We start from the raw sequence: 110,130 nt of genomic DNA, 5'->3' as shown, positions 1-110,130 counted from the left end.
TGATATTAATGGGAAAAATGTATACAGTTAAACAATGACATTTACCAGCATAACTGTATAATTTTCTGTAATAGAGGACTGTTCAGTTGCTCATCCTAATCTAGTAAGTACAGTACAATGTTACACAGAAGTCTAGAACAGGTATTTTGTCAATCTTCAGAGTGTAACCTGTTGATTCCATTTCAATGAAAGGTCATTATTATTTTTTTTTAGGGAAAGGAAATTTTCATACAAGTTATGTAATTGATGTCCTGGATAATACAAGAAATTATTAGTTCATTATCAATGACTATTGCATGTATTTGTTCTAAGAATTGAAAGCTGGGTGCTGTACTGCACAACTTAGTATTTGGCAGAAACCCATCTACATTTGTAAAGCAGAAGACACACATGCTACAGTATGAGTGAAATGTTTGTTGTTACTTGTTTGCAGAACATTATAAACTAATGTTACACTATATTCATATCGAGCAGTGACATTTATTGGTTTCTGTGGCTGTGTGTCTGCTTGACTGGTCCCCAGGGGTAGATTCGATTTTTAGAAACCATCTATATGTCGATGTAGGTTAAGGTACAAGATCGCACCCTGCAACCATTCACCTTAGTGGACCCTCATTTGCGAATAACCAGTGAAAAAAAAAATTATGATTTCCCGTGATCCTCTAGAGCTTTAAAAATAGGTGTCTTTGAACAGACTTAAGGCATAGTGTAATGATTAACGTGCTTTTCTCCTATACAGAAAATTGTGGGTTTGAATTCCCTCAGGTGGTTTGAAATTTTTTAATCCTTATTGAAATGATTTTGATCATTATTTTCATTCAGTTATTTGGTTTAAATATAATTTTTTATTGCTAATGCTTTGAGATGGCATTTTTATCATTGATTTAACTTAATGATTTGCTCTCATTTTTTCTTTCTTTTATGCTTTTTCCATTTGGAATCTATGTGCATATGTATTTAATTATTTTTACTTATCTGTCATAATATTTAAACATTTGAAAATATCAATCTGTCAGTTAAAAACAAAAGAAAAAGTAATGTATTTATATTGCTGATACAGTCGTGTCAAAAATGTATTTTTCATTACAAGATTTACATTTTTTGGATATTTATTGCCATACAAACATTTAAAAGATAAATTCTTGTTACGCTATAGAGAAAATAATGCAGATGAAGATTTAAAGGAAAGAGGGCATTTAAGTAAAACAAAATGAAAGTATTACAAGTAAAACAAAATTCAAGGAAAATGAGGAACAGAAATAATGAATGCAAGAATATGGATGAAAATATAAGATGGTGAAACAGAAGAAATTTAATTGAAGTTAATACACAACAATAATTAAAATCATGTGAACAAAATTCTAAATGAAAGGAAGAAGCAATGAGCAGGAATTGAAAAGTTAATATGATGATTAAAATGACATGAACAAGGGTCAGGAGGGAAAAAAAACATTTAAATCAATTACTTGAATAGAAATAATGACAAAAAACATTTCGGTGAAAGCTAAAAAAAAAATCTCAATGCACCTGATGAGATTTGAACCTACTGCATATGGGGAATGCACCTTATCCATTACGCTATCCATTACGCTACATTGACAATGTGCGTACCACTTCTATTTTTAAAGCTCAAGTTCATGAAATGAAATTGCAAAGTTCGTTCTTGTTGATTACTTGCAAACAATGGCTCATCATGATGAATGGCTGCAGAATGTGATCCCCGCAAAATCTTAACCTACACAACTGTATAGAGTATTTCAAAAAGTCAGTCCCACCCCTGGGGACTTCTCCCTGTTGGACTACAACGAAAAAAAAATTTTACTCCATTTGCCAGTACCCTTGAACTTTTTTCATGATATGAAGCTGAATTAAAAATGTCTGAAGCCTTCACTCACAGTGCATTCATTTGAACCATTCTTGTCTCAAAAGTAAGCACTTAATATCGGATACCAGTATTAGGACTTATAATGGAAGGGCCAATGCTAAAAATGTGAGAGTTACAAAAGCACACTGTTTGCTACACATGCACCAGGAGAAGCTGCAGTGGCTTGTTGGCACTCAAGCTTGTGCCAACACTTAATCCTGAACTATAAAGATTGGCCCACAAACCATACAAACAGTGAAATGGCTGAAGTTTGTCATCAGAACTTGGTTACTCGTATTGTGCATATGCACAGGGCACATTTCTTTTACTGTGTCCCTTGCACGTCAGACAGAGTAAAACTAGTGGCATGGGCATAAGACTTAGTTGAAATTTGAAAGATTATACTAACTTGCTACCTCATAATGATCGTTTCTTTACACCAATTTTAATGATGGATCAACACTCATATCTAACTTAGCTCTTCTGCCACAATGATATTAAGCCAGCCACAGGGAGGGAAGGGGGAGGGGAGCTTGTAAATATAGATTACTTACAAAAAGGATTGTAAAGATCTGTAATTTATTTCATGTTGTTGTTGTTTTTGTCTTCTGTCCAGAGACTAGTTTGATGCAGCTCTCCATACTACTTTATCCTGTGCAAGCTTCTTCATTTCCAGGTAACTACTGCACCCTACATCCTTCTGGATCTGTTTAGTGTATTCATCTCTCGGTCTCCCTCTACGGTTTTTACTCTCCAAGCTGCCTGCCAATATTAAATTGGTGATCCCTTGATGCCTCAAACATATCCTACCAACCGATCCCTTCTTCTAGTATGGCTGTGCATCAAATTCCTCTTCACCCCAGTTATATTCAGTACCACCTCATTGGTTACATGATCGACCTATCTCATCTTCAACATTCTTCTGTAGCACCACATTTCAAAAGCTTCTATTCTCTTCTTGTCTAATGCATCACATCCGTACATGGCTACACTCCATACAAATACTTTCAGAAATGACTTCCTGACACTTAAATCTATACTCGATGTTAACAAATTTCTCTTCTTCAGAAACTCTTTTCTTGCCATTGCCCATCTACATTTTATATCCCCCCTACTGTGACCATCATCAGTTATTTTGCTCCCAAATAGCAAAACTCATCTACTACTTCAGGTGTCTCATTTCCTAATCTAATTCCCTCAGCATCACCTGATTTAGTTAGACTACATTCCATTATCATCGTTTTGATTTTGTTGATGTTCATCTTATAGCCTCCTTCCAAGACACTGTCCATTCCATTCAACTGCTCTTCCAGGTTCTTTGCTGTCTCTCACAAAATTTCAATGTAGTTGGCAGACCTCAAAGTTATTATTTCTTCTCCATGGATTTTAACTCCTACTCCAAATTTTTCTTTTGTTTCCTTTACGGCTTGCTCAATGTATAGATTGAATAACATCGGGGATAGGCTACAACCCTTTCTCACTCCCTTCCCAACCACTGCTGCCCTTTCATGCCCCTCGACACTTATAACTGCCACCTGGTTTCCTTACAAATTATAAATAGCCTTTCGATCCCTGTATTTCCCCCCGGCCACCTTCAGAATGTGAAAGAGAGTGTTCCAGTCAACATTGTCAATAGCTTTCTCTAAGTCCACAAATGCTAGAAATGTAGGTTTGCCTTTCCTTAATCTACCTTCTAAGATACGTCATAGGGTCAGTATTGCCTCACATGTTCCAACAATTCTATGGCATCCAAACTGATCTTTCCCGAGGTAGGCTTCTACCAGCTTTTCCATTCGTCTGTAAAGAATTCACGTTAGTATTTTGTAGCTGTGGCTTATCAAACAGATAGTTCAGTAATTTTCACTTCTGACCAACACCTGCTTTCTCTGGAATTGGAATTATTATATTCTTCTTGAAGTCTGAAGGTATTCTGCCTGCCATACATCTTACCCACCAGATGGTTCTCCAAAGGCTACCAGTAATTCTAATGGAATTTTGTCTGCTCCTGGGGCCTTGTTTTGACTTAGATCTTTCAGTGCTCTGTCAAATTTTTCACACAATATCATATCTCCCATTTCATCTTCACATGTGTCCTCTTCCATTTCCTTAATATTGCCCTCAAGAACATCGCCCTTGTATAGACCCTCTATATACTTCTTTCACCTTTCTTCTTTCCCTTCATTACTTATAACTGGTTTTCCATCTGAGCTCTTGATATTCATACAAGTGGTCCTCTTTTCTCCAAAGGGCTCTTTAATTTTCCTGTAGGCAGTATCTATCTTACCCCTAGTGATATATGCCTCTACATCGTTACATTTGTCCTCTAGCCATCCCCACTTAGCCATTTTGCACTTCCTGTTGATTTAATTTTTGAGACGTTTGTATTCCTTTTTGCCTTAACCATTTACTGAATTTTTGTATTTTCTCCTTTCATCAATTAAATTCAATACATCTCCTTTTACCCAAGGGTTTCTATTAGCCCTCTTCTTTTTACTTACTTGATCCTCTGCTACCTTCACTATTTCATCTCCCAAAGCTACCCATTCTTCTTCTACTGTATTTCTTTCCCCCATTCTTGTCAATTGTTCCCTAACGCTCTCCCTGAAACTCTCTACAACCTCTGGTTCTTTCAGTTTATCCAGGTCCTGTCTCCTTATTCCCACCTTTTTGCAGTTTCTTCAGTTTTAATCTACAGTTCATAACCAATAGATTGTCGTCAGAATCCACATCTGCCCCCTGGAAATGGCTTACAATGTAAAACCTGGTTCCTAAATCTCTGTCGTACCATTATATAATCTATCTGAAACATTCGAGTGTCTCCAGGCTTCTTCCACGTATACAACCTTCTTGCATGATTCTTAAACCAAGTGTTATCTATGATTAAGTTATGCTCTGTGCAAAATTCTACCAGGTGGCTTCCTCTTTGATTCCTTACCCCCATTCCATATTCACCTACTACTTTTCCTTCTCTTCCTTTTCCTACTATCGAATTCCAGTCCCCCATGACTATTAAATTTTCGTCTCCATTCGCTATCTGAATAATTTCTTTTATCTCATCATACATTTCTTCAATTTCTTCGTCATCTGTGAAGCAGTGCTACTGTGGTAGGGGTGGGCTTCATGTCTATCTTGGCTACAATAATGTGTTCACTATGCTGTTCATAGTAACTTATCCACAATCCTGATTTTTTATTCACTATTAAACCTGCTCCTGCATTATCCCTATCTGATTTTGTATTTATCACCCTATAAATATGTAATGCTATTTGATGTTACAGATTCAAAGGGGTCCAAAAACTTTTGACATTGAACGTAATGGCTATCTTCAATCCATACAGAAGGAATTTCTTATAGTATACAAAGCATAAGGTGGATATGTGAACTTCTTTTGATACGGCTTAACTACATAGTTTCATTGACATTGTTGCAGCATAGAAAATAAGACTAGACTTCATGTATCCCTGCTTTCCAATGCTGCAATAATATATCTCATATTTCCAAGTCTCTTTAATTAGGAAGTTCATCATCATGTTACTAGGGACAGAAGAATTTAAAGTTTTGTATGACAAACAGCCAAAAAATCTCATAGCAGCTGTGTAAGAGGTAACCAAAGATAGAGATTCACATACCTCATTAAAGAGAAAATATCTCACATGGTACTCACATTGCACTTTTGTATAAGAACAATAATTGGTATTGAAAATAACTATTAAATTGGTAGCACTGGTACACTGTGGATGAATGCACTCTTAAGAACACAAGGAAATCATGACAAATGTGATTACGTGTAAATTAGTTGGGCTGGATTGTGGAAAAAATTGACTTTTTCCTTTTGAAGGTATTGGACACTATCCACTAGAAGTGATCTAAGAAAACAAAGACTACTGTAAAGCAGTGAGTAGACATGGATTTAATTTCTGCCTCTCAATAAGAATCCAGTGAATTGGCAAATCCAGTGAATTGGCAAATCCAGTGTTTGGTAATATTTTTCAATTTAAGGGCAGCTGGATCTAATGAGGAAGACGAATATGAGAAAAATAATATACATTCAAAGAATAAACCCAGCATCAAGGCAGCTCTTGGCATCCAGTCCTTGTCTGTTGATCTACTGCACATTATAGTTGAATCTCAAAGAAAGATGACGAACAGTTACCCCTCAGTTTTATGGCAACAGTGCATGTTAATTTCTATCTTATGCTAGGCATTAGTTATTTGTACATTGATAATATTAATTTTTAGCAATTGTTACCAAAGTAGAGACATTCCTGTTTTTGTGCTGTTATAGTCATTGTATACTTGAAAACATTTATTGCAATGTCTGAGCGTGCTAGCACACACTAGAAAGAATTTATTGCTTTCATCTAGAAGACTACACTGAAAATGTGTTATGGGAGTGCTATGAGCTATGCAAATTATTTTTAAAGACTGGAAATGAGAATCTGCCATTAATACTTAGTGTAGTTAATACAGTTGTGTAGTTATATGACAGTTTAATTTCATGCATACGAGAGGGATCTCGGCCATTTTCTTGCCAGTGTAGTGCAAATAAGGCCCTATGAATTTACGAAGGATGATAATTTCCGCAAATCATTGGTATCAGCATGTAAAACAGCACCAAAGACTTGTTGTTTAAGCAAAACAGTTGTCACCTTCAAAATAATTTTATATTACACAAACAAGAATATAGTTATGACCATAATCATCGTTTCATATAATTGCTATATCCTTATACACTACTCATGTTGCAATAAAACCGCATTATTTATACAGTTTTGGATATAAAAGACAAACATTTTAATGAGAACTATCACTGTCGACACATGTAATAAGTTCACAACTTCTGTTGTTCATTTTTTGCTGTGCAGTTCACATTTGTTTCTCAGATGTTGTACAAAAGACAAATCAAACCCAATGATTTGTAACTAAAATGCCAGAGATGCATTGACTGGTCTGTTGTAGTTCGTGTCTACTCGTAACATGTTCTGGCAAACTGCAGCATGAAATATATTTTTGTTATCATTCAGCTTATCTGTTTCATTATAATGTATATAAAAAACACTTAACTGAATCACGAAAGACAGATCAGCTGTATTCACAACAAAACTGAAAATTTTATATTGACAGTACCATACAATACCGATTTCAGGTTTTAACATTGTGGATGAAACATATTCAAAAGAAATCTATCTTGTGCAAGAGAGGAAATGGAGTGAACAGACTCTAGCAATGCATGAAATTTTGGGAAGAGTCATAAATGTGAAAAAGTTTGCCCCAACACCAAAGCAAAGCATTAACTTACAGATAGAGAGGTCTTACAAGTAATGGCCATAAGGACTCATTACAGAACAATTCTAAAAAAAATGAGGAACCACAAGGTGTGTGGGAGCAGTAAGAGTAAGCTAGTAACAACGATAAATAAGAGTAACGGATAGACAAATAGGCAGTAGATGAGTTAATTTTAAGGTCACAGCATGTGAAAAAGTACATTTCAAAATAGCAGTTTTGAGATAAGAGAATAGGTGAAATAGTTTGGCTTGAAGGCAAATGCGATATGGGTTGAGACAGGAAGAGGGGGGAGAGGGGGGGGGGGGAGATTTGTTATTTATGGGTTATAAGAAGGTGAGAGGATGGATTAAGTAAGGTGACAGGAATGAGTATTAAGGGTAACCATATGTGCTCTAGGGGAGGGCAATCCAAAGGAAATTAAGGCGGCAAGGAAATCAGTAAGGAAATTAATGCAGAAAGAAAAGGGATATGTGTGTGTTGGTGCTGGGTGTGAGTTCATGTGATTTGACACACATATAGATTACTCCCATAGAGCAAGCATCATATAAAGCAAAACCTGTGTTCCTTATTCTGTGAATGCTGAGATGTGCATAAATGATTGTGTATAATCAAAAATTAAATTTGATGGTAAATTTAAAATGCTTTTACGCAATGCTCCCTCAGACAGTATTGTCTGTTAAAGTTAATGCTGATTGTAAACAAGATGATATCAGCCTGTTGAGTCTTCCACTGCCCTGCCCCCCCCCCCCCCACCCACACCCCACATACACAATAAGTTTCAAGTTACAGTGTGGTGTTGGAGCAGTACTCACTTGGAACTCATGCATGTTCTCCTGTTTCCTTTTGTAGATAGATTTCTCTTGGTAAGTTTTGTGAAAAACTGTCTACAGCTTTTCCATTTTATTGTTACTTTAAAATTGTTCATAATTGCAGATATTTTAAACATTTTTTTAGTAATTTTGTTTGCACAGTTAATGAAATGATACAGTAGGGGAAAAACATTTGCCAGTCACCCATAAGGCACTCAGTGTGTGTGTGTGTGTGTGTGTATGTGTATGTTCTCCTTAAATGACAGATTCTTTGCCTTAGATTGTCTTTCTCACACACTTACTCAGTTGTTAAAATGTGGTAGATTTAGTGGTGTTGAATTTTTATATGCAGTTGAGTGTGTGACAGTATAGAAAGTTTCATTATCAAAGGCCTGTTGTTTCTGGTGTAGCACCCAGATTTTCTGGGAAGTGCTATATCAGTAAGCTCAAAAAGATTTTGTATTGGATATATTTTGTGTGTACTGCAGTAACTTATCATATTTGCTTCGAAGGTAACGGAAAGGTCAACAGATTTTAGTATGTTCAATAAAATGTCACATCTAGTCCACAATGTTCTGACAAACTTCACTGCTTTCTGCACAGCATATGTAACTGTGAAGTACTATGTTTATACTTCTTGAGACACTTTAATTTATTTCTGTAGTATTGTCTGTTGTGTTGATGTACTCTCTATCCCATGTTTTGGAATATAAATTCAAGGTGTGTTTTTATATTCATTTCTTTTGTAATCATGTTTATTGTATTGTCTCTCCCATTAATTTATTTGTTTCTTGTTGAAGTATGCACTGTGAACATTACAATGCAAAATATATACATATGTGAATACTGTAAATAAAAAATTATAAAAAAATGTAAAACAGAATGTCCTATACTATTTTTTTTTCTACAATGTATGCTTTCCTCAATTTACAGGGAAATTCCTTTTATTAATTACCTGCCTCTGCAATTCCTTTTATATGACATTAATTTAATAAAAGATGAATGGACTTCCAACTGCATTAAGTGGTTTAAACACTGTGAGATTCTGGCAATAATTAAGCAGTAATTACCAGTTCTGTCATGAGTATATGTCAGCATGGCTATTTCAGGTTTGCTCCAACAAGATGGCAGTCAGTAGTTACTCCCTGAAATGGCCAGAAGCTTAAGAGTACGAACCACATGATGACTACAATCTCTGTTTATTTCTAAATTGCATTGTCACAAGACTATCCATGTATACACATTTAACATTACACACACACACACACCACACTGCTTTTAAATAGTGTATTTAAACAACGTACCTTCGTTTACTTGATGCGTTTCACTGCTGCTCATATCATCAGGCTGGAAGATTACTATTAAACGTACTGGATTACATTGATCATAGAGTTCTGAATTAAACACTGGTACATCCTTTCCATGTATGTGTGAAACAGGAGGCATGATGATGGTGATTGTGGAGGTGGTTGGTTTGTGGGGCGCTCAACTGCGCAGTCATCAGCACCCATATAAAGTCCCAATTTTGACACAGTCCGAATTTTACACAATCGAATCTAGTGACTGTCACGAATGATGATGAAATGATGAGGACAACACAAACACCCAGTCCCCGGGCAGAGAAAAATCCTCACCCCGGCCGGGAATTGAACATGGAACCCCGTGATCCAGAGACACCAATGCTAGCCACTAGACCATGAGCTGCGGACGAAACAGAAGGGAGCGGGTTATAATCACAGTACATTTTCCTGTATTGTGCAAACAGGATAAAATTTTGTATCTGTCATACTTCTTTTTTATTACACCATGTGCAGTGAGACAAAGATGTTTGGGAAGAGAAGCGTTTTATGGCTTTTTTTTTTTATCAGTGCTGCTTCTTCCAATTTCTTGTGATATTTGCGTAAGCAGTTATGCAGAGAATCCTCTCACAAGTTGGCTTTCAGTCATACTAATTCTTAAGATAATATTATGTTATGTTTAAGGCAGTGTATTAGTAACAATTACTTGTTCAGCTTATGGTGTTTTTTACAACAGTATTCACCCCTTTACATTAGGATTATTCACTAGATTATTTCAAAGTAGTAACACAACCATAACAAATAGCTGATGATACACATCAAATAGTTTTTTGGTTATGAAAACTGCATTTGATAAATGTTCTGGTAGAAACTTGTAGCACAGAGCTTTTTTGGGAGGGAAAAAATGCGTTTGCATATTGTAAATATATTTAAAGCTTTTCAAGTCTGTCATGTGGACTCTCTCTCTCTCTCTCTCTCTCTCTCCCTCCCCCTCTCTCTCCCTCTCTCTCTCTCCCTCCCTCCCTCCCTCTCCTCAGTGTGTTCCACAGATCCCATCATCAAGGAGGATCCTCCAGTGACATGAAACAACTCAAAGTATATATTGAAAGAGAAGCATCTGTCATGAACTAATTCTGAAAACGATTATCACTAAGATGCTATGCATTATTTGTGCTTCCAGAGACTACACTCTGATTTACAGGACTACACTGATATTTATCAATTACTTATGGGTGTATGCAGTATTGTGTATGACCCTCTCTGTGCTTAATAAGTACTTACACAGTCATAACAGCCAATCCTAGTTAGTACTGCTAAGCGTAAATTTATCATTGCGGCTGCAATTTGTTACATGAGCAAATGTGCACTTGAGGGTATAAAGTTATACTTGATATTGTTTCCCACACCTAGATACTTTCTGCAAAATATTACTCAAAACAACAAAAGTTTCGATACTATCATAATGATTTACTATGTTGCTCCACAGGTTTTAATTTTACAAGTCACCCCCCTTTTAATTAGAGATAAACGTTATTGTATAACAGTACAGTTGGACAGTTTATATAACAGTACACAAAGTGGCTCCTGACAGCTGGAAATGTTCCAGGCAATTACACCATGTTCGAAAGGATTTCACTTTAAAACCCAACATTTCGTCCCCATCTGCGGAGGACATTTTCATGGGGCGTAGCTTTGTTGAATGTTTTAGTCACACAGTAGCGAGCCAGGGTGTGAACTGGACATTCAACAAAGCTACATTTGCCCTAGGAAATGTCCTCCGTAGATGGGGGTGAAATGTCAGGTTTTAAAGTGAAATACATTCGACTATGGCATAATAGCCCAGAACATTTTATTAATTGTGAAAGTGGCCCTTGCCACATGTCATTGTGAAAATTTTAAACAATCAGGGCAGTACATTAAACAGTGGAAAATCTGAAATTGAATAACTGCCCATCCCAGCCAAAATTGGTGCCTACTTCAGTTGGGTCTTAGCACCCAGAGACAACAATGTGGAACATGATTTACATCCACTCATTGGTGAAATTACAATGATTTAGCAATTTGAAGTTAATTAGAGTAAAACCTGCTCTACACAGAACTTCACTGATAAAATATTGCAGCATTGTACATACATCAGTTTACACCAAGAGAAAGCAAATAACCCAAAAACTCACATCTGCAACGAGATATAGAACAACATGCCTGGCACCGTGAGCAGAACATTAACAGAGGTGTGTAGTCTAGGTACCGGCAGACCTACTTTCTGATTCTGCTTACTTCCTGACCATCCACACATACTCGACCTGTTAACCCATCTGCCATTAGCTGTGATTCTGTTGTTCTTACACTGCACTTCCTCATGTGAAACATGATTGAAATGTGCATGAGTACAACACTTTGTAAGGATTTGTACACCATTAAACAAAAAACAAATTAATCTCGTAATATCACATATAGTGTTCAGGCCATCTGTCCTAGGATTAAGTGAGTGTACATTAAGTTACAACTTTTTTGAGAAGCAGACAATAGTATTCATCAGAATTCAAGGAGCTTGCATGGCTGAAACATTTTTTCCAAATAGTTGATCAAGTAAAATATGTGCTCTTTTCTCTTGCAATGAGACTGAACTTGAAAAGGAAATAATTGGATTTTAAAATGAGATTTCCTTCCAACTGACAGGACAGTTTCAAACTATGGAATTAGCTACTTGCACATACCATTATGCTCGTTATGCTGCTCTGCCATACAGGACTTGCACATAAACCACCAGGATAATTTTGGATCTGCCGACACACACTGACAATTTCTCTAAGGCACAAAATACTATAACCTCTAGTTGTGTTCTTACAGCCTTTGACAACAATCTATCACACAGGTGCTCAATCCATGGACCACGATCAACTGGCCAATCACCAGTCTATCAACACCTTTGTCCAAAATCTGTCTAAATGAGCTATTTTTGTAAAATGCCAGGTTTTTGACAACGAGTGTTTCACACAGTATTTGTGGGCAGTAAGCTTGACAACACTGTGTCCACCTCTTTCATCTCCATCTGCATTTCACTATCTTTGACACTCACTCCAACCAACAGCATTTCCTCCAACATGGTGAGGTTCCTGCTCACGAACTGTAACTTGGTGCGATATGAGCAGGGATTGCAATGAGCTGGAAGAGTGCAAGGTTTTTTGTGGGATGTTACCTTTGGATAGCACAGTTACAGAAGTTAAATGTGAAATACTTCCTTTAAATACTGTCAGAACTGCCATATCAACAAACATCATTGGATCAAAAAGCTGCAAAGAAGTCTATGGCCTACCTGACAGCACTGAAGACAAAGTTTGAAAACTGATTTTGAAATTTCCAGGCAACAGAACCAGTTCTAGCTTTCATAGCTGAACTTTTCCAAAAAATGGATGTGGAAGATATTTCAAGTAAAAGGAGAACTGCTTTTCTGTAGTAGTGAGGCTGAATTTGAAAAGGAAATAATTTGTTTTCAAAATTTCATTTCCTTAAAGTCAGAATACAATGAAGATAACTTTTGGAAATTGAGTGTAAGAACATACTCTAACGTTGTTAAAGTGGCATTGTATATTTTATTGCTTTTTGGGTCAGCTTACCTAAGTGAGGCAGCATTTTCAGCGATGAATGTAGTGGAAAGTCATTATAGAAATAAACTGACTGATGCTCACCTTTCAGACTGTGTGATGTTGGCTCTGATAAATTATTCACCAGATTATAATAAATTTGGAAACTATGTGCAAAGGTAAGTCTCACACTAAACTTTTTCCAGTATTTATTGTGGCGTATATTTTCATTTTTTCCACTTGGGTAATATCTTGAAATTCGAATAGTACCGTACAACTTTTGATGGAGAGAAATTTATGTTTTTTGTGTAATTAAAATGGTTAATTTTATCTACGGTCTTTTGTGATTAAACCTTCACAAATTTTTAAGTCAGTAGATGTCGAAGTGGACTGAATTGCACGTAGTAGATCTCGAGCCTAAAAAGTATTAGCACCATTAGTCTACTGTAACTTTGATTCAGTTCACAACTAGATAATCAACATTGTCTGATTTACCGACATTTGCCTTGGTGATGACATATGATGCACCATTAGCTTTGTTCAGTCTGCAGATGTTATCACCATCAAAATATACTTTGAAGCACTAATTAAAAGCACTGCCTACACTACTGTACATATTCGGACTTAGTAAACATCAAGTTAACCAGTACAGAGCAGATGATGTAACTAAGGTGGGTTACCATCTGACATAGCTCCTACCTCAGCCATGCCCCTGTGCTTTCTTCTCTGTTCTCTCTTCTCTTCTCTTCCCCCTTCTCTCACTCCTCTTTCTGGGCTTGTGTGGTGTGAGGTAAGTCATTTTACTAATAATTTGCCTCCCAAAATTTTAGTGTCCTACATCGATTCTTCCAGTGGAACATTCTGGAATACTATATGAAATAATTCTCTCTCATTTCTTACTCTTATAAAATGTGTTTTTTGACAGTACTATTTTCTTTTCCCAGTCATTCAGGGCTGGGACTCGACCACCTACTTGTGGCCATGGGGTGTTGCCCTCAAAAAATACGTCTAACTTCCATAGTCTTTGTCCTTTGTGTTCTTTCACTGGTTTCCTGAAAACTTTCCTACACTGCTCTCTAAACCCTGCCATGATGACTTGGCATCATTGGGTGCTTTGTTGCCCCACCTTGTGACACTGGGTGCTTACAGCCTATGGGCACTACCAAAAATTCTAATTTTGGTACATAATTAAAACTGAAATATCTCATTATCCGTAACTCTGGCCATCATGCAGTTTCCACCAAATGCTCTTAAGTAAATGGGTGCACCCATCTGCTTTCTGTTTCAACGTCTTCCTTCTGTTAATCAGTGTTATGATTACCGAACCAAACATCTGCAGTGAGCAAGATCAATGAGTGTACCTGTCTCACCCTGCCCCCATTGGTTCAGAAACTCTGGGGATTTTGAACAGCAATACTTGTAACTCCATTTTATGATCTCCCTTCAAATTTTAATCTGAGATATGGGTAAATCATATTACCTGTTGAACATGCCCTTCATTCTCACGACCAGAAATCATCGTAAATAAATGAATCAGAATCTGTGACAGTGTGGGTTAAAGGTGCTGACAGTTGTAAAAAAATTAAACTCGTCTGTGACCTTTCCCATTATTATAGAAATTAAATAAAGTCTTTCCTGTCCCTTATTCCTATTGCACATAATTAAAAACTCTTTTAAATTTAATATACTCATTGTTTATCTGCTAGTTAGCTGTTTGTTTCTTACTAATTCTTTATATGGCCTTTTATCTTTTTCAAAATCCTCACATATTTTAATGTTGTTTGTTGTTGTGGTCTTCAGTCCAGAGACTATACAATAAACAAAAAAATGTACATATTCTTTAAAAAGTTATTGGACACTAACAAAAACATGTTTCAGTAATTGACTGATTTTCCTTAATACACCTTCTCTGACCATTTGATTACACTTTTTTGGCTCATTGTCTCATGCAGAACACTACTTCACCACTTTAGTTTGAATGTTTGTCAGATAGAGATGGATGTGGAAGGACTGCATTCTCTCAGCTCTACTTCCTTCAGTCATGAAGTCCGTTGACAATTATGGGACTGTAGAGGAGTCTACTGCTCGCTGCATTGTTTTGATAATGTCTCCTGCTGCCTCATGTCATCTAAGTCAGCTACATCCAATAAGATTCATTCTTTCACAACGTTGGGATAGGTTCACACGACTTCAGAAACTGGCTTGAAATGGTGTCTGAAGGCTTCCAGTTGCCTTTCCACATTACAGAAAGTGTTTTTTTTTTTCCGATCTAGACCAAGCTTAGTTTCTCTGATTGCATTAACGGTAGGTACATCATTGCAATTCTTTTTGTGATGATCGTGATAATGTGGAAGCTTTAAATTATTCCTTTACCAAGTTTTTATACAACAATGAAATATAAATATCACCCCTTTAACTTTCTTCTGTCATATTTTGAAGTGACCTATTTCTAGCTACTGAATATTGCACTTCTCTGTTTACTTACACTTTTACTTTGTTTCCGTATCTATGTACAAGCTCAGTGCCCACTGGTCCGCTCGCATAGACTGGATGGTCTACACAGATTTTTGTTTTTATGGAATGTTTTATATTGTTCACAAATTGCAACATCTTCTAAACTATTCATGCAAGTTAAGACCACAGAAGCATGGTCTTTTCCCAATGTACTTCTGACCAAAAAGCGATTCCATTACCTGGAGTCAGAAGTTTTTGTTAATCCTATCTTCTGAGCTTTTGTGGTGTTATATCTGTAGAAACTTTCATTTCCTAAAACATTTATTTATTTCTAACTATGAAATGAAATACCAATTTTCATACATTTAGCTTTAAAAAACGTTTTTATAATGAAAATTTTCTTAAAAATTTTTACCACCTATTTCACTCCATTAGGGGTTGAATTTCCAAAAACACTAAAACAAGTATTTTTTATTTCTAGCCAAGTACAAATTTTCTTAGATTTAGCTTAAAAATACTTTCATAATGATATGTTTTCATAAATATTCTCATCTGCTATTGGACCCTCTTAGGGTCTGAATTTCCAAAAACACTGAAAAACATATTTCTAACAGAGAAATCAAACACCAGTTGTTATAAATGTAGCTTGAAAAACACTGTAGTAGTAATTTAATTATGATTTATTTTAAAAAACTGTCATCCGCTATTTTACCCCTTATTAGTTGAATTTCCAAAAGTGCTGAAACGCTTTTTTTTTTTTTTTTTTTTTTTTTTTTTTTTTTTTTTTTTTTTTTTTTTTTTTTTTTGACAAAGAAACCAAGTATCAATTTTAATAGTTCTAGCTTTAAAATTGCCTTAACAGAACATATTTTCAAAAAACCTTTCATTTCCCCTTTAGGGTGGAGTTTTAAAAATTTCATTCTTAAATGATGCCTACAGTATAAAATCAACACTCACTCCACATTTCAAGTTTCTAATCATAGTGGTTTGGGCTGGGCGATGGTGAGTCAGTCAGTTGAGACATTTTCTTTTATATACGGAGATTAATAATATTTATTCCAGCGTTCTCTTCTGATCAGTCTGTTTATTTCTGTCTTAAGCAGTAATAATTACTGCTTCTTTAATCATCAGTTACTTAAATATACCTTCTTAGTGACATGATTTATTATTAATACACCATATAAACTTCGGACCGTTACCTCAACTTCACATCCCATGTTAGTTTATTCCCAAGTTTTAACACAACATTTTATCTTATATCTTCACACACTCTTTTACTTTACACAGTACAGCCTCATTCATAGTACATGATTCTCTCGTGTCATTACTGTCATCTCAGATTCACTAGTTTTCTCACTACTTTGTCTTTAGTGCATACTATTCTCCTATTTACTCTGCACTTATACTCATCTAAAGGCTTGTACATTTTATGTCTTACTTTTGTATTGATTCAGAACTTAATACCTCCCATTTGTTTGAATCTCTAATTCTGTTGCCACGTTTCCCTTCTTTCAGCTTCCCTTAAAATTCCATATTAACAAAACACTATACATCCTGAAAGAAAATATAAGAAGGGAGATATTAAAGAGTGAGAAACTCCCTATGTTTTGCTTCTCCATGTCATCAGAAAGTCTATACGAGGTGTAATCCAAAAATTTTCGGGACTGGTGCTGCCATCTGGAAAGTAGGAGTCGTAGATCTTTGCACCACTAGGTGGCGAGAGCTGCTTATCGGATGAGTCAGTGTGCGGAGTGGCATTCAGCTGGGAGGATGTGTTGCATGTCCACAGTGATTTCTGTAATACTATGTGTTTGGTGTGTGGTGATATTACAATGGATCCGCGAACAGAATAGCGGACCTTCGTCAGACCGCATCTGATGATCCAACCTTCTTGTCACAGGTTATCACCGGCAATGAGAGCTGGATTTATGGTAATGACCCAGAGACAAAGCAACAATCATCACAGTGGAAGAGCCCGGGCTCTCCAACACTCAAAAAAGTGAGAAAGGTGAAGAGCATGATCATCGTTTTCTTTGATACCAAGTGAATTGTGCACACAGAATTCTTCACACCCAAGCAAACAGTGAATTCCGCATACTACTGTACTTTTGTGATGGCTCCGTGAAAACGTGTGGTGAAGACCGCCCAAACTTGGGCGTCAAGGGAACTGGCTGCTGCATCATGACAATGCTCCCTCTCACACATCCTTGCTCACCAGGACCTTTTTGGCAAAAAACAACATGGCGGTTGTACCCCACCCACTGTACTCACCAGATTTGGCACCATGCGACTTTGCGCTATTCCCAAAACTGAAACTCAACTTGAAAGGCCATCCGTTCGTCACTCTAGAGAGGATTCAAGAAGCATCACTGGTGGTGATAAACACCCTCAAAGAACGGGATTTCCAGAAAATGTTTGACCAGTGGCAGAAGTGCCGGGACCAGTGTGTATGTGCAGCTGGGAACTATTTTGAGAGTGATGGTGACCATTAGTCCAAAGGTAAGGTTTTCAACAGATGGTAGCACCAGTCCCGAAAATTTTGGATAGCACCTCGTAGAAGAAGGAAGAGATTAGAAAAGGAAAGGAAGAATTGTTTTAAGTGGTGGAGGTGCCTACAGTTGCCTTATTGTGAAGCTTCCCAAAGAGTGGGAAACTCCCTATGCTTTCTACCCCTTCCATTACTGAACATATTTCTTTAAATCCAACACATTATTTAACCTCTTCACTCCTGAGATGAAAAAAATTTACACGAAATTTTTCTTTTAATATTTTCCAACAAACTAGTATACAAGCATGACACATATGCCAAAGAAAAAAAAAAATTGGTTATTCACTAGGGCATAAATGGAGGTCCACATGTGTGGACCTCGCGTCACAGTTATCATGATAATGTACTTGTCTTTGATTACATTTTTCTCACTCTTCCTCAGTAAAAACACTTTTTTTTCAACAAAATAATTATTTTATTGTAAACTTAACTACATATGTTAATTTACACAGAAAATAAGTATTTTAATTTCAGTGTTTTTAAATAAAGTGTTTCCAATGCAGGTTTCTGTTGATACTCCACAAATGAAAGAAAATAAAAAAATCATGCAACCATTTCTGCCAAATAATAACTTGATATTGCCCATAAATGAATCTTTACTTTTTGTGATAGGCTTCAAAACAATTATTTTTCACGACACACAAATACATTTCACATTTGATGCAGATGACCCTTGTCTTGGAACTGCAGCCATGATTCCTGCATTTTGAGGCATTCTTTACCTCAACAAAACTTGATAAATGGCCTACATTGTCAAACCTAACTTCTGCAATTGGTTGTGACAGAGCTCTTGTTGGCTTTTTATCCATATTTTGTACATCATCTACATCTTCACTATCAGAGGAATTGACTACAGAAGGGCGCCCTCTTCTTCTAGCTACAGGCTCAACATATTTGTAATTAATCATAGCTTTGCCTACGTGCATTTTGTAATCCATCAGTGACAACCTTCTTCATTTTCTGAGCACCATCTGCGGTACATCACCCAGCAATTGACAATCACAAGATCTATAAAATGATTAGACATTCTTACAGGTCATTTTGATGTGCGAATGTAGCATCTGTAATGTGACAAAAATCTGTCACAGAGATCAACACCTCCCATGTTTTCATTGTAAAGCTTCACTGCCACTGGCTGAGGAACATCTATCTTCTTTTTCTGCTCTCTTGACCACATCTTACATGTGGTTGGAGGGCTGCTTCCAACACATGATGAGAGTATTAGGACACTTTTATTGTCTTTCCACTTAATAAGACAAATTTTATCATCTTCCCTAACCCATTCTTCCCATTCCTCCCGTTGAAATAGCCTGTCATTTTTCAATTTCTTCACTATTGGACCCAATCTGTTCATCATAACTGTACCTGTCTGATAAATTTTCCTCCCCAGCAACATGTCTACAGATTTTACACTTGTGAAAAATCTACCAGTGTATACACAATGCTGGTTGTCTCTAGGAACACTTTCTGTCATCATCTTAACAACTGCTGCACCGAGACCATATTCTTTCGTATCTTCAGCTGACACAGTACCTGACCCAGTATAAAACATGAAGTCCGACACAAGGCCATCAGGTGCAGCCAGAATGAAGCATTTTAAACCTAATGGATTAGGTTTTGATGGTACGTAAGTCACAAAGCCACATTTACCAGAAAATGGCACCATCTGTTCGTCAATGGAAAGATGATGTGATCTTGGAAGGGTCAGACACTTCTTCTGCACACAACCAAGAAAATGTTTTACCTTCCAAAGCTTCTCGTTGTGCTCATTTGTGTTATCCACAAAATGCATATAATTTCTCAGTTCATAGAAACGGTCTCTTGTCATACACTTAGCAATAACTGGAACCTGAGTATCTTGCTGCCAGTACAGCTTACTTTGTGCATAGTCCAGAACTCCCATAACAACATGTATTCCAGCTAAATGCAACATTTCTTCTCCACTGGTGTTAACAGATTTATGTTGTTGTTTTTGAACTGAATACAAATTGGTTTGTTGTGCATGTTCTTCCCAGAATGTCAGAGGAAGGTATTCCAAGAAAGATTCAAAAATTCCTTTTTCTTCTTCATAATCTGGAAGATGGATTTTGCTCTCACAAGGATTCGAATACGGCATTTCTTTCTTCCTCCACTTCATAGATCGCACTGGCAGATATTGTGGAACAAGAACTTCGTCTTGGGATCTACAAATAAACAAAATTGTAAGAAAAAAACATGAGTAAGTTCGCTACATAATTTATAATATTATTGATCATTACTATATGGGGTAAACCTACCATTTCTATCATCTAATTCTTCAGAAGAATCCACGGTCTCATCTACTGTTGCTTTATCTTCAGCACTGGCTTCAGGTTTAACAGGAAAATCTCCAGTCAAAAATGAAAATTCGTCATCTTCCCCATCAGATAATTCGGCATTACTGTCGTTCAGAAGCGCTTCCAACTGCTCGTCAGTTAATATTTCATTCATATCTGTAAGGTATAAAAAGGAGAGTTACGTCAGTACTCTACTGTCGAAGACGAAATTGAAGTCAGCAAATTCATATTATGACCTGAGGTCCACATACGAGGACCTTCAGAAAAAGAGTTATTTCATAGTAATAAACAAAATATATTCAAATTGGAACTAACTCTCAACATCTAGAAGAGCTAACACACTTCAGAAAAAAATCACAGCATTTTAGACTAATATTTGAGCATAATAATTATGTACATACCTTTCCAACTTCTAGTAGCAGCCATTTTGAGTGCACAACCAGCTGTAAACAAATACATCAGTCGTTCCTTACGAGGTGCTGCGCTCTCGTGTTGAAACTGAGAAGGTCCACGCTCGTGGACCAACAGTCTGTAAGCGGAAAAATACGCGTATTTGCAGAGAAAAAAAATAACGAATGTATGTCCACATTTGTGGACCGCTGGAATGAAGAGGTTAAACCACATGTACTTTTAGATTCAGGATAAACCAAGCAATAAGCATATACACTACTGGCCATTAAAATTGCTACACCTAGATGACGACGTGCTACAGACACGAAATTTAACCGACAGGAAGAAGATGCTGTAATATGCAAATGATTAGTTTTTCAGAGCATTCGCACACGGTTGGCACCGGTGGCAACATCTGCAACGTGCTGACATGAAGAAAGTTTCCAACCGATTTCTCATACACAAACAGCAGTTGACCGGCATTGCCTGGGGAAATGTTGCTGTGATGCCTCGTGTAAGTAAGAGAATCGCGTACCATCATGTTTCCGACTTTGATAAAGGTCGGATTGTAGCCTATTGCGTTTGTGGTTTATCGTATCGCGACATTGCTGCTCGTGTTGGTCGAGATCCAATGACTGTTAGTAGAATATGGAATCGGTGGGTTCAGGAGGGTAATACGGAACACCGTGCTGGATCCCAACGGCCTCGTATCACTAGCAGTCGAGATGACAGGCATCTTATCCGCATAGCTCTAACAGATCATGCAGCCATGTCTCAATCCCTGAGTCAACAGATGGGGACTTTTGCAAGACAACAACCATCTGCATGAACAGTTTGACGACGTTTGCAGCAGCACAGACTATCAGCTCGGAGACAATGGCAGCGGTTATCCTTGACACTGCATCACAGACAGGAGTGCCTGCAATGGTGTACTCAACGACGAACCTGGGTGCACGAATGGCAAAACATCATTTGTTCGAATGAATCCAGGTTCTGTTTACAGCATCATGATGGCCGCATCCGTGTTTGACGACATCGCGGTGAACGCACATTGGAAGTGTGTATTTGTCATTGCCATACTGGCGTATCGCCTGGCGTGATGGTATGGGGTGCCATTGGTTACACGTCTTGTTCACATTGACAGCACTTTGAACAGTGGACGTTACATTTCAGATGTGTTACGACCTGTGGCTCTACCCTTCATTTGATCTCTGCGAAACCCTACATTTCAGCAGGATAATGCACGACCGCATGTTGCAGGTCCTGTACGGGCCTTTCTGGATACAGAAAATGTTCGACTGCTGCCCTGGCTAGCACATTCTCCAGATCTTTCACCAATTGACAATGTCTGGTCAATGGTGGCCGATGAACTGGCTTGTCACAATACGCGAGTCACTACTCTTGATGAACTGTGGTATCGTGTTGAAGCTGCATGGGCAGCTGTACCTGTACACGTCATCCAAGCTCTGTTTGACTCAATGCCCAGGCGTATCAAGGTCATTATTATGGCCAGAGATGGTTGTTCTGGGTACTGATTTCTCAGGATCTATGCACCCAAATTGCGTGAAAATGTAATCACTCGTCAGTTCTAGTATAATATATTTGTCCAATGAATACCCGTTTATCACCAGCATTTCTTCTTGGTGTAGCAATTTTAATGGCCAGTAGTGTACATGCGGTGAGCTTTCCACCACAGGCAGGCCATGATTAAATGAGTAGAAACATTTTCATTTCCTTATGCACCTTACAAGACCTCTCTTTAGTTTTGACCATCACGAACTCACCACACTTGAAAATAGTTGGCTTGGCCTTGTCATTGTACCATGTGTACCTCTCCTTGACTGTCTTTAACATTCTCTCCTTAGCCAACTTCTCTATCATTCTGAGTGAGAATCTGGTTCACAAAGAACCTACCTCTTCTCCAACAACATTTGTTGGTTTCCTTCAATATCAAAACACATGGTGTGAAACAAGTAGCTTTGAGCAGACTATTAATCCTCCTCCAAATGACAGAATGAAATTTGCCCATGTGGCGTTAAGTCAGTGACAAAAGGTACAACGGAAGTGGTTTAATTCTTACATTACTCACTCATTGAATTACCCTGCAGAAAATATGGAGAAGTTTTTGAAGAGTCTAACCCAATTTTTTACCAGCATTTCTTCAAATTTGTGGTCTGTAAACTGTGGACCATAGTTTGACAGTAATGGATTTGATTTCCTAATTTGGATAAAATAATCTCTCTCCATTTCTTCCCACCAATACCCTGGCATTCATAGGACGGATTGGATGGGATATTACACACTGAGAATATGTCTAGGATAACAAAACTGTAAATGCACTCACCTCTGGACACATGCAATGGACTGAAGAGATTTACAACAGTTAACTGCTTCAGTGTCTCTACCAGAATACTCCGACAGAGTCTTTGAATTGACACATAAGCTGCCTGTATTTCTGGCACTGATCGTATGCAGTAAGTCTCTTTCACACCCGCCCCCACATATTTTCAAAAATCAAAGTTTCCTGTAATTTAGCTATGCATTTTGTCTACAATTATGTCCATAGCTGTTGTTAATTAAACCTATTAGGGTGTCCATATGTTGATTAGTAATGCACAGACTCCTGTCATCACTATCCTTTTTACTTCTGCAAAGTAGTATACCTTGATAGAACTTATAGTGTACCTTCATCTCAGGGAGTTTAAGTGACTCCATACTTCAGGTGTTCATCTCTGTTTTGTTCATTATGCATTTCATGGCATATTTTCAGAATTCTGTGTTTGTTTTTGGTACCTTTCACGAACAGTATCCGCATCCCCCTAAAAACTTCCCCCTGCTCTTCTTGCTTTCCCTCTGCATGTAATCTGGATAAGTCATTGATAATAATAATATTGCCCTGATATTTGGCATATCTGACTTCCATGTCAAATTGTTGAAGGTACATGGCCCACTGATGTGTAAGGTGTCACCTCTTTAGAAAGTGTATCATATGATCAGTTAACACCATGATATGATTCCTCAATGGGGCACATACAGACTTCTTATGCTCCTTCGAAAAATCTCAGTTGTAAAAAAAAATTTCCAAGGAGTGCTTCAAACTCCTTATACGAACAAAATACTCTTTAGAGACCACTTGTATTATCATAATGCAAAAGCTGCGAAGCTTCAAACATGCATACTATTGCTTTGGAAATTTTTTTCAGTGGGTTGTGATCACAAAATGAAGGTAATATTGTTAGCATATCTTTCAATTCAAGCACATTGGTGGCTGGCTTGGATCACCCTAATAACCACATCTACTCTTCTACAGCTGGAAGAAAAAGACAGATCTTTCAGAAACTCCCCTCCATCTCATTTTTTCTATTATATTTTTAATAAACACTGTAAAATCTTCTAAACTGCTAAGCATTGTTTAATGTTTCTTCTAAAATGCATTATTTTAAACTGAATGTATGACCTCATGCCAGACCACTTCTCCTGCAATATTAATATTTTTTTATGTTGGCTCATGATTTTAAAAATTCTGGAATCCTGTTTATTTTATTTATTTATTTATTTTACTGCCAGTGCTTGAATATTTTTATATAAATAAATTTTAAAAAATCCATTTGCATATGCAGTTCCTTTTTTAAAAATATGGAATGACCATTATTTGACATTATATTATCTGCTAATGTTCTTAGATAGAATGTTGCCCAATTTAAGCAGTATGGCACAAGCAGAAAATGTGTCTTCAATTTAAACTGGTTAGAAAATAAATTGTTTAAGGATTGGCTTTTGGCATATGGCAAGAATAAACGTAGAGTAAAATGCTTTGCGTGCAACAAAGACTTTTCGATTGCCAGTATGTCCGAATCTGGCCTGAAATGACACTTAGGTTATAATAGCCATCAAGACACTTTAAAATCATTGTTGTTCACAAGAAAAAAATGAATTTAAGTCTCTTTCTTCCTACCACCAGTCAGATGCAACAGAGAATGCTGTTCCATCTGGAAAAGAAGAGGAAAATACTGAATTATCTGGAGACCTCTGAGACAGAAGCAGAAACCAGTTTTCGTTGACCATGCTACTGCAAGTGACATGTATGAAAGTCTGCTATGTTTGATTTTGCTCTCATCATTTAAAATGTGTTACAATCGCCCATGTATGGCCCAAATCTCAGCTTAAAATCACATATACTGATAGAAGAACACAATCTTAATGATTATAACAGTCAATTAATAAATACTGGGACTTGTCCCTTACACATTATGCATATTGCTTTCAGATAAGGGATTGAATAATTAGATTGAAATATTTTCTTTTGTAGAATTTATCAATTATTCAGATATTCTTCAGCTAGGACAGAAGATTTTAATGCAATTAATGGAGGCAAGTATGCATCCATTTGAAATTTGTTTCCCTGGTGGTTAGGAAAGGTGTCTGTATGCAAGAGAGTAGTAAAAATTTTGCCTACACTGCAAACATATTTTAAACAGGTAGAGACGAGGAAATTTAAGGAGCCTCCACCTGTATCATTTCAAAATATTCAGAACAGTGTCAAAGATGATTTGTTTTTTGTAAACCTTAACACTTTTTTTAAGCATGGCAAACATTATGTGGCCTTTCCTTAACACCCATCAGACTGATAAACCAGTGTTTGCGTGCATGAGTGACGATATTAAAAAAAGTGATTCTTGCATTCGTGCAAACTAAAATTGTTGAGTAATTTAACTATAGTCAGTGTCATAAAAGTTGAATTCAATAATCTTAAGAACTGTCTGCCTACAAAAAATATTGACCTTATTTTTGTTGGTGAAAAATAGATTGAAAAACGATATTTTTCTGAAAAGGTTTCTCATGGGGAAATGCTGACATTATGTAGGGATGTAAAATACTGACGTCATGTAGGCATGTAAAATCTGTGATAATTAAAATGGTATCAGTTATAATTCCAAATTCACCATCAGTTTTCAGCATTGTAATAAATTTACCATGTTTAATACCAATAAATTCAATGGAAGAGAAAAAAAAATTATGCGAGGAAGATGAAATATCTTGTACGTAGTTTGCTGTGAAAATTGCAGATTGTGATGACATCCAGGCAGATTTTGTCAGTTTTGTCAATGAAACTGTTTCTGATAACACTGAAGAATTTCTAAAGCTTGGTAAAGAACCTAGGAAATTGGACAATTTTTTTTCCCCTCATTTAAAAATGAAACACACGAAAATTTGGGCATGTACCCAGAAGCTGCTTCTATTGAGCCATGGCCAAGCAGCTGTGGAAAGAAGTTTTAGCATTAACCAAAAAATAGAAGTCACAAATCTTAAAGAAGTATTTATGTAACTTTGAGAATCATTTCCTATCATATAAGTAGTTTAGATGGAGATATAACAGTAGTTGTTATTGGTAAAGATTTGTGTAATTCTCTTTTGATGAAAAGACATCATTACAATCAATATCTTCAAGATGTAAAAAACAAAGGAAACGCTAAACAAAAAAAGAAGAATGGGATTGATGACCTTGATGAACATGAATTTAAAAAGCAAAGAAAATACATACAACATATACAACATTGCATAGATGACCATACTGCAGATGAAATCGCTGACCAAGCAGAAAAACAATGTGATATGACTCTGTTAACAAAATCAAATGGTTTGAGGATGTCTGCAAAAGGAAAAACAAATGGTATGCAGAAATTAGACGAAACAAATAATTTCAAAGTGACAAATTAGCTTTGATATGTTGTTTTATGAAGCACATACACTACTGGTCATTAAAATTGCTACGCCACGAAGATGACGTGCTACAGATGCAAAATTTAACTGACAGGAGGAAGGTGCAGTGATATGAAAATGATTAGCTTTTCAGAGCATTCACACAAGGTTGGCGCCAGTGGCGACACCTACAACGTGCTGACATGAGAAAAGTTTCAAACAGATTTCTCATACACAAATGGCAGTTGACCAGCGTTGCCTGGTGAAATGTAGTTGTGATGCCTCATGTAAGGAGGAGAAATGCGTACCATCACATTTCCGACTTTGATAATGGTCGGATTGTAGCCTATCACGATTGCAGTTTATCGTATCACAACACTGCTGCTCACGTTGGTCGAGATCAAATGACTGTTAGCAGAATATGGAATTGGTGGGTTCAGGAGGGTAATACGGAACGCTGTGCTGGATCCCAACGGCCTCGTATCACTAGCAGTCGAGATGACAGGCATCTTATCCGCATGGCTGTAACGGATCGTGCAGCCACATCTCGGTCCCTGCGTAAACAGATGTGGATGTTTGCAAGACAACAACCATCTGCACGAACAGTTCGACGACGATTGCAGCAGCATGGACTATCAGCTCGAAGACCATGGCTGCGGTTACCCTTGACGCTGCATCACAGACAGCAGCACCTGCGATGGTGTACTCAACGACGAAACTGGGTGCACGAATGGCATAACGTCATTTTTTCAGATGAATCCAGGTTATGTTTACAGCATCATGATGGTTGCATCCATGTTTGGCGACATCGGGGTGAACGCACATTGGAAGCGTGTATTCGTCATTGTCATACTGGTGTATCACCCGGCGTAATGGTATGCGGTGCCATTGGTTACACGCCTCGGTCACATCTTGTTTGCATTGGCGGCGTGTGAGATCGCTCTCTAAGTTTTCATCTATGTTTAGGTTTCAGATATATATTTTAACTGTTTTTGTGATAATATTTACTATATAAGTGACTTATTAGTGGCTTCTTCATTCACCTCTGCATTTCTTGTGTTGTGGCCTGATATTTGTGAGTGTTCCGTATCGAGCAACTTAACCTCTTACCCGTGTTTACATTCCGCGCTGACCAGTTGCAGCTGTAGCGGCGCATCGAAAGCTAAGTACTAATTAATTGTTTGTGTATAGTAGTTTATTTAGGAACTTTAGTAGTCTTCAACCGGTGTTCTTGGTGTTTTCCGGTGAAATAACTTCAGAAGAAATTTTTGCGAACTGCTTTCAGTTTCGTTACTGTCATTAGACGTTTGATTTTCTTTCTGTGTTAGTATTTTGTTATATTCTGATTTGTTGTTGATTAATACTGTCAATAATAGTAGTTACTTCCCTTGTAGAGCAAGTTTGTGATAATTGTAGTCAGTTTTTAACATCTTCTTATTGTAGTAGCGGAACTTAGATAAAGTTGTTTTCTTGTTTCAATAATTGTAAAATTTTACCATGAGTGAGAAGTGTGGGCTTTGCCGTAGGTTCGTGAGTAGTGGATTGCGGTGTGAGGCTTGTTCGAAGTATTTTCACTGGGGGGAATGCAGTGGGGAAGCCAGTGGGCATTCTGGTGAGATCCTCTCCTGGAACTGCAGGTTATGTAGCAAGAGTAAGTTGATAGAGGAGCAGGAGCGTAAGATCTGTGCCCTTCAGGTGCAGTTGAAAAACGCACAGGAGGAGCTAGATAGGATGAGGAGGGAGAAGGGGGTTGGGGAATGGGAGCTGGCTGTTGGCAAGAGATCTGCTAGGAGAAGGAGATTTTCAGATAGTTTTACTATTGGTGTTTGTAATAGATATGACCAACTGTCAGAGTCTAGTGGAGAGGAATCTCTAGTAGCTGTAGATGTAGGAAGTATACAGCAGACCTCAGCAGTTACGGCGGCTAGGACAGTTGCAAAGTCTAAGAGAAAGAAGAAGGTTCTGCTGTTAGGTAGTTCTCATGGTAGAGGTGTAGGCCAGCAGTTGCAGGAAGTTTTGGGGAGTGAGTACCAGGTCACCAGCATTGTGAAGCCTTATGCAGGATTGGCTCAGGTGACTTTTGACATAGGGGGGTTATGTAGGGATTTTACTAAAGAGGATCAGGTAGTGATTGTGGGTGGGGCTGGTAATAGTATTGATAGGGATGGGGAGTATGACATAGATGGTGACCTGGAAAAGATAGCCACTCAGACTGGCAACACGAATGTGCATTTCGTGGAACTGTTTCAGCGTCACGATCGGCCTCATCTTAATACAGCCGTCAGGCGTAATAACATGAGACTTGGGGGTGCGCTGATGACAGAAGGCATGAGTCACATTTCAGTGGTGTCGGTGGAGTCTATCAGTAGGACGGGTTTCACTAGACATGGCCTGCACCTCAACAGGTATGGGAAGGGGAGGTTGGCAAAACTTATAGGTGACAGCATAGGTGGGGGTGGTGGGACCACTCATGGGAAAATTCCGGTAGTTGTGGGTGTTAGAGCTGTACCTTTTTTTAGATTGAAGTCAGCTGATAGGTATTCCTGCTTAAGGGAAGTCTCTCTAACAAAGAAACCACTTTCTACAAAGCTTGGGTATCCGATTAATGAGGGAATTAGTATATTTCATCAAAATATACAAGGTATTAGAGATAAAGTTAGTGAACTGCTTATAAATGTTGACTCTGAAATTATTGGTATATCTGAACACTTCTTAAATAAGGAGATAATTCAGAGACTTCCTTTACCGGGATACAGGTTGGCTGGCAGCTTTTCGAGGAGCTCTTTGCGGTGTGGGGGAGTAGCCATGTACGTGAAAAACGGTATCCCATTTGAGTCAATTGATGTTTCAAAGTACTGCACTGAAAAGGTGTTTGAATGTTGTGCAGGTGTGGTTAAATTTAGTGGAGCTAAACTTCTTACTGTTGTTATTTATAGATCCCCAGACTCCGATTTCACAACATTTTTGCTAAAGCTAGAGGAGGTTCTTGGTTCACTTTATAGGAAATACAAAAAGTTAGTTATATGTGGTGACTTCAATATTAATTGTATAAGTGATTATCTTAGAAGAAAGATTAAGGAAAGGCAAACCTACGTTTCTAGCATTTGTAGACTTAGAGAAAGCTTTTGACAATGTTGACTGGAATACTCTCTTTCAAATTCTAAAGGTGGCAGGGGTAAAATACAGGGAGTGAAAGGCTATTTACAATTTGTACAGAAACCAGATGGCAGTTATAAGAGTCGAGGGACATGAAAGGGAAGCAGTGGTTGGGAAGGGAGTAAGACAGGGTTGTAGCCTCTCCCCGATGTTGTTCAATCCGTATATTGAGCAAGCAGTAAAGGAAACAAAAGAAAAATTCGGAGTAGGTATTAAAATTCATGGAGAAGAAATAAAAACTTTGAGGTTCGCCGATGACATTGTAATTCTGTCAGAGACAGCAAAGGACTTGGAAGAGCAGTTGAATGGAATGGACAGTGTCTTGAAAGGAGGATATAAGATGAACATCAACAAAAGCAAAACAAGGATAATGGAATGTAGTCTAATTAAGTCGGGTGATGCTGAGGGAATTAGATTAGGAAATGAGGCACTTAAAGTAGTAAAGGAGTTTTGCTATTTGGGGAGCAAAATAACTGATGATGGTCGAAGTAGAGAGGATATAAAATGTAGGCTGGCAATGGCAAGGAAAGCGTTTCTGAAGAAGAGAAATTTGTTAACATCCAGTATTGATTTAAGTGTCAGGAAGTCATTTCTGAAAGTATTCGTATGGAGTGTAGCCATGTATGGAAGTGAAACATGGACGATAAATAGTTTGGACAAGAAGAGAATAGAAGCTTTCGAAATGTGGTGCTACAGAAGAATGCTGAAGATTAGATGGGTAGATCACATAACTAATGAGGAAGTATTGAATAGGATTGGGGAGAAGAGAAGTTTGTGGCACAACTTGACCAGAAGAAGGGATCGGTTGGTAGGACATGTTCTGAGGCATCAAGGGATCACCAATTTAGTATTGGAGGGCAGCGTTGAGGGTAAAAATCGTAGAGGGAGACCAAGAGATGAATACACTAAGCAGATTCAGAAGGATGTAGGTTGCAGTAGGTACTGGGAGATGAAAAAGCTTGCACAGGATAGAGCAGCATGGAGAGCTGCATCAAACCAGTCTCAGGACTGAAGACCACAACAACAACAACAACAACAAGTGATTGTGCAAGGAAAAGGATGCTGGTAGACCTCCTTAATTCATATAATCTTATGCAAACCGTATTCTTTCCAACGAGAGTGCAAGGGAACAGTAGAACAACCATAGACAATATTTTTGTTCATTCGTCATTATTAGAAGGGCATTCTGTTAGCAAAAAGGTGAATGGCCTTTCAGATCATGATGCACAAATTTTAAGTCTAAAAGATTTTTGTGCTGCAACACGTTAAATATAGCTACCAACTTTTTAGGAAAGCTGATCCAGTTGCTGTACAGACTTTTGTAAACCTTATCAAGGAACAAGAGTGGCAAGATGTTTATAGTGCTGATACAGTAGACGATAAATATAATGCTTTCCTCAAGACTTTTCTCATGCTCTTTGAAAGTTGCTTTCCGTTAGAACGTTCAAAACAGGGTACTAGCACAAACAGGCAGCCTGGGTGGCTGACTAAAGGGATAAGAATATCTTGTAGAACAAAGTGGCAATTACATCAAAACGTTAGAAACAGTCAAAATCTAAATGCAGCAGCCCATTACAAACAGTATTGTAAGGTGCTTAAAAAAGTTATTAGGAAGGCAAAAAGTATGTGGTATGCAGATAGAATAGCTAAGTCTCAGCATAAAATTAAAACCATATGGCCAGTCGTAAAGGAAGTGGCTGGTCTGCAGAGACAGGTCGAGAATATAGAATCAGTGCATAGTGGGGATGTCCGTGTTACTGATAAGTCGCATATATGTACAGTACTTAATAATCACTTTCTGAATATAGCAGGTGAACTAAATAGAAACCTAGTCCCAACAGGGAATCATATAGCGCTCTTAGAAAAAAGTGTTCCGAGACTGTTACCTGAAATGCTCCTCCATGATACTGACAAGAGGGAGATTGAGTTAATAATTAAATCTCTAAAGACCAAGAACTCTCATGGATATGACGGGGTATCTAGCAGAATACTGAAATATTGTTCCACGTATGTTAGCTCAGTACTTAGCCATATCTGTAACTTTTCCTTTAGGAGTGGTCGGTTTCCTGACCGATTAAAGTACTCGGTAGTGAAGCCACTTTATAAAAAGGGAGACAGGGATAATGTTGACAATTATAGACCTATTTCTATGCCATCGGTGTTTGCTAAAGTTATCGAGAGGGTTGTATACACAAGGTTACTGCAGCATTTAAATTCACATAATTTGCTGTCAAATGTACAGTTTGGTTTTAGAAATGGCTTAACAACTGAAAATGCTATAGTCTCTTTTCTCTGTGAGGTTTTGGATGGATTAAATAAAAGGTTGCGAACGTTAGGTGTTTTCTTTGATTTAACGAAGGCTTTTGACTGTGTTGACCACAAAATATTACTGCAGAAGTTGGAACATTATGGAGTAAGGGGAGTAGCTTACAATTGGTTCGCCTCCTACTTTACGAACAGAAAGCAGAAGGTAATCCTCCGCAATATTGAGAGTGGTAATGATGTTCAGTCCCAATGGGGCACTGTTAAATGGGGCGTTCCCCAAGGGTCAGTGCTGGGGCCACTGCTGTTTCTTATTTATGTAAATGATATGCCTTCTAGTATTACAGGTGATTCAAAAATATTTCTGTTTGCTGATGACACCACCTTGGTAGTGAAGGATGTTGTGTGTAATATTGAAACATTATCAAATAATGTAGTTCATGATATAAGTTCGTGGCTTGTGGAAAATAATTTGATGCTAAATCACAGTAAGACTCAGTTTTTACAGTTCCTAACCCACAATTCAACAAGAACTGACATTTTAATCAGACAGAATGGGCGTGTTATAAGCGAGACGGAACAGTTCAAGTTCCTAGGCGTACGGATAGATAGTAAGCTGTTGTGGAAAGCCTATGTTCAGGACCTTGTTCAGAAACTAAATGCCGCTTTATTTACCATTAGAACAGTATCTGAAATAAGTGACATTTCAACACGAAAAGTAGTATACTTCGCATATTTTCATACGCTTATGTCATATGGTATTATTTTTTGGAGTAATTCTTCTGATTCAAAAAGGGTATTTTTGGCTCAAAAACGGGCTGTTCGAGCTATGTATGGTGTAAGTTTGAAAACCTCTTGTCGACCCCTATTCAATAGTCTGGGAATTTTGACATTGCCCTCACAGTATGTATTTTCTTTAATGTCGTTTGTTGTTAGCAATATTAGCTTATTCCCAAGAGTTAGCAGCTTTCACTCAGTTAATACTAGGCAGAAAACAAATCTGCATGTGGAATGCACTTCCTTGACTCTTGGGCAGAAAGGAGTGCAGTATTCTGCTGCATCCATTTTCAATAAGCTACCACAAGAACTCAAAAATCTTAGCAGTAGCCCAAACACTTTTAAGTCTAAACTGAAGAGTTTCCTCATGGCTCACTCCTATTCTGTCGAGGAGCTCCTGGAAGAGCTAAAAAATTAAGCAAATTCCAGTGTTACATTCTTGATTTTCTTTATTTAAACTAACGACTTGTCGCCTGAATATGTTTCTTATATTTCATTTTATCTGTTTCTACAATCGTGTTATAATTTCATGTATTGACTCGTTCCATGACCATGGAGACTTCTCCTAAATGTGATCCCACAGAACAATAAATAAATAAATAAATAAAATACATTTCAGATGTGTTACGACCCGTGGCTCTACCCATCATTTGATCCCTGCAAAACATTACATTTCAGCAGGATAATGCACAACTGCATGTTGCAGGTCCTGTATGGACCTTTCTGGATACAGAAAATGTTCGACTGCTGTGCTGGCCAGCACATTCTCCAGATCTCTCACCAACTGAAAACGTTTGGTCAATGGTGGCCGAGCAACGGGCTCATCACAATGCGCCAGTCACTACTCTTGATGAACTGTGGTATCAGGTTGAAGCTGCATGGGCAGCTGTATCTGTACACGCCATCCAAGCTCTGTTTGACTCAATGCCCAGGCGTATCAAGGCCGTTATTACTGCCAGAGGTGGTTGTTCTAGGTACTGATTTCTCAGGATCTATGCACCCAAATTGCGTGAAAATGTAATCTCATGTCAGTTCTAGTATATTATATTTGTCCAATGAATACCCGTTTATCATCTGCATTTCTTATTGGTGCAGTAATTTTAATGGCTAGTAGTGTAGTTCTACCCTCAAAATAGTTTTATATAAGTTTTCCAGTTATTGCTAATCTTTTATTTATATACGGATCAGCCAGAATATTATGATCACCTACCTGACAGCCAGTATGTCGACCTTTGGCATGGATAACAGCAGCGATGTGTCTTGGTATGGAAGCAATGAGGCCTTGGTAGGTTGCTGGATGGAGCTGGCACTACATCTGCAAACACACGTCTCCTACTTCCCATAAATTCCAGGGAGTGGGGTGATCAGTTCTGACATCACATTCAATCACAACCCAGATATGTTTGACTGAGTTAAAAGTTGGTGAATTGGAGGGGCAACACATCAATTGGAACTCACCACTGTGTTCCTCGAACCACTCCATCACAATATTCCTCGAACCACTCCATCACACTCCTCCTTGTGACATGGTGCAATATCTTGTTGAAAAATGCCACTGCCTTCAAGAAACGTGACTGTCATGAAGGGGTGTAACCAGTGAATGACACTTGTTGGCCATCATGGTGCCTTGCACAAGCTCCACTGGGTCCACAGATGCCCATGTGAATGTTCTCCAGAGCATAATGGAACCACCATCAGGTTGTCTCCGTCCTGTAGTACAGGTATCGAGGAGCTACTCTCCTGGAAGACGACGGATTTTCGCCCTCCCGTCAGCACGATGAAGAAAGTATCAGGATTCATCAGACCATGCAACACTCTGATACTGCACCAACATCCAGTACAGATTGTCACATGCCCATCATCAACTGCAGAGGTCCATCACTAGGAGTGTTTGGTGCGTTGTGTGTTCACACACACTTGTATATGCCCTGCATGAAAGTCTGATGTTAGTTCCACCACAGTTCACTGCCTGAACTGTTTTACCAGTCTGCCCAGCCTACGATATCCGACATCTGAAATGAGGGGTGGAGCCTTCCCCTTTCTACACATGGACACCATGCTCACTGATACTACAGGCACTGGGCATCTATCTGACTAACATTCATTCTTCACCAGGTGCTGCTGCTATCTCCTGGATGGGTTTGTATCGATAGTATGTTGGCGGTCATAATGTTCTGGCTAATTGGTATCTTTATGTACATATATAATTTAACTGAACTATTCAAGAGTGGACAATGTAGACTCATGTTTTACTTGAATAAAAGTAAGGATGCCTTTTTAATAATTTTTCTTAAGAATCCTACATCCTTCTGAATCTGTTTACTAAATTCATGTCTTGGTCTCCCTGTATGATTTTTACCCTCCGCACTTCCCTCCAATACTAAACTGATGATCCCTTGACGACTCAGAAAACATGTCTTGTCAATCGATCCCTTCTTCTAGTAAAGTTGTGCCACAAATTCATCTTCTCCCCAATTCTATTCAGTACCCCCTCATTAGTTACATGATCTACCCATCTAATCTTCAGCATTCTTCTGTAGCAGCACATTTCGAAAGCTTCTATTCTCTTCTTGTCCAAACTATTTATCGTCCATGTTTCACTTTCATACATGGCTACACTCCATACAAATACTTTAAGAAACGACTTCCTGACACTTAAATCAATACTCGATATTAACAAATTTCTCTTCTTCAGAAACGCTTTCCTTGCCATTGCCAGACTACATTTTATATCCTCTCTACTTCCACCACCATCAGTTATTTTGCTCCTCAAATAGCAAAACTCATTTACTACTTTAGGTGTCTAATTTCCTAATGTAATTCCCTCAGCATCGCATGATTTAATTCGACTACATTCCATTATCCCCGTTTTGCTTTTGTTGACGTTTATCTTATAGCCTCCTTTCAAGACACTGTCCATTCCGTTCAACTGCTCTTCCAGGTCCTTTGATATCTCTCTCAAAATTACAATGTCATCGGCAGACCTCAAAGTTATTATTTCTTCTCCATGGATTTTAATTCCTACTCCAATTTTTTCTTTTGTTTCCTTTACTGTTGGCTCAATATACAGATTGAATAACATCAGAGATAGGCTACAAGTTATTATTTCTTCTTGATGGATTTTAATTCCTACTCTAATTTTTTCTTTTGTTTCCTTTACTGCTGGCTCAATATACAGATTGATTAACATCAGAGATAGGCTACAATCCTCTCACACTCCCTATTCAACCACTGCTTCCTTTTCGTGCCACTCGACTCTTATAACTATCTGGTTTCTGTACAAATTATAAACAGCCTTTTGCTCCCTACATTTGACCCCTGCCACCTTCGGAATTTGAAATAGAGTATTCCAGTCAACATTGTCAAAAGATTTCTCTCTGTCTACAAATGCTAGAAACGTAGGTTCTCCTTTCCTTAATCTATCTTCTAAAATAAGTCGTAGGGTCAGTATTGCCTCACATGTTCCAATATTTCTACAGAATCCAAACTGATCTTCCCCAAGGTTGGCTTCTACTAGTTTTTCCATTTGTCTGTACACAATTCATGTTAGTATTTTGTAGCCTTGACTTATTAAGCTGACAGTTTCACACCTGTCAACACATGGTTTCTTTGGGATCGGAATTATTATATACTTCTTGAAGTCTGAGGGTATTTTGCCTGTCTCATACATCTTGCTCATCAGATGGTAGAGTTTTGTCAGGGCTGGCTCTCACAAGGCTATCAGTAGTTCTGATGGAATGTTGTCTACTCCTGGGGCCTTGTTTCAACTTAGGTCTTTCAGTGCTCTGTCAAATTCTTCACGCAGTATTGTATCTCCCATCTCATCTTCATCTATGTCCTATTCCATTTCCGTAATATTGCCCTTAAGTACATCACCCTTGTATACATCTTCTACATACTCCTTCCACCTTTCTGCTTCCCTTTTTTGCTTAGAACTGGTTTTCCATCTCAGCTCTTGATATTCATACAAGTGGTTCTCTTTTCTCCAAAGGTCTCTTTAATTTTCCTGTAGGCCGTATCTATCTTACCCCTACTGATATATGCTTCTAATCCTTACATTTGTCCTCTAGGCATCCATGCGTAGCCATTTTGCACTTACTGTTGATCTCATTTTTGAGATGTTTGTATTCCTTTTTGCCTGCTTCATTTTTATATTTTCTCCTTTTATCAATTAAATCCAATATCTCTTGTTACCCAAGGATTTCTAGTAGCCCTCATATTTTAATCTACTTGATCCTCTGCTGCCTTCTCTTTCCATTGTTCTTGTCAATTGTTCCATAATGCTCTCTCTGAAACTCTCTACAACCTCTGGTCTTTTCAGTTCAGCCAGGTTCCATCTCTCTAAATTTCCATCTTTTTGCAGTTTCTTCAGTTTTAATCTACAGTTCATAACCAATAGATTGTGTTCAGAGTCCACACCTGCCCCTGGAAATGTGTTACAATTTAAAACCTGGTTCCTAAATCTCTGTCTTACCATTATATAATTCATCTGAAACCTTCGAGTTCTCCAGGCCTCTTCCACATATACAACCTTCTGTCATGATTCTTAAACCAAGTGTTATCCATGATTAAGTTATGCTACCAGGCAGCTTCCTCTTTCATTCCTTACCCCCTTTCCATATTCAGCTACTACTTTTCCTTCTCTTTCTTTTCCTACTTTCGAATTCCAGTCCACTGTAACTATTAAATTTTTGTCTCCCTTCACTATCTAAATAATTTATTTTATCTCATCACACATTTATTCAATTTCTTCATCATCTGTGGAACTAGTTGGCATATAAAATTGTACAACTGTGGTAGGCGTGTGCATCATGTTAATCTTGGCTACAATAATGCATTCACTATGCTGTTCATAGTAGCTTACCCATGTTCCTGTTTTCTTTTTTTTTTTTTATTAAACCTACTCCTGAATCACCCCAATTTGATTTTGTATTTATAACCCTGTATTCACCTGATAAGAAGTCTTGTTCCTCCTGCCACCAAACTTCACTAATTCCCATTGTATCTAACTTTACTCTATCCATTTCCCTTTTTAAATTTTCTAACCTATCTGCCGAATTAGCAGATCTGACATTCGATGCTCCGATCTGTAGAACACCAGTTTTCTTTCTCCTGATAATGATATTCTCCTGAGTAGTACCCGCTCAGAGATCTGAAATAGGGACTATTTTACCTCTGGAATATTTTACCCAAGAGGATGCCATCATCGTTTAACTATACAGTAAGGCTGCGTGCCCTCGGGAAAAATTATGGCTGTAGTTTCCCTTCGCTTTCAGCCATTCGCTGCACCAGCACAGCAAGGGCGTTTTGGTTAATGTTACACGGCCAGATCAGTCAATCATCCAGACTGTTGCCCCTCTTCAGGAACCACACATTTGTCTAGTCTCTCAACAGATACCCATCCATTGTGATTGCACCTAAGGTACAGCTACCTGTATCGCCGAAGCATGCAAGCCTCCCCACCAAAGGCAAGGTCCATGGTTCATGGGAGGAGAACTTTTTAAAATAGATATTCGTAAATGGTGACTGGAAGTGTGGCAGTTTTATGAAATAGTGGAGGACCAAAAATGAGCTATGAGGATGGACATCTAATTTTCCCAAACATTTATAACAGTGATGTCTGTGTGTGTCTGATTCAGCAAGACAGCAATTATGTATGCCTGTGAGGATATTTTGTAGTTAAAATTTATATACAACTGGTTTGCCTGATTTTCTAGCAGTGGGCTGAACATGCAGCACCCAAATTTCATGCTTTTCTCAACAATAAAGTCCTACTCCAAGATAGGACATACTCTATTGTGTGTTGCCATAAGACTTGAATTAGGAACAATGTCATCAAAGTCTGCACATACCAGGTGTATTGGGACATATATCAAAGTTCATTTAATTTATGCTGCTCATAAAATATCTAGTGTCAACTGACTGAAAATGTAATAATTTAAGGGGAGTGCTTAAAGAGTAGTGGAACTCCTCTATAATTACTAATCTAAGACCAAATATCATTTACTTTCATTTGAAAAATTTAACTTGATACCTATATCTTGTTGGGTAATAAAAAGGTTGCAGAACCACGCTGTTTGCTACATTTTGCTGCCACTGTGGCTATTCAGTACAGTGTAAATATATTACAAATATTTTTACTGTATAAAAGTGTGTCCAAGAGTGAAATAGATGGCTTACCATATATGTGGTTTTCGAGTAAGTGTTGCTAACCAAAGGTTGAGCATGGCTGCTTAAAATTCCCTTGCTGGCTGTTCAACTGAAGTAGCTCCGAGGCTCTGAAAGAACTACTTTGCTACCAGCACTACTGACAAGACTTGTCAAGGCAGTAATACACAGATCTGAATCTAGTCTTCATTTTACCTCATATAAGAAAGGTTGCACATCTCATCTAAAGAACTAGCACTTTAATTTCAATATCTGACTGCCATATTGTGGCATATTATTTATCATTGTCTGAAGGACCTAAAAACTGGAAAGTTGCACAGGTCACACCAGTACGCAACAAGGAGATAAAAACTATCTGCTGAATTACAGATACATACCACTGACATTGTTTTGCAGTAGAATTTTGGAACATATACTATGCTCCAACATTATGAAATACTTCAAAGAAAATGATTGGTTGACACATAACCAACACGGATTCAGAAAATACTGTTCTTGTGAAAAACAACTGGCTCTCTGTTCACACAAAGCAATGAGTGCTATTGACAGGGGTCTCAAGCTGATTTCATATTCATAGGTTTTCAGAAGCTTTTTGACATCATTCCTCACAAGCAACTTTCAGTTTCATGATATCCTATTAGGAAGCTCCAGTTCATAGCAATTAATAGGAAGTCAGCTATTGAAATTGAAGTGATCATTGATATAATTGGGTAGATAAAAAAAATCTACTCACATAGCAGCAGCAGAAAAAAAACATGTATAAAGTTAAAGGAAATGTGCAGGCTTTTGGAGCCAGTGGCTCCTTCTTCTGGCAGAAGGGTTGAAGAGGAAGGAAGAGGGATGAAGGAAAAGGACTGTCAACATTAAGGAAATGGGGAGAGTTTGGAAAAGTTGCCAGAACTGCGGGTCAGGGAAAACTTATTGGAGAGCAGATTTCTGACTGAGGGGGCTGGGGTCGATTTATGGCCAGGTCATACATTTGTTCTGTTGTCTTTACATTCATTTCATCAGATATGACATTTCACTGTTGGTGGGGCTGCATGGGCACACCGTAAAAAAAGCTTTTTAAGAGAAGAAACATTTTCTTAACATTTGTGTGTGTTTCCTCTTGTCCCAGATAGGTGACTAAGTTTTTTATCTATGCAATTATATATTCAAAAATTGATTATTTTCATTGATTTATTATAAGTGATATCTGTGATTTCCCAAGGATGTTTTATGGGGCCCCTGCTGTTAATCTATTATGAAAGATTTAGCAGATAATCTAAGCAGTCCTCTTAGTATGTCTGCAGAAGATTCAGTCATTTACCATCTAATAAAGTCATCCAAACAAAACAAACTACAAAATGATTTAGACAGGATATTTGCATGGTACAAACAGAAGCAGTTGACCATACACAATAAAATTGTGAGGTCCTCCACACGACTTCTAAAAATATTCATTAAATTTCAGTTCCACAATGAATCTCACAAATTTAAAGTTGTCAGTTGAACTAAATCCATTACAAACAGCTTATACTGGACCCCATCACACAGGTAAATGTCATGAGGTAGGCAAACCAAAGACAATGTTTTATTGGCAGAACACTTAAAAGAGACAACAAATCTAATTAACCCTCTCAGTTTCAACTGGGAGAAAAGTATGTCAGCCACCTAATATTTCTATTACATGTAATTGATGGCAAAAAGAACTGAAACTTGTTGCAGTACATAATGACATCTTGAAGGTGAGCAAAGTATTGGCAGGTGTATCTGTAGGTTTTGTATGCAGATAAACATCACCAGTTCTGTGTGTTGTATATGACACATGGGAAGCAATGAGAGTGAGAGACTGCTTACTCTAGACCTGTCCATCCTCTTTTGGAGTATTGCAGTGTGGCATGGGAATCTTATTAGATAGGATTGACAAAGGACAGAAAAACAGATCAAAGAAGGGCAGCTTGGGTGGGGGGAGAGGGGGAGTGGGGGAGAGAGGGGGAGGGGGAGTGGGGGAGGGAGGGAGGGAGGGAGGGAGGGAGAGAGAGAGAGAGAGAGAGAGAGAGAGACTGGGGAAGGTGATACAGCAAGCGAAACTCACTCAGACTGCAATATGAGAGGATGGCACAATAGATGGGTGTCCCTTACCCTGGTGGCAGACAGTTATCCTTACTTTTTCACCTTTCCCAATCTATCCGAGTCTCTTATTGAAGGAAGGAAATGTTAGTTCCAAAAGCTAGTGCTATATCCATGAGTGGCCAGATACTGGTGCACATGTCAGAAAACAGGAGAGAAATGGTGACGGCACAAGGCATGAAGACTGCCTGTGGAAAGGACTCAAACCCATGCCCCAGTCGAGCATCTGGACTGACAGAACGTCGGACCTGACACAACAAGAGCAAGTCAATAGCAACCTGTACAACAATGAAATGCGACAAACCTTTGACACAAAACTGGCAACAGGACAAGTACGAGCCACAATCAAAATTGAGACCAAAGAGAAAAACCAATACGAAAGCGAAATCACTGATGAGATACAGTAGTATGGTGGAGATATTAATGAACAAAATTAGACGAAGTACATGACTGACTGAGTGATCAAGGTGTGGTGGTATTTATGCTGGCTGTGAGGGACAATATTGGCCGGTGTAGTCACGTGGTGAGATAGTGGCACTGTCATAGGCGAGTGCAGTGCTGTGGCGACACGCCCTCTACTGTCCATCCAGTTCCACTTGCTCCAGTGGACATTTGACTTCCGTGCACGCTAATACCTAAGCTAGAGCAGTGTGTGTACTTTTATAAGTGTACTGACAGATATGTTTACAATTTTACATTTTTCTCAAGAGAATTTTCCTTTTTATGCAATTAATATTATGTAGCTGTCATTGTCTTGAATCCACAAAAAGTTATTTGGTTAGAATGTACCATTTGGTTTGTAATGAGATTCATAACACAATGATGAACCTTAATATTACTTTGCCAAGGATATCTGATCAGCGTTTCCGATGAATAATATAAATAAAACATGAAAAAACTATGCCAGTAAAGTGCGACAAAGGTTTAAATCTAGCTTTTCTGATCACTGGTACTAAAATTTGTCACTTCACTGGTCAACTCTTCTGCAAATAAAAATTTTAGTAATGAATCTGCAATCAAATAGAAACAGTAAGAGAGTTCAGACTTACATTTGGTCAGGACAAAAGTGAGTTAAGGATTATCCAGAGAATGAAGCCAGTTGGGACACTTCCGATATGAAGAAAACAACTGAGGACAACCAATAAAGTTTAAATACCTGGACAGTATGACTCATTTCATTTAACATCATCCATGTTTGATTTTAGTTTAAGTTCATGATGGTTACAAAACAAATGCCAGATAAAATTCATTGCACAAAGTCTCTTCTACTATTTATTTATGCCACAAACCATTTTAGTCCCTCAACTTCAGATGGACAGTTTTGTTTAATTAACAATTAATTTAATCAACTACATCCTATCACATGTTAATGCATTATGTCACCGCGAATATTACAATATGTAATTACAGTTAAAGAGAGTAATACAGTTCATATCACTAGTGGCACACCAATACATTGAAGTAATTCTTAGCAGTAAGGATAGATGCTCATTTAATAGGGAAAGTTACAATGAAATACTAAACAGGAAACCAACTAAATATTATTACTATATTAGCAACGAAAACAATCAATTATTGTTAAAGTCACAATAGTGATGTGTTCTGCCGCTGCTTGGTGAATTGTTACATATTAAGAATGCTCAAGACGTAATGTAATATAGAAACACTGTTGTGTGCATATCACTTGCTGAAACACAGATTAACTAAGGTACAGGGTTCTGTTCTGGGGTAACATGAGCATGGCACACCAAACCTTTAAACCCCAGATGAGGTGTGTAGAAACATAAAATTTTGTCTCCAAAAGTTAATTGCGTAGGAAATTATTTAAAGAACTTAAAATCTTGACTATGCCAGCATGTATGCATAGTCTCCTTGAAGTCTTATGGGATTACAGTAGTATTAAACAGTAGGATCATAAGAAACAAAGAAGATTTTTGTAGGGAAATGCACAGACAAGATAAAAACATGTACTATATTAACCAAAACTTTTATTCAATATTTTGCCTCAGACTCAAGAGTATTTCAGAACTATGCAGTTTCAAAAGATAACTAAAAACATGCTGATAAGTCAACATCATCTATAGCATTGATGAACTTATGAAACTTCAGTGTTAAATTAAATATAATCCTTGGAATTACTAAATTAATTCTCCAGTGATATATGATAACGTGGTCTCAGCAATAGTTCATTTGGCATAATTGTATTTTGAACAATATGTATGTAAATGCTAAATAAACGAAGTCTAATTAAGATTTACAAAAGAACAGAGATACAAGCTGTACAAACATGTTAAATTGACATAAAAATTGTGTTTATTTAAACAGTGTATATTTAATAGATGTACAAATTCAGATGACATACAAACAGAGCATATTGTCAATAGAAGGATAAATGAATAAACTCCATGTTACATCATATGTTGGAACAGGCTACAATCCCATTTGTGAAATGTATTTTCAGAATTAAACAATGCCCATGACATCTATGGCAACAAATTACTACAGTATGATACTTTCAACTGCACTGACAATAATAATATAAGACAGTAAACAACTTACATATCATTTTAGGACTGATGTGGAAGTGATTACACTGTAAATTATTATAGTTACAATGGTGTTCACTTTCTTTGTGAATACTACACAATATTTTGGATGGTACCTTATATTAATGTAGGCAATCATTAAAGAAGAATCTTACACTACCAAATCTCTTTGGCAATAGCAATATTGCCAAGTCTATTTGGTGTCAAGTTTTGCTGCACTACAGAGGATTCTTATCATTTCATTTGCTGACACAACCACTTCTCTGCCTTTACCCATTATTTCACAGAGCTTTCCTGCAAGAACATGCTTACACGTCAAGTCAGTCTGGGTTCCAGCTACATGATAACGATATGCAGGGCAAGAGCAGTAGTTAACTGATGGAAAAACGGTGTATGGTGTCCCCGAACTCCCTGTTACCTGTAAATTTTGTTTTTCTTTTTAGTACAGTAATTCTTAAAAAGCTCATATTATAGGCCCCTATTACCTCACCTCACCTTTACCTGTATAACATATCTTAATTTATTCGTTGTTCGTAAAAAAACAACACAATTTTTTTCAAGGAGTTCCAAAGCTCGCTCAAATGGATTACCATATAGTGAATGAAGAGCAAGCAAGACATCATCAGTAACTGAAATAGTGAAAAAGTTTTATTTCATTACAATGATAAAATCTAACTTAACACAAAAGAAGATGCAAATTCTAATCATATACCAAAAACTAAGTTACAGCCTAAATGCAACACTTTCAATACTGTTCGCTATGTTTGGTAATAGACAATAAACCTGTAGCACAAATAGTGCAGCACATTATGGAAAGACTTGCATGTAATGTGTAACCATACTAACAGTTTTAAGATACAGCTGTATAACAGAAAGGAATACTTTTAATTAAAGTCATAAATGCTGGAAGTGTGAAACAAATATGAAAAGGTGGGATATCATCAATTAAACTGTACTTTGCACAGAACTGGAATACGGCAGTTTCCATTTCTATTTTAGCCTACCAGATGTCAATTTTTCCAGTTTTCTCTCAATCATTCTATGTGAACACAGAACAGCTCATTCCTTTCACCGTCCTCTATCCCAGGCAAAACAGTCACCTACAAGGAAGAAAGAAACTCACAGCCTACCAAATAAAAATTGTTAATTCGAGTGCCTCCAAAAACCAGGTGCACAAACTCAGACTCTAATTCAAACCGTGTTCTAGGCTCTGTGGAGCATTGAAGGTGGTGATCAGGACAATAACAATAGCTCTCCCATTCATTGTGTTAGCTTCTTCACTGCCAATGAGATGCTTTCTTCACACCCCACTGACTGTAGACACACTATGTCAGTGTATCATTCCTGAAGCATCCGTCACCCAAGCAGCATAACAAAGGTCCAAAACAGATAACCACTCTTGACACAGACATCCCATCACACTTAATACACACACAGTTGCTGCCAGCATGATGCCTTCATTTTCAGCAAAGGATGCCACTTTTCAATGGTTTTGTGTAATATTGGCAGGCAATTGCTAAAGTAAAATGCTATTTTCTCAAATGATTTTCATTCTGCTGACACAGAAGACACTATAACAATGTGAAAGGGCAAGTTTAGGAGTGGAGGGAGGCACGCAGAACAGGCTGACAGGATAGAACACCTTCTTTACTTTCCCATTTCATTACCTGCTGACTTGCTTTGAAGGACACTACACAATACCTGACTGTTCAACAGCTAGTAGAAATTATTAAAACTTCCTGGTAGATTAAAACTGTGTGCCAGACTCGGGACCTTTGCCTTTCGTGGCCAAGTGCTCTACCAACTGAGCTACCCAAGCACGATTTATGCCCTGTCCTCATAGCTTTACTTCTACCATTACCTCGTCTCCTACCTTTCAAACTTTACAGAAGCTCACCTGCAAACCTTGCAAGACTAGCACTCCTGAAAGAAATGATATTGCGGAGACATGGCTTAGCCACAGCCTGGAGGATGTTTCCAGAATGAGATTTTCACTCTGCAGCGGAATGTGCGCTGATATGAAACTTCCAGGCAGACTAAAACTGTGAGACTCAAACTCGGGACCTTTGCCTTTTGCGTGCAAGTGCTCTACTAACTGAGCTACCCAAGCATGACTCACGCCCTGTAGAAATTATTGTTGTTATTACACTGGACTCTCGCTAATCTGGTCATTTGGTGCTGGGTTAGTGAATGTCCCAGATTATTATGTCTGAAACTTAGTTTAAACACATAGGGGCTATACTTTATTAAATTCAAAGATACATTCATTTTCATAGAAGACTTATCCTTGAGTGTGTACATACACACAAGTTTCACTCATTGTGAAACATGGCCTAAATTTTTAGTTGTTGCAATGATGATATGCAACAGTGGGATACTTTTTCATGCAATGCTTTGGAAGTGCTATATTGGTACTGCATGTACCTGGTTGTTGTATAATGAACTCCAAGAAGATGTCTGCAGCTTCTGCACCAGTAGTGTGAGAACTCTTCAAGCTCTCTCCTCGTATGTCCTTTTCTTCATCACTTTCATCATTACTTTTGTGTACACTTTTGATTATTTCTTCATATGTTTTTAAGTTTGGTATATCTCTCAGTTTTCCTTATTCAGCCACTCAGCAATATCATCTTCACCAGTTTCTCCTCCTCCTGGAAGCTTGTGGAGCATGTCAATGTACAAAGAGTCAGCAATGGATGATTCCAAATTGACTGGCTCATTGTTGTTGCACAGTATTGACTTTAAATCTGTATCAATGGTTAGCTACACTTTTTTCCAACTCTTCATTATGGTAGTGTTTTCCACTTTATCCTATGCTTCTGCAGGTTAGAAAACAACATCACTTAAGTTGATTGTTTTCTACACCTTCAACACAGTCATTTTCACATTTGTTCAACAAAGAGACAAGATGTGCATGTTGATAATGATGTTTAATTGGTTCCAAAATTCCCTAGCTCATGGGCTGAATCATGCCTGTTACGTTGGGTGGAAAGGTGCTTGCATAACATCAGGACTTACAGCCACATCCTAAAGATGACTGGGAGCATAATCAATTATAATAGATTCCAGTGGAGCCTTTTTCTTCTTCAGCTTTCTCCCAGCTGGTACAAATACTTCATGTAGCCTCCAAAAGAAAATTTTTCTGTCCATTCATGGTTTTTTATGAGCACAATATTGCCATGTAAATGTGTTTCTGTTGCTGTGTTGAAAACAACATGTACGTGTAAAACAAAGCACAGGGAAGTAGACAGAGATGCTGAATGAAACGTGTTTGGCCATCAAAACAACAATGCATGATGCCATCAATGACTATCATAGCAGAATATTGTCAAATGACATTTCACAAAATCCAAAGAAATTCTGGTCGTGTGTAATGACTGTTAGCGGCACCAAAGTTAGTGTCCAGTCCCTCATGAATGAGACAGGAACTGAAAACAGAGTAGCAAAGCCAAAGCTGAAAGCTTAACTCCCTTTTCAAATGCTGCTTTACAAAGGAAAACCCAAGAGAATTGCTCCACTTTAATTCTTGTAACACTGCAAAGATGAATGAAAAACGTATTAGTGTCAGTGGTGTTGAGAAACGGATCCCTGTCAGATTCTATACTGAATTTGCAGCTGAGTTAGCTCCTCTTCTAACTAAATCTACAGTAGATCCCTTGAACAACAAACTGTGCCCAGTTCTTGGAAAAAGGCAGAGGTCACAACTGTCTACAAGAAGGGTAGTAGAAGTGACCCACAAAACTGGTGTCCAATATCCTTGACATCAATTTGTTGTAGAATCTGAACATATTCTGAGCTCAAACAAAATGAGGTGTCTTGAACAAATGACCTCCTCAGTGCCAACCAACATGGATTTCAAAAACACCGATCACGTGAAACTCAACTCTCACTTTTCTCACATGACATACAGAAAACTTTGGATCAAGACAACCATGTAGATGTAGTGTTTCTTGATTTCCAAAAAGCATCTGACTCAGTACCGCACCTACACTTATTGTCAAAGGTGCAATCATATGGGGTATCAAGTGAAATTTGTGACTGGATTGATGACTTTTTGGTAGGGAGGACCCAGCATGGAGAGTCATTGTCAGATGTAGAAGTAACATCGGGTGTGCCCCAGGGTAGTGTGTCGGGATCCTTGCTGTTCATGTATATCAATGATCTTGCAGACAATATTAACAGTAACATCAGGATTTTTGCAGATGATGCAATTATCTGTAATGACATACTATATGAGAGAAGCTGCATAAATATTCAAACAATGAAAACTCCAGGTAGGAATATCAAGAACTTGGGAAAAGATAGATTGCTACTTACCGTAAAGAAGACATGTCTAGTTGCAGATAGACAGGATTAAAAGACACTCACATACAGCCTACAGCCTTCGTCAGTAAAACACACACACACACACACACACACACACAGACACACACACACACACACACACACACACAGACACACACACACACACACACACACACACACACACACACACACACACACACACACACACAAAAACGCGCGCGCACGTGACCACCAACACCAGCATCTCAGGCCAGAACGCAACATCACGTGGGATACAAGCAGGAATTTGGAGGGGGTGGGGAAGGTGAAGGGATAGTACTGCACGGGTCAGGAGGTTGTGGGGCAGGGAGATGGAGAAAAAAAGGAAAGGAGTGGGTAAGACAGGTGGATGCAATGGTAGAGGGCTGCAGATAAACAGGGTGGGACATGAGAATGGGGAGATGATAGGGCAGAAGGGCTGGAAACTGTTGGGTGGAGGGTGTGGGGATAGTATGTTACCATAGACTGAGGCTGGGGTAACTGCGGCTATTTGGATAGAAAGAGGCAGTCTATTTATGTATCATCGCAACCCTTTAAAAATGAATGGAATGATGAGAATTCTCAATATATATTATGCAGTTGCATAAGTAATGGGTACTGCAAATTTGCTATGTAACAACATTATAATATGATTCAGAAGGAATTTAAACAACATAATTTAACTGGATAGATAAAAAATCTACTCACCAAGCAGTGACAGAACACACAAATAAAAGAGGGTTGTAATTAGGCAATTACCACCAGTTGGCGAGAACCAAGGACTTGTTTCTCAAACTCTGCAGGTGGGAATTACCACTACAAAATGTCCTTGGTTCTCGCTATCCACCTGGCCTTAATTTACATTAATTTCTTCTGTCTCATCTTTTCTTCACTGTAACTACTCTTTGCTTCACTCCGTTTTAGTTTTCTACATCTTTCATTGTCTTTCCCATCTATTTTTCACCGCCTCCTCCCACCTCCGTTACTTACAATGCCCTTAGCTTCCCACTCTTATTAACTCATGCATGATGTTTTAGTAGTAATCTCTGTCTTCCATCTTTAAGCTCGCAGGTTTTCATATTGTGTCTGAGGCAGTTCCCAACAATCAGTCTTTCCTTCTCATCCCGTAAGGTAAGTCTCGCCTGACCCACGGTTCTAGGTGACTTTCCCAAAATCTATCCCTTTTCCTAGATCTCTTCAGTCCTTTTCCTTTGCCCTCCTTCCTTCCCCTTCAACCCTTCTGCCTGAAGGAGGAGCCACTGGCTCTCAAAGCTTGCCAATCACAACAGCCTTTTATGTGTGTGTTCTGCTGCCACTTAGTGAGTAGACTTTTTATCTACCCAATTAAATAATTTTATCAATAATTGACTGTTTTCATTGTTACATGCACCTATAAATGATAACGGAAGAAATGTGTAGCATGTAAATCAATTTTGGGATCTTTTAGAATCTGAAATCTCCAACATAACCAAAAAAATGTTAAAATACTTCTCAGCGACTTTAATGCACAATTTTGAAAGGAAAAGAAATTTAGGAATACAACAGGTGAAGACCCAGCAGACTTAAAGAATAAACAGAAATGACGGAATATCGATCGATATGTGTAAAATGTTCCAGTTAAAACTGATGTCCACACATTTTTGCAAAATGCCAAGAAAAGCCAAAATTTCAATATCTACAAACCTAGGAGAATTTCAATTGGATCATAAACCCATATCTAAAAGACATATCACGGAAATTGTGAACATTGCAATAATCAGAAATGGGTAATTTGAGTGAGGTCATTATCTCTCTAAGATTAAAAAATGATTTCTACCAGCTAAAACACAAAATACAACCAGGAAAGTAATTAGATACAACACAACTACACCTAATATTATAATTGAAAATATAGAGAAAAAAAATTAGAGAAGATACTGAGACAACAAAACAAGTTGATTGGCACGAACTTCAGGTACAAAGCAGCAGAGAAAACTTTAGCACTGGCCAAGAATAATGATGGAATAAAGCATGTGAAGAGGCACTAGAACAAAGAGCACAAAATTGGAGAAAATGGAGGTGTGTGTGTGTGTGTGGGGGGGGGGGGGGGGGGGGGCGCGCGCACTCGTGCAAACCCACACCATACATTTAGAGAATTCAGACAATCAGGAAAAGAAACATAAAAAATAATCCAAAAATCAATAGAACATTTGGTCCCATCTGATTACGTTTTCTACAAGTGTGTACTTGTAATATAGAACAAGTCAACTAAAACCTATTTTCTTGCAATATTTAACCTATTTATAAATTCATCAAAGTGGCAATACTTATAATTATGTTGCATACATTTTTCAACTGTTTTTTAGGTCTTGAAAATTATTTACATACTACATTATATTCATATTTACATTTTTCTCTCAGTATTCTCAAGTTATTTACATATCATAGTATGTTCAATTAGTTACAGTACTTCCATAACAGTAATATCATTTTTTATTCATTGATACACATACTCTTCTACACTATAAAATTCTTTTCCCATTAAGGAATCCTTTATAAGTTTCTGGAAAGTCTTTTTGCACACATTGTCCAGTAAACTCTTTGGAAGGCACTTTATGAGTCTGACACCTGAGTATCAAGGACCTCTTTCAGCAACTCAGAGTTGGTGGTGTATATTTCTCAGCTGGCCTTTATTTCTTGTTTCAACTGTATATACATCTGAACTTCTTTCTAGTAGTGGATTTCCTTTTATTAATGATATTATTATTCCGTAAATGTACAAAGGTGGAAATATCAGTATTTTTAGACTATGGAAAACAGTTCTGCATGAGTCTCTTTGTTTCTTGTTAAGATGGTCCTAACAGCGTTTTTTGCAATATAAACATTCTTTTTGTATTTATGCTGCCGGAATTTCTCCAAAAACAGTAATTCCATATTGCAGTTATGGCTCAAATAGAGCATGGTACACTGTACGTAGAAGCTCCTTGTTGGCATAATGTGCAAGCCGTTTCATAACAAATATTGCAGTGCTTAATTTACAGCAAATATTATCTATATGTTGACTCCACTGGAGCTTATTGTCAACTGTAATCCCCAAAAATTTGTTACTGGTAATTTCTTCCAGTCTTATTTCATCTATGAATATATCTGTGTGTTATTCCTTTTCTCTATTTGTGAACACCATGAACACCAACAAAGCATGAAATTCATGAAGCCATCAAATCACACAAAAACAATAACGCAAGTGGTGAAGGCTCCACATTGAAACAAAATTATTGAAATGGTCAGAACCAAAGATTATTAAATGATCTAGAACTGTTTTTTGAGAACATTTGGAAAACTGAAAAGATTCCAGAAGAGAGGAAAATTGTGTTAATCCATCTGCTACACAAAAACAGAGACAAAAACAAAATGTCAACAATTTTAGAAGAGTGTCACTTCTCCCAGTGGCACATGAAATATTATCCAAAATGCTCCTGGACAGAGTGGTAGAAACTTTAGGCAACCAACTGGGAGAATATGAGAGAGGTTTTCGAAAGGGAAGATTCTGCACAGAACAGATATTTAACCTAAAACCATTAATTTGCCACAGTGTTAACCAGCAAACCTATATCTACATCTACATTTATACTCCGCAAGCCACCCAACAGTGTGTGGCAGAGCGCACTTTACGTGCCACTGTCATTACCTCCCTTTCCTGTTCCAGTCACGTATGATTCGCGGGAAGAACGACTGCCGGAAAGCCTCCGTGCGCCCTCGAATCTCTCTAATTTTACGTTAGTGATCTCCTTGGGAGGTATAAGTATGGGGAAGCAATATATCCGATATCTCATCCAGAAACGCACCCTCTCGAAACCTGGTCAGCAAGCTACACCGCGATGCAGAGCGCCTCTCTTGCAGAGTCTGCCACTTGAGTTTGCTTCACATCTCCATAACGCTATCGCGCTTACCAAATAACCCTGTGACGAAACGCGCCGCTCTTCTTTGGATCTTCTCTATCTCCTCCGTCAACCTGATCTGGTACGGATCCCACACTGACGAGCAATACTCAAGTATAGGTCGAACGAGTGTTTTGTAAGACACCTCCTTTGTTGATGGACTACATTTTCTAAGGGCTCTCCCAATGAATCTCAACCTGGTACCCGCCTTACCAACAATGAATTTTATATGATCATTCCACTTCAGATCGTTCCGCATGCATACTCCCAGATATTTTACAGAAGTAACTGCTACCAGTGTTTGTTCCGCTATCATATAATCATACAATAAAGGATCCTTCTTTCTATGTATTTGCAATACATTACATTTGTCCATGTTAAGGGGCAGTTGCCACTCCCTGCACCAAGTGCCTATCCGCTGCAGATCTTCCTGCATTTCGCTACAATTTTCTAATGCTGCAACTTCTCTGTATACTACAGAGAATCCACATGGAACTTCCGACACTATCTACTAGGTCATTTATATATATTGTGAAAAGCAATGGTCCCATAACACTCCCCTGTGGCACGCCAGATGTTACTTTAACATCTGTAGACGTCTCTCCATTGAGAACAACATGCTGTGTTCTGTTTCCTAAAAACTCTTCAATCCAGCCACACAGCTGGTCTGATATTCCATAGGCTCTTACTTTGTTTATCAGGCGACAGTGCGGAACTGTATCGAACGCCTTCCGGAAGTCAAGGAAAATAGCATCTACCTGGGAGCCTGTGTCTTATATTTTCTGGGTCTCATGAACAAATAAAGCGAGTTGGATCTCACACGATCGCTGTTTCCGGAATCCATGTTGATTCCTACAGAGTAGATTCTGGGCTTCCAGAAACGACATGATACGCGAGCAAAAAACATGTTCTAAAATTCTACAACAGATATTAGTATCATTTATTGATTTCACAAAAGCATTTGATTCCATAGACAGAGACAAGAGATAAAATCATTACAGAATAGAGTGTTAAAGTAAAACCAGCAAACATAATTCATGAAACTCTCACAAAGACAATACCTAAAATCAAATTTATGGGAGCACTACCCCAGCCAGCTGCAATAAAAACTGGTATTAGACAAGGAGATGGTTTATACCTTTACTGTTTAACTATAATGCACAAAAAATTGAAAGGATATGGATTTTGGAGCTAAAGAATCACAAAACTGAGCTAATAATTTTGGGAAGGGAAACAAATGGAATTTAGGTAAACTGCCTGGTTTTTGCAGACAATTTTGCAATATTTGCAGATAATCTGACAGACACAGTCACTCAAATAAACCTTCTGGAGGAAACAACAAATAGTATTGGTCTCAAAATTTCATGACAAATACACACATCAAAAAAAGTTTTGCATCGGCTTGGTTCCAGAACCTGTACAGAAAATTGGAATAGAGATCAATATAAACATCATTTCAGCCCTTTTTGTTGCTCATGAAAACCACACACTGCATGTTGTACCATCATATAGCGAGACCTTCAGAGGTGGTGATCCAGATTGCTGTACACACCAGTACCTCTAATACCCAGTAGCATGTTCTCTTGCATTGATGCATACCTGTATTCATCGTGGCACACAATCCACAAGTTCACCAAGGTGCTGTTGGTCCAAATTGTCCCACTCCTCAATGGCGATTTAGCGTAGATCCCTCAGAGTGCTTGGTGGGTCACGTCGTCCATTAACAGCCCTTTTCTGTCTATCCCAGGCATGTTCGATAGGGTTCATGTCATGTCATTATCCTGAAGGAAGTCATTCACAAGATGTGCATGATAGGGACACGAATTTTCATCCATGAAGACTAATGGCTTGCCAATATGCTGCCAATATGGTTGCACTATCAGTCGGAGGATGGCATTCATGTATCGTACAGCCGTTACGGTGCCTTCCATCACCACCAGGGGCGTACGTCAGCCCCACACAATGCCATCCCAAAACATTAGGGAAGCCCCACCTTCCTGCACTCACTGGACAGTGTGTAAGGCATTCAGCCTGACCGGGTTGCCTCCAAACACGTCTCTGATGAATGTCTGCTTGAAGGCACATGCGACACTCATCGGTGAAGAGAACATGATGCCAATCCTGAGCGGTCCATTTGGCAAGTTGTTGGGCCCATCTGTACCGTGCTGCATGGAAGTTGTGCATCATGCAGCCTATTGCGCACAGTTTGAGTTGTGACACGACATCCTGTGGCTGCACAAAAAGTATTATTCAACATGGTGACATTGCTGTCAGGGTTCCTCTGAGCCATAATTCGTAGGTAGTGGTCATCCACTGCAGTAGTAGCCCTTGGACGGCCTAAGCGAAGCATGTCATTGACAGTTCCTGACACTCTATACTTCCTCCATGTCCGAACAACATTGCTTTGATTCACTCCAAGACGCCTGGACACTTCTGTTGTTGAGAGCCCTTCCTGGCACAAAGTAACAATGTGGACGTGATTGAACCATGGTATTGACCATCTAGGCTTGGTTGAACTACAAACAACACGAGCTGTGTACCTCCTTCCTGTTGGAATGACTGGAACTGATCGGCTGTCGGACCCTCTCCATCTAAAAGGCGTTGCTCATGCATGGTTGTTTACATCTTTGGGCAGGTTTAGTGACATCTCTGAACAGTCAAAGGGACTGTGTCTGTGATACAATATCTACAGTCAATGTCTATCATTAGTTCTGGGAACCGGAGGGATGCAAAACTTTTTTTGATGTGTGTATTAAAAAAATGCACCAAAATTCATAAAAATACAGATGTGTGAAATATAGCAAGAAAGTAAATTCAAATATCTCAGAGGAAATATACAACAGAATGAACTAGACAAATATGCAGTAGATGTAAGAGTTAAAAAATGGAGGGAGCACACGGTTTGACAAAGAACATTTACAATAAAAAATGCTTATCTAGAAAAACCAAACTAACACACTATACCACAGTGGTACGACCATATTGTTTATATGCATGTGAATGCCTAACAATGGCCTATAAGCTGGACAGAATAGAGGTATCTGAAATATGGATAGTCAAAAAAATAATGGGTGGAATACAAACTACAGATTGCTGGAAAATGAGAAAATATCAGACATAATTGCTAAACTTCTAATCTTTTTTGAACACCTCTACTGAATGAATGAGAACAGATTCACAGTACAAATATTCCTGTATTTCGGAAGAAGAAATCGACAATAGCATGGATTACAGAAATAAGGACATACCTAGAACGAAACAACACCAAAGAATCAGAAATAACAGACAGAAATCTTTTCAAGAATAAAATATTAAATTTAGGGGGCCTTCAATGCAAAAGAAATTAGAAATTGGGAACGACATGAATACAAGAAAGGAAAAGACAACATTGTATGCAGAGAGTAGATGGAGATGGGGAGATGGAGTACTGGAAAAACAGAAACAAGGAAAGAAGTGAAATGAAATGGTTACGTGATCCTAGTTGGTCAATATTAAAATATAATTATTACATCTTGGCACGAAGCCAACACCCGGCATCAGTAGGTTCAGCTGGCCCCGAAGACCAGAGGCAGTTTCTGTGTGCATTTGCCTGTGTGAGTAGATTAAACTAAATAGTCAAAGTTTTGATGCAGTGAATGCAATCATGATTAAACAGTTAATGAATTAGTTATAGCTGCACATAAAAGACCACTTACGTTTTATTAAAAGAGCATGCATAATCTACAAAAAATCCTACAATAACCTTGGATTGGTCTCCTATACATCGCAGCAATGCAATACATTACTTGGGAGTGTTGTTGGATGAAAGAAGAACTTTCTTGGATAACAGAGTTCAAGCTAGGCAAGAAACACATAAGATTATGCAGAAGATAGCATGTGTAGATCCAGCAAACTTCCCCTGCATGCTACGAGATTCCACCACAATGCCATTTTCTTCTCCATAGTTGGTTTCACGGCAAGTGTGCGACGTTTGGTTTGTGGGGTGCTCAACTGCGCGGTTATCAGCAACCGTACAAATTCCCAAGCTTTGCTCAATCCAATCTCGCCACTTTTATGAATTATGATGAATTGATGAGGACAACACAAACACACAGTCATCTCGAGGCAGGTGAAAATCCCTGACCCCACCGGGAATCGAACCTGGGACCCCATGCTCGTGAAGCGAGAACGCGACCGTGAGACCATGAGCTGCGGACGCGGCAAGTGTGTGAGTGTACTGGCTGTGTCATCAGCAGTATACAACCATCTGATGACAGGTAGTGAAGGATGTGCACCTGTGGTTGGCGGGGGCCTTCGGTACCATTCCCACCAGGACACTATTTGTCACATCAGGCATCTTTCCTGTGGATGTCACAGATCGATACAAGGCAGCATGTTATTCGGTGTGGGTTGGAAACTAAGCTAATCTCCAACAAACAGTAGGGTCTAATGTTGACACTAATACACGACTGAAGTAGTGGAAGTTAGACAAACAGCAACGTGACTGGAACACATCAGATGTGAGTCATAGGGTGGGTGAAATTTTCCCAATGATCATGGAAAGAATGAAGGTGGATTACATTATCCACAATCAGGGAATTATTCATATTCTTATGGGGCATGGCCCCTATGCAGTATACTCACATAGGATTAAGAAGTGAAAAACAATCCTACACGACTGCTGTGTACTGGGCACACCAGAAAATGATGTACTGCAATGCCCCACTTATGATGCTGACAGGACAGGGAGCAATAACAATATAGAAACTGTAGTCTCTGATAAAGGAACATGGCACAAAGATGACAGGTTAGCAAAAAGCAAAATTCAATGATCGAATTCTGAAGATAACATGAAAGCTGGACTGCACAACACTATACAAGACATTTTCAAGGACAAGAACACATCACTTTTTGGGCATCATCCAACAGGTAGGTCAGTGTGAAACATGTTTTGTGTATCACTCATGGGGTGGTCTTTATTTACAATTGCAGGCATTCTACACGATGCAGTTCTACAGTGCAGGAGAATGAAAACTACAGCAAATAACACTCACCAGACGGTCCTGAAGCGCATGAAAGATAACATAATGTACTTACTGTGAACTCTGTAATCACTGTACATGAATTCTATTGACACAAAATCCAAAAGTATCATTATTAATTACATTTTTTTGTGTAAAGTTAGTAATTGAAAGTGATATTTCAATAGTGGTATATGGACGCCATCAGACTTGAGTTTTACCAAGCTATATTTGATAATGTGAGTCTGATGTAGCTGTTAAGGAATAGTTTGTAGTTTAATTGAACGAGTGGTAGGGCTTGAGTCATTCAGAGTCTGCAACTGGTTCACAGCAGTAATATTTTGGTAATATAATAATTAGATTTTATATTTTTCTTTAAAATTTATGTTAATTTTTTGATGTAGATTAGATTCCAATTAATTTGTTCTGTATTTGGTGGTCCACAATTCCTTTGGACGGGCAGTTCGGTGACTTTCATCAAGTGCATACTGAATATAAGTAAGCTGAAATAATCACAATGTGAATATATTATATACTCCCGTACTCTGCATACTGTTCAAAATTTCACATTTGTATAAGTGTTTCCATGACCTGCTACTGTAAACCAGACAGCAGGTTACATTTTTGACATTTTAAAACTCTTTACCCTACAACGGCAGTGCTCTGTCGACAGAGCTCTCTGAACATGTCTCATGGACCAGGCATCCAGCCTGAACCTAACAGAATCTCTCCCCTACATTTCCAACCTCCACAGCCTTTCCTGCGTATTCTGATGAACTAGCGCTCCCGGGATAAAGGGTGTAGTGGAGAACGATTTCGGAAATTTTTTGAGTCCAACCAACCTGCAGGTTTTGGTTATAATCTTTTTAACTGTGGTACCAGTTGAGAATGGCATGCAGCAGACATTGTAGAAAAGCAAGAAAGAGGTAAAAAAAACTTCCTGGCAGATTAAAACTGTGTGCCGGACCGAGACTCAAACTCAGGACCTTTGCCTTTCGCAGGCAAGTGCTCTACCATCTGAGCTACCCAAGCATGACTCACGCCCCATCCTCACAGTTTTACTTCCGCCAGTATCGCGTCTCCTACTTTCCTGATCAAGGAAGAGGCAATCTGAAATTGAAATTTTGTGTTAGGCCATGAATAGTTTCATATGGCTACATGAGTGCTATCCCAAAACGGGTACAGAACTTCTTAATGGACAAAAATTGTAACAATCTATGATATCCTGGGGTGCATCTCAAGAAAGTGCTAAATTACGATTATTATCTATGACACGTAAGAATAACGTGATAGATGATATTATTCGATCTCCATAGCTATTCACCGACGACACAGTTTTCTACAAGGAGTCCACATAATTATAAAATTATTGTGAAGTGCAGGAAAACTTGCAGGTTAAGACATCTGATGTGAAGACAGACTGCTGAACTTCAACCTAAGCAAAACAAATATTTGAGAAAATGTGAATAATCTTTGGCTAAGCTATTATCTATCACTGGAATCAGAAAAAAAACTGTTAAGGAGTATGTATCTGAAGTAATTTATCAGGAAAAATAAAATTTAAATCAATGGAAAAAAGATGAAACACAGGTCACTTAAATGAATCTGAAGTAAGTTTATTCACAAAAAAAGCATTCTGCGTAATGCAAAGACTTCTAAATATTTACGGACTACCCAAGAAATACACTACTTCCTCCCAAACATACATTGTACATGAAGCATGGCAATAAAATCAGAGAAATATGTACTTGTAAAGAAATGAACCAACAGCTGTTCATCTTGAGGGGCATCCACTAATAGAACAGAAAACGGTAAAATGCAGCAGTTAACTACATACCCTCTGCTGTACCATGTTAACAGTAACTTTAAAGAGTACAAACCAAGATGTGTTTCAAGGCTTAAGAAATCATAAGTGTATTGAAAAAAGGTGCAAAGACTGACTAAAATTTATATAAAATAGTGCCATTTTATATCTCAGAAACTTTATACATTAATATTTTTCATTATCTGTGCTAATACTCAGGACTTTAAATTGATTTTGATTGACTGGAGTTCCTGCGATACAAGATTACATCATTTACTGCAACAATATTTACAGTAATCTAAAATTCATACTTATACACTCCTGGAAATTGAAATAAGAACACCGTGAATTCATTGTCCCAGGAAGGGGAAACTTTATTGACACATTCTTGGGGTCAGATACATCACATGATCACACTGACAGAACCACAGGCACATAGACACAGGCAACAGAGCATGCACAATGTCGGCACTAGTACAGTGTATATCCACCTTTCGCAGCAATGCAGGCTGCTATTCTCCCACGGAGACGATTGTAGAGATGCTGGATGTAGTCCTGTGGAACGGCTTGCCATGCCATTTCCACCTGGCGCCTCAGTTGGACCAGCGTTCGTGCTGGACGTGCAGACCGCGTGAGACGATGCTTCATCCAGTCCCAAACATGCTCAATGGGGGACAGATCCGGAGATCTTGCTGGCCAGGGTAGTTGACTTACACCTTGGGTGGGCCACGTTGGGTGGCACGGGATACATGCGGACGTGCATTGTCCTGTTGGAACAGCAAGTTCTCTTGCCGGTCTAGGAATGGTAGAACGATGGGTTCGATGACGGTTTGGATGTACCGTGCACTATTCAGTGTCCCCTCGACGATCACCAGTGGTGTACGGCCAGTGTAGGAGATCGCTCCCCACACCATGATGCCGGGTGTTGGCCCTGTGTGCCTCGGTCGTATGCAGTCCTGATTGTGGCGCTCACCTGCACGGCGCCAAACACGCATACGACCATCATTGGCACCAAGGCAGAAGCGACTCATCGCTGAAGACGACACGTCTCCATTCGTCCCTCCATTCACGCCTGTCGCGACACCACTGGAGGCGGCCTGTACGATGTTGGGGCGTGAGCGGAAGACGGCCTAACGGTGTGCGGGACCGTAGCCCAGCTTCATGGAGACGGTTGCAAATGGTCCTCGCCGATACCCCAGGAGCAACAGTGTCCCTAATTTGCTGGGAAGTGGCGGTGTGGTCCTCTACGGCACTGCGTAGGATCCTACGGTCTTGGCGTGCATCCGTGCGTCGCTGCGGTCCGGTCCCAGGTCGACGGGCACGTGCACCTTCCGCCGACCACTGGCGACAACATCGATGTACTGTGGAGACCTCACACCCCACGTGTTGAGCAATTTGGCGGTACGTCCACCCGGCCTCCCGCATGCCCACTGTACGCCCTCGCTCAAAGTCCGTCAACTGCACATACGGTTTACGTCCACGCTGTCGCGGCATGCTACCAGTGTTAAAGACTGCGATGGAGCTCCGTATGCCACGGCAAACTGGCTGACACTGACGGCGGCGGTGCACAAATGCTGCGCAGCTAGCGCCATTCGACGGCCAACACCGCGGTTCCTGGTGTGTCCGCTGTGCCGTGCGTGTGATCATTGCTTGTACAGCCCTCTCGCAGTGTCCGGAGCAAGTATGGTGGGTCTGACACACCGGTGTCAATGTGCTCTTTTTTCCATTTCCAGGAGTGTATTTCATCATGAAAATGAATATCTGAAAAATCTCTTAAGTGGGACTCTTCTTTCTAGGTTTCTCTAGTAACAGGAAAAACTGGTCTTAATTACCAATTTGATATGAACAGAATCATTTGCATAAAAATTTTTATCTTCTAGGGGTTCCCCTATCCATGCTAAACTATTCATGGTACACTTATAACTGGACTTTAGACTCCATGAAAGCCCAAGCCCAGGAATCCCTAGTCTATCTCTTAAGGAATTCACAAAAATTAAAAATAATCAACTGCTTCCTTTTCATTTGTAATTCAATTGCATAAATATTAAATGAATCCACTCTACACTAGCATCATTTGCAGAAGCTATACGCTTAGAAAATAATAACTCTGATATTGTACAGTATTTGAAGAAAGCCTGGGATGATACTGTAACTGTGGGTCTCAAGAAATTCCAAACTATCTCTAAAAACTGACTGGCTCTGACCTTCCAAGAAAATCCTGGGTAATTTTAAACTAAATTAGAACCAACCATGGCAAATGTGCAGACTCACTGTATAAATGGAAACCAAACATCTTCAAAGTGTGATTGTGGAGCAGAATCCAGCATATAGTGCACCCATGTCCATTAAGAGCCTACTTCGGACAATCTGAAGACTTTCTGAATATGACTGCTAGTTAAAATTAACTATATTTTCAACCTACACATTTATTTATAAATTTTATTCTTAGTTTATGTTCATTAATGTGATTCATAATACTTCCATATAATAAAATGAATCCTATTTCAACTCAAAAGGAATGTAAAGTAGTTTCCTCAACTCACTAAAAGCCATCTTCAAACAACTAGGCATATTATATGTAACGTTACCCAGAATACCAGTAGTTACCACTACTATATATACAACAATCCCCTTATGAATCATAGACTTCGCCATGATGGGGTGGGCTTGCATGCCTAAATGACACAGATAGCCACACCTTAGGTGCAACCACAACGGAGGGATATCTCTTGAGAGGCCAGATAAACGTGCAGTTCCTGAAGAGGGGAAGCAGCCTTATCAGTAGTTGCAGAGGTAACAGTCTGGGTGACTGACTGATTTGGCCTTGTAACATCAACCAACATGGCCCTGCTGCACAGGTACTGCGAGCAGCTGAAAGCAAGGAGGTACAGCCATTATTTTTCCGAGAGCATGCAGCTCTATTGTGTGGTTAAATGATGATGGCATCATCTTGGATAAAATATGCTGTAGGTAAAATAATTCCCCATTCAGATCTCGGGGGGGGAGGGGGGACTACAAATGAGGATGTCGTCATCGAAAAGAACAAAACTCACAGTCTATGTTTTGTAGTGTGGAACTTTAGGTCCCTTAATTGGGCATGCAGGTTAGAAAATTTAAAAAGGGAAACTGATACGCTGAAGTTAGATATAGTGGGGATTAGTGAAATTTGGTGGCATTGTGAGTTTTCAGATAGATTATATTATGGCAAGTCAGGGATTGTGAAACCAGATTTTAAACTGTAAGATATTTCGAGGGGCAGATGTGGATTCTAACCACAATACATTGGTTATGAACTGTAGATTAAAAGTGAAGACATTGCAAACAAGCAAAAAATTTAGATGAGGCCTGAATAAGTTGAAAGAAACAGAGGTTGTTGAAAGTTTCAGAGGTGGCAGTAGACAACAATTGACTGAAATGGGGGAAAAATACAGTGGGAGATGAAACAGTGAAGACAGCAGATGATCAAATAGGTAAAAAAACAAGGACAAGTAACAATCCTTGTATATCACAAGAGATACTGAATTTAATTGATGAAAGGAGAAAGTATGAAATATCTAGCAAATGAAGCAGTTGAAAGGAAGTATAAACATTTGAAAAATGAAATTACAAGAAGTATAAAATGGCTAAACAGCAATGACTAGGACAAAATGTATGGCTACAGATAGAACATTCGTTTATAGAAAAGAGAAACAACTGTACGAATATCAAGAGTTCAAATGGAAAACCAAAGCAAAGAAAGGAAATCTGAAATGTGGAAGGAGGATACAGAGGGGCTATAAAAGGGAAATGAAGCAAGATTACAGAAAGTGAAGAGGGCGGACACGAAGATGAGATAGGAGATATGATACTGTGAGAAAAACAATCCTAGAGCAGATGACATTCCCTCAGAACTACTGATATTTATGGGACAGCCGGCCATAACAAAACCATTTCACCTGGTGTGCAATATATATGAGACAAGTGAAATACTGTCAGGCCTCAGGAAGAAAGTGATTATTTAATTTCAAAGAAAGAAGGTGCTCACAGATGTGAATATTACCGAACTATCATTTTAATAAGTCATGGTTGTAAAATACTAACACAAATTATTGACAGAAGAATGGAAAAATTTTTAGAGGCTGACCTTGGAGAAGATCAGTTTGAATTCTGGAGAGACGTAAGAACCTGTGAGGCAATACTGACCCTACGAATTATCCTAGAAGATAAGTTATCTTTTGTACATTTGGAGAAAGCTTTTGATAATGCTGACTGGAATACATGCTTTGAAATTCTGAAGGTAGGTGGGGTAAGATACATGGAGTGAAAGATTATATACAACTTTTACAGAAACTAGAAGCAGTTATAAGACTTGAGGGGCAGGAAAGGGAACAAGTGGTTGAGAATGGTGTGGGACAGGATTGCAGCCTGTCCTTAATGTTATTCAATCTGAAAATTGAGTAAGCAGTAAAGGAAACCAAAGAAAAATTTGGAGAAAAGTTCAAGAAGAAGAAATAAAAACTTTGAGGTTTGTTGATAACATTGTAATTCTTTTGGAGACAGAAAAGAACTTTGAAGGGCAACTGAATGGAATGGACAGTGGCATGAAAGGTTGTTAAAAGGTGAACAGTGACAAAAGCAAAATAATTGTAACAGAATGTAGTAGAATTAAACCAGGCGATGCTAAGGGAACTGGATTAGGAAATTAGACACTAAAGTTAGTACACGAGTTTTGCTATTTGAGCAGTAAAATAACTGATGACAGCCAAAGTAGAGGGAATATAATGTAAATTGGCAACGGCAAGAAAAGCATTTCTGAAGAAGAGAAATCTGTTAACACTGAATATACATTTAAGAGTTAGGAAGTCTCTTCTGAAGGTATTTGTCGGGAAAGTAGCCTTGCATGAAAGCGGAATGTGGATGATAAACAGTGCAGACAAGGACAGAATAGAAGCTTTTCAAATGTGATGTTACAGATGAATAGATTGTGTAACTAATGAGGAGTTACTGAATAGAACTAAGCAGACAAGAAATTTGTGGCTCAACTTGAATAAAAGAAGGGGTCGATTGATAGAACACATTTCCGAGACATGAAGGGATCACCATTTTAGTAGTATTGGGAGAGGGGGGGGGGGGGGGTTGTAAAAATTATAGAGGGAGACCAAGTGACAAACACAGTAAGCAGGTTCAAAAGGGTGTAAGTTGCAGCAGTTATTTGGAAATGAAGTGGCTTGTACAAAATACAGTAGTGTGGAGAGCTGAGTCAAACCAATCTTCAGACTGAAGACACAATGACGACATATAAAATGAAATCTCTTATGTAGTCAATCTAAACAAGGCCAATCTGGTCTTCCTACCATCACATACCATATCCTGAGATAATAATCTACCAAAATAATTCTGTGGCACAGCTATGACTTTTTTAAAAGTGTGCCCTATGATAAAGATCATCCCACCTACGATTCAAGCTACCCCACTTAAGAAGACTTCCATTGTCTGCTGCTGTGCAACACTCTTTCAACTCATCAAAGCTCTTTCATAATTTGGCTCCTACTCCTGTAGTCACAAGGTGTAAAATAAATTTTTAAGCCATCATGTTATCACCCATTCCAGTTCCATAAACTGAAAAACATAATTTACAATATCTGCCTTCTGAGAGATCATCTGCACTATAGGTCAAGTTGTTTGCATACAACGTTTACATCAAGCAATGAGAAACACTGTACTGTGAGGGCCGATACTGAATGGATTTATTAGTATAAAGTTTGATTTTTATTTTTTCCACTTGATGTCCGTCAGTGACTTCTACCTGGCAGTAAGTTGCAGCATCTCAGTCACATTACCCAGAACCGGACAGAATCACCCCGAAACTCACGTGTTGAACTATCAGCAGCTAAACTCACATGTTGCTGACGAGGTAATGCTACCGAACTACGCGTCTTACGATCTGACTGACCAATAGGGAGGCTTGGAGCTGGTCAAGTGGGAGTGGAACCGCGGCCGGCTGCCGAGAGCAGATACGCCGTTTGCTCTCTTCTGCTGGCAGCTTCCAAACCAATCAGACGCCCTCCTCACCTGCTCTCTTGGACGGCTGCCCATTCAGTCTCGGCAACTTCTCCAGGCCTGCCTATCTTTACGGCATTAAAACTTCATACAGTTTAAACTAGGTTTTATTCTTCACCTCAACAGGTGCCTACTTCTTTCCCCGCCTGGCCAATCCTGACGCATTAACAACTGGTATCAGGAGTGGGATGGCTCACCGTTAGGCCCGTCTCAGCTGAAGTTAACTAGCCATACTTAATGAAGCTGCCAGCAATACTTTGCGCTTGATGTGCCAGATGTGCCGCGTCATAATAAGTGCACACATTCGTGGCATTGTCACGCAACTTTCCGCCGTATCGACGCCTTTTTCCAAGCAGCTGTCGCATGTCACCACCAATCACCGCGCTGCTGCCACAGGCGCCACGCTATGCTGCAGGAAGCCGCCTTCTGCGCCGTGGTATGGACACATGTTCTGGCCAGCTAGCTGAGACACGGCGCCCAGCCGTCGACATCGCCACTGTCTCCAGCCGCCTTCGCCCAACGCACCCCGGCCTCAGCTTCTGTAAGTTCGAAGTTTCATTTTTCTATGTTGCCGCCTCCATGCTGTCAGCTACGCCGTAATCCTGTCCAATATAGGCCCTTTCTTTTCTTTCCGTGCTCCGATTGTAGAAGTCTTCAGCTAGCACTAGGTGCCTTAACATTGTAACGAAGCCTCAAACCCGTAGTATCACCACTGGCGAAGATAACTCCCCATCTATGGGAAAACCAGACCCAGTAGCTGCCCTCCAAGCAGAAATTGACAAATTACTATTACGGAAGATAGAATTCGGAAGAATGCCAAAAATTGGCTCAAACCCAGTCTGCCAGTTTAAGTGTGCCAGAAACACACCCTGCTACGCTGCAAATGATGGCTACAAGCAACTCCAGTAGCATAATACCCCAGCTGCACATTGCCACCTTGGCTAACAGTTTCCCTGCAGTTAACTTTATCCTGACATTTTCCGGGAAACCCAATGAACAGATAAACTCCTTTTTGCAAACTGTCCGAGATGTAGGCAGTGCTTGCGCTTGGCCAGACGATTTCCTGGTGACTTGTCAGGTGACTCTCGTAACTGTATTGAATCAGTGCACACCTTTAGGGACATTACCTCTATCGCCACTTTAGAAGCAGGGTTGAAAGAAAGGTATTCGGACCAACGCGACACCTGCTATTACAGGGATAAGTTATCCAACCTCCACCAGAAGCAAGGAGAGGACGTAGAAGCATTTGCTGACCAAATCTGTGCTGGGGCTTGCCGCACTTACATACTGGGTTCCGATCCCACACGAAACGAAGTGTTAATTGAGCAAGCAGAAGCCCACTCAATTGACGTATTTATAAGTGGAATTGACCCGTATGTGGGAGGGGAGGTCAAAATAGCATCACCCACCTCGTTGCATGATGCCACACGACTTGCGATGATGCGAGAGAAGGTAGCACATTTTGTTGCTAGTTCGGCGTGCACGGACGAACAGTCATGTCCAATTTTCAAATACGAGCAGGCATGCCAACGTTGCCAAAAGGCAGGCCATGCTGCCATGCAGTGCCGTGCACCTTATTGCTCTGTGTGGAATCATGAGTAAAAACTGCCTGCAGAACTCGGGAAACGGGGGCCCCTCGTATAACCAGCAGAGGGAACAACCTACGGTCTTTGCTTCAATATGAGACCAGTAAATAAGCTAACAACTGCAGATATTTACCCTCTCCCTTGTGTTAATGAGACACTAGACAGGTTAGAAAATTGTAAATACTTCACTACCCTTGACATGAAGAGTGGGTACTACCAAATACCGATTGCACCACAGGACAGGCCAAAAACAGCGTTTGTAGTTCCCTCCGGTCTATATGAATGTCTGAGAATGCCATTCGGGTTGTGCAACGCGCCAGCCACTTTCCAAAGATTTGCTGACCTATTACATAGAGGATTGAAACCCACAATGTGCCTAGTCTATCTAGATGATATCATGGTTTTTTCCAGGATCGTAGATGAGCACGTTCCCCGGTTAAGAAATGTTTTGTCTGGACTAAGAAGTGCTATTTAAGCTTAAAAATGGAAAAATGTTTGTTTGCTGAGAGTCAAGTGCAGTACCATGGGCACATTATTAGTGCTGATGGAGTAAAACCCGACCCCCGTCTAATTGAAGCAGCTAGAACCTCGCCTTCCCCTAAGAATGCAAAAGAATTGCAAAGCTTTCTTGGACTCAGCAATTATTATAGGCGTTTTGTAAAGGACTATGCCACAATAGCTAAACCCCTTACCCATCTGTTGAAAAAAAAAGTACCCTATCAATGAACCACCGAGTGTGAATCTGCCGTGCAGCATCTCAGAGACGTTCTAACCAGTTCCCCCTTGTTGATCTATCCCGATTTCGAAAAACCATTCATTCTCTCATGTGATGCATCCGACTTTGCCGTGGGAGCTGTTCTGATCAAATTATTGGCAGCGAGGAAAGACTAATCGTCAACTGAACCAGGCGGAAATTAACTACAATACGACAGAGAAAGAATTACTGGCACTAATGTTTGCAGTTAACTACTTTAGATGCTACCTTTATGGGAGAAAATTTACAATAGTAACAGATCATGCAGCACTGCAATGGCTAGTAAATTTAAAATACCCTAGCAGCCGTCTCACATGCTGGGCCCTGAAATTGAGCGAGCATGATTACCAAGTGCAACACAAAGCTGGAAGATTGCACCAGAATGCTGACGCACTTAGTAGAAAGGTGAGAATAGCTCAAACAGGTGATGTACTAATTGATGAATTAAAAGACTCCCAGGAAAACAATGCAAAATGTTGCCAGTATCGCTCCCATCCGGATTTTGTTACAGACGATGGAATTCTATATTGTTTAAGACCCCCCTGGGTAAACGTATAGTAATACCAAAGGATCTGCAATCAAGAATTATTGCCCAGTGCCATTAGAGCATTCAAGCTTGCCACCGTGGATGAAGAGCCACAAATGTTGGTGGGACAACAGATGGCGAGATGTTGCTATGTATATAAAAAATTGCCTGCCATGTGCCCAAAGAGCACCATCTCCACAATTCGAAATTCCCTTACAATCTCTTCCCGAAACATCACAACCTTTTCAGTTCATCACTTTAGACGTGGTCGAGCCACTTCCAGTAAGTACACAAGGAAGTAAATATATTCTGTCTATTATTGATCACTTTTCCCGATACCTTATTTTGGTACCCATCGCTGACATGTCATCTGAAACTGTAGTATGAGCTTTTGTAGATCATCTTGTCCTTCCTTTTGGAAGCCTTGAAGCCATTATAACCGACCAAGGAACCAAGTTTATGTCCACCTTATTTATCCAAGATTGCAGACTGCTGAGAATTAAACAATGGAGAACCACCCCTTTTCGCCCCCAGGCAAATGGCCGCATTGAACGTGTTCATTGCACTGTGAAACGAATGCTTTCCTATTACGTTAACTCAATTCACAGCGACTGACAAAGATACATTCCATACGTGGCAAGTGCATACAATAGCCGTTTCCACGAAGCCACTGAACATACCCCTTATGAGATAGTGTTTGGCCACCCTATGAAATCTCACTTTGAGATCGATAAATTACCTCCGAGAATCAATCACACAGTCATTAAGGGGCTAGCGCACCGCCTTAAGGCCATTTGGAAGAAGGTACAAGGGAACAACTTCAAGGCAACCAGGAAGCAGATAGAAAGAAGAAATAAAAATGCCATTCTCCCCCCTACAAACCTGGTGTTTTGGTTTTACTGAAAAAACCTAGAGTAAAGAAAAGAAGAGTGAAGAAACTTACAACCCCCCCCCCTCCCCCCGTATGACGGACCATATTCAATTATTCAGTTTACTTCCCCTGTTAGTGCAGAACTACAACTGCCTGACCGCACCATATACAGGAACTATGCCCCTCCCACCACCTTCTGAGACAAGCACCAGTCCTTCTGCAGGTCCTGCTCCTCCTGTGAAGCAGAGAACACGGAAAGTTCCCCCGCCCCCCAGATCGCCCCAGATACGGGCTCAGGTTGAAGCATCCTTATGCTCTCAGATCTAGGGACTAGAAAAGGAAATACTATTTTGTCCTTCCTTTTGGAAGCCCTGAAGCCATTATAACCGACCAAGGAACCAGCCAAATGAGAAAGTAACAAGATTATTATTTTTTTGGTACCTCTGCAATTTATATTTTGTGCTCCCATACTATAATAACTAAAGTGTCACCCTAGCATCCCCCTCTAAAAGAGATTTCAGAGTTTTACCCGCCCAGCCTGTTCTAACCCCTAGTTTTAACTTGTATTTTACTTATGTTACTTTTATTTGTGTTATTTATGTGTTATGACATGCCTAGTGGTCGGACAGCTGCTCTATGTTCAGTACCAATAAGGTTAATGCTGTTGTTGTTGTTGTTGTTGATGTTGTGGTCTTCAGACCTGAGACTGGTTTGATGCAGCTCTCCATGCTACTCTATCCTGTGCAAGCTTCATCATCTCCCAGTACCTACTGCAGCCTACATCCTTCTGAATCTGTTTAGTGTATTCATCTCTTGGTCTCCCCCTACGATTTTTACCCTCCACGCTGCCCTCCAATACTAAATTGGTGATCCCTTGATGCTTCAGAACATGTCCTACCAAGCGATCCCTTCTTCTAGTTAAGTTGTGCCACAAACTTCTCTTCTCCCCAATTCTATTCAATACCTCCTCATTAGTTATGTGATCTACCCATCTAATCTTCAGCATTCTTCTGTAGCACCACATTTCGAAAGCTTCTATTCTCTTCTTGTCCAAACTAGTTATCGTCCATGTTTCACTTCCATACATGGCTACGCTCCATACAAATACTTTAAGAAACGACTTTCTGACACTTAAATCAATACTCGATGTTAACAAATTTCTCTTCTTTAGCAACACTTTCCTTACCACTGCCAGTCTACATTTTATATCCTCTCTACTTCGACCATCATCAGTTATTTTGCTCCCCAAATAGCAAAACTCCTTTACTACTTTAAGTGTCTCATTTTCTAATCTAATTCCCTCAGCATCACCTGACTTAATTCGACTACATTCCAATATCCTCGTTTTGCTTTTGTTGATGTTCATCTTATACCCTCCTTTCATGACACTGTCCATTCCGTTCAACTGCTCTTCCAAGTCCTTTGCTGTCTCTGACAGAATTACAATGTCATCGGAGAACCTCAAAGTTTTTATTTCTTCTCCATGGCTTTTAATACCTACTCCGAATTTTTCTTTTGTTTCCTTCACTGCTTGCTCAATATACAGATTGAATAACATCGGGGAGAGGCTACAACCCTGTCTCACTCCCTTCCCAACCACTGCTTCCCTTTCATACCCCTCGACTCTTATAACTGCCATCTGGTTTCTGTACAAATTGTAAATAGCCTTTCGCTCCCTGTATTTTACCCCTGCCACCTTCACAATTTGAAAGAGAGTACTCCAGTCAACATTGTCAAAAGCTTTCTCTAAGTCTACAAACGTAGGTTTGCCTTTCCTTAATCTAGCTTCTAAGATAAGTCGTAGGGTCAGTATTGCCTCACGTGTTCCAACATTTCTACGGAATCCAAACTGATCTTCCCCAAGGTCAGCTTCTACCAGTTTTTCCATTCGTCTGTAGAGAATACGCGTTAGTATTTTGCATCCGTGACTTATTAAACTGATTGTTCGGTAATTTTCACATCTGTCAGCACCTGCTTTCTTTGGGATCGGGATTATTATATTCTTCTTGAAGTCTGAGGGTATTTCGCCTGTCTCATACATCTTGCTCATCAGATGGTAGAGTTTTGTCAGGACTGGCTCTCCCAAGGCTGTCAGTAGTTCTAATGGAATGTTGTCTACTCCCGGGGCCTTGTTTCGACTCAGGTTAATGCTAAATAAGAATATTGTATGAAGGAGTGATTGCATTATGTAATTTTCCCGTTTGAACACTGATACTGTGCAACCGTGAACATGTGTGCTCTGCCTGTCAAAATCAGCTGTGTTGTCAACCAGGGAGCCACACGTGCAGTGGCCGTCATGTAGAAAGCTGGAGATACTCATCTGACACTGCGGTACCTCCCCGTCCCTCCACCAACCCGCGCCGTCACACTAGCCGTGCCCGAGGCCAATGAGAAGTACCGTTGGCCTCGAGCCGTGCCCAACTGTCGCCGCCTGAGCACCCCCTCCCCCCCCTACTTCTCCTTCCTTTCCCACTCTCCGCGCACTGTCCTTGCCGCTGTTAAAAGTGCAATACACATACTAAAACTATCTTCGCTATCAATGCATAGCATTTTAACATAGAAAGGCATCACATTGTTTACGCAATACCTACTTTAAATGTAATGTCTTCCGTACTTCCACCTCACCCCTGAGTAACTTCACCTCGTAAATTTATTTGCATTTCTAAGCCTCTAACATGTCCGCATGCATGGAGAGTATTCAGTGTGTAAAGGTACCCTCTCCCAACTACTGCATAAGTATTTCCTATTTGATGATATTAAGCTATTTGCCTTATATTCAGCTCTGTTGCAGAATTTTTGTATTATACTGTATTTCACTTTTGGATCTCCTTTACTGACAATGATTTTGTTCTGCCTTTCGAAAGAACGCATCAAGTTTACCTTACAAAAATTTTTCTCCAGTGTTACTTTTTACAATCCTATGTTGTTGAACGTTTCATTTTGTTGTCAAACCTAGAATGTGGAGCCACTCCTTGCATTGTCCATTCTATTTGTCTTTTCTTGTTCAATAGATTGTGATACTTCGAATTCTCATCTACTTTTTGCAACTAATACTCCACTGTTCCACTGCTTTGCAGATGTGCTAAGTCTACTGTAATTTTAGAACCATTTATTTCCCTGTTTTCTTTCATGCCTCCTATGACTAAAAATGATTGCGAGTTTCTCACTCTCATGTCCACTAATCTGACTATACCTCTGAGGGAAGTTTATAAGCAAGCGACTTCCAGCTGATGGATTGTGAAGCAGAAACACACCTCAATAATGAAGTGCGCCATTACAGTGGTGTCTTCCAATACAGCGACTTTTAGTTAGGTGGCGCTTTGCGGTTCTGAACCTCCCCTGAAGTATAATACCACCCTTCCACCCTCCATCTAGTCTTGTGTACCTTAGTAACCGACTACCTACTCTTTTTCCACAGTCATAAATGGTTTCACCATTCTGTGCTCATAACAGCCTATTCAACCCTTATTTGTCGTTTCATTGGTCAATACTATTCGCTACAAACACTAAATTCATTTTAATCTTACTAATTTTTATGGACTACATCTACCAATGGTTAGTTACAATACCCAAGGCATCACTCACACAAGACGCGCTGTTCCTGGCTAGGTCAGCATTACCTGTGCCTCACAGCTGTCTCGCTATCTCAGCGCGCCACCCACGAGCACTGCGCTGCGACCTCAGCACAAATTTGAAACCTGCTTCTGTCGCCTCTGTCTGTTACTGCCTCCAGCCAGCTTCATAACGCTACCTGTTTTCCCAGTACAGAGTCTGATAAATTGTTTCACCACTCTGTAGTACATGCCTTTTGTACACTTAGCAGTGTTGAGCGATGTCCGACCTGCTACGCGTTGTGTGTTGACAGCCAGATAATAATTGGTACCAATAACTTTTATTTTTCTTTTTTTTCTCTCCCCTTATGGTTTTATGCTAGGTTTAATCATCATCTTGCTGCGCAGCAACGCCCTTGCTATTTTCCATATGTTATTTCCTGCATATGTTTTTATAATTGATGCTATTTGTGTTGTATAATATGTACTTGTATTTTATATTGCTAACCCCAGTATGTAAAGGCCCACCACAGCCCTGGATTTTAGATATATTGCATTAAACCAATCCTCCCATTTTGTAAGACTCCCCCTACAGTCGTGTTATCCGACTTAAGGAGTTAGCAATTCCGGAATCCTATTATGCGCCATGTTTGTGCCCAGAGCTGGACTGATATGTTTAGAAGTGAGTGAAGCACCCCAGTTACATGAAATACCCATTCGAGATGAGTTGAATGTGCTCCTGAAGTTGAGAAGAAGTACGCTACCCTCTCACTGTAGAGCGGTAAGCGAGATAGATTTTGCGGTAGGAGAGATGTGTTTAAGTTTCACCCAAGTATAAGAAGAATAGTAGTTAGTGCCCCATGTGCATGTTGCACATTTAAGAGTTCACCCAGACGAATTTAGGTTTCATTATTATTCACCCTACTTCTTACGAGGTAAAGTTGTTATGAGCGAGTACAAAAATCGACACTGCTACCTTTTCGGTACAGTGCCCCACCGGGCGTTTAGGAAGTGAGAGTCACCCGTTTTTGTTCAAACAAACACATCCATGATGTTCCAAGATGGAAGCTCCCGCTGAAATAACATTTGTTTGTACCTATGACGTGACGTCATCGCCCAAGCGTGGTAACACGCTATCTTGTTGAAGATCGCACTACTACACTATAGTAGTTTATTATACTTTATTTCAGTAGTTCACGCCCCTATTTTTCATAGGTCACCCTGTTACTTCGGGGATTTTAGGAATTTTGTAGTAATTACCCCCCCCACCCCCACCCTCCCCGACATGTATTCGCCCTATGTCTTCCTTGCCCATGCTTTCCACTGGGTTCCTGACGCTGCTTTGTGTTGCTCCTTCCCACCTCAACAATTACTTTCTACCTCCCTCCTCCAGGGCCGTATACCTTACACGCTGCGATTAGCGCCCGCAGAGAACCCAGCTGATTGATTTATTCTTCCAATTTTCGGTTTCGTAAATTGATTGCCTACCTATCCCTTTTGTCTATGCGTCAGTGGCTCTTCTCTCTCTTCCTGCCCCCAGCCTAATCTCGAGGCTCAATCAGTGTCATGCCCTTAGGCTATCCACCCATTCTTGGGCCCTTGTCCTTCATCTCTTAATATTTTTTTCAGTGCTGATATGCAGCTCCTGTGTTATTTGCAACTTAAATTCCACATCCATTACTTTGTCTTGCAGAATGCTAATTGCTTACCCTTCATTGATCAGTTAATAGGGAGCGTTGGGGTTAATTTTCGGGGACTGGGAAGGTGAAGCTGTGGCAAGTCCATTCTGCAGGGAATGCCAAACACACTTCTCCCTCCAGTGCCACAGTGAAGTACTGGAACAGTGGGGGAATCTGAGTAGGGGGAGGGTTTTTTTTCTGTCTTTGGGGTCTGTCATCTTTTCTTCTTTGATTCCAACGCTCCGAATCTTCTATTCCATTTCTCACTTCTGGTTAGAGTTCCAAGCTATGCTTCCTTCTGTCCACATGCATATATCTCTATTGCTGAGACCCTTCTCAATTACTGTGTTGACACTTGTCGCTGTTGACTAAAACTTATTATATAGGAGGATCCGGGTAACAACCTAGCATTTCTGCACTACTGAAGATACTCCATTTACTTGAATATGTTTTATGTATAACGCCCAACTATCTCTTTCATCTACGCGTCATTGTCTTCTCCCCAGAGGGAAGGGGAAGGAAGCCTTTCCTATCCCAATACGACTTCTACAGTCACAATTTCTCTGTTGTCGCTGCGTTCAGCCTCCTCCTCCTCTAGCTGCATAGTCGGTCCCCTGCCAGTTAACTAAGACCAGATCTGTTTTGAGCCACAGTAAACCCAGTTTAGTAGAGACCAAATTGGGATGTTACCGCACATGCGGCAAAAGACAACCACGAGGCTATAATACATTAGGACGTTCGCCTCACACACGTAGCTACCACCCGCCAAGTGCGTGAAACTGCTACTGAATTAGCCCACCAGTATGAAGCAATATGTAATTTGATTTAGGATGATCTTGCTTTGGTCCATCAGGAACTCAACAACGTAACCACCATGCTTATGGTGAAGAAGACCCTGCAGGTACTTTTATACAATGTGCAGGCCACCCAAGTACATGTCAGTTCTCTGCATAATGTCATCCAGAATGGTCTAGGCCATCAACTAAGTTCCCATTTAATACCTGCTGAACTTTTTCTACAAATCTTAACCAATATTTCATCCTGCCTCCCGGCCCCTCTACGGATGATATATCCCATGCGTGAAGCAACTCTCGCGTTATACTACAGTTCCACTCGTGTACAAATGATCCGAGACTGCGATTACTTGAATACTATGATCCACCTACCAGTCTCTTATGCTAACTGTGAATTTGAAAGCTAACGTATCCACACTTTTCCAGTGTACTGGCCCGCTGTACAAGTTTATGTTATACGGAAAACTCACCAAATTCTGGTTATCAGTAAGAACCGTGGGACTCATTCTGTCCTGTCCGAGCGCGCTTTGCAAAGCTGCCACGGGGAAAGTACTAAATGTGCTCAACACTCACCCTTCACACTCACCAAAAGGAATGCAGTCGCATTATTTCTCTCGGAGTAAGCAACCCCCCTCTGTAGCCATCTAGTTGTACCCATAACCAAACCTCAGTGTGTTGCCATAGGCAACAGCATTCTATACACCGTACCCTACCCCATAACAGTCACGATCGTATGTTACAAACATCTTCGAGCAACTCAGCCCTGTTGTGTACTACTTAATGGTAGCGGTTTACTATTTAATAGCTCTCACTGCGATATCTGTACCCCAGCTGAGGAAGTGTTTGCAGACTTATCCTATGCCCAAAATGTGCGACTCCCTCCTCTCATGTGGTATTTACCAGAGCAACCGATGGTACTACCACCATCTGATAATTGGCCATCTCTCCCCAATCACTCACATTCCCAGCTGGTCCAGTCTTTGACCTGGTAAACAAAGAGTTAGGGCAGATGACGCTAGATCGTGCCACTTCGCACATCACGGATAGGCACTGCCACCAGTATCTCAGTCTTGTAGTTATTCCTATTTCCGCGTGTACCCCTTTAGTGATTACCTTTATTGGTTTATCACTATGGGTAGCATTTAGAAAAGGATTTTTTGCGTGACTTGGGTCGTCCCCTCCTGCTGTCCCCGAACAGCAACCTCCTTGGGAATACCAAGCTTCAGCAAGAAATGGGAGCAAGAGTGTTCCTTCCTGCCACCATACTGTAGTAGTCAGTAAAAGATAGTAGTGAGTAGAAAAGAATAGGAAATAAGTAAAATCTACCCAAAAGGAAAGGCATGGCCCTCCTTTAGATGTAAGCAACAAAATATGCGTGTGAAGTGCTCCACCAGTGTTAACCCCTTCCCCCATCCTCTTGTGATTTGTGTATCGCCCCCTCTGGAACCCCGCTTATACGCTTCGGCGCTGCTGCGGTCAGCGATCTCCGCCGCTGCCACTGCTAACGGCTGATCGCCGGAACCAGCGCGCTATTCGCAGTGTCCCACACCACCACCGCACCATCCACTGTCGTCCAAATTTTGTCAAGCAAGCATTCATCACATAATTATTGTCATTTTTTAATACAAATCTAACATGAAAACATGAATAATCAAGATGTATTGTTAAAATTATGTAATGCCGTTTTTCGTAGGAGCCCTTTAGTAACTGACAATCTACCATCCCCCCATGCCTCACTCCGGCAGAGGGGAGAAGGGTGTAGTACAGTGAGGGCCGATACTGAATGGATTTATTAGTATAAAGTTTGATTTTTATTTTTTCACTTGATGTTTGTCAGTGCCTTCTGCCTGGCAGTAAGTTGCAGCATCTCAGTCACGTTGCCCAGAACTGGATAGAACCATCCTGAAACTCACGTGTTGAACCATCAGCAGCTAACCTCAAGTGTTGCTGAGGAGGTAATGCTACCAAACTACGCATCTTATGATCTAACTGACCAATAGGGAGGCTTGGAGGTGGTCAAGTGGGGGTAGAACCTGGCCGGCTGTCGGCAGCGGACACGCCGTTCACTCTCTTCTGCTGGCAGCATCCAAACCTATCAGACACCCTCCTCACCTGCTCTCTTGGGCGGCTGCCCATTTAGTCTCAGTGGTTTCTTTAGGCCTGGGAGCCTTGGGCAGTGGCCCTGCAGAGGCTCATCGCATGGCGCCTTGGAGCTGGCAATCAGCAGATGCTACTGAGTGGGAGCTGCTCCAGATGCAAAAATCATTTACGTACAATGCCAGGGTAACCAGAGGTCCAACAGAGGTCACATGCCCACTGATGGCAATGAGGAAGAGTTTGACAACACAGAACCCTATGGGATACCATTCTCCTGAATCTTAGGGGTGCTGAGTGAAGTGCCAACTCGAACCCAGAAGAGCTGTTGAGATAAAAACTCGCAGATAAAATTCTGAAGGGGACCACGGAAGCCCCAGTCATGGAGGGTAACTAAAATGCAATGGCGCCAAGTCATGTCATGTCATGTCATACACCTTATGTAGGTCAAAGAAGACCGCGGCAAGGTGCTGGCGGTGAGTAAAAGCCTGCCAGATGGCTGATTCCAATTGGAGTAAATGGTCAGTTGGAGATCGCCCTGCCCAGAAGCCACTCTGATACGGGGACAAAAGGCCCAGAAATTCGAGTACCCAACATAATCTGAAGCTGACCATCATTACAAGCAGTTTACAAAGTACATTCGTCAGGCTATCTGCGCGGTAGCTGTCTAAAGACGTTGGGTTTTTCCCGGGCTTAAGGACAGGGATAACTGTACTGTCTTGCCATTGTGACGGAAAAGCACCCCTGAGCCAAATGTGGTTGAAGACCCTGAGGAGCTGTTGCCTTTGGGGAACATCCAAGTGTTGGATCATCTGGTTGTGGATGGAATCCAGGCCAGGGGCTGTGTCTTGTCTCATGAAGAGCTAAGAGCCTGCATCAATTCACATTCAGTGAAAGGTGAATTATAGGGTTCAGCGTGGTGTAGGATGAAATGGGGGAGGGGTCGGGGGGTGGGGGGGGCTGTTCAACTCTGTGTTTCTGCCAGAGAAAAAGATAGTAGGGTAGGAAGAGGATGACGATGCCGTCGCAAAGTGTATGGCGAGGTGTTCTGCGAGGACCAATGGAGTGGACAGAGCACCTTGGAGGTTCAGACCCCGGACAGTTGACTGTTGCTGGCAGCCCAGAAGGCTATGGAGCTTGGACCAAACCTGCAATGAAGAGGCATACTTCCCCTGGGAAGATACACAGTGGCCTTTTTACTCCACTTGATAAAGTAACAAGCCAGCATGGAGATGCTTAGAAGTGAGGTGGTTAGTTTGTGAAGGGTGTTGCTTAAATCGCTGCAGCGCCCATCAGCGGGCCTGGACAGTGACTTGACATCCTTGGGCCAACATGGTACCGGTCGATGACAAGGGGGACCTGTGGTAGGGGGACGGCAGTGCCAGCAGCATGAAAAATAGTGGCAGAGATGCCTCACATGACTACATCAATCGAATTTGAGAGGGAGGTGTCAAAGTTCACAGCAGATGTATATGAAGGCCAACTGGCCCTGCACAATGCTCAATGTGAGTGCCTGTATGCCTGGTGGCAGCAGGGGAACAAAAAAATAACTGAAAAGTGGTCACTGTCACAAAGGTCATGATGGGATGACCAATGTAGGGAAGCCACGAGGGCAGGGGAGGATAGGGTGAAATTGATAGCAGAGAAGGTGCCATGAGCAGCACCGAAGTGGGCATGGGAACCATCATTGAGGAGACACAAATTGCGGTCTGTGATAAGCTGGTCAATTAGGATACCCCTACCTGCTGAAGTGACACTCCCCCATGGTGGATGGTGAGCATTGAAGTCCCCAAGGAGGAGAAACGGGAGGCAGGAATTGCTGAATTAAGGTAGATGGTGCAACATAAGGAAGTTGCCTACTTGGAGGGAGGTAGACATTGTAAATGATGATTGCTGGATCATTTGCACTTGAACCAATATCGCTTCCAAGTTAGTACATATGGGGATCCAGTCACTAATGACATCAGAGCGAACCAAAGTGCAGACCTCACCACATGCTAACCCCCAGGGCCAGCACAGCACAGTTCCGACAGAACGCCCGGTAACCACAAAATGTTGGAGAGTGTTCATCACGGAAATGTGTTCCTTGAAGAACAAGACAGAACGCAGAATAGGAGGAGACAAGACATTGCATTTCTGGTAGGTGACGATAGTATCCGATGCAATTCCACTGGATGATCGTGTGGCGAGAGTCCAAGCTCGACGTGAAGAAGCCGAGGAGGAGGTCAGGTCACTTGGTCAGTAGTCGTCACTGACAAGGACAGGGTGATATCCATAAATAACATGTCACACTCAGGTTGCAAAGGGGGAGATGGCACCTCTGGGGCCATAGGGATTAATGTTAATGTTTCTTCTTCTTCTTCTTCTTCTTCTCCTCTTTCTGAGGTGGATGAGGGCAGGACACAGGGGGAGTACAGGCTTCTGCAAGATCTGGAACCGAAAGAGAGTGGGCGACCTTGGGGCGCACCATCCATGCGCCTCTTGGCCGAGTGGTGCTAAGTCTTCTGGCCTGAGAGAGACTGGGGAGATGGGTCCCGGGAAGGGAGCCCGATCACCAGTAAATGCCGAACAAGGGGGGCACTTCTTCAGCTGCGGAGGGGGAACGGCTCCCTGACAAGATTTCATGGGAACTGCATGGGAGGGTGAGAGGAGAGAGGGACAGGGCTGGGGTAAGGACGAGGGAGGAGGATGAAATGAAGTAACAGAGAAAAAAGTTGAAGAAAGTGACATTGGATGGAATCTCTCATAGTTTTGGCAAGCCTCAGCATAAGACAGGAGATCCAGGGACTTGTATTCTTGGTTCTTCTTTTCTCTCTTGTAAACCGGGCAATCTGTCGAGTGAGGGGCATGGTGGTCAGCACAATTGACACACACAGGTGGTGGAACATGGGCTTCCCTCATGGAGTGGGTGGCCACAGTCACCACACAAAGGGTCTGCCGTACAGCGGGAAGACATATGCCCAAACCACAAGCACCAAAAACACCGCATAGATGGAGGGACGTACGGCTTCATGTCACAACTGTAATACATAACCTTGACCTTCTCTGGGAGGGTATCCCCCTCGAAAGTCAGAATGAACATGCCAGTATCCGTGCGGTTGTCTTTGCGACCCTTCTGCACACATCGAACAAAATGAACACTATGCCACTCCAGATTAGCTCAGATTTCATCATCAGTTTGCAGGATGAGGTCCCTATGAAAAATTACTCCCTGGATAATATTCAGAGATGGGAGAGGAGTGATAGACACCCAGATATTGCCAAGATGATCGCAGGCATGAAGAGCTGCGGATTGGGTGGCAGAAGCAGCTTTGGTAAACATGAAGCCCAACTGCACTTCACCAAACTTATCCTTGATATTTTCCATGAAAAACAATGGCTTTGCGGAGGTGAATGTGTCCCCATCCATCCTACAACAGATGAGGTAATAGGGAAGGTTGAAGAGTCATACGAAGCAGCATTCAATGATCCGTCACCATTTGAAGAGATGGCCATTTGAGAATGACCAGATTTTTGCAGCTTGATATGCTTTATGCGCCAAGCATCTGCCTGATACCACCCACTCTGACCACGGGCTCTCCCCATGGGCGCCACCCAGCTGCAGCAAGGGCTGTCTGGCACGGTGGCCATTGCTGGGAGTTCCAATGCTCCAAGAAGATAAACAACCACTCCTTGTCACACATGGGGAGGGAACAGCTCAGGTATCAGTAGTGCGATCCCTATGTTGTCAGGGGGCTCAGCCATATGGGTACATAACAGCCCCACCACATGGACTGGCCACATGTTCTGGAGACCTGGCAGGGTGGAAGAGAGCTACAGTGGGGAAGGAAAGGGGGGAAAGAAAACCACATCGCAGATGCTAGGGAGGGAGTTGTTCTCCATATGGCTCCCACTAACAACAAGGAATTTTGAAGTGGAGGTCAAACCTCAAGTGGGAACATAAACGTCAAAAAGGTTCAAAGAACAGGCGAAAGGAGCAAAGTTGCAACCAATACAGGAAACCAGGTGGATAGCGAGGTTGACATAAATCAGCACACCAAGAGAGGGTAAGGAGACAGCAACAGGGAAAGAGTGAGGATAGGGAGGGAGGACAGAGTGATTGGTTGGTTTAAGGCGGGAGAAAGGACCAAACTATGAAGTCATCGGTCTCTTGTTCCTAATAAAACAATGCCATAAGTCTGAGAATAAAACGGACAAAACATATAACACAAAACGGAAAGAAAGAAAAAGCCACAAGAACGAAGGGATGACAATGAACACTAAAAGGAACGAAAGAGGACAAGAAAACAACAGAGAGATGCTAGAAACAGAAGAGAGTAAAACATGAAAGCAGATTACAGTGATGGCCAACCACGAGAATAAAAAGGGAAAGCCAGCCACTCTGCAACACATTAAAACCTCCACTCTAAAAGCACTATGGTGGAGGACACAGAGGTACAAAGGACTTGCGCTAAAACCTCCTTAGTATAAAACCCACTCTCACGGATAAAACTTAAAACTAAAGCTGCTGTGGAGGCATTGTCGCCCAACACCAAATGCAGGGTGCTGGGAAAGTTAAAAGTCTGCCGCAGAGCGGCTAAAAGTAGGCAGTCCAGTAAGAGGTGGACAACTGTCATTTGGGAGCCACAGAGACACTGAGGTGGGTCCTCGCGACGGAGAAGGTAACTGTGCGTTAGCTATGTATGGACAATGTGGAGCCGGCAGAGGACAACTGATTCCCTGCGAGAGGTCTGCATGGATGACTTCCACACATTCATAGTCTCCTTAATGACACAGTTTGTTGTGCATGCTGTTATGCCATTCCGATTCCCAAAGCTGGAAAACACTGCGGTGTAAGACAAAACCACTGCGGTGGTCAGCTTCGGAGATGCCTATCTCCAGAAGCGGTTTCCGCATCGTCTGTTTGGCCAGCCTGTCGACAATTTCGTTGCTGGGGATTCCGACATGTCCTGGGTTCCACACAAACACCACGGAACAGCGGGACTGTTCCAGGGCATAGATGGACTCCTGAATGGACGCTACCAGAGGGTGGCGAGGGTAGCACTGGTCGATAGCTTGTAGGCTGCTCAATGAGTCAGTACATAGGAGAAATGACTCGCCAGGGCATGAGTGGATGTACTCAAGAGCACGAGATATGGCCGCCAGGTCTGCAGTGAAAACAGTGCAGCCAACTGGCAAGGAGCGCTGCTCAATATGTCTTCCATGAACATATGCGAAACCTACTTGACCATCAGCCATTGAGCCATTGGTGTAAACTGCTTCAGAGCCCCAGAACACGTCAAGAATCGAGAGGAAGTGACAGAGTTGAGCGGCAGGGTTAACAGAGTCCTTAGGGCCACGCAAACGGTCCAGACAAGCTGCGGTCGCGGCGTACACCATGGGGGCGTACGTGAACTGACTGCAAGTAGAGGCGGTAAAGGCAAGGACTCCAGTTCGGAGAGAAGGCAACGCACGCGAACCACAATCGTTAGCCCTGATCTGGGCTGCCGATGTGGGAGATGAACTGCCGCAGGCGGGAAAAGGACACGGTAATTCGGATTCTCAGTGGAACTATGAATGTGTGCTGCACAACTGGCGAGCAGTTGCACACGTCGGCAGTGGAGGGACACCAACCTCCACCAGTACGCTTGTCACCGGACTCGTCCTAAAAGCTCCTGTCGCTAATCGAACCCTACAGTGGTGCACAGGGTCGAGTAAATGCAATGCTGAAGGCGCTGCCGAACCATAAACCACACTCCCATAGTCAATTCGGGATTGGACAAGGGCTCTGTACAGCGATCTGCACTCCAATTGGTGTTGCTCAGGCAACAAAAGGCAATGAGGTGCTGCAATCACTTCTGATTAAGCTGACAAATATGAGGGAGCCAAGTCAATCGAGTGTCGAAAACCAGTCCTAGGAATTGATATGTCTCCAATACAGTGAGTGGATTGTCATTAAGGTAAAGTGCGGGTTCTGGATGAACGGTATGATGCCAACAGAAATGCATGACACACGACTTTGCGGTTGAGAACTGGAAGCCATGGGCTAGATCCCATACTGCGCCTTGTGGATGGCTCCCTGGAAGCTCAGAAACAACAGTACTAGAGCAGCAGTACGAAATGCAGAAGTTGTCTGCATACAGAGAAGGTGAGACGGAGGGCCCGACAGCTGCTGCTAGACTGTTAATGGCCATTAGAAGTAGAGAGACACTCGATACAGAGCCCTAAGGGACTCCATTCTCCTGGATATGGATGGAACTATGGGAGTCACCAACTTGGACATGGAAATTACGGAGCAAGAGGAAGTTTTGGATAAAACTCGGGATTGGTCCCCGGAGACCTCACTCATACAATGTGGTAAGGATATGATGTTGCCAAGTCGTGTCGTACGCTTTACGTAAGTCAAAAGAGATGGCAATTAGGTGTTGCCATCTGGAAAAGGCTGTTCGGATGGAAGACTCTTTGGACACAAGATTATCAGTGGTAGAGTGACTCTAGCGGAAGCTGCCCTGACATGGAGCCAGCAAGCCTTGTGACTCCAGGACCCAACCCAATGGCCCACAAACCATATGTTCCAGCAGCTTACAAAGAACATTGGTAAGGCTGATGGACTGATAGCTATCCACATCAAGCGGGTTTTTACTGAGTTTGAGGGCCGGAATGATGCTGCTCTCCTGCCATTGCGATGGGAAGATGCCTTCGCAACAGAGCTGGTTGAAGATGACGAGATGATGTTGCTTGTAGTCGGATGAGAGATGTTTAATCATCTGGCTGTGGATGCGATCAGGCCCAGGAGCTGTGTTGGGGCAATGTGCAAGGGCACTGAGGACCTCCCACTCTGTAAATGGGGCATTATAGGATTCACTGCAGTGTGTAGTAAATGAGAGAACGTTCAATTCCAGCTGCCGTTTGAGTGTGCAAAAGGCTGGGGGTAATTCTCCAATGCAGAGGCTTGAGCAAAGTGCTCGGCAATTGCATTTGCGTTGGTACATCTCTCCCAACACTCCTCCTTCCATTGTTTGATAAGGTAGCGAACACAGGCAGGGAGCCGTTTAAATGCTATGAGGTGCTCCAGGGAAGGGTGCCACTTATGCCACTGTACAGCTCGCCAATGCTCCCTAACTGCTTCAGCGACTTCCGGCGACCACCAAGGGACTGCGTTATGCTTCGGGCACCCTATAGAGCGACGGATCGCATTTTCTGCCACAGAGACAATTGTGCTAGTCACCTGCTCAACCATCACATCAATGTTACTGTATGAGGGAGATTCAGCGGTGCCGGCCGGAGTGGCCGAGTGGTTCTAGGCACTACAGTCTGGAACCACGTGACCGCTACGGTCGCAGGTTTGAATCCTGCCTTGGGCATGGATGCGTGTGATGTCCTTAGGTTAGTTAGGTTTAAGTAGTTCTAGGGGACCGATGACCTCAGATGTTAAGTCCCATAGAGCCATTTGAACCATTTTTGAGATTCAGCGGTGACAGCAGAAGTGAAAGTTCCCCAGTCCACCTTGTTCAAAGCCCATCTGGGCAGATGTCCATATGCCTGATGCTGGGGCAGTGACAGGAAGATGGGGAAGGGGTCACTACCACACAGGTCATCATGTTCTCTGCAGTGGATGGATGGGAGAAGTCCTGGGCTGCAAATTGATAAATCAGTGGCCGAGTAACTACCATGAGCCACACTGAAATGTGTGGCGGCCCCAGTATTTAAGATGCAGAGGTCAAATTGCGACAGAAAAGTTTTGACATCTCTGCCTCGGCCAGTAAACATGGTACCACCCCACAAGGGGTTATTGTCATTAAAATCTTCCAGAAGCAGGAAAGGTTTAAGGAGTTGATCAATCAGTGCAGCTAATACACTCAGGGATATTGCACCATCTGGAGGAAGATATACATTGCAGACAGTTATTTCCTGCGTCGTCCTTATTCTGACAGCCACAGTTTCAAGAGTGGTTTGAAGGGGCACATGTTCACTACAGGCCGAGTTTAGGACATAAACGCGAACTCCACATGACACTCTATTATAGTCACTATGGTTCCTGTAATATCCCTTATCGCCGCAGAGGGTATGGGTCCACATTGCTGGGAACCATGTTTCCTGGAGCGTAATGCAGATAGCAGGTGTAAAGCTTAACAGTTGACATAGCTCAGCCAGGCGGTGGAAAAAATCACCGTAATTCCACTAGAGGATGACATCGTGAGACTAGGAAGGCATGGAACATTCAATGAGGCAGTTTACACCTCAGAGTCACCTGCTGCCAACAATTTATTGCCTGAGCAGTCTATATCCATTAAGTCCGAGGGTCTGGCGAGATTTAGGTCCTCAGCGGATACAAAACTCTCCACCCCAACCTCAGCCGTAGAGCTTGTAGGTAGCGGTGGTGTGGATGCCACTGCAATTTCCTTGGTCTTAGGGGTTTTCTTTTTGGATTTCTCTCACTGCTCCTTGGGTTTCCCTGGCAGGGAGGACTTCACTGGCTCAGTCTCTGGGACTGAGGATGAGCGTGAAGTGCTACTACCGGCTGCTTTTGGGCTCTTCAGCCACTGGCGGGTGTCGGGTGTCATCTTTCCCACTAGAAGAAACCTGGGAAGGGAGTGACCCAAGGGACCACTTCCTAGCAAGAGAAGCCGAAGAAGACTTACGCTTCTCTGGCTTAGAAGTGGGGACGGACATCCCCGATGGTTGGGGGGTGTTGCTCCCGAAGTAGGTGGTGCAGGAACAACAGGGAGGGAAATGCCCCTACCATCTAGGGGCAGGTGTAGTCTTCCAGCTCTGAGAGGTGACCTGGATTGGCAGAGCTGATGGTGCCAGAAATGTTGTAGCGGCGGCGTAAGACGATGTCATATGCACAGGGTGCAGGCGTTCAAATTTTCTCTTAGTCTCAGTGTAGGGCAGTCGGTCCAGTGTCTTTTACTCCGTGATTTTCCTTTCTTTCTGGAGAATCCTGGAGTCAGGTGAGTAAAGCGGATGGTGCTCTTCACAGTTGACACAGATGGGAGGCGGGGTACATGGGGTATTGGGATTTGATGGGCGTCCACAGTCTTGGCATGTGGTGCTTGAAGTCTAGTTGGAAGACATATGGCTGAACTTCCAGCACTTAAAGCACTGCATCAGGGGAGGGATATAGGGCTTTACATATCACCAGTAGACCATCACCTTGACCTTCTCGGGCAATGTATCACGCTCAAAGGCCAAGATGAATACTGGTGGCAACCTGATTATCCTTTGGACCCTGGTGTACACTCCGGATGAAATGTACACCTCGCTGCTCTAAATTGGCGTGCAGCTCATCGTTGGACTGCAAAAGAAGGTACCTGTGAAATATGATACCATGGACCATATTTAAGCTCTTATGGGGTATAATGGTTACACAAACATCCCCCAGATTGCCATAGGCGAGTAACTCGTGTGACTGGGTCGAGGATGCTGTTTTGATCGAGACTGACACAGATCTCATTTTGGACAATCCTTCCACCTCCCTGAACTTGTCCTCTAAATGCTCAACAAAAAAACTGAGGCTTCATTGTCATGAAAGATTCCCCATCAGCTCTCGAACATACAAGGTACCGGGGCAAATAAGATCCGCTGCCATCCTTAGCCTGACATTCCTCCCATGGTGTGGCCAGGGAGGGGAACAATTTGGGGTCGTACTTCTGTGCGTTGAATTGAGCTCGTGATCACTTAAGAGACTGCTGGTGTTTCACCGCCAGCAAGAGATGATGGACTATGCTTCATCGCGTGTCATCTGCCCTGATGCCACCCACTCCGACCAGGGGCCCTCCCCATGGGCGCCACCCAGCCGCAGCAAAGGCCACCTGGCAGGATGGCCATTGCCAGGAGTCCCGATGCCCCAGGGAGGATGGGCATGTACCCCTTGGCATGTGTGGGGAGTTAACAGTGCAGGCATCAGCAGAGTGATCCCTGTGTGGTCAGGGGACTACAACCAACAGGGTACATGGCGGCCACACTACAACAGACTGGCTACCGTGCTGGATATCAGATGCAAAGAAGTCCATGGTCATCGTCGATGCATGTAACTGCATAGTGCATGGTGGAAAACGCACCCAGGAAGGTGTCCATGCTCAAGAGGTGGAGAATGGGCAGGACTGCAATGCGACGACAAGGAAAGTGGGCTAAAGATCTCAATGCACGATGGACACGATGTACCTTGTAAGGCACCCTTCCCCAATTGACTCGCTCTTCAGGAAAATTTTGAAGAATGGAGGTCGGACCCTACAGGGGACCATCACATAAAGGCCTAAATGTGTGAAACTGCTTTTAGTTGCCTTGTACGACAGGCAGGAATACCTCGGGCCTATTCTAATCCCCAGACCCACGGGGAGGAGGGCAGAGTGAAGGAAATGCAGCCAGGGAAGGAAGAATTGGTCGCAATAGCGTGGGGCCCAATGTGTGCTTCGCACAAACTCGTGAAAGAACTGCGAGCCTCTGGGGGGGGGGGATGTTATGTTCCTTGATTCAGCGTGTAGAATGACCTTTTTCTCTTAAATCTTACCTTTTCCCCTTTCTGTGTAAGAATTTTTGATAATTCTAGAAGCTAGAGACTTAGCAATCCTTTTAGATTTGTGTGTGTGAGCCTTGCTTTTTGTTTCTCTTACATAGACTCTTTTTACCAGAATTATTTTTCAAATTTATTTTTGCTTCAATTGCTCTTTGATGAGTAGTGGGGCCACTATCTTAAGTTAATTTAATCCCTTCTTTATCTTCAATACACCCGATTATTCCTGTTCAGTATTGGACAACACACTTGAGCAATATTCTGGGATCGGTTGCATAAGTGTTTAAGAATTTGCTTTTGTAAACTACTTGCATTTTCCCAGCATCCTACCAATGAACCAAAGTTTGCCTCCTGCTTTACCTATGATCGAGTCTTTAAGATCATTCTATTTGATATCCATACAAATGGTTACATTCAGGTAATGGGCAGCCTACTTTTCAACAAGCTGCCTCAATCATTTAGAAATAAAAGGAATACCTTCAGAAAGAAAATTACGGGTTTATTAATGAAACATACTTTTTAGACTGTCAAGGAGCACCTGAAGGAAAACTTGCATTAATGAAACTTTAATTTTTTTTTTAAATCCTAAAAATATCATGTACACAGTTGTCAACAGTGCTTATAATTACTTTCTATGCTTGCATTCATATGTAACATAATCTATTAAGGTATTACCATTTATTTTCTATAATTTTGTATATTGAAATAGACACAGTCTTGTGATTTCTGTATCTTCGGCCACTACTGTAGTTTGCACAGTATGTGTGCTGAATTTTCATGTATACTTTAGTATTTAGCTGCTTCTGAAAAATGTTAGGTTACTGGTGCAATTGCTTAATGCTTCTGTTGTAAATGTAACATGTGAAAAAGCATTTAACATTTTGTCATCAGCTCCATATCTTTGTGATTACACAGTATAAGATTTATGAGTTTCAAACAAATCAGGTCATTAATATAAATGAACACTGCACCATGGCATATCTGTAGTAGTTTCTACATCTATCAGTAACTCTCCATCAAAGAAAAAGTACTGCATCCTTAACAAGAAACACTCAAACAAGTCAAATTTCATTTGATATCCCATATGATAGTGCACTCATGTTCAGAAAAAACAGAACACCTTGAATGACTAGAGATAGGACGTTCATATTCACAGGACATGTGTATTAGTATGTTCTGTTGAAACGATTAGCATCTGAAACATGTCGGCCCACATGTTCAAGGTCAACGTCAATATTGTGGCGCAACACCACTTACCAGTAATATTTGTCTGCAGCTCTCATTGTCACTATAAACTGAAGGTAATGGATTGGTGTGACTCGAAGCAGATGTGCATCATGCTTTGCAAACATACACGCAAACTGTACCCTCAAATCAGTGAGTTTGAAAGAGGGTGCATTATTGGCATGAGAGAATGTGATGATGCATTCATTCGGGAAATTGCTGCTCATACGGGACAAAGTGTTTCGGCAGCACAATGGGTGCATGCAGAATGGCTCATGGAAAATGATGCAGCACACTATGGTTAAAAGAGCTGCTAATTCTGTATAGAATCTAATAATGATCCCATCAGGATCTGGGCCTACTTTATTTTTAAAGATTTCAGCTGTTAGTCAGTGATACTGATACTAATATAGTACAACTCATATTTGCAGTGGTGTAAGACAAGCCAGGAAATTAATACTGGATCTTGCTTTGTAAAGGAACATACAACAATGAAGTTAAAGTTCTTTGGTATCCTTAATTTCAGCACCTGTTTCGTCCTTGTGTTTGGACATCTTTGGTTTGAATTTCAGCTGTTACATTTGGTTGTTCTTTCTTTGGGTTTTGAGACTGATTTCCTGAATGAACTTTCTCTTTGCAGTGGAGTGTGCACCAATTTGAAACTTCCTGGGAGATTAAAACTACGTAAAGCCTGGGACTACAGGCAGACAAAGATCCGAGGTTTGAGTCATAGTCTGACATATAAACTGGGCCTGCCAGGAATAACCAAATCTGTAAAAGGTCTTTCAATAAAATTCTGAAGGGAGATTCTCTCTCTCTAGCCCTAAGTTTTGTGTTACATTGGACTATACACCATGGATAGTCCCTCCCACCATGAACTGTCCTGGATAAACATCTACACAGCACCTAATCAACTCCTAAAGTTGAGCCAAATTTTTTTTGCATATTTCTTTTCAAAGCTGAATTTTTGTTTATTTATTCATCCAGGGATTATCTTATCATTATACAGAATTTAGTCACCATAATGAAAATAAAACACTCAAATATACAGACACACACAATATGTACGTTTTTACGAGAATAAGTGACAGACTGCGGCTTTTCTGAAGAAACCATCCCAGTGTTATCTGAAATGAATCAGGTAAACCTACATCAAGATAGCCAAAAAGAGTGAACTCCATCCTTCAGAATGTTCAGATCATGTTTTAACAACTGCACTGCCTCTTTTGGTTGCCCCTCTAGTATAATGTTCTTTTGTTCATACACAATTTCCACAAGATAAATTGCAATATAAAAATAGTTTTGCTGTTTTTGCATCTTTCTACACTATTACTGCACACTGTGGAGTTCACGACCACAAACATGTCCCTGCTATACCCCTTCGACTCCAATGAGTTGGCCCAGAGAAATGACTCCAGGATCACAAATATGCTACAATGTTCCATGCACATTTCTATTTCCTTCTTTCAGTCCATCTAGAAAACTGAGTCAACGTCCACCCACAATTAGTGAGATGTTGAGCTCATGAAAATGACAAGACATTAGTATTATACACTATAGACCCTGGCACACGATTTTCTTGCAACAAACTTTACATTGTGGTCATGTGTAATAATGTTACAGGATGTTGCTGTTGTCCTCCTCATTATTAACCACTACTCTGAGTTGGCTAAGTAATCTTTACTATGTACGCTTTCTATACAATGTTATTCCTTGACAGAAAATGCTGCTTTGAGATTTTAGTTTGTTTTTCCTTAGTAAATCCAAGTCCAACCCAGGTGTTGTTCCATGAGTAAAATTGAGAACTATTGGTGAAATTCTTACAAACGTTTTTCCTGATATGCATAATATATTTGTTGATGTACTCATTTGGCACAATAAGGATGCCTAGTTCTTTTTTAGATAGTTGTTTATAATGAGCCTATCACTAGTTTTAGTTACTATTATTAGGTCTTTTCTGCAGTATGACAAGTGTGTCATGTTTTATGCCTTTAATATCAAAAAATAATCCAACAGTTTAGAGGTGAGTGTCCACAGAAAGAGTTACCCGCTTATGATAGAACTCTAAGAGCATATAGTGCTGACGACATTCTTTTTGCCAGTATCTTTGTGTCTTCCTTTCATGTTAACTGACAATCAATGCTAATTACTAAAACCTTCAAATGCATTTGTTATACATTCTAGAGGCTTGCCATCTAAGCTTAATGTGACAGTTGTTTTCCCTCTTTATGCTGAAAAGCATTTTTTAGTTTAATTTATGCTCAATGTAAATTTATTAGCCTAGATACTGCCCAATTGTAAACATCCCTGAGGGTTTTATTCGCCTTTTCCGTTGGGAGTTCTGGCGTTTTTACAGTGACTATGATGTTGGTATCAGCAAAGAGAACTTTTTCTCCCTGCCTTATGCTGCCTGGAAAGTCATTAATATAATTATATTAATAACAGAATATGACCCAATACATTACCTTGAGGGCACTATGTTCATATGTTTCTTGCATGACAATTATTTTACTAAAAATTTATCCATCAGCAGTTATGTGAACTCACTCAATCTTTTGCACCCCCATTCACCAGGTAAGACTGGAGCAACTTGTTTGCTATTCCTCTTAATGTTCCTAGTTTGTTCAGCAGTATTTTATGGCCAACAGTGTCAAAGTTTATGACAAATCAAAGAATATGCCTGTAACAAAGCCATAGTTGAGAGCTTTATGTACCACTTTTGTGAATTCTGTAACTGTCGATATTGTACTTCAACTACAGAAAACAAACTTTACTTTGTAAAGAAGGTTGTTTTTATTCAGATAACTCATTAGTTTATCTTTTATGATTAATTCATTTATTTTTGAGAACATAGACAATACTAGAACTGGCTTGCAGTTTACTACACTATTGGCATTATGTTTCTGTAGTAAGGACACAACTAGTACATGATTTAGGTACTCTGGAAATACACCTGAACTAGACTCATTTATTTTGTCTGTTAATGGGGTTTGTGCACTGTCTATGCACACCTTCAGAACTGACACTGGAATCTCATCTAGGCTTGCTTACTTATTCTTAAATTTCTGTATTTTTTCCTGACTTCAAGTTTTGTTGAGGAACTCATCATCATTGTGCTTGTTGTTTAATTCGTTGTGGGTCCTACAAGTGTTTTCGGAAGATTTTGTTGCAGTTTATCAAAAATACCACAAAAATAATCATTTAAAAAATTTGCCAATTCCTGTGGATTTTCTATTACTTTACTTCCAGCTTTACTTTATACGATGTCATCCTTGTGTCCATCTTCTCCAGTTTCAAGTTTATGCATACTACTTTGCTTTTCTTTTCTCCAGCACATATTTTTTGTTTTTCACAGCTAGCGCTACCCCACTGCACATCTTTTCATACCTGTGATAGCGGTCTAGGGGCTGTGGATCATGTAGTGCTTTTGTAAAAAAATGAGAAGTTTAAGTGTCTGTGAGGACTTTCAAATACCTGAATTTATCCATCTAGTTTCCGCTGCTGCTGAAGTGGCTACTTTTGGAAATGTAAGCTCAGAAATTAATTTAAATAATGTTCTGAATTTAGATAACACAGCATCCACACTGTTTTTGTTAAACATTTCTTCTCATGTTTAATTTGCATAATTCCCTAGAAAAGTTACGTATTTTACATCAAGAGAAGATCATTTTGTAGGCCTGCAATTTTTTGGGTTTTACCAAACCTGTCTTTAACTTTATTACCTGATGGTATTGATGAGAGGGGCCATAATCTTTTTATAACACTTAAAAATTTTCCTCGATAATACCTGAGAGAACTAGGTCCAAGACTGATGACCTTTTTGAAACCTTAGTAGTGATGTTTGCTATCAGTGCTAGACCAGAAGTGTTAAAAATATCAATTTCCTTCCACACTCTCTGTATCTCCTCTTCCCCCTCTCTCTGACCTTGACATTGTTGGGGTCATTAATACAAGGAGCACAGGAGAGATCTCTCCAGCTGCTGGGCCTATGAGGCTTCAATATCAGTATTTCTCACAGTTTTAATATGTGAACATGTGGGACTGCAAAGTTTTGGATGATTAAGATTCCATAGTAGTATTCTAATCATAAGAAAATTTGCCATAAATACGAAATTCTTCTTTTGTCTTAAAAGTGACTGTGACATAGAAAACAAAGGTCCAAGACTGATGACCTTTTTGAAACCTTAGTAGTGATGTTTGCTATCAGTGCTAGACCAGAAGTGTTAAAAATATCAATTTCCTTCCACACTCTCTGTATCTCCTCTTCCCCCTCTCTCTGACCTTGACATTGTTGGGGTCATTAATACAAGGAGCACAGGAGAGATCTCTCCAGCTGCTGGGCCTATGAGGCTTCAATATCAGTATTTCTCACAGTTTTAATATGTGAAAATGTGGGACTGCAAAGTTTTGGATGATTAAGATTCCATAGTAGTATTCTAATCATAAGAAAATTTGCCATAAATACGAAATTCTTCTTTTGTCTTAAAAGTGACTGTGACATAGAAAACAAAACAGCACACTGCTGTACATAAAATTTCTGTTTAAGATTATATATAAGGAGGGAGAATAGATATGGAAGAAACAATATATCCAAAGGTTTAAATGCCCTAATATCCCACAGAACAGCATTTTCTTTCTTGCAACTGATTTGAGCACAAAATCTGTACATTGTTGTTTAAAAACACATACAGCCTATGCCCGTCTGAATGTTTATTAGAGTATCGTGGAATAATACGAAGTAAAACAGTCAATGACTTTCCAAGTTTTGCTAATATTTCCCCTTTATATACTAAAGATGTATTTACATATTGCATACATTTAAAAATATACAGCCAATGTCTGTCCAAATGTTTATTACAGCCTTGTGCAAATTTTGAAATAAACTGATCAAGAAGTTTTCAACATTATTTCCTAACAATGTTCCCCCTTTATGTATTACATATACAGGGTGTACATAAAGTCCGGGAACAGTTTCAATTATTTATTGCACAAGAAACAAACATTGTACAGATATACATATGTCATTTTGAAGAGACACCCTGAAAGTTTTTTTTCATGTATACCACCACAGCATAGTTTGGCAATTTGCCAATAGTCAGTGCTAGTCGCAAACATGGTGTGGGGCGAGCTTTCTGTGTGTTGGAGTTCAACAAAAAGAAGTGTGCTACGGCTGTTCACCGGATGTTTAGAACCAAGTACGGTAAAAAGCCACCAACAAGGAAGGCCATTTATCATTGGCACAACAAATTCATTACGACAGGTTGCTTGTGCCCGGCAAAGAGAAGCAGATGTCCTAGTGTGAGTGAAGTGAATGTGGAGTGCGTATGAGAGACATTCGCAAGGCGTCCAAAGAAATCAGTATGTCGTGCATCCCGTGAACTCAAAATAGCTCCAATGACATTGTGGAAAGTCCTGTGATAGAGGCTCAAGGGATGACGACATAGACAAGCGTTTTGAGTTTTGTTCGCAGTTGCAACAATTGAATAAGTACGGGGATGGCATTCTTGATCGCTTAATTTTTAGCGATGAAGCCACTTTTCACACTAATGGGAAAGTGAACAGGCATAATTGTCGAATCTGGGGTACAAAGCATCCACACCACTGCATTGAATTTGAGTGCGATTCCCCAAAGGTAAATGTTTTTTGTGCCTCGTCATGTTGAAATCTGTAGGGGCCATTTTCCTTGTCGAGAACACTGTCACTGGATATTCCTACTTTGACATGTTGCAGCAATGGCTGATGACTCAAATGTACATGGACTCTCTGTTCATCTTTCAGCAGGATGGGGCTCCACCCCATTTTCATTGGGAAGTTTGTGGGTACCTGAACACAGAGCAGCAGCATCATCAATGGATCGTCCATGCTACAGAAGGAGACAGCTGTTTCATGAAATGGCCTCCCAGATCACCAGATCTCACTCTGTGTGACTCTTTTCTGTGGGGACACATTAAAGATCTGGTGTATGTACCGCCTCTACCACATGACGTAGCAGAGCTCCAGGAGAGAATACGGAAGTGACTGCCACAGTCGACGATGCCATGCTGGGACAGGTATGGCAAGAATTCGATTACCATATTGACGTCTGCCAGGTCACTCATGGTTCACATGTCGAATGTTTGTAAAAAAAAAAAAAAAACTTTTAGACTTTCTCTTCAAAATGCAGTAAGTATGACATCTGTACAATGTTTAGTTCTTGTGCAATAAATAATTGAAAGTGTTTACAGACTTTATGTATACCCTGTATATTTATGTAGCTTATGACCATCCAAAAGTTTGAGTATCATATAAAAATGAGAAATAATCCAGTCAAGAAGTTTTCTGGGTTTTTTACTGACAATGTTTCACCTTTATGTATTACATGTATATTTATATACGACATATACTAAAAAATCTGTGGTTAATGCCTGTCTGGAAGTTTATTAGAGTAAACTGTACAATCTGAAAAAATCTGTCAAGAGCTTTGAGATATTTACAATGTTTAATAGAGTATTGTGTAAGAATTTGCATAAAAATGTCAAGAATTTTCAGATTTTTGGTAACAATGTTAAAATACAACTTGCCTTCATATAGCAGTATAGATTTCCTTCTGAGTACCTGTGTTTGTATTCATATTCCACATGTTATACGATAGTTTTTGGGCTGAGACTCTACAGTTTCTTGAGGAAAATGCCTACCTTACTACTACATTAAGAGTACACACACAGAACGATTAACTTTTTATTGATGTCTAACTTTGCTAGTTCAGTGGCTGCCAATTTAAAATATTTATCTAAACCCATTGTGATCAGATCTCCAGATATACAATGTGTGTCCCTTCTGATGTAAATCCACAATCCCCCACATTTTAACCCTCTTGTAACCCCAGTCACATTTATGTAACAAAATTTATTTGGATGTTGGCTCATTCCGCATGAAATGAGCCAAGTGGTCATTTTTTGAAAATCAGTATAGTAAAGATTTAGGCGTGGTAATACACTGACAAAATATCAAATTTAATGATTTGAAACTCATTTTTATTGTATTCAAGATATTTAGTAATGAATTGTCATCCCAAAGATTGTAGTTGACTATACTCCATAAACACCAAAAAAACTTCATTATATTGGTTGAACTGATATGCTGTCTGTGAAACGATGATGCAACAATAAGCACCTTACTGTTTAACAAAAGATTTCCTTTATATCCTGCACTGAATTTTTTTTCTGGTAAGCCTTCTTTTAATTTTTTTCTCTTTTTGAAAGTGACAGGGATTACTGTCACACCCGTGACAAAAAAGGATATACAGTTTTCTTCTTGTTTGAACAAATACTTCAAAATTTTTAATATTCTAGGAGAGTGAGGTTATGAAAATATATTAACTTCTAAACCTATTAAGTTTTGGAAATAACTTTATTTTATCCAAAAATGTTGTCACAGGTGTGACAATATGCACACATTTTTAAAGGTATTCCAGCATAATGAAATACCAGTATATAAATTTTAAAACGAGCTGTTTCTGTTCATGTGAAATCTTATACTGGTGAGATTTCAAATAAATACAGGTCTATTGACATTACAAATAAATGTAAATAATGTATCTTCCATTCCCAGATGATGACTTCTTCAACAGAAAGAATGAGAAAACAGCGGGATAAAATGAAGGAAGATCCACTGAAAGATGAACACTTAAAGGAGAGAGAAAGGGACAAAATGAGAAGAATGAAGAACAGAGAGCAACTGCTGATGAACCAACGCAGTCTACTAAAAAAGAGAGAGAATGATAAAACAAGACATATGTTGTGTAGAGAAAGGAAATGTAAAAATATGGCAGAAACAAACCATACCAGTGAATTAGGATTTTACAAATGTTCCCAGGCATTAGGCAAAGCTGTACATAAGGCAAAAAAAATCACTTCCAAACAGACCAAGGAAACAGACTGCTTTTGTCAGAAAACTGATTAAGGAACTGGATCTTACTGGCATTAAAAGAAATGTTAAGATATTCTCAAAAGGGTCAAGAAGTTTGCCAATTGAAAAAAGAAAAGGAGTTGAGTATTTTTGCCAAGATGATGTTAGTCGATACTCCTGGTATTCACAATGTAAAATCTGTTAAAGACTGTAGAAGTGGAAAACGAGAACATGTTCAGAAGCGGTATATGATTATGACTGTGAGGCCTAAGAGGAATTTAAGAATTCAAACCATGATACTCCATTAGGAAAGTCAACATTTTATGAACTAAGGCCAAGTCATGTACTACCGGTTTCAGAAACACCTCAGTGTGTGCGTGTGTGTGTGTGTGTGTGTGTGTGTGTGTGTGTGTGTGTGTGTGTGTGTGTGTGCAAATATCATACAAATTTCACATTTCTAACAGAGCATTTCACATGTGGTTCCAGATTTTCCTATTTCTACTAAAGAGTTGCTTCAGAAAATTACTTGTGATGTAGAAAATGAGGATTGTATGATACGAAAATGCAGAAAGTGCAAACATGACCTGTCATCGCGGTTGACTGATGAAAATTAAGATAAAATTCTATCCTGGAAGCAGTGGAAGGACTATGATGATATGCCAAAGTTGGTGGAAAATACATCAACACTAAAAGCAGCCACTGAAGAGTTAGAGGACCAGAGGTCAACATTTAAAAAGCATTTCTGGATAAGAGAAAAACAAGCCAAATATTTTGAATCTTGTAAGAAAGAGCTTGCAAAGAATGATGTTGCCATGCAAGTTGACTTCGCCGAGAACTTTTCTTTAATGTCACAAGATGAAATTCAGGCTGCACACTGGAGCCATAAACAAGCAATATTATTCATGTGTTGTGCATGGGATAGTCTAAAGACTATTTCTTCCTATGCAATTGCAAGAGATTATCTTTCACATGACATTTGCAGTTTGGTCCTTTCTTGAAAAAATTATATCACATCTAAAACAGCAGAATCGGACAACTGCACTGCACAGTTTAAAAATAAATTTACATTGTCCTGCCTCTGCTGTACCAAATCCTGTTTGGGAGTTGAAATTGAGTGGAACTTCTTTGCCACTTCACACGGCAAAGGGGCTGTTGATGGGATAGGGGGAACAGTGAAGAGAACTGTTTGGAGAGGAATCAGAAGTCGGACAGTGGTGGTGAATAATACAAAGGAATTTTCAGATTATGCGAGCGGTAAATTGAACGAAGTTCATGTTCTCTGCGTTTCAAGCAGTGATGTAGACAAGAAAAAGGAGCGGCAGTCAAGACTTTGGGAAGATGTCATTTAAAGTGCTTTCTAACCATTATTTTCGAAACTATGACAGTCACCATATTTTAGCTGCAGAAACATCTGACAGTGAAATGACAAGATATGAAATCTTTCGAGAGATCCCTAAATCTAAGAAACAGCTGAAATTTTCTGAGGTTTATTCAGATTATGAAGTGTCTAACGTTCAAGATAACCAAGCAACATCAGAAAATGAAGTACAGGTAACCATAAATCCAACTAAGGAAATTAAAGCTGGAACCTTTTTGGTCATCAAGCTACAGAGTGAGAGGGGAAATGGACAGAATTTTGTTGGTGTTTGCCAATCAGCGTGTGTGGCCGATGAATCAAGGTCATGCTTTTAAAACCATGTGAGTAAGAAAACAAACTCTTTTGTGCTAATGAAAATGACATTTCAATTGTTTGTTTACAAAAGTCTGTTGTTAAAATTTTGAGTCGTCCAGCAATTCAAATGAAAGGAAATGGAGTTTTTTTTATTGCTTTCATGAAACTATTTAAGCATTTATTTCTGTGTATATTTCTTTAGTTAGCTAGTTGAGTATTCATTCTTTTATTTATTTGAACATGACAATGCTTCATTCTCCATATTGTGTATTATGTTGAGCTAACAGAGTGTTTCAGTTGAATATGAGCTGTCTGTTAGTGTCTATTAAACAAATGCATTTTTTTATTAATTTAACACCAACACCACATGTTATTTTTTGTACTGCAAAAAATGTAATGAATCCATTAACATCCTTTAATTCTCTGAAACATTTAGAGAAATTTGTAGATGTCACACCCATGACAACAGAAATTACATTATTACTTTGAAAATAATGTAAATTTCTTTCTGATATTTTCATGGCTAATGCAGTAAGTTTTTAGTATTACACAGTTATTAATTTGTTTACATATAATCATTCAATGCACAGATTTTTCCCTGTAATGGTCAATGTGCTACATTGCACTTCTGAATTTTGTCACACCTGTGACATGTGATTTTTGTTTAATAATATACGTTTCCATCAATTGCCAAAAGAAAATTATATTAATACTTAGTAATGTAATCAATTTCCTTTTAAATGATATATATTGAAAGAGGAACCTTTAATATGGGACATTTTAAAATTATTACAGTTCATTTATAGAGTTCACTGTCACACCTGTGGGTATGGAATCAGTCTGTTACTGATCTGGAGTCTGTGGTAGTTCACCAATGTCCACTGATACACATTTGTACAAACATCACATTCTATGACATGTACTAGGAACAATTGTACAAATATTATCTTTGGCCACATTTGTAGCTTTTTAGGTGCACCAGTGAAGTTGGTTGCCATCTGCTGCACAAGGTATGTAAGATCCTTTGTTTATGTAAATAACTTTGTTACACCACTGAATGCACTTTAGTAATAAACCAATTCAGAAAGCAGAAATTTGGGGTTATACATTTATATTACTGATGCCAATACCAGCTGAAACCCTCTGCTAATAACACATTACAATAAATAATAACTGCTGAGGGCACTTTAAGGTTACATTAGTTGTATGTACAGCAACTTCCTCATTCACATGACGATACCACTATATATGCTGTATTTCAGTGCCTCTATGCTAGTGCTCTCTAACACATACTGCAGTGCTGTTCAAAGACTGTAATTCAGCTCTGAGCTGGCGTACTTTATTAATTATTCTTAACAGGGTGATTATCTTAATGAAGAATAATTTATTTTCGGCAAATTTTTGGGGTGTTTTCTTGATAAATGAGTGCACAGTCCCATATGGCACAGTCTATCTTCCATATGCATTTTTATGAAATCTCTAAACAAGTTGAGGTAGTTTACAGGGAGGGGAACCTCATATCAGATATTCTAAAAAAGGCCTGGTCCTCAAGTTATTCCTCAAACTTTGACACTATTGTGTGTCTATATAGTTTGCTGAACTTCTTTCTACTTATTTTAGCTGCCATCGTATATGGTTAATGTTCATAAAATTGCCCCATCGTCTCAGCAGGTTCAACGTGGACATTCACAAAATTATATCTGTACACCTTGTAACGTACAACTGCGCTACATCTGGCTCTATTTCGACAGACAGTTTTACTCGCCAGTAAGCAAATTTTAAACAAACATAACTGCTGATTTCAAAGACGGGTTTTCGTACTGACAGTTGTGTCTCATATATCATAATGGCGGTACTCCGTTTCTGCCCAAAACACATGCAAATCGTTTGTATACATATTGCTTGTACTGTTTGTGTGCCTACGTGTCAGCTGCAGCAATCAGTACAGGTACATGATTTCTGGGGTTGATGCAATATTAAATACTGTAATACGAGTAACTGGTTAGTGTGTGACCATACAAATGTCAAGTAGCATTCGTTACGAGCATTATGCTGTAAACATGTACATGATATGCTGATCAAACAATGACTTACAATCACCGTGCTTTCTGAATATATCCTCAGCTTCACGTAACAATTCTTCATTAACCTGTGGCAACAACGCTATGGCTTTATTCTCTGTTTCTACCTGCATTTTTTTTATCTAGTAGGTTATATCGGCAATTGTTAACATCACAACCTCCCTAAACGCAAATCAGTTCGCCTTACAGCGGAACTTATTACACATAAGTATGTCACAATTCCTGTTCTGACTACTGACGCTAGCATCTGATTCTGATCCAACGAGTTAAAATTTCATAGAGTGGCTATAGGTCCGCCATGTTTGAAGCAAATTGAAATTCTGGCCGCCATGTTTTCTTTAGTCAAGGCATTCGTCTGCTGTGTCCCGCCCCCTTGTAACTGCGTTTGACTTACTTGAAATAGCTCATACTAGCTTTATTTTTTCTAAAACAAGCAATAGACAGCAGTGATTTCAGTGTACACTGACAGCAAAAAGGGATGTTTTTGTCGAAATATGGCTAAACTTTTCGATGTAGATAACACTACAAGGCAACTCAAATAAGTCTGTCCATCCACTATAACGTTACTTGTTGCCCATAAATTAATGCAATTAGAGCGGGTATCACCAGAATACTACGGTGAAACTTCTAAACATGCTGTGGTTAACTATTAGAAACAGTAACGGGCGCAGAAATGCGATATTTTTGTCGCTATTTCAAAGTAAACAGTCAAAGCCTCAAAAACCAGTACACTGTGAACGAGAATTTATTTGAAATATGTGTTACAAGTAGTTAACACAAGCATAGTAATTCAATAACAAAGTCGAAGCGTTCTTGGGTGGGGTAATTTCACAAATTTTCGTAAGTAGCTGTATGCCTTGGCAGAATAAAAGTGTAGGGTCAGGGCAAATTTCCTTATTTGCTGAGAATAATGGCATAGTTTAGCACTGCACTGAAGTTCCAATAGCTCCTTCAACAAACTAACTACATGTTCGCTGTTTAACATATCAGAAACTGAACTACATAGCCTTCTTCTCAAACCAGCAACTAAAGTCTGTAACTGCACTATTCTTCTTTTGTGTCGTACACTAAGTTGCTTCATTTGCTTTATCCGCTTCTTTAGTCGCACATTCTCTGCTTGTACTCTGTTATATTGTGTTTTCAACTTCTTAGGGCTTGGTAGACAGTAATTGTGGTCAGCAGAAACAGATGTGGGTCTGACAGGCACTGAAAGAATGTAGTTACATCGTAAGTTTATAACTGAGCTACACCATAAGATTGTAATAGAAAGTATGTAATTCAAAGTAATAAGAACACGGAGTAAAATTAAATTATTGACTTACTTTGTGCTAATGATGTCACTGTAATAGCACTATCTTGCAAATTGTCGAAAGATCGCTTTCTGGGTTGTGGTCGTAATTCTTTATCTTGCTTTTGTAAATGTGGTGGAAAGTTAAAGATAGCAGGTACTGGTTTTGACAAAAGGCACCTCTGGACATTTGTGTGGTACATATATTTCTCTTCAAAATGAGCTGAACAGAGGTAACTGGCTGTAGTAGGAAACCAGTTTTCTCGCTTCATATTTATAACCCATCTTTTTGTAATTTCCTTATCTTTTAAAGGAAATCTGTAATCAACGATAAATAAATTACTTCCTGCATTTGTCTTAAGCATAATTACAGTTCCAATGCAAATGACTCTTTAATAAACATTAAAAAACGTGTGTCGTATTTCGGTACTAATATACTTACTTATATTATGAAATATTTGTTGTTTTATCGCTGCGATTTGTGCAGTTGAACGCTGAACACACTGCAGGCATGTTGACTTTATATTTTGTAACAAAAAAGTCAACTATAAAAGTTAAATATTGCAGTAATATCACAACAGCTGACACACTTCCAACACAAACAACAGTAACGCTTTCCTAATGTTTTGACTAAGGAGAACATGGCGGCCGAGGTAGCGTTGGTTGCCGCTAGGAGCGCTGTAACTAGTATCTCAGCCACTCTATGAAATTTTAACTCGTTGTTCTGATCCAAGGTTCGCAGTTCGCGCCGCCAACGATTAAAATTTGCGCCCTAAGGTATACAAAGAGTTTCGTTCATGAATATATGGAAAACAAATGTTACATCCTCTGCGAAGTTGATCTTTGGGAAATGAGAACTGTACAACTGCCGTTCGACTCAAATCGGTGGATTTGTCTGTGGTGACAGATTGGTATGGAAGGGGGAACATAGGGGTATCGCCGCTTACACCGAGGGCTAGATTAGTTTGAAAGGTGATAATTTGGTTGAGAGTTGACGGAGCCAACAAGTGTGAAAGCCAGATAATGGTTGTGCGTAGAAGATTGTAGCCTCAAATTAAAAACTAAAACGCCTACATCTGACTCCAATGAAATTAAGTATGAACGAGAAAACATTGATAACAACAGAAGACAGCTAATAACGAAAAACTAGAATGGCATTTGCTTGAAAATTATCATGCCGGTACTGAAAATAGATTTACATTATTCATCGGTGTGCTGTAAGATACATTCAAAACTTGTTCCCCTAAGGAAATAAGAAAAAAAAAATGAGGGAATTTCCAGGGACATGGCCTCATATCTGCGTATTATTGGCTCACACCTGATCTTCAAAGACTTGTAACTCTGTTAATGATTTTTCATGACAAAAAAATAATGAAGTAGAAAAACTAAACTACATAAGTTTCAAGAACAAATACAACGCAGAAATTATATTAATCAAGCGCTAAGTCATAAAATAAATGTAAAGCAGCCTGGACTATTGTCAAAACTTATCTGAGGAGAGGTAAAGATATTATCAAAAACAACTGCTGTGATTCAAGTGTCAACTGATTCTTCATTAATCCAGGCAATGTAAACAACACTACTGCAACTGAACATTTTAATAGCTGTAAATGTGTCAACATCCATAATGCAAATCATGAAAAATCCTTCTCACAAAATTTTGAAGATTAAGTTCCTGTCTGTAAATGGCAAGAGGTAGGAGAAGCAATACTGCAACTGCAGTAGCAATATTAAGTTACTCAAAATCGGAACATATTTGTGGTTTCTCCAGTGTTGCGATAAAAGAAATTGTGAATGTAATAGCACACCCGTCGCATTCTCTTACATACCAGATGTTTGTCAGTGGTTGTTTACCTTCATAATTAAAATTGATAAACATTACTTCCCTGCACAAAAAGGCGAAAATCTGTCCATAAATGGGTAACACATGCCTAAAGCAGCAGATCGACATCATAGTTGCTAGACTTAAGAAAAGTCAAGACAGTCACAAACATATGGAGGAAATACTGTTTGACATGTTGCCTGTACAGACAACAGTGTATCACTACGTATGTTTAAAAACGTAGCCCAGAAATAGCTTAGAAGAAAAGCATGTGGTACAATAGAAGAGTTCAATATGTGCCCTAAAGGTAATCTTGAGTACTAATAGAGTTTCATTTAAGTTAATGTTAGATACATGAATATACTGAATATATATTGTATGCAGTACGGCGAAGAACTTTGCATCTTGGTAGACAGCAATGACCCAAAATGCCTTTTATGACTATATGTTTATTTATGTAATTGTATATGTAAATGTGTATATATACAAAGGACAACATCAATTGCTTCTTAAATGCTTAAAGATGGATAGTAAATAAATAAATGAAATAATGTAAACGTTTGTGCCATATTTAACCAGTCGATTTTATCTGAACACCAGTTGTACTGTAATCATTTTAGTTGCTCGTACTTGGGTACAAGCACAGAATAAGTTATGGTACAGGGTGCCCTGTTTCATGTTTTAGTGGTGTTGCATACTGAGTGTGGGTTTTGTCTGGGATTGCACAAAATGGTTCATTATTATGGATTTAGCAGTCTGACCGTTGTGAGAGGGAGACTTAATCTGGCTATGATGTTAAAAATCGGCTGGTGTGAAGGTAAGGTCTGGATGGTGGCTTGAAACTAGTGAACCTGTCAGTATTAACGAGACCCACATGACAAACACACAGAGTCCAACATTCAGCTACCAGCCATCCTACCAGATTGCTACCTATCTGACTCTGATTGAGCTTCTCTGCCCAACTCTGACTTGTAACTTACCCACTGTGTGACTGCGGCTGTCTCAGAGTAGCCATCTCTTGAGTTTTTTTCACATTTTCCCTTCGACCCTGTCAGCTTTTGCCATGGGTGACTTTGAAGGGCTGCCACCATCTTAAGGGCTCTGCTTATACTTTTTCTACAGCAGTTCTTCAGAGACTGGGTGGAGAGAGGAGGTTCCTCTCTTAATGCAGACACACACTGCACCGAAGATCTGACACTGGCTTTTCACGATGTAGCATTGCCCCATCAAGGGCCCTCTTTCTTTCTCCTTCTTGTCCTATATTTCTCTGTGTAGCAAGGAGTGCCAGTCACACCATTATACTATCATCATATGTGCTGAGCGCACTTTGACTAGATGCCTATAAATGGATCACTGTCCAGTAATGCCCTGATCACTCTGTGTGCTCATAGATGATATTTTTATCGTGTCTGGCCGGCGGGCTGGGGTCTGGCAACTAGAATCACTTCCCAGTGGCTTCTTTTGCCATGTCCTAGAATTTAACTTTAATCTTACTGGCTTCTTCATGTGGACATAAGAGCATACCTTCTGCAAAGAGAGACATTTCGAAAACTGCAAGAATAAACATATATTCCATGTTGAAAAATACTTTTAAAACAGATTCAGTAAGCAAAATTTCCACATTCTATGGGCAACAAACCAGCACATATTTGTATATCGAACCGAAATATAAACCTGCAAAAACTGTACACAAAGTACAATGATGTTATTTCAACCATAGAGCATGAAGTCAAATAAAACTGCAGAAAATCTAAAACTAAAATTTCAGTAGGCTTAGATGTGTGCTGAAACAATGCACACAGCATAAAAGCAATGCATACGAGCAGAAACATAATAATGAGTCATTTACATCAGAATTCTTCCCGTAGTATTTTAAACAGACAGAAGTTATGTCTCTGGTCAAGAAAGGTAATGTAGAAGGCTTGGAGAAACTACCAAACCAATTCCCTCCTATCATCATTCTTAAAAATTAATAACCCAGTTAGGAAAGACACATCAGTGAATTAGTTCAATAAATACAACCTTGCAAGCGAATTACAATTTGGGTTCTAAAATGGAATAAGCAGAGAATCAGCTATAGTAAAATTCACAAAAGTGGTACTTTGTGCATGTGACAAGGATGAATTCATCATGGACATATTCTTAGAAGTTTCTAAGGTTCTTGATACTGTTGAACATAAGATGCTACTAAATAAGCTAGATTCAGTAGCAATAAGAAGTATGGCTAATGACTGATTCTGATCATACCTAGCACATAGGGTACAAAGACAGAGATTTTAATGACAAACAGAACCAAAATACATTAATATAGAAGTTCCTAAGAGTAGTTTATCAGAACCCCAATTGTGCCTCATAAACATCAGTACTTTCCCAGTAGTGTTAGTCATAGGGAAAAAGTCTCTTTGCTGATGATAGTAGTTTTATAGTCACTGAAAAAACAGGAGAACTGCTTGCTGAGAAAGCAAATGAAACCCTAAAAGAAGTTTACATTTTATTAATAAGCAATGAAGTGACACTGAACACAAAGAAAATATATGCCATGAGTTTGAGTTTGAAGAGCGTAAATAACACTGTTAAATTAAATATAGATGGGAATCTATAGAGTTTGAAGAGGGTAAACAGCACTGTTAAATTAAATATATATGGCATCTCTATAGATTGCCTAACAATTGCAAACTTTCTAGGGCTGAATATTGTTTCTCAGCTGAAGATACTTGCAAACAGAATGTTCCTTGCGTGTTATACCTTAAATGTCCTGTGATGGGTGTGTAATGCCAGCGTCTTTTAGCTACACATTATTCATATATACACTCAATTCCGCTACGGTTGCAGGTTCGAATCCTGCCTCGGGCATGGATGTGTGTGATGTCCTTAGGTTAGTTAGGTTTAATTAGTTCCAGGATCTAGGCGACTGATGACCTCAGAAGTTAAGTCGCATAGTGCTCAGAGCCATTTGAACCATTTTACACTCAATTCTTGGCTATTGAACTCTTTACTAGGGAACAAATACATAAAATATAAACACATATTCCAAACTGCAGAAATGGGCCATAAGAATAATTATCAAAAGCAGTTATCGAGCTCATTGTAAAGATCTGTTCAAAAAAATGGGAATTTTAGCTACACTATTTGAATACATTTAAGAGTCAGTTTCGCACATCAAAAACGACATTGATAATTCCATGGAGTTTCAGGCTTCCAGTGGAATTATATTGACACCTTGCTACAATATCTGATAAGAATTCAGCCATCTTATGGTGAGTTTTATAGCACAAAACACCTCTGTCCATCATTATGGCACAAAATCTACACTGAACTTACAATTACCAAGAAAGAATAAATATAAAACTCAAAACAGCTCTATCTAACAACTAATAAAAGGGTACAACAAATTGTCCACGGAGACTAAAGAGATTTCTAAAACAAACTGACGAGGTGTGATAAAAAAGTAATGAAAATTTTGGTTTTCATTAAAGAATCTTTATTTATTCATCAAAATCAACTTTGTCCGCTAGAAAGTAATCTGCCCCAGTTAAAATACACTTTTGCCAACGCCTTTTACAATATTGGAAGCACTTCTGGAACTCCTACGCTATCCTGTTCAGCTCATTCAGTGAATAGAAAGAACAGAACGTTGAACAGAAAGAAATCGCAGGGGACCATATTCGGTGAATACAGTGGCTGAGGCAACTGTTTTGTTTTTTTGCCAAAAACTCAAGAATGAGCATTGAGGTGTGAGTGGGAACATTATCATGATGCAGTTTCAATTAGAGTTTTTGCCATAATTTTGGTCATTTTCTTTTAATTGCTTCAAGCATACGGCACATGACTTGACCATACGTTTCATGCCCAAAATATCCGAAAAAATTGCTTGGCATGAGCCAAAGGATATAACGACATTATTAAAAACTTCGCTATTTTCCAGAATTATTTTCTTTACTTCTTTGACATTGTCATCATTAATTGACGTGCTAGGGTGCCAGGGCGATCGTCATCTTCAATGTCTTGTCGACACTCTTTGGAACGTTTACACCACTCATAAACTCTTGTCTTACTCATGGGAGATTCACCAAACGCCACAGTCAACATTTCGAATGCGGTGTTGCACTTTATTTCATTTTCAAGCAAAATTTAACGCTAATCCTTTGATATATGTTTTTCGAAAATAAGAATTCGCTGAGCACTCTAAAACATGTATAATCTTTCCGACCGTCAACAATAAACAGAATACTAGAAACACACTAAAATGCAAACATAAACCAGGAATATGTGTACCAACAAGACTTGTTCTTTAACTCCCCATTAATGTTTGACCATGCCTCGTCTATAGGCTATTAAAAAAACCACAAGGTAATACATTCTGTATGGTGAATGATTAGTTACGTAACGCAGAGTAGGCCTAGTAGTTTGGTAAAAAATGGATAATAAGTATAATAATGTTGATGTTGTGGTCTTCAGTCTAAAGAGTAATTTGATGCAGTTTTTCACACTAGTCTATTCTGTGCAAGACTTTTCATCTTTACACAACAAACGCAGGCTACACTTATTTGAAGTTGCTTACTATATTCAAGTTTTGATTTGTCCACCCTCCATAAGTTCAGAATTTTTCAAGGAAGCGGAAGGAAAGTGGCTGAGTCGTTTCAAAGGAACCAGGAGTGATTGAGGGAAATCATGAAAAACCTAAATCTGGATGGCCAGATGTGGATTTGAACTGTCATCCTGCTGAATGTGGCCAGTCTGCTGCAGTATTTCCTCATTTGCCATTCCATCTACACGTCTCCAGCATTCTTCTGTACTGTCACATTTCAAAAGGTTATGGCTACACTCCAGAGAACTACCTTCAGAAAAGAATTCCTAACACTCAGATTTATATTAGATGTTAAGAAATTCCTGTTTTTCAGGAGCACCTTTCTTGTTGTTGCCAGTCTGCATTATGTAGCTTTCCTACTTTAAGTACCATCAGTGATTTTGCTGTCCAAATAGTAAAACTCGTCTACTACTTTTAGCATTTCGTTTCCTAAGCTAATTCCTTCAGCATCTGCTGATTTAATTTGACTACATTCTGTTACCATTATTTTACTTTTATTGATGTTCATCTTATAACCTCTTTTCAAGGCGCTATTCATTCTTTTCAAATGCTCTTCCAACTCCTTGGTCAACTTGTATAAAATTACATTGACATAGATAAATCTCATACTTTTCATTTCTTCTCCTTAAACTTTAATTTGCTTTCCAAATCCCTCCTTAGCTTCTTCACAGTTTGTTTATTGTACATATTGAGTAAGTTGGTGATAGGCTACTGGTTTGAGAATAGGGAACAGACAAATAGTAATAGGTAATCATAATAGTTTATACAAACTCTGCTTGTTTGACAATGGATTTTTGCGTAAGGTCTGTTCATTATAAATTTGATCATGAGTGACTTTTCTGAAAATGTTTCTTTATCGGACTTCATAGATTGAACAATTCCAAAGCATTGGTTCATGCTGGACCACTCCTAAATTTGTAACACGGAAACTGTAGTCATGCCAAGACGCCATTTAATTGGAACAATAGCTTGCAATATAAATGAAACACAAGATAAATGATATCACTGTGTTCACAAAATATTATAGTAAATTGAATTACATAGACACTTATATTAATTCTGCTGCTGTGTGCAACTATGAGTATGCCTAGTGAAATAGAATAGAATAGAATAAAATAAAATAGAATAATGGGGGGAGGTACCAAATAGCTATCTGCAGTGATGACAGATACGCATTCTATCTGTAGTGCTTCTGGAACAAAAAAGGTGCTATATTCTCTGCAAGACAACTGAAATGTGCAAATATTCTAATGTTTCAGCAGTTGCACACCACAATCGATACAATTGCTTATACTAATTAATATCTTCAGTAATTGTTTATTTATATTTTGAACTTATATCTACGTTTTTGCAATACATCAATGTCCATCCTGCAGATGTGTCTTTAAAGCTACGGCACTGTCTCACTCCCTTCTTGACTACAGCTTTCCTTTCATGGCGTTTGACTCTTATAACTACCATCTTGCTTCTGCACAAGTTGTAAATTTCCTTTTGGTCCCTGTATTTTATGCCTGTTACCTCTAAAATTTCAAAGAGTGTTGTCCAATCCACATAGTCAAAAGCTTTCTCCAAATCTACAAATGCTTTAAACATAGGTTTGCTTTTCTTCAACTGATCTACTAAGACAAGTCATAGAATCAGTTTTCCCACACATGTTTCTGCAAGCTGATCTACCCCTAGGTTCATCTCTACCATTTCTTACCATTCTTCTATAAATAAGATGTGTCAATACTTTGCAGCCATGACTTATTAAATGACACTTGTCAGTACCTGCCTTCTTTGGAAGTGTAATTATTATGTTCTTCCTGAAGTCTGAAGGTATTTCGCCTGTCTCATATATCTTGCAATCCATTTGGATAACCTTGTCATGACTCCTCTCCCAAGGCTCTCCAAATTCTGAGGAAATTCGTCTACTTCAGGGGCCTTGTTTTCACTAAGATGTTTCATAGCTTTGTTAAATTCTTCTCACCACATAACACTTTCACAATACATTTTTTCTTGTCTTCAGAAGTTTTGTCTCAAATGTCTTCAGTGTATAAAACTAACACCTCCTCATCCTTTTAAGTTCAGCATCTCACTCATTACAGAGGCTAGAAACTGGGAATTTGCAGCACATCAAATGGAAAACAAAATTCGTTGGTGCAGTTCTGATGTTAGCCGATGGTGAGTGTGGTGTTAGGTTATGAAATAACGTGTGTGTGTGTGTGTGTACGCCAGTGATCAAAAAAGAAAAATTAATGAACAGTATAGTACTAGCCATTTACATTATTAAATACCTCCTTAGTGAAACAGTATTATAGAATAGGTACAAACAAATGAGGTATTGCTATAGAAAACAGACAGGCCTTGTGTTCAGGAGGATGTAGGCTGCAATATTCATTTGGCGATCGTGATCTAGGTATTCTGAGGTTTTCTTAAGTTACTTCAGGAAAATGTCAGTATTGTTCCTGCTAAAAGGCTATCGCCGACTATCTGTCCCGTTATTGTGAAACTACACCTGCAAGTATGTAAATGACTTTATATATGAATTATTGTACTTTTCTGTACTTAACCTGTAATACCATAACATGTCCAATATCTTTGTAAAAGTGACCCAAGGATTAATAAAACAACAAGTACTACTAACTTGTATAGCCTACTCTATACAAGCAAGAACCTTCAGTATGACAACAGCTGTAATGTTGCTAAAACCAGTGCTTGCTGCATGTCTTTACAGATTGACAACTAGAGAAAAAAGCAAAATGAGAGCTGTCTTCCATGAAGTAAGTGCATTATCTGTACCTGTGGTCTGCATGCAAGAAGAATATAGCAAAAAGTCATGTTATTTAATCACTGTGTGTTTTGTAATATCAAATAAAGTGAATATAGC

At 39.8% G+C, this 110,130-nt stretch overlaps 3 protein-coding genes across 3 annotated transcripts; all 3 read right to left on the bottom strand.

Annotated features, from left to right (window-relative positions):
* Nucleotides 1-18,396: 18,396 nt before the first annotated feature.
* LOC124712419 lies at nucleotides 18,397-22,509 on the bottom strand. Its single transcript, XM_047242713.1, has 4 exons — nucleotides 22,463-22,509; nucleotides 20,560-20,687; nucleotides 20,120-20,314; nucleotides 18,397-20,026 (listed from the first exon to the last, which is right to left on the bottom strand). Exons 1-4 carry the CDS (start codon nucleotides 22,507-22,509, stop codon nucleotides 19,977-19,979), a joined length of 420 nt encoding a protein of 139 aa, XP_047098669.1. The 3' UTR covers nucleotides 18,397-19,976.
* On the bottom strand, nucleotides 18,880-19,959 carry LOC124712420 (piggyBac transposable element-derived protein 3-like). The gene has a single exon (XM_047242714.1). It carries the CDS (start codon nucleotides 19,957-19,959, stop codon nucleotides 18,880-18,882), a length of 1,080 nt encoding a protein of 359 aa, XP_047098670.1.
* Nucleotides 22,510-42,116: 19,607 nt separating the features above from the next.
* LOC124711571 (zinc finger SWIM domain-containing protein 7-like) lies at nucleotides 42,117-99,819 on the bottom strand. Its single transcript, XM_047241714.1, has 3 exons — nucleotides 99,577-99,819; nucleotides 43,771-43,898; nucleotides 42,117-43,687 (listed from the first exon to the last, which is right to left on the bottom strand). The coding sequence occupies exons 1-3, from the start codon at nucleotides 99,674-99,676 to the stop codon at nucleotides 43,463-43,465; spliced, it is 453 nt and encodes a 150-aa protein (XP_047097670.1). The 5' UTR covers nucleotides 99,677-99,819; the 3' UTR covers nucleotides 42,117-43,462.
* Between the last annotated feature and the right edge of the window lie 10,311 nt (nucleotides 99,820-110,130).

This window comes from Schistocerca piceifrons, chromosome 8 (assembly GCF_021461385.2).
Source record: "Schistocerca piceifrons isolate TAMUIC-IGC-003096 chromosome 8, iqSchPice1.1, whole genome shotgun sequence".
In the NCBI taxonomy this organism is placed as follows: Eukaryota; Metazoa; Arthropoda; class Insecta; order Orthoptera; family Acrididae; genus Schistocerca; species Schistocerca piceifrons.
This window is presented reverse-complemented; position numbering and strand designations above follow the sequence as displayed.

Excerpts from the sequence above, each read along its gene's own strand:
- LOC124712420 (XM_047242714.1), bottom strand. The coding sequence starts at position 19,959 with ATGCCGTATTCGAATCCTTGTGAGAGCAAAATCCATCTTCCAGATTAT.
- LOC124712419 (XM_047242713.1), bottom strand. The coding sequence starts at position 22,509 with ATGTGTTTTGATATTGAAGGAAACCAACAAATGTTGTTGGAGAAGAG. Across the intron at positions 20,688-22,462 it reads CAAATGTTGTTGGAGAAGAG|ACTGTTGGTCCACGAGCGTG; the intron begins GTAGGTTCTTTG and ends TTCCGCTTACAG. Across the intron at positions 20,315-20,559 it reads TGCTACTAGAAGTTGGAAAG|ATATGAATGAAATATTAACT; the intron begins GTATGTACATAA and ends TATACCTTACAG.
- LOC124711571 (XM_047241714.1), bottom strand. The coding sequence starts at position 99,676 with ATGCAGGTAGAAACAGAGAATAAAGCCATAGCGTTGTTGCCACAGGTT. Across the intron at positions 43,899-99,576 it reads ATTCAGAAAGCACGGTGATT|TTACTGATGATGTCTTGCTT; the intron begins GTAAGTCATTGT and ends TCACTATTTCAG. Across the intron at positions 43,688-43,770 it reads AATTAAGATATGTTATACAG|GTAACAGGGAGTTCGGGGAC; the intron begins GTAAAGGTGAGG and ends CAAAATTTACAG.